Here is a 107,980-nt window from a genome sequence, read left to right as displayed (position 1 = left end):
ACTTCCCCTTATCCAACCGTCCATTTTGAATGGAGGGCTAAGATTGACCCAATCACAATGTCACGTCTCTACACTATTTTTTTTTTTTATAAATTATTTTGATACCAAATTTTGTAGGTCCAATCCTCTATTAAACTCGCACTAGTGAAAAATATAAAAAATATATTTTTAATAAAATAAAATGATCAAAATACCTCTGAAAATATAAGGGTATTTTGGTCATTATATTTTATCAAAAAAATATTTTTAATATTTTTTATAAGTGCGCCCCAATGAGAAGATGGCACGTGCCAAATTTTATATTCATACAATTTGTATAAAAAACTAAAAATAAAATACTTTGAGACGTCGGATCTAAGATCAAACGGTGAGCAGCTCTCTCGAACAAAATTGGACGATTGGATGGTAGGGGAAGCATAGATTTTCTATGGTGTAAAGAAAGTATAGAAACATTTCCCTTTTTTTTAAAGTGTTAGGTGAGAATGGAAGCCTAGACCTTAACACATTTTTAAATTTTGCGGGACGATATAGTTTCGGTGCCCAAAAATCTTTAAATGACTTGAAAATTTGTTTCGCCCAAATCATGAAAATTAAAATTAAAAAATAATGCAGATCAAGAAAATCTATAAAATACTTAAAAACCTTGTCATGTTACAAGATTTATTTAAATTTTATATGTTGAAATTCTTTTATTTTCATTTTTTTTTTTATCGATTCCAAGGTTTCCCAACTTTGAGAGGGATCATTTCTACAAGATTTTTTTGGAGGTGCACCGTATTCTTTAGCATGCAAAAGGCAGCAACCTCATACAAACTTTGTGGACAAAATATTTTGACAAACAGGGGCTTAATCATGCTTAGCAAGGGTTTTAGAGAGAGTGAAGCCATGACTTCGCACCTGCGAGCAAAATGTAGGGTTTTAACTTGTAACAGATGCGAACATTGGATTTTAACCAGTTAGAAATTTAGGGTTTTTTGGGTAGGTGTCTGAGAGTGTGGGCAGCGCAAAAAGGAGAAAGACGAGGTGAAACCAATAAAAATAATAGGGTTTTGAATATTCCAAAATATTCGGCTTTATTTTATTTATTTTTTGAGTTTTTATTGTATGTTGCAAAGCATGGCTCATGAAGGAGAGAGGAGCATGAAAAGAGATGCTTCTGGAAACCCTAAAACCCTTTTGCCAGACTTAAATGTGACTATTCTGGTAGAGAGTTGCAATGAAACTCAGGTAGTTCTTATTGAAATGCGAGCTAAAAGGTGTTCTAGTTTTTGTAAGTGAATAATCGATTGGTTATCTAAGTTTAATGATTCTCACTGCATTTTTTGTATTTCTTATTCTTTTCTGTGTTTTTTAGCTATTGAAGTATTTGGTGGTTTATCTGGATTTATGATGCATATTTATTTATGAGCAGTGTATTATGATTTTTTTCAAAATTTGGCTATGTGGGTATTCTTCATTGTTTTTTCTATCATATGGGCATTGTGGATAATCAAGACATGGGTTTTTATGAAGATGATTAATGGATTTTTTTGGTTTTTCCACCGATTTTATGTTATTAGCTTTGCAAGTATAGTTAGTCATTGATCCTCTTTAAATGACCATCGGAAATGATATTATAACTATCCTTGAGATGGAAGATTCGATGGATTTTTGTCAGTTTATTTGCTGGTTTTCCATTGGGAATGCTATTTTCATTTATCCAAATAACCGTGAGGCTGGGTTTTCAGCTTTTCGATATCATATATTTACCTTTGGTGGCAATGCATTTCCGTTAAATTTATTTCTTTATTTTGTCTGAGAATTAGTCATATGTGCAGTTTCTTATACCCTGATTTTGACTACTTAATGCAATATGTTTGGTTTATTCATTTTCATTACAAGTCTTTTTCATTCTCTGGACTTTGAATAGTCACAGAAGGATTCATCACTGTTTCTCCTGAATAGTGTTATGAAACTGGATTATTTCTTCAGAATAATTTTGATGACCTTCTCCATTGATTTTATTTGTCTTACAAGGGGAATTATCACTGTTTTAATGGCCTCTCAGTTAAATTACTTTTTGGGGTGTTTTTGGATGAGTTTTTAGTATATAGTGCCTAAACTTAAATTACCTTATTTCAGCTCGTTAATGGAGAGTCACTAGCTGCTCTTTTGAGAACATCTCCATCTAAACCCCAAGAAGAACATGCTGCTAAATTTACCAGGAAAGAAGATATGCGACCAGGGTGATCAAAAGAAGCTGATCTTTCTCCTGTAACTCAATATGACCCTTCTCAATCACCTCGCTCAATTGTAGAGAGTGGGGCACCATACATGGAAGGATATATAGAAACAGAGCCACTTAAGCTTATTGAGATCATTTTCTTTTTCTTTGTGTTGATTCCTTTTGTTATCTGTATTTCATCATTTGCTTTGAGAGATTGTGATGTTGAGAAGGTATAATACTATCCGATGGACTATAGTTTGTTGATCATATGGCCATCAATGAACAAATTCATGGATGGACAGGAGACAGAACATGATTGACCTACATAGTGGTGGTCCTTTGTTATCTATTGGTATCTCATCTTTGTAGCTCCAATATTTCTGAGGTTCGAGCAGGTGTGTGAATGTGTGTGTGTGTGTGTGTGTTATCTATTGGTATCTCATCTTGGTAGCTCCAATATTTCTGAGGTTTGAGCAGGTGTGTGTGTGTGAGAGAGAGAGAGAAAGAGAGAGAGAGAAAAGAGAGAGAGAGAGAGAGAGAGGGACGGAGGGAGAAGAACAGGATCTAAATTGCCTTGGTGGCCCCACTCACTCTCTCCACCACTTCCCATCATTTCATGAGATGGACATGCGCACAATGGACCATGGTTATCCATAGTCCATTGGATACATACCCTTATGTCAATTTCACATGATATTAGTAACTGTCTGTGTTTTTGCGAATTAAAGGACCTCATTGTAACTGACCTAACCCAGCTTAATGCTTAAAGGTTATTTCTCCTTGTTACTCACATTATTATTCCTTTTCTGTTTATTATTCTCCTGCTCTCATTTGCAGGCGTCAGATGCTTCCAGATTGATATCCACCCGACATGGCCATATGGAAGATGGAACTGTATAGACACACTCATTTGTTGCTTCAAAAAGTCTCATGACAATTACTGTCAACTACGGCAGATAATAATTGAAATGGAGTCATGCAAGAGACATGACGAGGATATGAAGAGGGCAGACAGTATGGATGCTACAAAGAGGGACGCATTAATTGAAGAGAATGCCAAGAGTGACGCGCTCATTGCCAAGTTGGAAGCAAAGGTCACAATGACTGATGCATTGCGGGTGTGAGAAAGTGGGTCAAAGAGAAGGAGGCTGCCTTAGAAGCATCTCAAAAGCATGCCACTACTTTCCTCAAGTTTTTGAAGAAGGCTGAGTGTGAGATAGATATGGTGAGATCAGAGGCATTGCGGGCACACAAGGAGGCTAAGGAAGCCGACTTTCAGGAAATGGCATCACGAGCAGAGGCCTCTTGGATTCGGGAGAAATTCGAAGACATGCACCGTAGTAGGAGAGAAATTCGAAGACATGCACCGTAGTAGGATAGAGGTGGAGCAAGCAGAGGCCTTGAGGGAGCAAGCAGAGGCATTGAGGGTGCAAGCCGAGGCTAAGGAGGCAAATCATGAGAAGAGGTTGCATTAGTCGAGGACTCAAGGGCCCAATCTGAGGTTATGGAGCTACGCATTAACTTAGAAAAGGCACAAGAAGTGGCATCCAGGGCACGGGCAGAGGTAGAGGAACTACGTTTTCATTTAGAGGAGGCACAAACTGAGTCCTTGAAGGCTCACGAGAAGGTTGAAGAATCTTACTGTCAAATCGAGGCATCCCAAGAGGAGGCATCAAGAGCACATGCCAAGGTTAAGGCAATGGACATGCTGATAGATGTGGCTCGGGAAGAGGCATTGAAGGTAAAATCCAAGGTTAAGAAGATGGGTCTTATGATTGAGGCAGCTCAAGAAGAGGCATCAAGGGCACAAGCCAAGGTTAAGAAGCTAGAAGAGGCGGCGCAAGTGGGGGCAACAGGGGCTCAATTCGAGGTTGAGGGGGCTCACCATCGTTTAAAGGCAACACAAATAGAGGCTTTGAGGGCAAAAGCTGAGGTCAACGAGCTGCGCTCACATTTAGAAGTGGCACGAGCTGATGCCCTGAGGGCTCGAGCCAAGGTCAAAGAGGCACAGAGTCAACTAGAGGAGATGGAGGCCCTTGATGGCGCAAAGCAAGATTGAGGAGGCAAAATGTGAGATAGAGGCAGTGCAAGCAGAGACCTTGAAGGCACAGGACAAGGTTAAGAAAGCGCAAGTGAGAGAGAAGAGGCACAAGCAGAAGTATGGAAGGCACGGGCTGAGGTCATGGAGGCTCATTGTCAGATGGAAGCTGCGCTAGAGGAGGCATTGAGGGCAAAAAATGAGGTTAATAGACTTGCAAGGGAGCTTGCGAGTCTTCTTTCACTCATTTTCTTACCATTTAGGCTATTTATGCACAGTCGAAATTGAGGTGAAAGTGGGATATTATAAAAAACAATCGGGGTTGGGGAACTGGGTATATCACTTGAGCCAAAATCTTTTTCATATTCTTTTGTTGGTTTATTCATGTGGGGTGAAAAATAAGAAAAGAGTAATAAAAGGATATGAAAATTTATGGGAAAATTTGCTTAAAACCCCCAAATATAGACTTCCTAGGCACTTTACCCCAGCCTAATTTTTCCTAACATATTTTTGCCAAAACCAAATTTTTTTAGTTAATACAATATAAAAAATTCATTTTTTTTGAGAAAATACCCTTCTCGGCCTTAACAAATCATTTTTGGAAAGGAAACGCCGGACCGCACTTGTACAATGCCAGACTAGTCACTTCCGTACCCCCACTTTAAAATGCCGGACTGCCCTTTCAAGATGCCAGATCGGGCCGTCTCTTCTTTTAAACGAGAGACCGCCTCTTTTAAACGTTGGACCGCTCGGTATTTTTGTCAAAAAAAAGTGTGTATTGGGGGTATTAGCTAAAAACGTTTGTTTTGGGGAAAAATATGTTAGAAAAAGTTGGGCTGGGGTAAAATGTCTAGAAAATCCATATTTGGTTTGGGGGGTTTTACGCAATTTTCCAAAATTTATTCATTGCATTCTACAATTTCCGAAGGAAGTATGCTATAACTTATTTGATCATGGTAGTATTTGATATTAAGGGCCATCACAGTTCCATACCGTTTTGTGCTGTGATGGAGGCAATTGGTACCCACAAGATAGGTCACTAGTTTAGTTGCTTGTCTCACCCTCCATCACTGTTGAACCAATTGATGGAATGGTGATGAACTTGTGCCCACCTAGTTAACATGATCTTAAAGGTTGTAGGATAGTTTCCCTTATTTGATAGATAATTTTACGCATGTATAATTCAAGGATTGAAACAGGTAAACCACTGAAAAGTCAAGCTTCTATTTTCAAGATGGCCAGTACTTGGCTTGAGGCAGGCTGCTCGAATAAAATCAGATGAACTTCTTAAAATTTGGCATTGAACTACCTTACCAACTTGAGAAATCCCCCCCTCTCTCTATATATTTTTGTGCAGGAGAATGCCAAGAGCCAGGCAACGTGGGTGAGTTGGATAGACCACCTCACCCTTATTGGCCAACTCAAGGACGAGATCTTAGCATTACATTGTACTCTTGATTGCTCAAGGGATAGAATGAATATCAATTCAAGAGGTCAGACTATTTCAATGTCTGGGATAGATCAAGGCATACTACACTCACGACCGAATACGACTAAGGAAAGGGTTTCATCTTCCGAGTGAAACCAAGGTTTTAGTCCCTTCATTGTCATTTTACCAAAGGTTTTAGTCCCTTCATTGCCATTTTACCAGAATCAGATCCTAAATTGCAGGAGGATCAAGGTGACTTCGAGGATGAACAAGTAGAATATATCGGTTTTGAGTCCTCTTTCTTTGGGAAGAGACAAGGAGACAAGGAGAAGATTAACCACATCTTTTTTTGGTTGGTTGGAGATTGAATTGCATTGCATGTAGACAGACACGTTGAACCAGGTAAGTCTAATATTCGATTCAACTTTCGACCATCCATTAGCAGGAGAAGATGGTGGATGTAGCCTTCGGTTATGACATGACACAGTCCAAAGTACCATCTTGCTTGAAGGTGGCATATTTCCCCATTTCGTTGACAGTTTTGCCGAATTTCGTATGTCAATCATATATTGTACATAGGGCTGGCAATGGGTCGGGCGGCCCGGCCCTAGAAAAGTATGGCCTGAGCCACAAACTATGGCCTGAGGGCCAGCCCGCCTCAGCCCTTTATTTTCTTTTGTTTTTTCTTTTTCTTTTGCTTTTTTGTTTTTTATTTTGCCCCTGACCAGCCAGGCGAGACCAAGGCTGGGCTCGGGCTGGCCCGATGGGGTCAAACCAGCCCAACACGTTTTTTTTTTTTTTTTCTTTTTTTCCTTGAGAGAACTTGACTTTGTATTAAGGAGAAAAGAACATGTACAAACCCATCAATGGGGGCAGTATACAAAGATTTCCAAGATAGTGAACTAGTAACAAAAATTCTATATATCTACTGAAATGACAAATGTATCAAGGAAGCCACGTGGCCCAATCGTGTCAATGCGCCCTTCCCTTAGCCAACGATGTTAACCCTCCTTAGCGAGGGCATCAGCTACAGATTTGGCCTCCCACCAAATATGTGTCCAAGAGATACTAATATGCTGTTCGAAATATGTGTCCAAGAGATACGAATATGCTGTTCGAAATTTCATAAAAAATATGAGCAAGCCTCAAGGGTAAAATGGTGGGTTTGGAATCTCTTTCGACAGCAACCGTGGGGTTTATGTGGTATTTAAAAACATTATGAGAGCTTGTATGAGTATAACTTAGTGAGAGTGGTCATCTTGTAGATCATATTACACAAATGTGATTTGTTTATACTCGGATTAGATTCGATGTGTTCGGCCAATTGGGTTTGGAAAAACTTAAGATACCTAGGGCGAAAAAAGTTTAGTGGGTTATCTCTAGATGAGATTGGAGTATGTCCAGATGAGTGTTGAGGGATTGTTTGGCCCTTGTCTAAGATAAATAGCTTTTAAAGATAGGACTAAAATCTTATCGTTATATCATCACACGGAATGTACATAGATAGTTGTTTTAGTATTTACATTGTTCGATAAAAATATATTTGCTTATCAAAAAGTAAACTCAATTTTTTTATTATTTGTGGTACTTGTGATCTTTTGTCATGATTTTTTGATGCAATTAGTGATAATTGTCTCTAATGATATGCACTATCTTTTTCTCGATAAAAACTCTGATTGACAAAAAAAAAATAGACAATTTGTCTGATAATATGGATGAGAAATTCTAAAAAAAAGATTTGCATACACACAAAATGAAAAAAAGAAATTTATGTATTTATAACTTTATTAAAAAGACCCTCCCTAATTTTTGTCTATTACTTGCATACCTTTTTATTTATCTTTTTTTTTTTTTGTTTTTTTCATGTTATTCTTAATCTACAATCACTTTTTGGGTGTTCAAGATATGAAGTTAGAAAGGGATTTTATGACTTTGGATTTTGGTGATCCGAAATCATGTTCTATTTTGTTCTATAAAAAAGTTATTTATGACTCCAAATATTGAATATCTTGATACTTTAGCAAAATAAACAATAGAAATTGAGCCACACTTGAGGTCTTTAAAATCCCAATTTATAAAGGCACTTGACTTAGGATTTAAAAAAATAAAATGCAGTGGTGCTATATTTGTGAAAAAAAGAAAGAAATAGTAAAGCCTTACTTATACCTTCAAAATCCAAAGCGGAAATTCAAAGAAGATCCAAAGTTATGGTAAATTAAGAATAAAACGAAAAATGATGAAAAAAAAAATACACGTAATAAACAAAAATTAAGAAGAGTTTTTTTAATGACAGTAATTAAGGGGATGTATAAATAAGGACCCGGTTTCTATACGGTGAAGCCTGTATATGTTGAAATGTGAGTTTTTTAATAAATCTATTTTTGTGATGGATTTTTTAACTTGATTATCATGATATGAAAAAATAAAAATTAGAAATAATAATTTTAAAAAAAAAACATTGAGACCGTTAGTTTCTATTGTTTTTATATGAAACACTTGCATCCATTTTAAATAAATGGATGCTTGCATAAGTAGTGATGCAGTGCAGCCCGTATGAGACAATTTTCGTGTAAATATACTTTTCCACGAAAAACTTGTACATATATCTTTTCAAAGTTCATATATTAAACGCTCACACAAATGGACATTCCATGTAACATATGTTTTTTGGCTTTCTTTTTCTCAGACGATCATTTGTGTAAATTTCCCCAAGGTAAATCATGGAGCTCCGTTTTAATGAAAATGGGGAAATGGGTTTAGAAACTAGGGCTTCAGTGAGAGAGATCAAGGGAATTTCGATATAAATCGTGTCAAGTTTTAACAGTGTCAAGTCTTAAAGATCGGGATCAGTTCAAAATTTAGGGTTTGAGACCAGTAGTAGATATGGGAAATGGAGATGAAAGGAAGAAGAAGAAGAAGAAAGAGAGTTATGGAAGCCCTAAAAATCCAGATTCCTTGAAGCACACCTTGATTAAAGAGAGCAGCTATAAAAATCAGGTCTTTTATTCTCTTGTGTTTTGTTGGGTGTTTTATATGCTATTGAAAGTTCCACTGTATTTTTTCCATGGATTATTTTTGCTAAAATGACCGATAATTTTGTCGACATGCTCTGCCTATTTATATAATAAGAAGCCTCATTTAAAAAAGATCCCGTTGTTTTTCTGATTTTTATTTTTTAATTTTGAAGCATTTTCTTTCGATTGTTCTATTTGTTTTCGTTTCTCTGTCTATGGTTTTGTAGGTTTTGTAATTTGTTGCAGTGGCTCTCTTCTTTTGTAACTTTGCTGATTTTGTTGATATAGAAGGTGTTTTATGTTTATTTATGTTTGTTCTATTTTGATTTTTAGCATTGTAAATTTCATGGCCGCTGAAAACTAAAATGAATATGGGTTTTAGTTTGGTGAATGATGAGCTTTGTATTTCGTTTACTGTTCTAATCAATGTGGCTTCTTTTATTATCTGCATTTCCATTCAACCATGAATTTGGTTTAATAATTATTGTAAACAATTATGAAATTCATCTTCATTATTTTTAGAAAAACCATAAATTTGGTTTTCGTATGGTAGATATCGTTGCATAGTTAGTTTCTCAGTAGTTTAACTGCACTACTGTTGGAAAATTCATTTTCATTCGTGTGAGTAGCCATGAAATTGGTTTTTTATGGAGTTTCTTTATATGGAACACCAAAGAAGAAACAGTAATAATCTACGGTGAGTTTCATGTTTTTCTTTGGGTGTTAAAGCATTTTCATGAAGTCCATTTGTTTCCTTCTTTTCTTTTTTCGGTATTTGGTCATGAAAACAGTTTTCATATAAGCATCCTGATTTCTGAATGGTTGTAGAGTTGTTTGTCACGGGAACCATCACATGGTTCAAATGGTTTGGTAAGAGATGCTTTGCAAGGACATCCAAATCAAAGTGCAATTTGCTCAGGTGAAACAGTGGCCATGAAGGGACAGGGGGAACCAAAGCCACCTCAAGTTGGTTATTTATGTCTTCCATTCTTGCGCTCTGTGTTATTTTCATAAGTGGATTTTTTCTTGTTTCATCTGCTTTATGTTGATTCTTTATGTTTATTAATATCTACTATTTACAATTTTTCTCTATGTTGATTTCCTTTGACATTAGTAACTGGTGTTTGTCCTTTTGGCAAATACATGTCTTTGTTTTAATTGACTTAAGCTAGACATGATGAAGCTAAAAGATTACTATCCCTTGTGCTAACTCATTACTCTGTGTGATTTGCAGCCTTCAGCATATGTAATTCATGGGGTTGGTTCCAATGAATCCATTGACTCTGATTTAAGCATGTCCTTTCATTGTTTGGATAATGATCTCTGCTCTTTAAGTGAGAGGGTGACCGCTCTGAAGTCCACTATTAGCAGCGAGAGGCATGAAGTCGATTTGGAAACAACACAGGAGACAAGGAAAACAAAGAGGAAAGTCGCCATTGCTGCATCATCAGAATGGGCTGCAACGAATGACAATGCTTTTGCTTCTATGGTAGAGGATGCTAAAATGTTTGATGTGGCCTTGGATGGTATGGCTATGAGGGTTACAATGAGGGCCTCGGAGAAGAATGCAGCCTTGGATGAAGCTCTAGACCAAATTGCCTCTTTGCGCCAAAGTTTAGAGGAGGCCAACCATCAAATAGAGGCGGAGCACACAAATGCATTAACGGCAGAAGCTGAGGTTAAGGAGCTACGCCTTCAACTAGAGGTGGCAACAGCCGAGGCCTTGAGGGCACAAGCCGAGCCTAATGGGGCTACTAGTAAGATAGATGAGCCAAAGGGCCAGCCCTCTAAGGAACACTGCGAGGTTAAAGAGGCAAACCTTAGGACACCAGAGGCTTTGAGAGCGCAAGCGGAGGTTAAGAAGGCATTACGCAAGATTGGGGCAGCACAAGCTGAGGCTTCAATGGCATTGAAGGAGGCCTCAAGGGCAAGAAAGGAGGCCAAGGAGGCATGTCATAAGAGAGAGGAGGCACGAATAGAGGCCTCAAGGGCTGAGGCAGCAGTTAAAGAGATGCGATATCAGCTATTGGGAGCACAAGCTGAGGCTTTGAGGGCACAAGCTGAGGTTAAGGCATTGCAGAGTCAGTCAGAGGCGACACAAGCAGAGGTGTTGAGGGCACAGGCAGAGGCTAAGGATGCATACTCTCAGAAACAGGCGGCACAAGCTGAGGTGTTAGCTATGAAAGCTACAGATAGTACGAACCAGAGACAGCTGGTGAGTTTCCTCTCTTTTCCTTTTATTATTCAAAACGTATAGTATGATCCGTATGGTCATCTTAAGACATGGTCATAGGAGCCATCACCGCCCAATGAATAGGTTGGAAGTTGAAAAGAAATTGGGTCCCACTAAACTTCTCATTATTCATTTGTATGATCTAATCTCCATCAATCACCGTTCAATCATTGATTGGATGATGACGACTCTTATGAATGTATCATTATCATGATCATATGGATCATATCATACTAATCTATTAACCTAATAATATTCCAACGACTACTGAAATCCCATAGTACTTAGAACTATGATTGTCCATTGAAATTGGATGGTGTGTGGTAAACTTTCACTTGTTCGAGTGGCTTTTTCATTTGCAAATCTTGCTTATCCAGGAATTTGCTAGGAACCGCATAATCCGACTTGAAGCAGAGAAGAACGCGTTACAATATGAACTCAAGCATCAAAAACTTAGTCCACAAACGCTAGGCCGGCCTTCTTTCAAGAACTCTACACAGTTGGCCAAAGGAGAACTCGGACATGAAGGGATCACATCTGTCTATGGTGACCTGAAGGCTCCATCACTTGTCCAAGCTCCCTTAAGTGGCCACCAAGGGACTGGATCTTCCACTAGTGGACTACATGGCTCGGCCTTGCAGCCCAAGGATCAAGGTAACTCTCGAGTTGGAGTTCTGGAGACAATAGCTAGGAAGAGACATTGAGAGCCCTAATTTCTTTCCTATTTTGCACCTTTGTCTCTCTAGGAAAAGACATAGACATCACTGAATTAATTTCCTATCGTATTGTGCAGAGTGGAAAATTGAAATCGCATTTTCTTTGTTGTTTTCTCTTTGTTCTTTTGTCTTTAATTTTGGTAAAGTGTTGTGGTTCTTTGCCTTCCACTGTCATTTGGAACTTCTAACCATTTTAATTCTAATACCAAGCTTGTTATAATTAAGTATTTGATACCTTCCAACATAATTATACATGGGCATTATTATTTTCCTGCTTGATAAGAAGGAATTGCAGCTATACAAAATAAAGATCAAGATAATGGCCCTGAGGAGAAATATGACATTGAATGACAGTTATGGGATACTTAAAAAAGTGTCTGCATGCTACTTGTAATGATTTGATCTATCATGTTGCATCTTGACAAGGTATTGTGAGTTGAAAGGCCCTACAGCTTGATCTCAAGAAATTTTGTAATGTTTTATATTTGCATTACAAAGCGTTGTCCCTTGGAATAATATTTGTAAGCCATCTGCCTCTAGAAGTTGCTTTATTTATATTGGGGGAAAGCTTTCTATGTTTCCCCTACAGCATATAACCACTATGCTCCCCTTCCTTCCCAGCCATCCAATTTAAATGGGCGGCTGAGATCATCCCACTTAAATGTTACATTTTGAGGGTTACGGGCTCAATTAGTAGTCCTTCAAAGTTCCCCATAATAGAGAGAAAGAGAAAGCCGCAAAACAGAAAAAAAGGTTGGGAGAACGACGCCCGCTTGAGAGAGAGAAGAGGAAGGAGAGAGAGAGAGAGAGAGAGACTGAGAGCAGAAGGAAGAGGGGAAGGAGGGATGGCTTGTTTGAGACAGAGAGAGAAGGAGAAGAAGGAAACGAGAGAGCGTGGGAGAAAAGGAAGGAAATAGGAGGGTGCGTGAACCCAAAAACATATCGATCTCTCTCGTCAAACTCGATCTGAGTATAGAAAGAAGGTACGATTTCATAGCTATCTCTTTATCGATCGATATCTCTGCCTGCTTTTCCTCTTCATTGTCAAATTGTGCATACATGTCGAGATATGGGGGAACCAATCGTATCTTCTTCTCTCTTGAAAGTCAAAAGTCTCAAACCCTCAACCTTCTCTTTCTCTCTGTAGGTTGAGTCAATGAAACAAACGGCTCTCTCTCACTCTCTCTTCTCCCCTGCAACCCTCTGCCCTTTTTTTCCTCATAAAACAAGTCTAGGAAACAAATTTCCTGACGCAGATAACCAGTTTATCATCCATTGGAATCATTCTTAACTTAGTATTTATATAATAATATTAGTTCCTTGATATATTGTATGATTATGGCTAACTCAGTTGGCAAATGAGTTGACTCTAATTACGAGCTTAGATTTACATAGTTAGCCCAAGATATTCTTATCATTGTTTCTGAGGGAAACAATAGAAATTTTATTGGATACTAAAGACATTGGAAATTCTACGATCTTAGTTGTCATTTGAGAGAGAGACAGATTCTTCTTTCTTTATTGTTGAGTGAGAAAGACAAAGATCAAAGATTTCCTTCTGTAATTATTGGTTTAGATGGTATATACAAATGCATTTACTTGATTGTTTGTTGTTTTATATATATATATATATATATAGGGAGTCACTATTGTACGCCCATATGCGAATGGCCCAGATTGAATTTAGGCTATTCTGTGGCCGATCTAACAATCACAACCTCATTTCGTGTTTAAATTTTTATTTTTTTTCTACAAATCCAAATTACTTGAAATTTTAGGCATGTGTTCTTCTTATCAAGGTGCACCTAATAAAAATATAAAACAAATAATTCGTGAAAAAATTGATCAAAATACCCTCAAAACTTTTCGGGGGCATTTTGGTCAATTTATTTTATTTTATTTTTTTTAAATATTTTTTGAAGAACACACGCCTAAAATTTCAAGTGATTTGGATTTGTAGAAATAAAATTAAAATTCAAACACTACCGGACATCCTTGATCGTCAGATCGGCTACAGAATGGCTCAAATTGAATCTGGGCCATTCGTGTTTACTGTAGTTGTACGCCTATAAGCGTACAGGATCTTTTCCCATATATATATATATATATATATATATATATATATATATAGAGAGAGAGAGAGAGAGAGAGAGAGAGAGAACTGTAAACTGAAAGTCACAATCATGTGTAGATACAACAAATGCTTTGAATATCCCAAGTTCTATGTGAAATTGTAACACCACTAATTCCATTGGTGGACATATTACAAATACATGTATGTCTTCTCCTTAATATACCATTACATACATTGCCATGCTCTTGCTATGCTAACATGAACTGAGTATGCTTTCACCTTTACTGCATTTGTACTCTTTCTACTTCCACACGAACCTAATAACATGGTTTTTGTTTTTGTGTGTGTGTGTGAGAGAGAGAGAGAGAGAGAGAGAATTGTATTTGACTCTTTCGACTAACTAAGAACCTGTATAACGTCCTTACTTTACTAATTATTGCTTGAAGAGATATTTTGGACATGACTTATGTTGTTGATATTCATGATAGATAAATATTCTTATTTTATTAATATTTGTTTGAAGAGTTGTTTTGGACATGAACACATTCAGGAACTTGATTTCTATTTGGGTTCTCCAAATATTATTTTTTAATTCTCCATTTCCTGATTTTTCTTGAATTTGGTTCTCTGCCCAGGTATCTATGATATGTAGAATTTTACGTTTTCTTTTCTCACATAGTTCTATATTTTTTATATGTTGAATTTTATATTTATTTTATCTCACTTAGTTCTATATTTTTTGTTTATATCAAATTAAGGATTCCATCATATAGGAATTTAGTTTAATCATGTTTTACTCGTGTTCATTATCACTATTTATCTATTAATGTTAGCTACACGACAGAGGTTCTCTCTCTTATTTTATTAGATTAATGGCATACATATGTATATTTCAATAAATTTACTAGTGACATACTAATATTATTTATGGATGATGTTTTTGTCGAATCTTAATATTGTACTTCAACGTTTCTGATTCTAGATTGATATTATATCTTGTCATCTTTATAAATGTGAAATCTAGCAATGCAAGGCATAAACCGTACAGGAGGACCATATGGCTCATCCACCTCGTCTGGGGATCAAGGAGAGGTACGACATGTTCTTATTTTCATCTAATTAATTTAGTTGCTGCTCTTTGTAATTTAGATTTTTATCATATTATTAAATTTATATTTTTTTAATGTTCTTACATTGTCTACAATGACTACTTATTATACTAATGAATTTCATGTCAGAAGAAAAAGATCATTCGTATCGATGAATCCACTAAAGCCCTATCATTATGGAAGCTTGATCGGCGACAAGTAGAGCTGATCAGAAAGACTGGCTTGGGCTCATTGATGGATATTGGGGTCTTCAATGTCGATTGCAAGCTGTTGATGGCCTTCATAAAGACATGGTGTACACAGACAAATACTGCTCACCTAAACATTGGGGAGATGGGTCCAACTTTATATGATGTATGGAGGATTTTACATATACCTGTGACAGGTGAGCCTGTAACAGGTATCAGGCCTGAAAATTATAGGGATTTCATTAAAGGGTATCTGGGTGATTGCCCCACAGAGAAAAAATTGATGAGGATTAAGCATACTTGGTTGAGGAAGAGGTTTGGGCAATTACCTAAAGGGTATAGCAAATTGCAATTGGTGCAATACACACGTGCCTATCTCCTTTATTTGGTTGGCACAACTATATTTGCCGACTCATCTAAAGGAACAACTCTTGCAATTTACCTCCAGTTGTTTCACGACTTCGATACAGCAGGGAAGTACGCATGGGGTGCCGCAGCCCTTGCTTTCTTATATCGGTCTTTATCTAAAGTTGTGGATGGGGAGACGGTGCATTTTAGTGGGTCAGCAACCTTGCTTCAGGTAATTTTTCACTATATAAAATGTAATTTTCACTATATAAAGAGTGTAATTTTCACTATATAAAGAGTTAAGCCATTTTCTAGGTTCTTACTTCTTTTTTTCTGCATGTCTTGGTGGCTTATAGCTTTTAGATTTTTTTGTCCATGTTTGGTGTAGTGTTGGATCTATGAGCACTTTATAGCTCTACACCCCAAGCCGATACAAATGAATTCGAGAATGGCTAGAGCTTGCGCGTGGGTTAAACAACCGCGCCAGAAAGACCCATACAAAGTGTTTGAAAACCTCACAGTTATACTGGTTAGTGGTGTCATTGTATTTTTGTTGTTTACTTACGAATCATATATTTATATAAGTTCTTATTGTGGCATACATTTTTTCTTAAGGTGAATTGGGAACCATATGAGGAGTCCCAAGAAGAGGACTACAAAACATTAAACGAAATCAATAAGGAAACCGCATTGTGCCGATCATTCCTAATAAGTTTCAATATAGCAGAGTATTACATGCCCGATCGCATGCTTCGGCAATTTGGGAAGGCACAAGGGATTCCTGCTGAACCTTTGAAGTGGGATAGGAGGGAAAAGGTTGGCGTGCACCCCACAAGTTGGAAGGATGAGTTGAGCGTGGAGATTAGGGATTGGCACGAAAGACAACACAATATTATTGAAGCTGTCATCGATATAAATGGGGGGTTGCCTACAAAAGAGTATATGGCATGGTACAATCGTTTTACACCCTAGTATATCAATAACCCCACCTGCTCCCAATCGCGATCGCGATCACCTAGACAATGCCCTAGAGGTGATGATCACGACAAAAGATGGGTAAATTATTTGGTTATGGATTTCATTACACGTTTAAGTTCTATTATGTATTCAATCAAATTTTCCCAATCTCGTTTGTCTTGTAATTATATAAGTATTGATGTAATTGCAACAACATACCTGTATAGAGATGCTAGAAGCTGCATTTCAAGATGAAGTTCTAGCAGGGGATTCCAAGCGTTATGTAGTTGTGACCTGTGAATTATTACTAAAGAACACAGCGGTAGAGACATGTGTAGAGGAAACAACGAGATCTGGGGATGGAGTAGAGGAGAGTGAAAGCGAAGAGGATGGTGATGAGCAAAATGGAGGAAAGGAGAGTGAAGTTGAGGAGAACGATGAGAGGAGAACAAAGATAAGAGAAGACCGGTATTAGGTCCACCGTCTTGCTATGCATGAGGAACCGAGATGGAATTTTCGGCCAAGAAGTGGGGGACATATAATGGCCCCCCGGACCGGTCAGGAGGGAGAGCCTGCTCGTGAACCCATTGTGAAGGGGAATGGTGTACTTAGTTGGCCAAGAAATTTATGCGGTGGAGGAACTGAAGAAGAACATCTTGTATAGTTATGGGTCTCTTATAGATTTGGAACTTGATGTCTCTGTAGTTGGATATGTACTTTGTAGCAATTTGACTATGTCAAACTTCTAGAATGAAAAAAGATCTGTATTTTGATTTATTTTATGTAGTTTGATGGAAAATTTGGTGTTCTTGCTCAAATTGCATAAATGTTATGAAATTGAGGGAGATGACCGTGTGTTGCATTTAGAGTAATGTGAAAGGGAAATGATCAATGGATAGCCAACTATGTTTGAATATATGAAGTGACCGTGCGTCCCAAAGTATTCTCATGACCCTATATATATTTGACTAAATTGTATATTCATTCCCAAGAATAATAATGTAATCCCACGATGGCATTTTACTTCCGAAATTAATCAATGATTTCATAGGTACCAACGACAAAACTAACAAGGATGTCTGGATAAATTTTGGTGTCTTAGGAAAGGAACGGCTGGGATAGGTTAGCATGTGATTTTAGTTCTATAAAGTCAAAGTTGGCTTGGAGTTTCAATATCTAACATACAATGTTGAGGGATCTCTTTCATGCATTTGACAGATTTAATAGATCTGCCAATCAAAGAAACATGTGACGACCAGAGGCGGGGATCTTCACTTAAGCATGAAGGTTTTCGTGCCGGATTGGCCACAAAATGTGCCGGACCAAGCCTCGGAATAACATAAGGTTTTTGTGCCGGACCGGCCACAAAATGTGTTGGACTGGGGGCCCCAGGGTAACAAAAGATTTTTGGGTCGAACCGGCCGCAAAAAGTGCCGGACCGGGCCTCATAATATGAAATTATTTTTATTCCGGACCAGCCACAATATGTGTCGGACTGTGCTTCTAGGCACCATAAGGTTTTGTGTCGGATCGGGCCTCAGGATCACCAGGTTTTTGTGCTGGACCGGCTGCAAAATGTGATGGACCGGGCATCAGGTTAACAGAAGATTTTTGTGCCGAACCAGCTGCAATATGTGTTTGATTGTGCTTCTAGGCACCATAAGTTTTTGTGGTGGACCGGGTATCGAATGTGCTTGGAAGTTTTTGTGGTGGACCGGGTATCAAATGTGCCTGACCAGGCCTCTGGGCATCAGAAGGGATCATATATGTCTATGGTGACTTGAAGGCTCTGTTGCTTGTCCAAGGTCCCTTAAGTGGCCACCAAGGGACTGGGCCTTCCAGTAGTGGAGTACATAGCTCGCCCTTGCAGCCCAAGGGTCAAGGTAACTCTCGAGTTGGAGTGCAGGAGACAATAGCTAGGAAGAGACATTGAGAGCCCAAATTTCTTTCATATTTTGCGCCTCTCTATCTCTCTTGGAAGAGAGAGAGATAACTGAATTAATTTCCTTCTGTATTGTGCAGAATGGAAAAATTGAAATCCCATTTTCTTTGTTGTTCTTCTCTGTTCTGTTAGTTTTTAATTTTGGTGAAGTGTTGTGGTTCTTTCCCTTCAGTCATTTGGACCTTCTAACCGTTCAATTCTGATACCAAGCATGTTAACAAGCAAGGAAGCATTTGATACCTTCCATCATAATTATACATGGGATCTTATATGTTTCCTGCTAGATTAGAAGGCATTGCCTCTATACAAAATGAAGATCAAGATGATAGCCTTGTGGAGAAGTAAGGCATTGAATCACGGTTATGGGATACGTAAAAGGCGTCTGCATGCTAATTGTGATGATTAGATCTATCATGTTGCATCTTGACAGTGTATAGTGAGCTTAAGATGCCCTACAGCTTGATCTCAAGAAATTTTGTAATTTGCAAGACAAAGGCTCTCCTATCCATGTGTGTAGGGCTTCAAAAGATCACCATTAAATTTGGCACGGATCTATAGAAAAGTCAAATCCCACACCCATGTGATAACTTTTTTAGAGATACGTGCCAACTTTAATGGTGATCTCATGAGTGGGGAAGGGTCTATATATATATATGAAAAATCTGGGATTAGCCCACTAGCTTATATAAACATATGAGCCCAACGGTCCAGATTGAATCTGGGAATCTGAAGATCACAGATATCTGGTAGTGTTTGAATTTTATTTATTTTTCTACAAATCCAAAGCGCTTGAAATTTTAGTTTGTGTTTATCAAGAATAGGTGAATCTTCAAAAATATTAAAAAAATATTTTACATGAAATAAATTGATCAAATACCCCCAAAACTTTTTCGGGGGTATTTTGATCATTTTAGTTTTCGCGAATAATTTATTTTATATTTTTATTAGGTGAGCCTTGATGAGAATAACACACACCTAAAATTTCAAGTTATTTAGATTTGTAGAAAATAAAATAAAATTCAAACACTGTCAGACATTCATGATTATCAGATCTGCCCAGATTCAATATGGGCCGTTGGGCTCATATGTTTATATGAGCTAGTGGGTTAATCCTAGCTTTTTCCTATATATATATATATATATATATATATAGTGGCTTCTATAAGGTTGCAACCTGAAACAATCCAATTAAGGTGCGCCTCCAAATGTTATCATAACATATAATTTTGTTTTAAAATACTCTTAGGATTATGTTAAAATCTATTTTCATATCTAATTTTAAACTCCAAAAATGATTAAAATCAAGTAGATTTATAAACGTACGAAAATCTTGAAAATGGATGGTCTCGATAATGTGTTGCAAGATGGACTATTTCTAGTACTCAAACACCTTTTTTTTTCATATTCATACATCTCAATGTCGAGATGATCAATAAAGGGTTTTTCAACATTAAAATAACCTTCCTTATAGATTATTGAGGTGCATCAGTAATTCTACATTTTAAGGTTGCAACCTTAAATAAAATTTTTCCATATATATATATATATATATATATATATATATATATATATATATATATATATATATATATATATATATATATATAGGCAGTGATTTCATACAACGGTTGTATAGTAATATAATGCAACAACCTTCAAAAACCATGTCAGAGCCATTTGTTTGATCCAAATTTTAAAATATACACTCTTTTTATTCTAATGAACAATCATAAAAAAGAAAAATTTGAAAACAGAACTTAAAAAATATTTTTTTAGTTTGATTAACATAAACCGTCCATTTTGATAATATGCTTAGATCTAGACCTTGAATGATTCTTTCATTTTCAATTTTTTTAGATGGATTTATTATCATTAGATGAACAATGTTAAAGAAGAAAAAAAATGATTTTGAGTTTGTAACGGCTAAGATCTTGAAATTCACTAAATGAATGGTATAGATTCATTGTTGGAGATGACTCATTTTGACCATATCTACGGTCCAAATTGAATTTTTTTGGGGGGGGAGGATTCATTACTGTGTGCAAGATTTTCATACAAATATCACAAACATGGTTTTCTAAAAGTGTGGTTGCATCATACTATGATACAACCGTTGCATGAAATAAATGCCCTAGATATATATATATATATATATATATATATATATATATATATATATATAAGGAATCACTACTGTACCGCCCATACACGAATGGTTCAGATTGAATCTGGGCCATTCTGTGGTCGATCTGATGCTCACGGATGTCTTATAGTATTTGAATTTTATTATTATTTTTTTACAAATGTAAATCACTTGAAATTTTACGCATATGTTCTTCTCATCAAAGCGTATCTAATAAAAATATTAAAAAATAATAATTAGCAAAAAACAATTGACCAAAATACCCCCCAAATAATTTTGGGGGTATTTTAGTCAATTTATTTCATGTAAAAAATTTTTAAAATATTTTTCGTAGATTCGTCTAATTTTAAAGAACATACGCCTAAAATTTCAAGTTATTTGGATTTGTAGAAAACAAACAAAAATTCAAACACTATCGGATATTCGTGATCGTCAGATTGGTCCAGATTCAATCTGGGCTGTGGGCATTTACTGTAGCACGCACCTGGACGCCCAGCATCTTTTCCATATATATATATATATATATATATATATATATATATATATATATATATATATATATATATATATATTATTTATTAGAAAATTATAAAAAATATACCTTAACTTTTGGTTTATTGGAAGAAAAAAAACTTTATACTTTCCTAAGCTTCATATCTCTCTTGCTTATTTTTCACTTTATGTGTTAGTTGAACCAAAATAGCTTTCATAGTAATCGTATGACCGTGAATGCATTACGGTAGACTTAGTGTTGTGATTGTCTTGATCTTTTTGATGTATCACAACACTCAAAATACCATGATGACCGTATAAAGTATCATGACACTTAAAAAGCCGTATCTTTTTAGTTCGATAGATTTCTTCGTAAACATGCGATAGCTTTGATTTCATTCTATTGACTATTTGCTTTGTTATTTGTTCCCTTTTATAGTTGTGTACGTTTGAATTACTCGTTAAATTGCCGCTTGTTTAGTGGCGCACCCCGGAATCTGACGAGGGTTCAAAAAATGGCAAATGCCCTTCTCTTCCATGGTATATGCTCAATGAAAATTTAATCGTATTTCCGTTAAAAAAAAATGAAAATTTAATTGTATTCTCCAATTTTTTCCTCATATGGATAGCCACAATAATTTGCTTATTGAATGATATAACCTACATATACCCCTTATTAAATTATGCGACTTAAAAATGGTGGCTTAATGGCTAATAAATGAAATTAAAAAGATCATCATGGTACTGATATTTCTCATAGTCATCATAATATTTTAAGTGTCATGATGCCTCAAAATATTAAGACCATTATGGTACTGAGTTTACTGTGATGTCTTCACAGTTATATGACTACTGATAAGGCTATTTTAGTCCAACTAACACAACACAAAAAGTGAAAAAAAAAAAAGTATATATGAGGTTTAAAAAAGTACGATTTTTTTTAATAAGCCAAAAGTTAAGGTACATTTTTTATAATTTCTCTTTTTCTTAATTTGACATCATCTAATGTTTTTTTAGTTCCTCTCTAAATCCTCACGTATACAACCCTATTTTAATTTTTAGTTGCTGCATTATAAATAAATTTGTTTCAATTAAAATTTTTTATTTTACCTTTGACTAATTATTTAAAATACCCCAGTTACAAGGGTATCAAGTGTAAAAAATGTTTACATCAAACATATCTTCCATGGGAGCAAACCCAAAATAAAATTAAACAAGGACTGCCTTGTTGTCCTCTTGATGCCCTTTGAGCAGCATAGAGCCTCTATGTTACCGTTGACGATGCGGATGTGCCTCGATTGGAAGGCACGCATATTGGCTTATTGAGGGGGCCTTCGATCAAGAGTTGTCCCCGAGGGGAGGGGTATAGGGGTGGGACTGTATCGGTTCCGGGTTAGATCTAAGTCAACTAGACCCAGTCAATTCGTATTTTGGATTTATGAGAAGTTTCGACAAAGTTTTATATTGGTTGCTCATCTAACATAACTCATATCCTTTACTGGAGCTTAGGACAGGTCAAAGGAAAGCTTAAGGTCTTCTTAGACCAGAGTTTGGATCTATAAATAAAATATATAGATAAATTTAGGGTGTGGTTTCTATAAGGTTGCAACCTTAAACAAAGGTTAAAATGGTTAAAATCAAGTAGATCTATAAATTTTAAATTTCAAAAATGGTTAAAATCAAGTAGATCTATAAATAAATGAAAATCTTGAAAATTAACGGATTAGATAATGTGTTGCAAGATGTGCTATTTCCAATATTAAATTTTTATTTTTATTTTTATATTCATAGATCTCGATGTCAAGATGATTGATTAGAGGGATTTTTCAACATTAAAACTATATTTTCGATATATTTTTGAGGTGCATCTATGATTCTATATTTTAAGGTTGCAACCTTTTATAAACTTTTCCCATAAATTTATTTTATATTTTTTTTGTTACATAATTAGTATTTAATTGATATTATTTATATGCAGTATATACTAATATGATTAGCAGGAGCTGGCCACAACCTGACCCAACCCAAGCCAATAAGATCCATGTTGGACCCAGACATGAAGCCGAAGCCGCCCGTTGGGTCAAGGTCAAGTGGACCCAGACCCAACCTAGACCCAATCGAGTCAAGCACTACTTATTTTTTATAACTCTCTTTTCTCTTGATCTCTCTCAATTATGCCTCAAACTCTCAACAACGAAAACAATAGTCGAAGGAATGAGAGGAAAACCTAAGTATCCCTTTAAGCCTCTAGATATAAGATGTTATGTAATAGTACATCATATTAAAAATTGTATAAAAATAGAATGCAATAATGTAAGATTATATAATGGCAAAAGTTTACGTAGAGCCGAGGCCCTAAATAATCAAATTAGAGCTTACCTTAAAATTTTTCACTAGAAGATGTTGTTTTGATGGTCAAATATCCTCAAATTGATCACCTCGACATCAAGATGTATGGGCATGAGAAAAAAAATAGATTTCAAGTTTTGGAAATAGTGCATCTAGTAACTCATTTTTAGACCGTCAATTTTCAAGATTTTGAAGTTTTCATAGATTTGCTCGATCTACACTATTTTTTAAGCTTTAAATTTTATAATTAGAGATGAAAATATATTTTAATATTATCACAAAGATTTCCCGTATTGAAACCTCATTTTTTGACGCTATTTGAAGGTGTGCTTTACTTTGATTGTTTAGAGCTTTGGCTCTATACAAACCACATTATATAATAGAAAATATTTACTATAAGGCTACTTATTTTTTAAAAATAGATCACAATCATCATTGACCTTTTGATTTGAAATCGGATGGTTGAGATTGTATCATTGTTTGGGCACAAAGTTCAAAATGAAATCTTTTGAATATTATAAATACTTTCATCAATTGGATTTTCATATCCAATAGTTAAAAGTGATTGTGACCTCTTTATACCAAAAATAAACAATCTCATAGTGTACTATCCCTATATATTATTATTATAATAAGAAAAATTGTTTCATGAGGCTCGACCGCATGACTACATATGCGGTTCAAAAAAATGTAATGCATCCATCTTAAAGATGGATTCAAGTAGATGCTCTATCTAAAAAGAAAACTAACGGTCCAAATGTTTTCTTACTAGAATTATTATTCCTGGTTTTTAAAATTTATTTATTTTTCCATATTCATAATCTCCATGTAAGAGATTACATGTCTTTAAATATAAAAATAGATTTTGAGATAATCCTAAGAACATTTTACATCAAAATTATAGACCATGATAAAATTAGAAGGTGCACCTTACCTCTACATCTACGGATGCATCATGTATGCCAACTGCACCCCTGAATGAATGAGAACCCTAAATTTAACAAGTTATAACAATGTTCAATATTTGAAGCTAACAAGGAACCTTATAATCCAAACAAGATGTCGGATCTTTAAAGGCACTGTATTTAGGCAAGCTTGCTCGACTAAAGCAAGTGCCCTTGTTTGGAACAACATAATGTTTTAGAGCATCCAGAATCTTTATTTGAGTAATCTAATCTCAAACAATCGTCTCAATCAAAAGTAATCAATATGCAAAATGCCACTTGTGAGATGAAGTCGTGAGGCATTCAACATAGATAATAAGAGACAGACCTAACCCACAAGATATACACACATAAACACATACTTAAAAGCTTATTTTATAATGGGTCGTCGATTGATTCTCATTCAGATCTCAATGGGAATCAATTGGTATAGAAAATAAGAGACAGACCTAACCCACAAGATATACACACATAAACACATACTCAAGAGCTTATTTTCTAATGGATCGTCGAAGAGACATACCTAACCCACAAGATATACACATATAAACATATACTTAAGAGCTTATTTTCTAATAGATCATCGATTGATTCCCATTCAGATCTTAATGGGAATCAATTGGCATAGAAAATAAGAGACAAACCTAACCCACAAGATATACACACATAAACATATACTTAAGAGCTTATTTTCTAATAGATCATCGATTGATTCCCATTCAGAATAAGAGACAGTCCTAACCCACAAGATATACACACATAAACAGAGCTTATTTTCTAATGGATCGTCGAAGAGACATACCTAACCCACAAGATATACACATATAAACATATACTTAAGAGCTTATTTTCTAATAGATCATCGATTGATTCCCATTCAGATCTTAATGGGAATCAATTGGCATAGAAAATAAGAGACAAACCTAACCCACAAGATATACACACATAAACATATACTTAAGAGCTTATTTTCTAATAGATCATCGATTGATTCCCATTCAGAATAAGAGACAGTCCTAACTCACAAGATATACACACATAAACAGAGCTTATTTTCTAATGGATCGTTAATTGATTCCTATTCAGATCTCAATGGGAATCAATTGGCATAGAAAATAAGAAACAAACCTAACCCACAAGATATACACACATAAACACATACTTAAGACCTTATTTTCTAATGGATCGTCGAAGAGACAGACCTAACCCACAAGATATACATACATAAACACATACTTAAGAGCTTATTTTCTAATAGATCGTCGATTGATTCCCATTCAGATCTCAATAGGAATCAATTGGCATAGAAAATAAGAGACAGACCTAACCCACAAGATACACACTTATAAACACATACTAAGAGCTTATTTTCTAATGGATCGTCGATTGATTCCCATTCAGAATAAGAGACAGATCTAACCCACAAGATATACACACATAAACACATACTTGAGAGCTTATTTTCTAATGGATCGTCGATTGATTCCCATTTAGATCTCAATGGGAATCAATTGGCGTAGAAAATAAGAGGCAGACCTAACCCACAAGATATACACATATAAACACATACTTAAGAGCTTATTTTCTAATGGATCGTCGATTGATTCTCATTCAGAATAAGAGACAGACCTAACCCACAAGATATACACACGTAAACACATACTTAAGAACTTATTTTCTAATGGATCGTCGATTGATTCCCATTCAGATCTCAATGGGAATCAATTAGCATAGAAAATAAGAGACAGACCTAACCCACAAGATATACACACATAAACACATACTGAAGAGCTTATTTTCTAATGGATCGTTGAAGAGACAGACCTAACGCACAAGATATACACATATAAACACGTACTTAAGAGCTTATTTTCTAATGGATCGTCGATTGATTCCCATTCAGATCTCAATGGGAATCAATTGGCATTGAAACAATTTTAGGATTGTATAACTCTGGGATCATTCCCCCTAAGCTTATCTAATATTGTCGTAGGTCTCTTCTAAAATCCCAACCCATGAATATCTATTTTAAGTTTTATTTTGTTTCATTTATTTTAAATATTATTCATAATCACTAAATTTTTATTGATCTAGATCTGATCCAAATCATTAATTAACAATCCAACAACGATCTATAGTTGAATTATCTGCTCCACTGATCCGAGTTTTAAAATACTGATCAAAATGCATTTAGATAAAGGAAAAAATTTATATAATGTTGCAACCTTAAAATGTAGAATTACATATGCACCTCAAAAATCCATCGGAAAATGTTGTTTTAATGTTGAAAAACCCTCTAATTCGAGATGTATGAATATGAAAAAAAAAAAAGATTTTTAGTCCTATAAATAGTGCATCTTGCAACACATTGTCTTGACCATCCATTTTCAAGGTTTTTATATATTTATAGATCTACTTGATTTTAACCATTTTAAAGTTTAAAATTTTATATTTAAATATGAAAATAGATTTTAAAATAATCGTAATAATTGTTTATACCAAAATTACATGTTATGATAAAATTTAGAAGGGTGTCTTAGTTAATTTGTTTAAGGTTGCAACCTTATGGAAACCACGCTCTTAGATAAAAGATTCGTTAACTGCTACCACATTTATTGGAGAGAGGACTAAGATCTGGTCCGTCTAACAAACTGAAGGCAATTATTATCACATCAGTCAAACTACCTGAAGGCCTCGAGTTCGAATCCGAGTGAAGCAGTGTTTCAAAACTTGGCGATTTCAAACAGTGAATCGATTCGAGAACCGGCAACCTCGTGCCGGTTCCTGCAAAACATGGGGAATCGCCCATGTCTAGACAAAACTGGGCGATTCGGAATAGTGAATCACTTGAGTTACTGTAGCAGGCACGGGTGACACAGCAAAAGCATTTGAATCATCAAATTTTGGAGTTTTTTGATATATTTGTTTTGCTTTTGCAAGTTTGATTCGAATATTACAGCTTTTGTAGGTTTTATTGTTCGATATATTGGAGTTTTCGGCTTCAATTTAGATCACAAATCATCGGATTTGTAAAGAACAAGGTTTTGTTTTTAGGTTTTCACCTTTTCTTTGATTTCAAACATAATAGGGCATTATTTTACATAAAATCAGAGGCATATTAATCTTGAGAGTGTTATTGAGAACAACTTATTTAGAATTTGAGATTATTTTGGACGATTAAAAGTCAATGGGTTTGAAGCCACGTTAACAGGTAACAACTTTGATTTTCCGCCATTCAATCGATTGTATTCAAGTTTTTGCAAATAATTTGTTGACATTATAGGGTTTTGATTCCTTATAGTGTTATTTATCGATTTGAAGTGGATTTTCGAGTTCAAATAACTGATGTCAGGTTGGGTCTGCATTTTTTTTTTTTTTCCGCCATTCTTTGAATTACAGATGAAATAGATCACTATTTTATATGAAATAAGAGGGAAATTAGTCGTGATTGTGTTATTTATCATAAAATGTGTTCAATTAGATCTAATTTGTTCGATTTGAGGTAGATTTTCGAGTTCAAATGACTGATGCCAGGTTGAGTCTGCGTTTTTTTTTTGTCCACCATTCTTTGAATTACAAATAAAATAGATCACTATTTTGTATGAAATAAGAGGGAAATTAGTCATGATTATGTTATTCATAGAAAATTGTACACATTTTGTGTTGATTTTGGTGGATTTATAGTGGATTTTCAATTTTGAGTCACGATTTTGTGAAGAACAATTAGGGTTTTTTTTTTTTCAGCCAAACTACAAATATCATACGAATTAAAGTACTATTATGATTTATTTTAGAGGGTTTTTTAAAGTAATACTGTAATTCAATTAATTTTTGGTGTAATTTGTCGGATTAAGCAATTTTTATTGCTCAATTTCAGATGAAGAGGAGTTGTGGCTGTGTTTTTTTTTTTTTTTTTTTTTTTTTTTTTTTTTTTTCTTTTACTTTGATGATCCATTTTTTTGAAAAATCGTGATTTTCTGAAAAATTGTGAAAATCATGCCTAGGTTTTAAGTATCATGAGTAATTAAACTGTATTTTAAATTTTTATTGTTAAATTTGTAGTGCAAAAAAGTGCATGTTGATAGATTATTGATGCAAAAAAATACATGTGGTTAAATTTTTAATGCAAAACTGTATTTTTTAATTTTAATGCATAAAAAGTATGTATATGATTGATAAATATTTTATCATTATATTATCTTGAATGACTATCATTGTAAATATTATTTGTGGCATGTATGTATATTCTTGGTATTAACTGAATGAATATCATTATAAAAAAATCGTGGCATTTATAATCAATTTTATTATTAAATTTTTAATGCAAAAAAATATATGTTGATACATAAATTGTATATATATTCTTAATAATTGAGTTGTAGGCATGTTTGGAGCTTGTATTTTTTATTATATTATCTTGCATTTTTGTAATTGAGATGTACGACAATTTATGCTCATTTAATTGAGTTGGGATTGTGCCTACTATATCATTATAAATATTATTTTTTGGCATTGTGAATGAATATATCATTATAAATATTTTTTATGCCAATTGTACATGTAGTGGCATTATGAAAGACTATATTATTGTAATTTTTTTCTTGATTCTAAGTGTGACTTATACAGACTCTTTTTATCTATAACGTTGATTCTATTTTTCTTGATTCTATTTTTTTTCCCAGTAGGAACTAATTCATGCTTGTCAAAATGAATATTTGTGACGAGTCCGTATGTATTGGCATTGTGAATTACTATACCAATGTAAATATATTTTTTATTGATACTATATCATTGTAAATTTTTTTTCTATATGTAGTGGCTGATATAGACTATTTTTATCTATAATATTGCATAAATAAATTATTTTTGCTAGTAGAAGTATTTTGCATTAACAATAAAGATAACTTCATGAACTACCCCTACATATTATCACTACACATGGTGATTATTTTTCATATTGAATTGTCAGGTTAATTGTTAACCATTTACATATTAAAGCAGTAGAACCATGGCAAGATCTAGGGAAGACCCTGCAGGGCAACATGGGGTCAGACTTAATCCCAACAAAAAGTACAAAATTATTTGTAATTACTGCCAAAAAGTGATAAGTATTGGAGTACATAGGTTCAAGCAACACTTGGCAAAGGTTAGAGGAAATGTTTATGCGTGCAATAGTGTCCTTAGTAATATAAGAAAGCAGATGACAACCTTTCTCAAGGCTACCAAAGGTCTTGAATCGGCTTAATTAAGTCCAAGACTGAATCGGCTCATAACCAATCAAGTCCATGACTGAATCATAGTCTCGAATGTCTATAAAAGAATTTGGCTAGATAATAATGTGTTATTTCTACTATGGAAGAAGGGACCTTGAAAATTCAATGTTCAACCTAAAAGGAATTTGCATTAAGAAAATAAACTCGGGAAATTATCGCTAATATACCTATATTTTATTATAATTGAAAAAAAAACCCTCAATTTTTTAAAACGTCACCTACACCCTTTCTCACAATTTTTGATTTTTTTTTGACAAAAATAACCTTCACGGTAGTCTTTTTACCATAAAGAATATTACGGTAACTTAAATACCGTAATAAGTTGAAGGAGTATTACAGTAATTAAAATACCGTAATACTTTAATAGGTATCATTTTATACAATATTTAAAATACCGTAATAACTTCAATTAGTATTATAGTACTTTAAGTACCGTAAAACTATGGCTATGACCGTGAAGCCAATTATGGTATTTTAAGTATTGTAAAAATTAAAACCAATTTTACGTCATTTTAAGTACTGTAAAAACTAACCCATGTTATACGGCCCTAATAATGCCATAAAACTCTTTCTCCTTATTATATTTATCTCTTTCATCTCTATTTTTTTTATGTTTATCTTTTATTTCTCTCTCTCATTCTTTTTAATATTTATCTATTCTTTCTCTCTCTAAATCTTTTCTCTCCCTAACTGGGATATTTGGCCGTGTCCAAATTGGCTCGTACAGTAAGATTATAGAGAGAGAAAGAGATAAAAAAGAATGAGAGAGAAAAAAATAGATAAATGTGAAAAAGAATTAGATAAAGAATAAATAAACATAAAAAGAATTAGAGATGAAATGGATAAATATAAACAGAGAGAAAAAATAGATCAACGCAAAAGAAATTAGAGATGAAATAGATAAATATGAAAAGGGTTTGCCGTATAACATGGGTTAGTATTCATGGTACTTAAAACGCCATATAAGGGTCAGTGTAAGTTTACGGTACTTGAAGTACCATATAAAATGCCCTCAATATTACGATACTTAAAATACAGTATAAAATTCTCGAAGTATTACAGTACTTAAAGTATCGTATAACATGCACTAGCTATTACGGTAATACGACTACCGTGAAGGTCATTTTGGTAAAAAAAAACAAAATCAAAAATAAGGAAAAAAGGTGTAGATGAGATAAACGAAAGTTTAAAAAAAAGGGGTTTTTCCATTTAAACTTAAATTAAGGTATATCTGCGATAATTTTTCTTTTTTAAGGTAGTAGTGAGGTGGTGCTTTAGGAGTTATTTTTTTGGAAGTTAGTTGTAGGGTGGTCAATAGTAAGGGAAACCACAATATGGTCAGTCAATAGTAATGAAAACCACAACATGGTGATTAGGGTGAGTCGATAGTAATCGAAACCATGATGATTAGGGTGTGAGGGTGCTACCATACCGACCCAGCTCTTTCACCTTATGTTATTTTAGTTATTTATTATTTTGAAAATAGAGCTGAGGGTCTAAACAATGAATTTTAAGCCTACCTAAAGAATTTCACTAGAAGAGGTTATTTTGATTCCCTAATAGCTTCAAGTTGATCATCTAGACATTAAGATGCATGGACATGAGAAAAAAAATAGATTTCAAGTTTTGGAGAGTGTGTATGTTGTAACGCATTTTTGGACCGTCAATTTTCAAGATTTTTAAGTTTTCATAGATTTATTGATCTACACTATTTTTAAAGCTTTAAACTTTATAAATAAATATGAAAATATATATTAAGGCTATCACAAAGATTTCTAATATTGAAACTACATTTCTCGACACTATTTAAACGTATGCTTTAATTTGATTGTTTAAAGCTTAGGCTCTATACAAACCACACCCTTATTTTTATTGGATAGTTCAAGGATTGGAACTTAAGATATAGTGTTGATTGACTTCAGCCACTAACCACTTAAGCCCAAGCCCTAGTCCTACCTATAAACAAAACAAGGTTAGAATGGCTTCACTTCAGTGGTTTAAAAAACATATCGGTGACCCCGATCGGGCATCTTAAATACCCATCTGGATCGGTGAATCAGCAATCTGGATTGGGAATCAGCCGAATCGGCCGGATTAAGCCTTAAAATATCTGAAAAAATTATTAAAATTCATTATAAATGTTGTTTTTTAATAATCCAATAAGAAATGGGGGTACTCCATTAAGAATTTTCTTTTTTGTTCATGAATATGTGAATATTGATATGTTCTTTCCCTGCATGAACTACTGTTTACCATTTAATTTACATCGTATAAAAGGATAAGCATATAATTATCATGGATTAAGTATATCATCATACATGGACTACAATAAAACATAAAATTTGTAACATACGACCTAAAAATAAAATGACAGACGACGTCGTTCTTCATCTTGGTCACGCTGGTGCCATTGATTGAATTCGTGTGACAATTCATTGACTCGATCTAAAAACGAATCATCCAAATTAGTAGGCACCTGACTATACCCAAACCCTGAGTGTCGATGTTTTATTGTACTCCTAATCCAAAATCCCCGAAGATTGTTCATCCTTCATGCTCACCTATACTGTCGTCTTCATCCCTATCATCTTGTTGTTGGGACTCGATATGTGAATAATTTGGCTGGGATTGGGTGGACTCAAAATCATCATCTCTCTCATTTTCTTTTAGACCCCCTTCCACTCTCCCTCATTAAGTGCAATATCACCGACATCTCCGACGAATTGTGAATATATTGGTGGGTTGCTTCCTCTTTCATACTGCCCATCGCCTTCTTCAAAATCTTTCTCACTGATAACCTCAAGGAACGCTCTCTTGTTCAACACTGGGTCATCTTCCTCTACTACCCATTGTTTTGTTGTGTCTATGACAAATATTGTGTTCAAGTCTATCAACCCGTAATCTTCAAGCTTCCTTCTTATTTGTCGCTCTCGGAGTTTAAGTTGTAATGAACGTAGACTAGTTTATGAAGCTTCTCTGAAACGAGTCGATTCCTTCTAGTAGTGTGCAACCATTGAAACATACTCTAGTTTCGCTCACACCCAGTAACAGAACATGTTTGGGAGAGCACGTTGATTGCTATCCTCTTTAGGTGAGGTGTATCACTACCATATATCTCCCACCATTCAGATGCATTAAAATACAAAAAGCATTATAATGACAAGAACAAATCATAAGATTAAATATATAAATAAACAAATATTAGTTAAGGGTTAACCTGGATTCATCTTAGTTCAAGAATTCCTGGTCAATCTAGTTCTGAAGGATCTTATAGCGTCTTTATACATAGCAAGCTAAAACAAATTATTTCATTTTATTGCATTATTCCTCACAAATATAACAACTCAATGAAGTTCTTACCCAAATATTAAATATTACCTCTTGTATTGCTGCGACCTGGTTTCGATGGCTTTTCTCCAGCCTGGCAATAATGTATCTGACTCATCCATAATCTTATGGGGATGTTCAGGTGTCAAATAGAAAAATTTTAGGTTGAAGTAGTAACTTCGAAAATACATAGATAGAGAAAGGTCATTTAAAATTTCATAAAAAGATAATTTACAATTAAACATTCTAATGATATAAATATATATGTACCTGCATAATGAATTGAACGACCAAATTTGGTGTTCCACCTTTTATAATCTTGATCACTTTACTAGCAAAACTACACTTCTCCCAAATAATTGATTTAGCCCTATCGATACCTTCGTAAAGGATGTCAATGGTAGCTTTCTTGTCAGTATCCATTATTCTTAACACCATGACCAAAAGGGCAGTGGCCTCTACGACACTGGAATATTGAAACCAGAACCTCCTATTTGAGACTATGTCGTCCACTTTTAGCCCGGTACTGGACTTCGAGATGCGGTCATTTAACCACTCTTCACTGGTAAACAATCTCTTTAATGAATCTTCTGATTCCCCAATAGAGCCCACAGCCAAGTAGTATGTCGCAAAGCAGGTTATGGCAGGCCTAATTGTCTCTCTTTTTTTTAGATTGTTCTTTGAACAAAAAAAAGATTTTAGAGTGGTTATATATAAATCTTGACACCAACCTCGCTTCTTGTAGAGTATCCTTCACAATTTTGATGGCACCAATCTCCTCTAACATAAGATCAATGTTGTGTGCAACACACGAGGTCCATACTAAATGCTTCATCATATCCATCAACTTGCTGCCCGTAGAAACACATGCACATAGATTGTCCATAATAAACTGGACTACATGCTTACGTCCCACCTCCTCCACTATCTGATCATATAGTCATACGAACAAGTTTTCATCCTTCTTTATCCCTGATATGTCTTTGCTAGACCAAAAAGCTGTACCTTTTGGGGAATAGGCCAAGAAGTTAAGAAACTCTTTTTTACTAACTTAATTCAACTAACCATCACTCATGAGAGTAATGCCTGTTTTTGGTCAACTCTGTTTATATTCTTCAATCCACTTTCTAACTTCCTCTACCTCTTCATCCAAGATCAAACCACTGAGACCATATGCAGTCATGGGCTTTACCCCGAGCCCGGCTCTCTGGTTTGCATTGACTATAGGTGGGAAATATGAGCTATTGGCTATATCAAAGGGGATCCCTCTATCGTAGAACTATTTACGAACATATATGTCCAACATATTCCTCATACCTTTCACCATGTATTTGAGGGTCATCTGTTGTGACTTAGGCTTTGAGAGAAATTGGTCTATACGACCATGACCTGCAATACTGTCACTCCTAGATAAGCCAGGAACAATTTCTTCAAAGTCTGGTTCCTCTTGATACATATTGCCACCAACCCCTCCATACATATTCGAGCTGGGCCCCGCCATATATGTTCGAGCTGGGTCTGCCATGCATGCTTGAGCTGGGCCCACCATATATGCTCGAGCTGGGTCTGCCATGCATGCTCGAGCTGGGCCCGCCATGCATGCCTAAGCTAAGCCCACCATGCATGCCCATGTCATAACCACCAGGCATTTTAAACCCGCTTTACATCTGGTACGTTTCTTGTAAACTCATTTTTATGGCCATCTCCAAGTCATTATTATATTGTTCTTCTAGATCATTCCCGCTCGATGGCGTATATAAACCAACTATCTTCTCATCCATCATCTGCTTTGTCAATTTTTTACCTTTGGTAGCCTTGAGAAATACTGTCATCTGCTTTCTTACATTACTAAGGACACTATAGCACACACAAACATCTCTCTTAACCCCTGCCAAGCGTTGCTTGAACCTATGCACCCTACTACTTATCACTTTTTGGCAGTAATTACAAATAATTTTGTCTTTTTTGTTGGGAACAAGTCTGACCCCATGTTGCCATGCAGGGTCTTCCTTAGATCTTGTCATGGTTCAACTATTTTAATATGTAAATGGTTAAAAATTAACCTGACAATTCAACATGAAAAATAATCACAATGTGTAGTGATAATATGTAGGGATAGTTCATGAAGTTATCTTTATTGTTAATGCAAAATACTTCTATTGGCAAAAATATTTTAGTTCCTACTGGCAAAAATAATTTATTTATAAAACATTATAGATAAAAATAGTTTATATCAGCCACTACATATAGAACAAAAACTTTATTTTGATATAGTATCAATAAAAAATATATTGGGAAAATATCCTCTTATCCCCTATTTTTAACTTCTATATCTCATCAAACCCAAGAATCTAAAATATTACTTGTAAGCCAAACGACTCTATCTTTTCTATCTTACAACCCCCTAGACTCATTTGACCAAGAAAATTTGACAAATAAACATGAAAATGACACTATAACCAAACTTCTCCTCTCCGCTAACTCATTACCCGCTCTGTTAACTCATTACTTCGAACAACCATCTCTCTCACATCACCACTTATATCTCTCTAGCGAAACTAGACACAGCTCTCTCTCTCTCTCTCTCTCTCTCTCTCTCTCTCTCTCTCTCTCTCTCTCTCTCTCTCTCTCTCTCTCTCTCTCTCTCTCTCTTTCTTGTGAAAACCAAAGGAAGTCACTCTTAGAACCTCAGATGAAGTTCTTACGCTCTGGAACTCAGAAGCACTACACCAGGTATGCTCTCTCTCTCTATATATATCAATTTTTTTTATGCCCTTTTTGCATTTTCCTTCTCTCTCTATCTAAAATTTTTTCAGGGCTTTTTTTTCAATTTCTTCTTCTATCTCTATCTCAAGATTTTTAGGGTTTTTCATCCGGTTATTTTTGCCCCCATCTTTTCTTTTTCTTTTTTTTTTTTGAATCTTTATCAGTTTCTCTCTATCTCTTCTTATCTCTATTTTTTGGGCATTCTCTCAGTTTCTTTGTATCTTTCTCTATTTTGAGATTTTTAGGGCTTTTTATTAGTTTATTTTATCCCTATCTCATTTTTTTTGTTTTGTTTTGTTTTTGGGATCTTTCTTAGTTTCTCTCTATCTCTTCCTTTCTCAATTTTTTTGGGGAATTTTTTCAATTTCTCACCATCTCTATCATGAGATTTTCATCAAATACTTGGTTTCTCCCTCTCTCTTTCTCTTTGTATTTCTCAATATTCCTCTCAATGTCTCTATTTTTTCTTCTTCACATGGTTTCTCTCTCTCAACTTCTAATCTTTTGGGATCCGCCCCTCTCGAAGTTTTTTTTACAGAGGTTTTTCTTGTTTAATGTTAACAATAATTTTTGATGCAATGAATAGGTTTTACTGCTATATTTTGTGAGAGGTTGTTCTACAAAGGTTTTTTACATAGGTTTTACTGTTATATTTTGTGTAGTTGTAACAATGAATAGAGTGAGTCGAAAATGCATAGATGCAATTATTGGAAGCAATTACATTTTAAAAAAAAAAATTATTGAAAGCAATTATCAGGACATCTATTTTTTGGCTGATGTTTTTTTACAGAGGTTTTACTATTATATTTTGTGTAGCTGTAACAATGAATCGAGTGAGTAAAAAATGCATAGATGCAATTATTGGAAGCAATTACATTTCAAAAAAAAATTTGTTGAAAGCAATTATCAGGACATCTATTTTGTGGCTGATCAGGATCCCTATATTCATAAAAATTTCTGGTTTTGTGGACATCGTCTCCGATACTTCTGTCAATTTCAACAATTATTTCTTTATTTAATAATGATTGTATGTGTTTCTGGTTATTTGGCCTCTATAAATTCAACAATTATTTCTTTATTTAATAACGATTGCATGTGTTTTTGGTTATTTGGCCTTGATTTTGTTTATTCTTGTTTAGAAAGACTGCAACTTTTGCTTATTAAGTGTCTAAAATTGATAGAATTACCCTTTTACTGATTAAGTGTCTGAAACTGGTGATTACCCTGCATGAGAGCTTTGTCCTTTGGATTCAATAGTAGTGTTCTGTAGATTGAAGTAATAGTGTTGAACCTCGTTATCTTTTATGCAATAGTGAACATGGATGAAAAAATGTTTTTGTGTATATATGGAGGTGAACTTAGCAATAACTTTGATGGTAGTATGGAGTATGTTGGGGGTGATTCATGTACTTTTTCAATTCATCGACAAACAAAGTTGGATGAGATAAAGGAAGATGTAGCAAATCAATTCTTCATAGAATCATCTAGAGTGTCACTTAAGTACATCTTCCCGAGCAACAAGAGATGCCTTGTTACCTTATTTAATGATCGTGATGCAGAAATGATGTTATTTGTACATGAAGGTTGCAATGAGTTATAAATCTATGTTTTCGATGGATGTGAACACATGAGTGGTGTTTCTGTGGTGAATGGTAACACAACGTACGTTGACCTATAAATTTTATCCAATCAACCTTTGTTTTATATAGAAGTTATCAAAATCCTTATTCATATTATGCATGTTGCCCATACATAAAGCATCATCATTATGCGTAATGCATCATCATCTCTTTCATGTGTAATGTTATGAATCAAACACATGCTTGCTGTTGATTTGGAGATTTACAAATAAATGTATGTGTAATGTTATTAATTAAATAAATGTATGTGTAATACAGCATCATCTCTTTCATGTGTGGAGATTTGCTACTGCTTTGAATTGTCTCTCTCTAGAGGAACACGGGCCATGTGGTTTTTGTAAGGAATGCACAACTTTTGCATCAAGAAGGTGTGAAGATGTTAAAGAAATAGATGCAGCCAAATTTAACAATATAAATAGGCTCAAAGGTCTTCTTAAGCATGCTTCTAGTTCTCCTGTTTTGACACAGTTCAAGGTTTACATTGTTGATGAGTGCCACTTTCTTAAAGGTGAACCTTGGGCTGTTCTTTTGACTTATAAATTGTAGGTAATTACTGTGACTAGTCTAAGAAATATACTTACTATTCCTTTCTAGTTATCTTGTGCTTTTGGCTATCATGAATTCTCCTTTAAGAAAATGCTTTATACTTTGGATATGCTTATGAAACCCTTCTTCATCATTCAAAACATAACATACACGGTCCTGCATCACATAGAGCATAACATATATGGGGTTCTTTTATGTTATTCGGTGAAAATTTTAGTACCCCGAATATGGGTTTTGCAACTTTACTTGTTACTGATTGTCATTAGGTGATATCCAATGTATGTGTTGATTTTCAGTCGCAAACAAATGCATGCTGCTGATTTTCACTTGTGTTCATTATATGTAATGCACCTTCATCTCTTTCATATGTAAGGTTATGGAGCAAGCAAATGCTTGCTATTGATTTGGACATTTAGAAACAAATATTGATTTTTAGTTTCAAACAGATGTATGTTGCTGATTTTTTAATTAAGTTCATCTCTTTCATATGTAGAGCTTGTCAAGCACAAAATTGATGAGTCAAGCACAAAATCGAGGAGTTGGAGCCCGTTGCGAAGGGACGAGGCCTAGCTGTGTTTTTTAACTTCAGACACGCTTGAGCTGGCGATGATAGTCAACTAAAGGAGCATTTTGTGAAATGGAAGTGAGGGTCAATCTGTAAAACGTTTTGGCCCCTGGTGGGTATTTATACATGGCATCCATTTATAGGGTTGGTTATGTTTTGTAGAGCATTTTTTGGGCCTTCTTTTGTGAGATCACAAGTTTTGATCAAGTTTTAGTCACTGAGTTGCAAATGATTGCTTGTATTGGAACTCGGCTCAAAATCCTTGTAATGACAGTAACATTCAACGGCTTGGAATGTACATTATTGTAGATATATCTCATGCATATGTAGCTATTATTACAGTTGTGATTGAAGTAAGCATATGTAGCTATTAGCCTATTACTACATTTGTGACTGAAGTAAGAGAGCGATGGAAAAAGTTCGACTATGTGTTTTTCTTGGTGCAACATTCAAAAAAGTTACAATTTTTATAAATTGTAAGTATTTTGAGTGAGAGAGAGAGAGAGAAAGAGTTTTTTGGTGCACCATTAAAAAAAGGTATAGTTCTTGTCAAGTATTAAGAGAGAGAGAGAGAGAGAGAGATATTACAGTGGATGGTTAGAAAATGAACATGGCACTTGATTTTATTGAGTATATCTAATTTTAACTTTAATAGTATATCAAATAATTTTTTCAAAATTTGGTTCAGTTTTGTAGCTCTACAGAATTTGGTAGTTAGGAACCTTTTAAATCCCCACACCTAATAAGAAGTTTTGGGATAGCATGACTTGAATTTCTAAAACTACATTGAAATCACCATATTAATCCTTCATTACCAGTTGGTCTATACATCAAAGCACCAATCTACCCACCCTCAAATTCAACTCGTCAATAATTCGATTGTACCATCTGGATCATAATTATTGAGATCCCCATTCACAACCATGATGAAAATTAAAACTTTATCCCCTTAGGACATTCCTTTTCTACCTGCAGGACTTTTCTTTTTGACCTACAACACCAATGAAAAATTAACAAAATCACTAACATAAAAGAAATTGAGTAGGCACATTGAGCAGGCACAACAACGTCAAAAAGGAAAAAAGGAGACAAAAGTAATTGTGAATATTTCATGAAAGCAATACAATAACACCAAAAAAAGAACAAACATGAAAGATGTAACTTAGCATTCTTTGGGCATAATTGAGTTTTTTGGCTACTGATCATGAAATTAAATAATAGAAAAGAGCATTAGATTTTCATTATCTCTTTACAATACAGAGTATCACTGAACCTTGTTCTTCATGGAATGGTAATTTAATGCCCCACGACATTGTCTGCCACTTGCAAAAGTATGTGTCTGCGCAACATAGCTCTACCACTCCATTCGAACTATAGGTATTGTTCGATCAGCTTGATGTGCATGACTTTGTTAACCTGATTCTATAATTCTCAGATGACTTATACATAGTACTATTTGATCATTCAATTAACAAATTGTTTGATTTCTTCCCTACTCATTTCTTCTAAATTTAAATCATTTGAACCATATCATTGGTTCCTCCACTCTTGTTACAAATGTAGCATGCACCAGAATTTCTCCTTGTCGCTATGTTTGGTATGCAACATGATATGTTGTCCATCAAACCACTTCATTAAAAAAAAGGTTTTCTTGTTTTTTAACAGTTATTCAAATTCTTAGCCAAACATAACCTTCTAGCTACACAATTCATCTTCAAAACTTTACAATGACCCAGCTGATAAACCAACCCATAAGGTCAATAAATCAAAAGACTCTATTGGCTCTGTAAAGCTTCCTCAGCCTATATCAAAATACTACAATAAAAGCCAACTTATCTCCTCAGCCTGTATCAAAATACTACAATAAAAGCCAATTTAACAAACTACCAGGACAATCGTTCCAAAATAAAAAACAGAAACAACCATAAACAATCAATAACGAAATGGAAAAGTATCACATCCACGTCATATGGACAAGTGGAAGGGTAAACAAGCACCCTTTCAATGTCTGAGAGATACAGCGAGAAAGAGAGAGGGAGAAACCAAGTATCTGATGAAAAACCCTAAAAATCTCGAGATAGAGATTGTAAGAAACTGAGAAAATGCCCCAAAAAATCGAGATGGGAAGAGATAGAGAGAAACTCAGAAAGATCCCAAAAACAAAACAAAAAAAAGAGATAGAGATAAAAATAAACTAATAAAAAACCCTAAAAATCTCAAAATAGAGATAGAGAAAAAAAAAAAACTGAGAGAATGCCCAAAAAATAGAGATAGGATGAGATATAGAGAAACTGATAAAGATCCCAAAAACAAACAAACAAAAAAAATAGAGATAGAAATAAGCGAATGAAAAACCCTAAAAATCTCGAGATAGAGATAGAAGAAGAATCTAAGAAAAAAGCCCTGAAAAAATTCGAGATAGAGAGAGAGAGGGAAAATACAAAAAGACCCTAAAAAAATCGATATAGAGAGAGAGAGAGAGAGAGAGAGCATACCTGGTATAATGCTTCTGAGTTCCAGATCACAAGAGCTGCCTCTGAGGTTCTAAGAGTGAGCTTCCTCTGGTTTTCGCAAGAGAGAGAAAGAGCTGCGTCTGGTTTCGCTAAAGAGAGATAAGTGGTAATGTAAGAGAGAGGGTTGTTCGAAATAATGAGTTAATGGAGAGGGTAATGAGTTAACGGAGAGGAGAAGTTTGGTTATAGTGTCATTTCGTGTTTATTTGGCCCAAATTTTTAAGGTCAAAAGGGTCTAGGGGGTTGTAAGATAGAAAAGATATAGTCTTTTGGCTTACAAGTAATATTTTGGATTCTTGGGTCTGATGAGATATAGAAGTTAATAATAGGGGATAAGAGGATATTTTCCCAAATATATTTACAATGGTATAGTAATTCACAATGCCATTACATATGGACTCGTCACAAATCTTCATTTTGACAAGCATGAATTAGTTCCCACTGGGAAAAAAAATAGAATCGACATTATAGATAAAAAGAGTCTGTATAAGTCACACTTAGAATCAAAAAAAAAAATTACAATAATATTGTCATCCATAATGCCACTACAAGTACATTTGGCACAAAAAATATTTATAATGATATAGTCATTCACAATGCCACGAATAATATTTACAATGATATAGTGGGCACAATCCCAACTCAAATAAAATGATCACAAATAGTCATACATCTCAATTACAAAAATACAAGATAATATAATAAAAAATACAAGCTCCAAATATGCATACAACTCAATTTTCAAGAATATATATACAATTTATGTATCAACATACATTTTTTTGCATTAAAAATTTAATAATAAAATTGAAAAGTGCAAAATAATATAATTATCATACATGCCACGATTTTTTTACAATGATATTCATACAGTTCATACCAAGAATATACATACATGCCACAAATAATATTTACAATGATATAGTCATTCAAGATGATATAATGATAAAATATTTATCAATCATATTCATAAATTTTATGCATTAAAATTAAAAAATACGGTTTTGCATTAAAAATTTAACCACATGTATTTTGTTGCATCAATAATCTATCACGTACAATCTTTTGCAATACAAATTTAACAATAAAATTTAAAACACAGTTTAATTCCTCATGATAATCAAAACATGGTCACAATTTTCACAATTTTTCATAAAATCACGATTTTTCAAAAAACTCGATCATCAAAAAAAAAATCAAAAAACGCAGCCACTTAACTCCACTTCATCGGAAATCAAGCAATAAAAATTGCTTAATCCGACAAATTACACCCAAAATTAATTGAATTACAGTATTACCTTAAAAAACCGTCTAAAATAATTCATAATAGTAATTTAATTTGTATCATATTTGTAGTTTGGTGAAAAGAAAAAACCCTAGCTGTTCTTCACAAAATCGTGACTCAAATTCAAAAATCCACTACAAATCTCCCAAAATCAACACAAAATATGTACAATTTCTAATAAATAACACAATCACGACTAATTTCCCTCTTATTTCATAAAAAATAGTGAATCTATTTCATCTATAATTCAAATAATGAAAAAAAAAAAAAAAAAAACGCAGAAAAAACGCAGACCCAACCGGACATCAGTCATTTAAACTCGAAAATCCACCTCAAATTGAACAAATTAGATCTAATTGAACACATTTTATGATAAATAACGCAATCACAACTTATTTCCCTCTTATTTCATACAAAATAGTGATCTATTTCATCTGTAATTCAAAGAATGGCGGGGAAAAAAAAAAAACGCAGATCCAACCTGACATCAATCATTTGAACTCGAAGATCCACCTCAAATCGAACAAATTAGATCTAATTAAATACATTTTATGATAAATAACACTATAAGGAATCAAAACCCTATAATATTAACAAATTATTTGAAAAAACTTGAATATAATCGATTGAATGGCTGAAAATCGAAGTTCTTACTTGTTTTTCTGCAACCATGGCTTCAAACCCAAATCTTACTGTTAATCGTCCAAAATAATCGCAAATTCTGAATAAGTTCTTCTCAATAACACTCTCAAGATTAATAATCCTATAATTTTTATCAAAAATAATGCCATATTTTGTTTGAAATCAAAGAAAAGGGAGAAACATTAAAAAAAACCCTTGTTCTTCACAAATCCGATGCTTTGTGATCTAAATTGAAGTTGAAAGCTCCAATATATCGAACAATAAAACCTGCAAAAGCTGTAATATTACAATCAAACTTGCAAAAGCAAAAAAATGATCAAAAAACTCCAAAATTTGATGATTCAAATATTTTTACTGTGTCACTCGTGCTTGCTACAGTAACTCGGGCAATTCACTGTTCGGAATCGGCCGGTTTTGTCTAGACACAGGCGATTCCCCTTGTATTGCAGGAACCAGCACGGGGTTGCCGGTTCCCGAGTCGAACCAAACAAGTCCGGCTCGACTCGCCAAGTTTTGAAACATTGACCAACACTATATCTTAAGTTCCAATCCTTTAACTATCCAAACAAAAAAAAAGGTTTGGTTTGTCTAGAGCCTAGGCTCTAAACAATCAAATTAGAGCATACTTTTAAATAGTGTCGAGAAATGTGGTTTCAATATTAGAAATCTTTGTGATAACCTTAATATATATTTCATATTTATTTATAAAGTTTATAGATTTAAAAATAGTGTAGACCAATATATCTATGAAAAATTTAAAATCTTGAAAAATGACGGTCCAAAAATGCATTACAAAATACACACTCTCCAAAACTTGAAATCTATTTTTTTTCTCATGTCCATACATCTTAATGTCTAGATGATCAATTTGAAGATATTTGGGCATCAAAATAACCTCTTCTAATGAAATTTTTTAGGTGGGCTCAAATTTGATTGTTTAGAACCTCAGCTCTATATTAACTCTTTCCAAAAAATAAATAACTAAAATAATATAAGGTGAAAGAGTTGGATCCGTATGGTAGCAGCCTCACACCCTAATCACCGTGGTTCCATTACTATCGACTCACCCTAGTCACCATATTGTGTTTTCCATTACTATTGATTGACCATACTATGGTATCTCTTACTCTTGACCACCCTACAACCAACTTCAAAAAACTAACTCCTAAAGCACCACCCTACTACTACCTTAAAAAAAGGGAAATTATCGTAGATATACCTTAATTTAAGTTTAATTGGAAAAATACCCCAAACTTTTGTTTATCTCATCTACACCCTTTTTCCTTATTTTTTAATTTTTTTTTTTTTACCAAAATGACCTTCACGAGTAGTCGTATTACCGTAATAGTTGGTGCATGTTATACGGTACTTTAAGTACCGTAATACTTAAATAATTTTATACGGTATTTTAGGTACCGTAATATTGAGGGCATTTTATACGGTACTTTACGCACGGTAAACTTACATTTACCTTTATACGGTGTTTTAAGTACCGTAAACACTAACCCATGTTATATGGCAAACCCTTTTTATATTTATCTATCTCATCTCTAATTTCTTTTGTGTTGATCTATTCTTTCTCTCTGTTTATATTTATCTATTTCATCTCTAAGTCCTTTTATGTTTATCTATTCTTTCTCTCTCTCTAATTCTTTTTCATATTTATCTCTTTTTTCTCTCTCTCATTCTTTTTTATCTCTTCTTTTTCTCTCTACAAGCCAATTTGGATACGGCCAAATAACCCAGTTAGGGAGAGAAAAGATTTAGAGAAATAAAGAAGAGATAAATATTAAAAAGAATGAGAGAGATAAATAAGAGATAAACTTAAAAAAATAGAAATGAAAAAGATAAATATAATAAAGAGAAAGGGTTCTACGGCATTTTAAGTGTCGTATAACATGGGTTAGTTTTTACGGTACTTAAAATGCCGTAAAATTGGTTTTAGTTTTTACGTTTCTTAAAGTACCGTAATTGACTTCACGGTCATAGCCATAGTTTTACAGTACTTAAAGTACCATAATGCTAATTGAAATTACTACGGTATTTTAAATACCGTATAAAATGATACCTATTACAGTATTATGGTATTTTAATTATCGTAATACTGCTTCAACTTATTACGGTATTTAAATTACCGTAATGTTCTTTACGGTAAAAAGACTACCGTGAAAGTTATTTTTGTCCAAAAAACAACGAAAATTGTGAGAAAGGGTGTAGGTGAGGTTTTAAAAAATTGAGGGTTTTTTTTCCGATTATAGTAAAATATAAGTATATTAGCGATAATTTCCCTAGTTTATTTCTTCCTAATGCAAATTCCTTTTAGGTTGAACATTGAATTTTCAAGGTCCCTTCTTCCATAGTAGAAATCACACATCAGTATCTAGCCAAATTCTTTTATAGACATTCGAGACTATGATTCAGTCTTGGACTTGATTAGTTATGAGCCGATTCAAAGAATATAATAAATAAAAATAAAAATAAAAATGATAGGTTTGATGTTGAAGACTGATTGAAAGCGCCAAACTAAATAAATGATATTACTTTTTCTTTCATTTCTAGATTACTTTTTTAAATATTTGTATAGATAAAACGAAGTGTTTGAAACTCAGTGAGCCCGACTCGGACTCGCCCAAGTTATTCGCCTTTAACAAGGTGCTCGAGTTAAGAATCAAACAAACCAAGACGCGCTAGGTCTTGCTGCTTCTTACCATTTTATTATTTACTTTGGAAGTCCGCTACCTATCGGACACACATGTGAGTCTATCAAACCTCACTCAAGCTTGGAAACCTCATAGAGAATGATGGATGTCACAATATCGGAACGATCCGCTTCTCAATTAGTGTAACAATGTCATGCTAGCTCAAGATTTACAACCAAATAGAAAGAAGAAGAACAACCAAAACGAGGTAGAAGAGAAATATTCATTAAAAAAAAACATAGGATATACAAAAGTATTACAATCCTGACACCCAACATTAACCTTAATATATGTGACCCAAAGATACACAAAGGTATTACAATCTTGACACCTAAGATTAACCTTAAAACAAATGGCTCACTTTTCCCATACAAACGTCTCTTTTAATAGAGGTTCTTATAACCATTTTTTCTGCAATAGCCACCCACTTACAACAATAACTACTAACTTACAACAATAAATGCTAACTACTTAATATTTCGATAACTTCTTATTACATACAATTACAAGTACAACCTCACTACATCACTCAAAATAAAATAAAATAAAGACTAACATAATTTTTAGACAATATATTTTAACAATCTTAACACCCTCTCTTAGAGTGATTTTCTAAAAAGATATCTTTTTTTTCTTTTTTTTTGTGATGTTCTTTCAAGATTACTCTCTTCAATATAAACAAATATTCGAAAAGGTATGTCCATTATCACACAACTCTGAAATAGGTAATAATTCTTTCCTTTCCAGCATATGCAACCTAACCAAATAACTGCATTGGATGATTAAAAATGCAATGACACTCTCTCAAACATAGGGAAATTGTTTCATGCGCTGGACTTAAAAGATGGATGCAAATAGGTGGTTTATCTAAAAACAATTGTAACTAACTGTCCAAATGTTTTATAATATAATTATTATTTCTAGTTTTAATTTTTTTTTCATATTCATGATCTCCATGTTAAAGATTATACTCTATAAAAATTAGGATAAAATTATATGTAAAAATATATGTTTATTGCGAAGCCCACATTTCTACATATGGGGGCTTGGCCGCATAAAAACCAGGTCCCAAACTTAATGGCATCGTATGACCAAATACTGCAATGCCAATCGCTAGCATAGGAGCTGAGAGTTTACCCTGTTTGGATCCGAAACTTGAATTTCGAGCCCTATTTGGATCTGGACATGGATCCAATAGTTGGATCTAAATAGTAATTCGGATATGATCCAAGTACAGTTGGATCTAATCCGGATCCGACCCATTTATTTAAAAATTATATATTATTTTATATATATGCATATATATTATGTAGTATTTTTTGTTATATATTATTTTGTGTTATTTTGTAGATAGATGAAAATGGATTATCATCTCGTCTTAAGAGTTTTTGATACCAAATATGATAAAATATACAGTTACGCCTTAATTTGATTGTTTAAGATTGCAACTTTATGCAAGAAGGTGGCTAATAGTTTTGAAAGAGTGACCAAAAGCATCACGTTATCTCTTTGGTATTGGATCTCAATTACCGAAAAAAGAAGGGGTATTTCTAAAACTGATGTTATGATTAACCTTTCGAAACTATTTCAGTTAGTAGTGCCTAGAAATAGACCAAGTGTTAGATGGAACCCACCAGATCAGGGTATCCTAAAATTGAATTTTGATGGTAGCTCGTTGGGGAACACAGGCCCTGCAAGTTTTAGTAGTGTGATTCGTGATTGGCAAGGGAATGTTTTACTTGCATCTGCTGGGCCGTGTGGTTCTATTACAACAAACCACGCTGAGTTATTGGGAATGTTGCATGGTTTGAAAATCATGTTGGCAAGGTACGCTGGATATGGTTTTATTATTAAAGGAGATTCGTTGAATGTCATCAAATGGTGCAAGAAAGAGCAACGTTTCCCGTGGCAACTTAAATTGATAGGCCTGAAAATTTTCGATTTGTTGGCTTTAATGACGGTCTCCCTAGCCACTTGTATAGGGAGACAAATTCAGTAGCTGATTCTTTGGCTAAGAAAGGCACTGTTTTAGATGTATTGTTAGTTGCCGTTGATGTAGTTTTACTGATGTAATTTGCTTATTATGAATAAATCTTGAACTTTGTCAAAAAAAAAAAAAAAGATTAGAACTTGATGCAAACCACGCCCGTAAAAAATTTGGTACTTTTAGTGGGGTTTGGCAGTTTGTCCAAATCAAATTGTAAGTTTGCCTATTGAGGGCCAAAATATTTTTAAAATAAAAATAAAAGCATGAATTTATCAACAAGGGCAGTAGCCTCAAAAAAAACACTTTTTTTATTTTTGAACGTTGGCCAACATACAATAAAAGGGAAATTTATCAACAAGGGCAGTAGCCCCAACAATTTTTAATTAAAAAAATTTTGAACGTTAAGGACAATGGACTAGACATTTTATTTTTATTTTTATTTTTATTTTTATTTTATTTTATTTTTTTTATCGTTGAAGATAGTAACTTCGACATTACCCAGCTCCAAATGTGGAATCCTCCGATGTCCGCTCCCTAATATGTCAACCTGGGGTTGGGGTGTGCCATTTCTCCGCCCAAAGTTCAGTAATGACAGGAGTGACACAAACCAGCCCCCCATATCGATAGATAGCAGGGTTAGAAAGAAAGAAGTCTGTGACATCCATATGAACCCTACAATCCCCCAACTTGGATCACATTATTAAGGGTTCTTGTCATCTTTTTCTTTCTTTTTATTTTGGTAACGCAGGTGGATCATTGGGACTTATATAAGTGATTTTAAAAAGGGTGTGATTTGTATGGAGCCTAGGCTCTAAGGAATGAAATTAGAGCCTACCATTAAATAGTATCGAGAAATATCGTTTATGTTGGAAATGTGGCCTATCAGGCCTTTTTTCCTCAGAACTTATTATTTTTTAATATAGTATAAAAGTTATATTAAAGTATATGTGAAATGTTATGTGGTTAACACGAGGCAATACCATATACTTTGATCCATTTTTTAGCTTTAATAAGATGTTGCATTGGAGGAAAAACTCAGTATTACCGGAGGGAAAACCCAGTGGAGTGTTTGGAATTGGATTCCTTATAAGAATTTGTTTTTATATTACAGATATACAAAGTTTAGTTAATTTATAAATATCTTTTATCAAATTGTGGAAATGCTTTGATGACATCCTATTATATGAGTCATTAGCATAGTATTAACAGTTTGGTGACAACTTGTTAAACTTAATTAACTGCACTTAAGGGAATTAAGGCATGAAGTACACTTGGATCTCAACTCCAATAGACTATGAATGTGAGAGTTACAAAATAAATGTGTTTTCTATATAATGAGGTTAACCCCTTAAGAAAAGATAAAGAAAATTATAGAAAAATAGATATGGAAGGTAAATGATATTCATCAAAGATAACTCTCAAGGTTTCATGTCACCGCATGGCTTGATCTATAGAATTTGGTATGGAACCTCAAGTTCGTAGTGTGATTTAAGGACAGATCCGAGTAAGTTTTTTTTTTCAATTTTATTTACTTATTTATTAGTATTTTTATTGGGACTAACAATTTCAATACTGTAAATCTTTGTGATAGCCTTAATATATATTTTCTTTATTTATAAATTTTAAAGCTTCAAAAATTATATAGTTGACATATCTATGAAAACTTGAAAATTGATAGCCTAAATATGCGTTACAAAATATACTATTTCCAAAACCTGAAATTCATTTTTTTCTCATGTCCATACATCTTGATGTCGAGATGATCAATTTGAGGATATTTGGATATCATAACAACCTTTTCTAATGAAATTTTTGATGTAGGCTCTAATTTGATTGTTTAGAGCCTCGGCTCTTTATAAACTTCTCCTTTTAAAAAATGTCAAGTCAACACGGAATTGTACAGTCTTACTTAGGAATCAGTCACCAGTTCCGCTTCGATGTATACATAGGAAAATGGTTGAGCCTAGAAAGGAATCGACGATTCTGCATAGTAAAATGGTGATGCTCAACAGTAAAACGGCAATCCGGACCGCCCATTGGCCAATCAGGACCGGATTTTGGCTAGTTCAATGTTTTTTTTCGCACAGTAAAATGGCGATCCGAACCACCAATTCCCCGATCCGAACTGGGTTTTGGGGTCGAAATCCAAGTCACCGATCAATCCATTTTTCATATCCCTATCATACTTCTTTTCTTTTCCCCCTCAATGATCGGGTTTAGTACTGGAAGGCAATTTTCGGGACATCAGAAAATGCTTGGAACAGTGGGTACACTCCTAGAATATGTGTGAGTTCACGCATGTGGAATGCAAAATAAAAAATAAAAAGGCTTCTGTAGAATTATTTTAAGCCACAGTTTTTTCGACAAACAATAACGTACCAGGCCTTATAAGATGGAATATCAGCCTTAATTTATTTCAATCATAAATAACAAGCATGACCTACACCAAATGTGAACCGAGGCTATTGTATCCAAGTACTTTTAATGAAGATTCACGCGGTTCAAGTATTTTAGAAGACCTGATTTTTGAGGAACAGCAACCACAAGCTTATATGGATGAGCGAGCAGGACAATTAAGATGTTCCTAAATTTAATTCATGTTTGTTCTTGGTTATTTTTGAAGGAGAAAAGGTTACATGCGGTGTCATCTACGTATAAAGCACATTATTATCATCGTCAAAGTCTTTTTTTTTTGTCATTCTGCACTATTAAGGATCATACCTTCAGTTTGGCCATAAGTCCCTATATTTTTTCCCTCTACTTCGAACTATGCCTTTTTGGGTCTACCCGTTGCCCTTTCTGAGCTTTCCACTTGAACTAACGTACACCTCCTAACATGTTCTATGCTGGGTTTGCGCCATACATGACCAGCCTATCTAAGTCTCTCTCTCTCATCTTAAACTCACACCTCCTAACAGGTTCTATGCTGGGTCTACACCACATATGGTCATCCCATCTAAGTCTACTCTCTCTCATCTTATCGTCTAATAGTACCGTACCTAAATTTTCTTGAATGTATTTATTTCGAATTATTTCCCTTCTTGTCTTGTCACTCATCCATCTCAACATCCTCCTCATCTTCACTACATTCATTCTATAGGTACATTGTTTTTTTACTGCCCAACATTACACAGTATAGAACAAAGCTGATCTCACAACTGTCTTATCAAAATTGTCCTTTAGCTTCATTTGTATGTGGCAATCATATAAAATTATGGTTGTACATCTCCACTTCGCCCACCTAACTCTAATTCTACGTGTGATATATTCATCAACCTCTCTATTTTCCTGGATTATCGACCCACAATATTGAAAATGTGGTCTTTTGTTATTTTCTTACCGTTTACCTCATTGTCTTTACTCATATTATTACTAATATATTTCATATACTCTATCTTAGTCTGGCTAATTTTAAAGCCTTTAGATACGTCCAAAGTTCGGGTCTCATCGATCAAAACTGTCATCTGTGAACAACATGCACTACTACATCTCATCTTGTAGGTGCCTTATTAAGTCATCAATACCTAAGACGAAAAGGTATGGGCTCAATGCTAACCCCTGATATAGATCTATTATCACTAAAAAGCTCCCTTGTCTCTCTACTAGATAGTGCTTCATCATACACATCTCTCACCAAGTCGATATAAGGTCAGGAGACTCATTTATTTTCCAACACCACCAAATCAAAGTTCAATATACTCTATCATAATATTTATCTATATCAATAAAGACCATAAGAAGATATTTCCTCTTCGCCTTAAACTTCTCAATCACTTACCTAAGTACAAAAATAGTTTTGATTATTGACTTACCTGACATAAAACCAAATCGATTTTGTGAAACACTTGTTTCATGCGTTAATCATTACTCAATCACTCTCTGCAGCTTCATAATAATGCTCGTAAATTTAATCTCTTAACAGTTCTTACAATTTTGTATGCCTTACTTATTCTTTTAAATTTGTATCACAATATTTTTCCCCCGTTCTCTCAATACCTTGTTAGACAATTTGACCAATCATTCAATATCAACCTCCCTTATGCACTTCCAAACATTTATTGAAATACCATGTGATCCTAAAATCTTTTCTACCTGTATCTTTTTCAAGCTTCTTTCACTTTCGATATCTTAATCCTACGAATGTACCTATGACCTCTACCCTCATTTATGTTAACTGTTCCTTCTACCGCTATATTTTCTATTTTCTCTCATTTTTGTTGAGCCAATAGATACAATTCGACCGTTACATTTTCTCTCATTTTTGTTGAGCCAATAGATACAATTCAAACATAAATTTGTTTCTAAATATCTGATCATGATCGTATGGCTCCGAGCACTTTAGTTTTATGCAACAACATTTGGGCCATGTACACCTCTCGTAGGGGTGACTATGATAAAAATAAGAAAACAATTGCTTTCTTAGTCACAAATATTTAAAACAATCCGTTCACATTCGGCAGCTAAATAAAAATCAGATATTGGCTCAAGCTACAGTTTCCAAACATATTTCAAAACCAGTAAGTCCCATAATTTTTTCAAATAACCTCAATACAGGGAAGCGCAGTATTTATTTTTGTGAACCACTGAATTTAATATCAGTTTTGTATCCTCGTAAGTTTCATGCAGATACCTTAAGAAATACTTTTCCTCACATTCATCAAACAAAGGAAAAGACCAAAGGCAAATACTTGTGTTATTGCAAAAAAGAATTCTAACATGCCTAGCTGCCATGCTTTATTTCCTCATTTGGGATCATAGGGCCTTTCTCTCTTTACTGGGAATCTTATTTTTATGTTTATAAACAAAGAATGAATATGAGCTTGAAAAATCAAAGATCCTTCCTCTCATTTCAACTAGAGGCAGCAACCTTCGGTTCCTCGTCACTGAGAAAAGAGGAGACAACCACTGCTTGCTGAACAATAAAACCAGCCTTTTGACATGCGACTTTGAGATCCTCCGCTTGTGATGGTCCTTTGGGACACAATGCGATTACAGCCCCACCACTACCAGTAAACTTGGCAGCAGCACCAACACTACGAGCCACCTCAACCATAGAGATATTGAGGGAACCAAGGGCCTCATCTCCAAACATTAGTCTGCACCAAGCAAGAAACTCTGTTAGTTCATCTCTGTTAATCTTCTTCCTTTTTATTCTCGTTCTCCTGCAAACAAGGAGAAATAGCATATGTGTGGAGGTCCTGAAGTTTAAGAACATTATCATTATATACAGAATGACAGAATTACCAAAAGGGTGAGGTCCGGCATAAAACGTCAACCTTAAATAATAAAAGCAAGGCGCACCTCTAAATCTCGCTAAAAGATACAGTTCCAGTGCCAAAAACCCCTATGATGGTCTAAAAAACTATTTTCACTCCTGATTATGAAATTTATTGCTCCAAGAATGGTGTAGCTCAAGCATATCTTTAAATATCAAAACATTATGACAATGGATGGTCTAGATAATGTATTGCAAGATACACCACTTCCAGGACTTCAAATCTTTTTCTATTTTTTTTTCATAACCATAGATCTTGTGGTCAAGATAATTACTTGTAGGGTTTTTCAACGGCAAAACCTCCTTCTCTGGTGGATTTTTTAGGTGCACCTTACCTCTACAATATAAGGTTGACGCCTTATATAAACATGCTTCTTAACAGAAAAGAACCAAGGTAAATATGGCAATGGTTAAAGGATAGGCATAATATGACAAATATGTGACGAATTGACAAACAGTATAGTCATTAGTTTATCACTGTCCCATCAATCGGTTGGACTGTGATGATATGCGAGTAATTCTACTCCTGAACTATTAATTCATGCTCTATTGCTGTCCAAGCATTAGCTCTTCTGGTGGGAATCCGCCACTACAATTCCTCTTGGGGCCTAACTATAATAGTGGAGGGGATTTGAAGAATGTCATAGCTTGGTCCTATAATCCATCCCAAGGCCCGTGGAAGGGGAATGGGTTTCTTTATAAGATTTCCCACCTTTGCAGGGCTACGCATGTGGTTTGCAAGCTTACCTGGGGAGAGGCAGATGTGGCAGATGCTCTAGCTAAGGAAGGTGCCTCTCAGCAGACCTCACATGAGACATATGCCACCTTTTTGAGCTCTAGATAGCAGCTTTGTTTTCTCATATACCAATGCTTGTACAGCTTGTATAGCATTTTTTGGAACCCGTAAGGGATTTTTGATATAAGAACACCCGGACCGTGAGAAGTTCATTTTTATGTATTCTCTATACCATTATCAATACCGTTAACATTTTCAAAAAAAAATATTTGGTAAGGAGCCACTCTGCAGCCATCACCATTCGAACCTATGATGTGATCTTCCCCTACGACCAAAATATTCCCCCAGTCATAAGGGTCAGGCCATCAGACTACGATTTTCCAGGACTAAAATGCAACTACACAACTGTAATTCATAAATAGAAGCTTAACCTTCGAAGATCAAAGTTGCGATTCATAAGTTCTGCAAGCTTATCATTATCCTTTTTCAGTAATGCCTCACGACCCTGCAATGCAATATTTGCAACTTCCTCCATGGATGAGATAATTAACGGGTCACCATCAAGCCACCTCTTCTGAACAGTACTATGCACCTGCATTAATGGGATGGGAGAGGAAGATCGCAAACGTTGGCATGGCAACCAAGTCCAGAATCCTTTATATGAAGGATTATCGAAATACCAACCTTTCCTGAATCACTTGGATTTTCAGCATATATGAGATAGAAAGGTGGAAGGATACTACGGTCCATAGGTGTGTACAACCCATGGCCCAACTTATCCATATGTTCCTTGCTGAAGTCCTGCGAGGTCAGATCACTTAGTGAAATGATTATGTAAACGGCCTCTGCCACCAAAATGACATCCATGACATTTTAGTGTATGACTTTTTTAGCAACTTTAAATTCAGGTATACCATGTAGACAAGCCCACCATAAACTTGTGTGACTCGATCTTGGAGGCCCGCAACAATCCCTAGTTCCTTCTCAGCATTAAGAATCAGATTTGGCCTGATTTCAACTTTAATCAAATGTCTCACTTTGTAGAAGTCCAGCAAGCAATTAAGAGTAGCACATACAATTGCACTTGAGCCTGAAAGCCCGGCCTAAAAGTTCAAAATAATACAAGGTCATGATCAAATATGATATGTAAACAATTTCAATGTTTTAACTTTTAGGAATTTAAAGCACCAAAGCATCCTTTTAATAAATAAATAAATCAGAAGAAATCTAGACAACAAACAACAAAAAGCATATGTCAAAAATTTCAAATTACTAAGCTGGTTTTACGAATTTCCTTTTTTCTTGAGAGAGGTTTGCTAGTGCTGCAAGACTGGGAAAAGATCTTTATTGTTTTCTAATATTACTAGGAAATGATCCATAATATATTTTAAACAAATGGACAACACGAGTACATTACAGGTGGCTTTTCTCCCACAACATGCTACTCCTGTAGTGGAAACAGTACATAAACGGAATCTCTTTGACTTTCTCACTGCAGACATCCTGTTACTAACTCTTCACTTTCTTTACATTTCATTCCAATAATCTGAGTAGAAGAACCAAGTACAATCCCAAGAACCAGAAACTTCTAATCAAGGAATCCCTTAGGACTAGGGTTATCCTACTAGATGGCCTACAACTCTTAACACCATTGATCCATAACTGCAGAACATGCTTAGATATGAAAAAAGCTAATTTACTACTCACCCTAATTAGCGATTTGTCTTACCACGCATTGTATTTTTCTGTAATCCAATAGTTTTCACCATTTTCTCAATCCCCCCAATCTTGGTAAAGCTACACCAAATTCTAAATGGAAATACACAATGGAAGACAAATTGATGACCTTGAAGAATGGAACCTGGAAACAGGCACAGGCCTAAGAGGAAAAATATCAACTGGTTTGACTGCAAATGCATCTACAAGTTGAAGTTCAGACCTGACAGTACCATTGAAAGGTATAAAGCTACACTTATGGATAAGGGTTCACCCAAACATAGAGTGAACTACAGGGATTCACAGACCAATATTATTCACCCAGACAGGGTGAACAAAATTATGTTGATAATATTAGTCTTGCTGGGGAGGAGATGATGTCAACGGCATAAAAGCCCAAAAGGGGCACATAAAAAGATTGTTTCGAGTGGGCTAGCACTTAAAGAGTGGTTCAGGACCACATGAGCAAAGGATGGAGATAAACGAGTCTAATTGATTCAAGCAACTTAGATTTCTACCCAAACAATGCCAATTGTCACTCAAGCACACTTCACGTCTTGAACCTATAAAAAACTATTTGCGGTTATAGCCCCACAATGTTACACACCCTAAAAGGTTCCAGAGGCAAGTCAACTAAACAAAATCATGATCAGCAAATATTGAGACCATAATAAATACTAAAATATGAAGTCAAAAAACAATGTTATAGTGGAGTGGTAAAACTTCAATGAAGAAAGTCATGCCACAGTTCTAAGGCACCTTCAAAATATACACAAGATAGCTGCTATACAAAATGATTGACACCAACTCAACCAAGGAATGCATGACATAGGCAACTATGTTCGGTAGCAAAAGAAAAAGTGTTTACAAGTTTCCAAATATTTTAAACAGTAACAGGCATCTATGAGTATGGAACATGGACAATCAAAGACTCCTGTGTCAAATATTTCAGTCTGAGTTTATGGAACATAACAATACTAGCAAATATCTTATACATAAATGATATACCTTAAAAATATAATGGAGGTATATGAATCGTCCCTTTACAACCAGCCATGCAAATCTTATTATTGAGGAGCTACCAGCAAACATATTTCCATGTCTTGAAAGTAAAGATTGCAGTTAAAGACAGTAGCTAGAAAATCTCATGCCGTTAAAGACAGCAGCCTTAGCGAAGCTTATAACACTTTTAGAGAAAAGAATATCAAATGAAAGTCAGAGAATTTACAACGAATAAATGAAGTAGCAAATGCAAGCAGTAGAAAATTTTGATGACGATGGCTATTATTTCCTTAAAATCAGCTATAATTGAGATCTTCACTGAAATTACAGATTATGTGTACCTTGAATTGTACTTAGAGTAAGCAGGTAATACTAATATCACAGTTCCTTAAAGGGAGAAGAGTTACGAATAATATTGTAAGATTTTTTTGAAAAAAAAATAATAGTCTAATTAACGTTCTAATTGGTGCGCCACTTAGTTATACACTATTATAGCTACACAATTACCTGCCGAGGAATATTTGTGTCATAAGATAATGTAAAATTTCCACCATGTAAAGCAATTCCCTTATCAACACAGTGGTTGAAGAAAATTTTGCAGATTGCCATAAGAAGTCTAACTCCTCCATAAAAACCTCCATTTTGCACCCGACCTACCTGAAAGATAAATAAAATGATTAAGCACGTTTAACACGCAATAGCATAGTCATGAAATTTTCTTCTTGCGGTAGGCTTGGAAGGAATATACATGTTTAACATCATTCTCATAGAAATCAATTATTTTGGAAACTAAAAAAATGCTTGTTACATTATGTGTTAAGAAAGTCTATAATTTTGTGCTAGACATGACATTGCAATAATCTAAAAGCTTTTCTCAAGAATCCCAATGCCAAAGCAGTTGAGAATGCTTGAGAATGCTAGTAAATGGATAATAAAATGCCAAAAAAAAAAAAAACACATGTCACTCGAAATATTGGCTTATTTATACTTTCACACTGTTGTAAAAAAGGAAATCAATGCACTCGGTCTTAACACCATGCATGCTTCCAAATCATACTTGACCAGACAACCCACAAACTGAAATCATACTTGACCAGACAACCCACAAACTGACAAACTAAGATTCATAGGTCCACCTCCACATAGCACACCAATTCAGCGAATGAGGCATTACCATCACATTTTAGATAAGCGAATGAGGCATTACCATCACATTTTAGATACTACATCACATAAGCACATCATATTTATTCACATCATATTTATTCACAACTGGATCTAAGAATTCATAATCATTAAATGAAAAAAATAAACAAATTCTATGTTGGCAAAGAAGTCAACTTTAAGGGTCTTTTTCCCTCCTTACAATCCAAATAAGAAAACTTGTATGATGTATATGTACTATTCCAGTAAAAGAGGTTGCTTGATTTCTGTTGGTTTCTAATGTTGCCTTGTTTAGACTGTACATCTTGACCCTACAGTTTGTACATTAAGTTTGGATCCTCTCCAGAGGACTCTAGTGCAACTTTTATCTAGTTCAGTGCCTTGCCAGGTTCATAGGAAGATATCAGTCTCTAGTCAAGCACTTCAACTAGGTCTTCTGATGCTATTAACTAGTACAGGGGAGGGTTTGGGGTAAAAACGGTGGTTAACAGCAATTTCCCATTGAAAAGGAGAATTACTCAAACCTATGCTTAGTCAAAGGACTCCCTTCATGCATACACAAAATTCAAGTACCAGTTTATTACTTTCAATGGATACTATTTTGTTTGTCGTTTTCTGTAATTTAAGGACACTATTCCATTTGGTCTTGAAGTGTGATCACAGGCCGCTTTTTGTTCATTATTCACTAGAAAGTGATCTCTTGGGCATGTCGATAGTAGAACAAGGTATGAATGTGGTTTCCTGACAGTATGTCATTCAATCCTTTGGGCCATACTTTCTAAGTGCAAGATTGATTATGTCCTTGATAAATGGTAAATTTCGGCACCAAAAGACAATGCATATATTTGAATTGATGATATTATCATTTCTCTTTATTCTTTTTCAACGAGGCTATGCTGGAGATGCATCTTGGATGCTTCACACTTATATTTAATTTGATATCGCAGCCATGGATTTCAAGGCCTTGGACTTCAAAATGTCTAACTCTTTTGTAGTTTGTTTCTTGTGAAAAGGAGCATATCCAAGATTTCTTTTGCAATTTCAGAAAGAATAATAAGTTCCCCAGTTTATTATAACTTAGACTGCACCTGAAAGACCTTATGCGAGTAAAGCATATTATAGATAGGGGAATGATGAGAGTTTCCAAAAATATCATGTGAGAAGTCAATATTATAAAATTCCATAGCAAGACGCAGGAAATTCCCTTTTAATATCAAAGAGGACCAAAAACAAATATAACTATATAAGAATCCAAATTTGAGACAACATTACAAACAAACAACTATGGAAAATTTGTATACCAAAATAAAATAAATAAATAAGATAGTGCAATTTGTTCTAATTCAGCAACAACCCTATGCCCCAAAACACTGACAGGTACAAGACTAGCCAAGACAACCGAATTCAAATTCAGGCAATATATTTAATAATCTGCTAAGCCCAAAGTACACTCGGTAATCCAACAAAAACAACATAATTCAAACAATTTTTTTATTTTAAAACTATAGAAGATAAGAGACAATCTAAAGAAATAGATATAAATTGACCTAATATAGAATCATCCCAAAATCTGAAATTGCATATGCTAAGGGAAGACAGCAACAACACTGGTTAAAATAATACAATGCAGTTCAGCAACATGCATCATGCCCACTATAAACTACAACATACATATCGATTAGAAAAGGAAAAAAAACCACAATATAGATATATAGACAGAGAGAGAGAGAGAGAGAGGGAGATATATATACATCTATCTGTCTGTATGTATGTACGTGTGTGTGTTTGTGCCTGTATATACTATGTAAAGTTGAGGCCCTAAACAATTAAAAACAAAGCAATATATGATGCCACATAGACCATTCTATCCAAATTAGTAAGTTGTGGAGGCATCACTACAGTAACAGGAGGAGGTGTTTCGCTGCCATTAAAGATGGGATTCTTTGGCTGGACCCGACCTGCCAGGTCTAAGTTTTGGACCCATACCCAGACCCAGGTTGGGTCATAGGGTGGTCGTTTGATCGGAAGACTTCTCGCACTTTTACTGCAGCATATTGGTTGAGAGCCTTGTGGGCTTGCCTAAGGACTGTCCTCATGTGCTCGTTTGAGGCTTGTCATCGATCATGTTGATTTCTTTATTGGACAAGACCTCTCTTTTGCTCTCCTCTTGTGGGGGTTTGGATCCTGTTGCATTTCACAGCCAGTCGAGCACCTCAATACGCATTCCCGCCCATCGTTGCTCATGGACTGCCGCTCTCTGAAGCTCCTTCACATGGGCCTTCTGTCGTTGGTTCACAAGGGCGATGAAATTAAGGCACACATCAAAAATTCACTAGAAGAGGTTGTTTTGATGCCCAAAAATCCTCAAATCGATCATCTCGACTGATTTTTCTAGACCGTCAATTTTAAAAAATTTTCTAGACCATCTCAAGCGTTGGAAATAGTACATCTTGGAATGCTTTTTCTAGACCGTCAATTTTCAAAATTTTCAAGTGTTCATGGATCTGCTCGATCTACACTATTTTTGAAGCTTTAACTTTTATAATTAGATATAAAAATAAATTTTCAGGCCATTATAAAGATTTCCAGTACTAAAACCTCATCTTTCGACATTATTTGTAGGTGCGCCTTACTTTGATTGTTTAGGGCCTAGGCCCTATACAATCCACATCCACACACACACACACACACACACACATATATATATATATATATATATATATATATATATATATATATATATATATATATATATATATATATATGTATACATACGCATATATACATATATATCTATGCATACACATATATATACATATATATATATATATATATATATAAATACATCTATATAGTGTGTGTCTGTGTGCGTGCGTGTATATATAGGATTTTTCCAATCTGAAATTTTTAGCTACACCTAAGAATCATTATATGATTATTTATAAAAATATAATTTGATTTAGAGTGACCATCCAAATTAAAAGTCTTAGTTCAATTTTTGGATATTATTTTTTTAGGCACATACAGAGTGCATTTATTTAAAATTTGAGGTTGGTCGCTAGGTAGAAGAAGTTACAACCCAAATTTATTTAAAAACACACCTATATTGGGTTTAGCCCGAGGGAGTGAATTTACGAAGTTCTCCCAGGGAAGCATATAATCTTCTCACAGACATGCATACACACGCATGCACATGAGCGAGCGAGCGCGCTCACACACCTATATGAATCATGACCAATAAATTCACAAAAAAATTCTCCATCGCCTCTTGAAACCAAAATCACAACCATAGAAGAGCAAAGTGAACTATATTTGAATATACACACACTATGACCAACAAGTTGTGGATCCTAAAACTATGATTCATATGCCAAAGAAACCCTGTTACACTGGTAACCTGAAGTCCCAAAATTATGATCACTAAATGAAGCAAATTTTTTATATAACCAACATTAAAAGGACCTCATTTGGAAAGGACAGAAAGGATAGGAATTAAGACTGCAGTCTCAAGGGTAGACTGTAGTCACAAACGTTTATATAATTTCTTATATAACCATACACCAACGGTGCACAATTACTTTCCCCTTACAACTAGCATTAGTAGCCCAAAATACAATTTACCAGTTACCCAAAAAAAAAAAAAAATTTACCCAAAAAATGATTCTTAGATATATGAAAATGGCAAGCTCGTTCATTAACCATCAAAACCCAAAAATTATTTAAGAAGTTTTTGGGGATCCTTAGGCTCATGTGTACGCCTTAATTTTCAATTTTAGAACCCAAAACACATCTCAAGTCACTGAAAACCCATTTTTGCCTCAGATCAATGAATTTGGAGCTCCAAATACAGTATAGATCTGACGATCTTTGAAGAATTGAAATGAACAATGTACCATCTTAACGCTCACAGTTATTTTTCATATTCATAATAGTGGTAGTCAAAATGATAAACAAGCAAAGTTTTGGATCTAAAATCCATCTCTAAGTTCAACTTTACAACAGGCATATCCACTTAAACCCTACCATAATTTTAAATCACAATTCTGCATCAAACCAAACCTCAAAAAACGCATGCAACGACACACTGATCTAAACAACAAGAGAAGAACACAAAACCACCCGTGCACCAGCAATGTAAAGTAGTAAACAGCATTACCAATCCACAAAACACAGTCACCAATACCAGAAAATCCTTGAAATAGATGATCCCTACGCCCTAAAACCTCACCAATCTATCAATCGATTCAAACTCCACGAGATCATGAATAGGATGAGGCTGGATCACGAGCTTTTCAGAAGGCTCCAGTAAAACCCCAGCCCAGAAGTTCCCCAGACTGAAAGAGATGGTTCTTCCATAATAGACATCGCTAGGGTTTCCAAACAAGCCCACACGCGCGTAGGCTCGATGCTCAATGGGACCAGAAGACGCCATGTCCAATTTCACCTTCTTTGTACGCCCAGTTACTTTACCTATGGCCTGAGGACCTCTGCACTCTCTATTGAGAGAGGCTCGTTTAGTTAACAATTCGGCGATTAATTGCCGAATTTTTCATAAACATGTTTTTAAAAAAAACGTTTTAAGCACCGTTTTTTTTGAAAAGTTCGCCAAAACAACACGTTTTTTTTCATAAAACCAGTGATTTCAAAAACGCCTAGTCGAACCGGACTCGCCCTGTTCGACTCGAAAATCGTGAAAAGGGACCGGATCGCTCAAAAAATCGGAAATCGTCCGGTTCTAGAGAGAACCGGACGATTCCGTACAGTGAATCGGCGATTCATTGTACGGAATCGGCGAGTCCGAACAGTGAATCGGCGATTCCGTAGGTTTTTTTTTTTTTTTTTTTTTTGTAATCCATGATAGATTTTTTTGTAATACTTGATCGATTTTTTTGTAATCCATGATCGAATTTTTTTTGTTTTTGTAATCCATGATCGAATTTTTTGGTTTTTTGTAACCCATAATAGAATTTTTTGTAATCCATGATCGAAATATTTGTTTTCTTTTCTTGTAATCCATGATCGATTTTTTTGTTTTTTTTTTTTTTTGTAACCCATGATAAAATTTTTTGTAATCCATGATCGAATGTTTTGTAATACATGATCGAAATGTTTGTTTTTTTTTTGTAATCCATGATCGAAATGTTTGTTTTTTTTTTTGTAATCCATGATTGAATTTTTTGTTTTTTGCTTTTTTTGTAACCCATGATAGAGTTTTGTGTAATTCATGATTGAATTTTTTGTAATCCATGATCGAACTATTTTTTTCTTTTTTTGTAATCCACGATTGAATTTTTTGTTTTTTTTTGTTTGTTTTTTTTGTTTGTTTTTTTTTGTAATCCATGATCGAATTTTATGTAATCCATGATCGAATTTTATGTAATCCATGATCGAATTTTATGTAATCCATGATTGAATTTTTTGAAAATTTGTGATTTTTTTTGTTTAATCCACGGTCGAATTTTTTTTTGTAATCCATGATAGAATTTTTTGAAAATTTGTGATTTTTTTTTTAATCCATGATCGATTTTTTTGAAAATTTGTTTTTTTTTTTTTTTAATCCATATTATTCAAAGAGAAAACGAGAGAGATGATGATTCTGATGCCACCCTATCCCAGCCATATTATTCACATATCGAGTCCCAAAAACAACAGTGTAAGGATGAGCACGAAATACTGTAAATTAAATGCTGAATGGTGGTTCATGCAGGGAAAGAACATATCAATATTCGCATATTCATTCAAAAACATGAAAATTCTTAATGGAGTACCCTCATTTTTTATTGAATTTCTAAAAAACAATATTTATAATGAATTTTAATAATTTTTTCAAATTTTTTTTAAGCTTTATCCTGACCGATTCACCCGATTCCCGATCCGGATCGCCGATTCGCCGATCCGGATCGATTTTTTGGAAGCCCGATCCGGATCACCTATCCGTTTTTTAAACCATTGCATAAAACCATTAAAAACGCGTTTTTTATGAGGAACGAAAAAAACGGGATCAAAAATACGGCTTTTTTTTTTTTTAGTAAACAATTGTTTTTAGAAAGAAAAACAACTATTTTCCTAATCTGCGTAATTTCTAAAAGAAAAAATTATTTCCAAAAATAAAAATCCGAAAATGGAAACTTGTATCCCCAATAGATTTATGTATGGTTAGGATTTAGGGTTTATTATTTTAGGGTTTATGCTATATTTTTCTTCTTCTTCACAGCCACATTTTCAGATTGAAGGTATGATCTTTTTTTTCTTTTTTCTTTTTAACTTCAACATGATGCATATTTCAGTGGTTATTTTGCAAAGAAAATACCGTGTGCAGCATGATTTCAATGCCCTACAAAAATTGTGTGCAGCATGATTTTGCAAAGAAAATAATGAGTAAATAAAATCATTTGCCTTACAAATACCTTATCAGACTAAATGCTTCATTTGCCCTTTCGATTTAGGGTTTACCTTCTGGGTTTCTTCTTCCACTTCGTAGAGTTCGCCGTTCGATTTAGGGTTTACCTTCTTTGAAAAACAGGGCAGATAGAGAGAGAGTGATGCAACCTTATATTGCAAAAAGTTTTCAAGATTTAGGGTTTTACCTTCTTTCAAAAACAGGGTTTACCTTCTTGAAAAACAAGGGAGAGAGAGAGTTCGCTGCTCTCAGGTTTACCTTCTGTTCTCGGTTTACCACTTTACCTTCCCTTTTATGGTTTACTTTTTGGAAAAAGCTTTTGTAAGGATGCAACCTTATATTGTAAAGCTACGGATGCACCTCAAAAATCATTAGAAAATGGCAGTTTTAATGCTGAAAAACCTTTGATTGATGATCTCGACATTGAGATATATAACTATCAAAGATAAAAATATTTTAAGTCCTAAAAATAGTGTATTTGACAACCTATTATCTATACCGTCTATTTTGAAGATTTTCATATGTTTATAGATCTACTTGATTTTAATGTGAAAAAAATACATGGAAAAGTTTATATAGAGCCGAGGCTCTAAACAATCAAATTTGAACTTACCTCAAAACTTTCTCTAGAAAATGTTATTTTGATGCCCAAATATCCTCAAATTGATCATCTCGACATCAAGATGCATGGGCATGAGAAAAAAATGGATTTCAAGTTTGGGAAACAGTATATTTTGTAACACATTTTTTGACCGTCAACTTTCAAGATTTTCAAGTTTTCATAAATATGCCGATCTACACTATTTTTTAAGCTTTAAATCTTATAAATAAAGATGAAAATATATTTTAAGGCTATCACAAAGATTTTCAGTATTAAAACTACACTTCTCCACACTATTTGAAAGTAGGCTCTAATTTGATTGTTTAGAGGATAGGCTCTATACAAACTGCACCCAGAAATATATGCTCTATTTTTTGGTATGCATTTAAGTAGATATGATCTTTTTAAAAGTATTTAATGTGAAAATTTATATGTATTTTTTGGTATGTAATAAGTAGGTGTGATGTTTGTTAAAACATTTAATGAAGAAATTCATATGGTGTATTTATCATGAACTTATTATTTTATTTTTTATAAAGAGCATGAACGCCTAATGTGTGTATACTTATATATTCTTTTTTTTTATTAAAAAAACAAAAAAGAAGATACAATGGTTAGGTCAAAAGATATATTTTGGAATTATTGTGAAGAAAGAAGACATAAATTGTATTGCAATTTTTGCGGTGAAAGATTTTATGTCGGGATAACAAGATTCAAATATCACTTGTCAAGAGAACAAGGGAATGATATAAACGCTTGTCCTCAAGTACCAGATGATATACAGGTTATGACTGGATGAGAGTCATGAATCTAAATTAATTGACTTAATTATATTAGTCTAGTAAAGTTTTTATGAATGGATTAGTTCTTGATGGCTTTGACATAATTTTTATTTTTCATAATTTCAAAATTTCTAACATTTTAACTTATCAGATTTTTTTACTCCGATTTTTTTAGCCTAGTTTGATATATTGGTGATATCCTTACAAGAAGTATTTTTCCCGATCCATATTTTTTATCCGATTTTTTCATCCAACTTTTTAAAATAAAAATGATTTTTCCTGATTTTAAGGTAAGCCGATTTATTGAAAGCCCCCGACTTGCTAACTATGATCATAATATGACATGCCTAGGGCTAGGGCCACTGTGCGTGGTATGCGGGCCCATTGGTTAAAATAAGGCTCTTTTTTAGAAAGAATCGGTTTCCCTGGAGAGATGGATGGTGAGGATATCTCCTAAATGTCCTTTAGAACTATGACAAATGATATTATGCTCCCACTGGGGTATACTGTATCACTCCCTCGGGTAAAACCCTACTTAGAATTAATATTGGATAAAAATTATATAAGGCCTGGGCTTTATGAAAACAAAATAAAGCCTTACCTTTAATTCTCATCCAAAAAGGACTTTCAGCAACTGAAATCTCCATGACGACTCTAAAATCAACTTCCAACAACGACAACAAAATTTGAAACTTAAAAAATGGTACTAATCTTGTGGATCTATGAACACTTATTTTTAGGGTGAGATGGACAGTCTAGATAAATTGTTACAATATAAACTATTTTTAGAGCTTGAAATTATAATTTTTTTTTACAACTATAATATTCAAATCGAGATGATCGATATAACGGTTTTTCAAAGCTTGAATTGTAATTTTCAATAAGTTATGAAATGAGTGTTTACTTATTTTGGCAGGGTTGCAGCCCTATCAAACTATTTTCCATTGATATTAAGATAGTAAATTTTGGGGCCGTAAACTCTTCAATCAATAGAATAACTTTAATATAAAAAAAATCCTAATTACAATCTCTATTCACTTAAATAATAACATCTTGCTATTGATCTAAGACAAAAATCAAAATTCTCAAAATTCTGAATTGAAATAAATCTTCCAAAATATGTATTTTGCTAGAGGTGGTTGAAGTAAACCACGCTACATAATAAATATTCTGAATAAGTTATAAAGCACGCCTACATGTGTGTACAAATATAGCTTACGTAGGTTTTAACACATAGGTTTGAAAACAAAAATGGCGTGGGGTCTTGACGATAGTACCTTCGAGCATCAACAAGTCTTTCCCTCCATTCTCACCTAAGGTTACCCCATGGTCCATTCTCACCAAAGGTTACGCATGAAACTCCAATGCATTATGCCTTCTCAGTTAAGCATGCTCTCATGGGACCACATTATATACTTACTCCATCAAGTTAAGAGATGTTGGAATATGATAAGGTGGTCGGGACCTTTTTTTTCATGGTTATATATTTTTTCTCATATAACATGGCTCCAAAATATTTTATAAATTAATAAATTAAACATTTTGTCATAGGACTGTGTTATGTACTTTTTCAATTGGACTTGTATCCTCAACGAGAGCATGACTCTAAATAAAGCAGAGTGGCGAATTAGGATTTGTGTAATTGATCCTAATTAGTTGGAAAGAGGCTCAAATAATGATTTCATCTCTACAATCCATATGTAAGAAGAAAAAAAACAATCCAAGTGTGAATTAATATATTTAGACTTCAAACTTAAACAAATCAAATATGTTTTCCGGCTTTAATTAACATGTTTTGTTTTGGATTCTATTATTTTGAAAGATCTGATATGTCAAGTTTACCCTTCCTTGATCATGGGACAATTAAGTATTATTTCCACTTCAAAACTCCTCTTTCTATTTTATTTTAGAAATGGTGTTAAACAAGTTTTGGAATCTTACGATAGAGAGGTAGAATGAATGTAAATGCAAGTATCAAAGATACATTATTTTTGCAATAAACTTCGTACTAAATATAAAGTTGCAAAGGTCTTATGTTTTGTTCCCAATAGCAACTTTATTTCTTGAAGGAAAATTACTACATTCAATTGTGCAATTTCACCAAGTGAGAATATATATATAAAAATTAATAATATATGGATCTTAATTATATATAGGCCCCACTTTTTGTTTTTTTTGGAATGTATTATAGAAATCATAGCATAGTGACTAGGGTGTGGAGGTGCTATCACCACGACCCCAGCCCCCACTTAATTGGATCTCCACAAGATCATAAATAGGATGAGGCTGGATCACAAGCTTTTCATAAGGCTCCAGTAAAACCCCAGCCCGGAAGTTCCCCAGAATGCAAGAGATGGTTCTTCCAGATTAGACATCGCTAGGGTTTCCTATCAAGCCCACGCGAGCGTAGGCTCGATGCTCAATGGGACCTGAAGCGGCCATGTCCAATTTCACCTTCTTTGTAGGCCCAACTACTTTATCTATGGCCTGAGGACCTCTGCACTCTCCATTGACAGAGGCTTGATCTTCCATTTTTGTGAGAAAAATTCAGTGATTATATGGCATGCCTAGGGTTGGGGCCTTTGTGTGTGGCATGCGGATCCCACTGGGTGAGGATCTCTCCTAAATGTCCTTTAGAACTATGATGAATGCTATCATGCTCCCGCCAGGGTTTATTGTTAATCACTCCCTCGGGTAAAACCCTAATTATAATTAATATTGGATAAGTTTTGTATAAGCCCCTATCAAACTATTTTCCATTGATATTAAGATAGTAAATTTTGGGGACGTAAACTCCTCAATCAATAGAATAACTTTAATATAAAAAAAGTCCTAATTACAACCTCTATTCACTTAAAATAATGACGTCTTGCTATTGAACTGAGACAAAACTCAAAGTTCTCGAAATTCTGAATTGAAATAAATCTTCTAAAATATGTATTTTGCTAGAGGTGGTAGAAGTAAATCACGCTACATAATATATCTTCTGAATAAGTTATAAAGCACGCCTACATGTGTGTACAAGTATAACTTATGTAGGTTTTAATACATAGGTTTGAAAATGAGAATGGACTAGGGTCTTGACAGTAGTACCATCGAGCTTCAACAAGTCTTTCCCACCATTCTCACCAAAGGTTACCCTATTGTCCATTCTCACCAAAGGTTACATATGAAACTCCAACACATTATGCCTTCTCAGTTAAGCATGCTCTCATGGGACCACGTTATATATTTACTCCATCAAGTTAAGAGATGTTGGAATATGATAACGTGGTCGGGACCTTTTTTCCATGATTATATACTTTTTCCCATATAACGTGGTTCCAAAATCTTTTACAAGTTAATAAGTTAAACATTCTTTCATAGGATTGTGTTATACTTTTTCAATAGGATTTATAACTTCCATGAGAACAGAATAGAGATGATTTCAACGAGAGCATAAAAACTTCAATAGGACTTTTTCAATAGGATTGTGTTATATACTTTTTCAATAGACCAGAATAGCGAATTAGAATTCATGTAACTGGTCCTAATTGGTGGAAAAGAGGCTCAAGCGATGATTTGATCTCGATAATCCATATGTAAGAAAAAAATAAAAAAAAAATCCAAGTACGGATTAAAGACTTCAAACTTCAACAAATCAAATATGTTATTTGGCGTTAAGTAACATGTTTCATTTTGGATGCTATTATTTTGAACGACCTGATGTGTCAAGTTTACGATTTCCCTGATGATGAGATAATTAACTATTATCTGTCCTTCAAAACTCCTCTTTCTACCTTATTTTGAAAATAGTGTTAAATAAGTTTTGGAATCTTACTATAGAGAGGTGGAAGGAATGTAAATGCAAGTATAAAAAAGATACATTATTTTTGCAATAAACTTTGTTATGTAGTGATCTCAATAGCAACTTTATTTCTTTAAAAAAAATTACTACATTCAATTGCGCAATTTCACCAAGTGAGAATATCTATATAAATTAATAATATATTGGTCTTAATTATATGGGAAAGTTTATATAGAGCCGAGGCTCTAAACTACCTCAAAAATTTCACTAGAAGAGGTTGTTTTGATGCCCAAATATCCTCAAATTAATCATCTCGACATCAAGAAGCATAGACATGAGAAAAAAAATTGATTATAAGTTTAGGAAATAGTGTGTTTTGTAGCGCAGTTTTGGGCCGTCAAATTTCAAGAATTTCAAGTTTTCATAGATCTCTCGATCTACACTAATTTTGAAGCTCCAAACTTTATAAATAAAGATGAAAATATATTTTAAGGCCATCAAAAAGCATGGACATCAAGAAGCATGGACATGAGATAAAAATCAATTACAAGTTTAGGAAATAGTGTGTTTTGTAGCATAGTTTTGGGCCATCAAATTTCAAGATTTTCAAGTTTTCATACATCTCTCGATCTACACTAATTTTGAAGCTCTAAACTTTATAAATAAAGATGAAAATATATTTTAAGGCCATCAAAAAAATTTTCAGTATTGAAACCACATTTCTCGACACTATTTGAAGGTAGGCTCTAATTTGATTGTTTAGAGACTATTTGAAGGTAGGCTTGTTTAGAGCCTAGGCTTTATACAAACCATACCCTAATTATTTACAAACCCCACTTTTAGTTATTTTTTTGGAAAGTATTAGTAAAGTGGCGTCAATGGGAATAGAAATCATAGCTTGGTGACTAGGGTGTGGAGGTGCTATCACCACGACCCCAGCCCCTACTTTGTTTGATTGAATTTGAAGATGTTCCAAACTCAAAACTTAAATCGAAGTAACTTTTCCTAGTTATCCGAGACCCAGTTTGGTCTAATACCCCTGGGAGATTACCAAAGTACTACCAAGACATGCAATAGACCGTGAAAATTATCATTTTTACCTTCACTTTGTCCAAAACTTAACTGGTCAGACTAATTTCCTACTAATTTATAGTAGATGTGACATGCCTTCAAATGAGCTAAAAATGTTATATAACCCACGTGGTCATCATAATATTATTGATATGTTAATTATCATGTCTAAAGAAGGATTTGACTGTACATCGTTATAGCCAAATCTAGGAAAATTTGGGAAGAAATCATTATGCTTCAATCGTAATAACTAAAATATCGATAGAGAATAATGGGATTCATCAAATTGCAGCATATGAGAAGATAGATATACAAAAACAAATATGTTCCTCACACACCATTGGCAATCTAGTTTGAAATCGCACAAAAACCACGAAAGAAACTAGGAGAAAAGATAAGACTATTAATAATGTAAGAAAATAAACTAGAAATTATCTAGAAGAAGGAAATATAACTTACCTGGACTAGGCTAGTTGGCCCAGGATACTCGAAGAATACAGTTGGGACCCATATTAGACTCTGTTGCTCATTTGCTTTTTCTTTCTTGAAGAATTTCTGTCCAGGGTATGTTCTTCTTAGGACTTTGATGCTTTGCATGTTCATCATAAGGCTTTTGATTTTGAAATTCAGTATTGATGTTGGTCTTTAGCTTGAAGAGAAATAGGGTTGAGTTTTCTTAAGTTTTATAGGTTTCCTAGATCTAGTGTTTCCCTACTGTTTAGGGCTTCTGTAACAATCCTAAAATTTCAAAAAAAAAAAAAAAAAAAAAAAAAAAGAGAAAAGATGCTTTTAAATAGGTGATGGTCTGTTTGAGTATGATGGTCCTTGGGGACCATCACTATTTTCAAAAGTTTTTACTTTGGTTTAAACTTTTGCTTTTGCCTGTTGCTTTTGCCTCCTGCTGCTTGCTCCTTGCCACGTCCTTTAGTGGACGTGGTTTTCGTATGTTAAAAGCAGACGCTTAACGCGACACCTCAGGTATGAGGTAGAGCGTAATAAAATATTATAATAATACGTTATAAGAATTTAAATAGGGGAGGTGAGCACTCCCACCCTAGAAAATTTTGAGATCTCTCTCTCTCTCTCTGGTCGAAACACAGTGAACTCCTTTCTCGAACCGAATTTTTATCGGAAGCTCCCTCTCAAATATTTGTGGGTAAGTGACATCGTCTTCCTGAAAAATAGTCTGTTTTTAATAGATAGTGATATTTCCGTCCAAGATCTTTATTTTATAAGTTTTGTGTGTAAGTGACTCCATTGTCTCGAAAAATAATCCATTCTTTTTAAAAATGAAATGAAATAATTATTTCTGCTTATTATCATGAATTTTAGGCGCGATAAATTTTATGCGCACGTGACCTCATTATCTTGAAAAATAATATTTTTAATAAAAATTATGATATTTTATCTATGTTAGAAATTTTGAATGCTGTAAATTAGAAAAATAAATTTATTTATTTTTCTTGTTTATTGTTAGAAATAAATGTGATATTTCTGCTTTTAGTAAAATTGTGATATTTCTTTCTACTGTTTTGAATATTTAGACATTGTAAAATTCATGTGCAAATGATTGCCTTATTATTTAAAAAAATTGACATTTTTGCAATTGATTATAGTATTGTTGTGAAATGTTTATTTGTGGATTGATATCCCATAAATTGTGATAATTCCGTATTCTTGAATTTTTATAAGAGTTTTTTTTTTATACATATTAAATTGGCAATTATGCTAGAATGTCTTTACGAATTGCTACCTTTCTAAATTTGAGCCCAAAATATTTGATTGGTTGAAATGTTATTGAAAGTGACTGTTATTAATGGTTTTAGTGAAATTCATATTAGTGATTTCAGTGATATGTTGAGTACATGATATTTGCCGCTTTCGAATGTTTAAAGAGATTTTGAGATAATTTAAGTATGCAAGTGGACTCATCCGGTTCGCCGGTGAGGTATAAGTGGACCTATCTGGGACGTCGGTAGGGATTAAGTGGACTCATCCGGTACGCCGGTGAGGTATAAGTGGACTTGCAGGGATTAAGTGGACCTATCTGGGACGCCGATAGGGATTAAGTGGACCCATCAGGACGCTGATGGGGTATATAGGTGACCTAGTAGGGTATTTTGTGAAATCCTTTGAATTATGCACTACCGTTAAAGTGTTATATGCATTTTAATTATTCGGATTATACTTAATTATGCATTTATTGAAAGTGAAACTGTTGATGCATTTCTGTTAATAGATCTCATTTTAGAAAATATTGATATCTTTCAATCATGATTATTTTTAGGATTATGATGATCATTTACTGAGTAGCCAAACTCATCAAACTATGGTAAACATTTTTCAGGATAACTGCGGATTCATTTTGAGTGCTAGTCAAGATCAACCTTGGAAGATACTGTTGTTGTGCTAGCTTTCTTTATTTACTTTGTAAGACCTCGCCACTGTAAATTTGTCATATCAATAGATGTATATATGTTTTGTCTGTCATATCTCAGGAATAACAGTATTGTAAATTCTTGGGGTGTGACAACTTCTAATTTAAAGTGGATTTTTTCTCTAATTTTTAAGGAATTTCTCTAGGTTTTTTTAGTTTTTTGTTATGAAAATTCCCTAGCCTTCAATAACTTTAAAAAACTAACGCAAACCATCTTAAACTATCAGAAAAGCTTCGGTAGACACTATCAAATATTTCCCAGCTTTTTCCCCCTTATCAAGAACTTTAGATCTAGGTAAAATACATTAAATTTATTAATTTCAATAAGCATAGGCATCTAAAAGGAGATGATGATGCAAATCAGAATAGCAGTCTGATCCAAGCCCGAAACTCCGAGTTCTAGGTCCTTGGAGGTAAGTTCCATTTCATTATTCAATTTTAATTAAATTTTCCATCTAATTTATTTATTTTTATGTATTTTCTGTTATCTATTGGTTTATAAAGTTTTTAATGTAAAATACACAGATCTGGAAGCTGACGTTGCTAATTGACCCAAAAAATGATCAAATCTGAATAGATTTGCATCATTATTGGACCTATAATTTAGGTGACCCCACTTTCTCTATCTTTCACAAATTTAACTTAAGGTTTATTAAGATTTGAGCATATCTCATCTAGAGATTGGCGGATTGGAGCATAAACACAACCTTACATTTAGATTACATTGGACGTTTAGAAGTCCAGTTTGGTGTAGTCTGATTCAAACATGAGATAAGTACATGATCTATCATTTTTAGGTATTTATGTGTTGTTCTTTATAAACTTAGGCAAAACTAACAAATTCTGATATGATTCGGGTTTTTTTGGTATGTTTCGTGGTTTGATAGGGATTATGAGTTCACAGGGCTAGTATGGTTACGTGTTTTGAGGAATTCCCTTAGACTACAAAATAATCAACCTTCATGGTGTGATCTACACCCTCCATCACCGTCCAACCTATTAATGGGATGGTGATGATCTCATGTAAATGAGCATGGATTATATTGTATGCTTCCCTTTGTAATCACGTACTCGAATCTGGACCGTCGAAAGGACTTCCCGCGCCATTAAGCTTGATAGTCCATACTACAAACTCATCTCCTCTGCTAATTAAGAGGACATGCTTCAGTAGTTCGGACATTCCTTCCCCCCATTGCAGGGGAGCTCCAAGCCTCCCCTGAAAACCCTAAATGTCGCATTGGAACTCCCATTAAAAACCCTAATTTCTTGCACCTCAAGCTCGAGTTTTCTCTGTAATGGTCAGGTGAAGGTTTGCAAGATTTTCGTGGAGTCAAATGCCTGAGTTTTGATCATAAAGGGACGAATGGACATGGATCGCTGAGTGGAATGCAGAAATGTTGTCCTCGACAAGGTTTGGCGCTGCGTTCTTGCCAAGACGGGCCACTGTTCTTTTGAGTGTTCAGTTTAGTTTTGGGAACTCTGCTAAGGTTTGTGAGCTCGTGTTGTTTCATACTCTTTATCTGTGGAGAAAATATGGAGCTTCATCTTAGTCTGGATCCATATTTTTATTTTTATTTTTATTTTTCTAGAGGCTTGTGGTACTAGGCAATTTATAACTATACGAACACATTTCAGGCTTATCGTTGAGTCTAAGAGGATTTATATCCATTCATTCTATATCTCCACTTGCCTGAATATATTTTCTTAATTCTTCAACTTGAAGTTAAGTCATGTTTACATGTTTAAGCTCTATTGAGATCATTATGCTTGTTAAATTGGAATAGGTTTTGCCTTGCTCAACAAATGAATGTGATGAATTCTTGCCATGGTTGGAGAGGAAGGCAGGCATTGAAGTTTCCTCGGTGCTTTCTATAGGAAGTTCAACTCATGGAAGGTTTCAGCTTGTGATTGAATTCTATGTTTGTGTAGTGAAATTCAGATAATTTGATGGACCAGAATCTTGGGTTGTCGTTAAAGTTACAGTTTTTTAGTTGTCATCTGTGAGTGAGCTTTATGTGTGCAAGTTTTCTCTGCACTTTGTTTGTCTAATTGTTCTTTCATGCATGTATGAGTTCAAGATTGTATTAAATTTGTGAGCTTTAAATTGGTAGATACTAGATAGAGAGGTAACTGTTTCGTGGATGGTCTTAGAGGAGCTTGTAATTTCGCAATTTGCTTAGGTCATTGATATGCTCTTTGTAGGGTTTTCGATACTTAATTTGTGATGTTCGTTGAAACATCTGCATGGCTGGGTAATATTCAATTGCCGGGCGATGCTATTTCTTGATCTTTTTATGTTTTTCTTATGAAGGAATGACAATGCATTGCACTTTGGTCGTTTAAAACAATGATTTGAAACTCAGCGGAGTCCGAGTTACTCGGACTTGGCGTAGCTTGGACTTGGCTCCTTGCTGAGCCTACTACTTGTCCAACTCGAGTTATTTAAAAAATTTAAAATCGTAAAAATATATAAAAAATGAATGTATAAGAGCTGTGTTATTTGATTTTTTTACAATGAGTTGTGAGTTTTTCTTGTCATATGTCTGATTATTGTATTTTCCTATATTTTTGGATTTTTCTAACATATCTCCAATGGTCCAACCATAGATCAAGTCTTTCCAAATCCATGTTAATATATATATATATATATATATATAGATAGGGAGATTTTAGACTTTTTATATTGACTTTAGTTTTGTTTTAGTTTTACAATTTTTATATTGTTTTTAAACAATTTTTTGAATATTTTAAAAAAAGTTTAGGGCCTTTTGGCCATGTACACTACTCGGTTGAGTCCATTTGGACTCGGCTGAGTTACTTGCTTTGGGCTAGGGCCAAGTCTGAGGCCCAAGGCAAGTCAAAAAACATTAGTTTAAAATAGCCTTATCGAAGCAAGGAGATGACACGTGGTGTTTCTAGAAAACATGGACATACAACAGAATCTCCTAGACGCATAGTTAACTCTCAACTAACTAGCTTCGCAGCTTACCCATGCTTCTCTATAAAGCAATGATTTCAAGTGTTTGGAGAACATTTGTCTGTTACCATGGTTGTCTAGATTCCAAAATTTGTTCTCTATATAGCCTGTCTATTCAGCCTCCCATTTCAGTTGAGCTATGTCTCTAAATGAGTTGTTTGATAATTCTGCACGAGTGTCTCTCTTTCCCTCTCTCTCTCTCTCTCACACACACACACACACACATGCACACATACACACACCCTGTCTAAATAAATATTCAACTAGTCTGCATTCATTATGCATAATGTTGGAAGTGCATATGATCTAGCGTGAAAAACAATGGCCAATCAACCATTTGATTTCTATTATCATTGCAATAATCCCAAGTTCAGCTTGTTATGTTAATCCATGTGTATTTTGATGTATAGATGGATGTGCTGTGCTGCTTTGATGCATGTTCATGAGGGTATCTCAAGGTCATGGAGCAAGACTGTGACTTGACTGTCATTGCTGACTTGACTGTCATTGCATGTACTCTAGAGAAGACGTCAATACAAGAAAAGAGAATCAACAACTATCATATATGATTTGATGATAGGTTGGCATTGGAAGCTGGGTATTCTAGTTGACTTGTGCACCCACAAATATGAGATGGTTAATTTATAAATGTATGATAAATGTGACTTGGTTTTCCGCATTAACAAGCACTGGCTGCTAGTTTTGCTAGTTAACAGTTTATGACCCGTGTGCTATTGACACATGTAGTCTATGATGGTTAGAGAACACAAGACTAATAATAACAATCGAATTATTTCTGGCATTATTGTTTTTAAGATACCTAATTCCCCACAAGATGTTAGTAATGAGTTGGATCTAAGAAATTATCTCAATTCATTACCTATTAAAAGAGAAAAGTCATCTCCACGGATAGTAGAAAGTTTAATTTTGATGTCAATGGGTATTAACTCTGTTGTGATAATTAATGAGAGGTCTTGTGGCTTGTTTGTAGCTTTGAACTAATTCCGAGCCCCTTTGTGCTGACTGATTACATATCCTCTATGACATTTCATTGTTTCAAGTCCCAAAAATATCTTACATATTTCAAATTTTTCTTCTGAAATGATAACTGGAGAAAAGTTTTCAATGCGATATAATTCATGTCTATCGTCATTGTAGAAGTAATTCATCAACATGACCAAGTAACACTGCACTGCTTCTATGTGTGTGGTAAACAAACATGGAATGATTGCCATTACCTTGCTGATATCAGGCTCATGGAGCCTATTTAAACCATCTAAAACTTTTCATATTCTAAATAATGAAGTGGGATTGCCTGAACTATATCTAGAAGATGATTCCATATACATGTGAAGAAAAGCATTCTTCACTTCGATCTGATATGACTCTTAATTCCAAGCTTTTGGGGGGTGATGCTCATTTGGCTTATACTCCCTCCTATGACAGAGGTTACTCGTCTCTAGAGTGCTTTGACTTAGGTTGCTTTGCCAGTGTGTTATAGATTTACAAAGGCGGAGGTTGCTTTGGAAACATGCTAATGTTTCCAAAGGGGGTTGACTTTGTTTGTCAATGATACAAGGAGTTGACAAGTCATTTCACAACTGGAGCATATGTTTCTTGTTATGAATGACATATTCTTGCTTCTAGCCTTCTGTAATGACACTTGCAATATTCATTTCCAAAGAAGTACCAAATAAAAGTTCAGCTGTACATATATCCACTTGCTTCCAAGAGTCCTATTCCCAAGGGATAGTTGAACTAGGTCCCTAGTATTCCTTTTAGTGCTGTAAATATCCTGGTGCACTACATCTTGCCAATATTTTCTAGGTGTAACTTTTGAATAAGCATCCTCGATAGGGAAAGACATGGGAGCATGAGTTTTAGCCAGGAATTAGTCAGAATATGTAACATTCTTTCAGGAGAAGCTGTTTTGCTAGAGGATCTTCTTAGCCCATGCTTGTTCAAATCGAACACACGTAAACCTAAACGAGACATTTCTTTGTAGGGATGCCTTTTCTAGATGAAATTCTCTGTTAGTTTCCAAGTTTTGTCATGAATAGGCCTTTGACGGTTGTATTGGATTAGGACAAAAGATGGTGGTAAATGCAACTGAAGAAGAGATGATGTAAAGAATAAGACAATATTTAGTATATCCTTTTAAGGTCTGTCGACATGGCGGTTGTCTTGCAGACTCGGGTGTCAATAACATTTTTCCATTGACTGGCTAATTTAGAATATGCGGTGAAAGGATTATTCCTTCTATTATGCATGATTATGAGTTGGATTATGTATATATATACACGTTAGATGTAACGTGAGTGTATGCATGTCTGCGTGCTTGGGTCTGTTTTGATGTATGTCTGTCTGAATTCAAGGGTGCATGTGACGACATCCATGTGTTTATCTTTAACATTTTTGAAACTTGTTTTGTAGCATTTCATGTATCAAATTCTTTATGCAGGTCACTATTTGCTTCAAGGTGTATACATTCTGGAGATTGCATCTTGAAGATTCCTTACAGCGTTGTATGTTCAGCTCTATAATTGTACCTCTTATGGTTGTCAATTTGTTGTAATCAAAATATTGCTCTAAATCCTTTGTTTTCATGATTGTGGTTCATATTGGCACTGGAATATAGCTCCTAAATTCTTTGTTCTCATGATTCTGGATTGCAGCAATTAAGATCAGATAACATCCTGCCAGAAATTCAGCGTTTCTTGGGAGATGCTGCAAGCAGCCATGCTCGACTTGCTTTGCTTATTTTGTTTGAAGAAAATCTGGGCCAGGTATCGTCCAAATTGATTGCTTACTTCACGAGTAATCAAGTGGATAAGATCATTGGCAATTTGTTTGTAGAAAGTTGTACCATTTGGACCTTTTGATTATTGGAGTTTGAAACGGTATAAAAATGTTTGGGGAAATCAATATAGTAGAACAAATTTTCATCATTTTTCATTTGTGCAGGCATCTGAATGGGAGCCATATATAAGTTGTCTCCCTCAAATGGGTATGCTTCATAGCACGGTAGGCATGTTGATTTGATCAAGTGAAAGATGGTTTCGTATACTATGATTACAATGATAGTTTGGAAATATTAGCACTAAAATGGCTTCCTATTATGGTGGTTAAAATAGGTCAGCAAAACTTGGTTCCTATGGAGGTGAGTTATGGATGCAAGGTAGACAAGTGGGGCTTTATGGTCTTGGAAATTGAAAATTATACAGAGTGCATGAGTTGGAAAAATATGCAAAACATATGATATGTTTAATCAGTAAAATGATTCGTATTTTTTATATCCTATCATTAAATATACAATAATCAAGCATGTAGAGCCATATAATACTACGTTATTTTCCCCATTCTTTAATACTAATCACAAGCATACTTAATTCAATGTTGAGATGGCCAACAGGGGATTACCCCAAAACTCCAGGGCCTCAGAAATGAGAATATCCTTTGCTGGCCACAATTTCCTGCGAGAAGAGTGAAACGAGGTTTATATGGTGTCTCATGTCCTGTTTCGCCTGTTTCTCAGTTGATTCTAAAATGAAGAGGTGATGCAGACAGAAGCAAGCTCCTTGTGCAAGTCTTTAAAGTGTTCCAGTTTCTTCTTGTTGTGCAGACTGCCCACGCAACTCTAAAGGAAGAATTAATGTCTTCCTAAGCATGTTTATATATGTATATTATCTTTGCACTATTTTTTAGCATGCCAAATTTGCTAGATCAAATGATAGTAGATTGAGAACTCTAACTATGGGGGATTTTGTTATTTTCTTTTCTCATTTTTGTACTTTTCATTTCTACCCAAGGAAAATGGAATTTTGTCCCCTTTGCCTCATTCTTGACTATTTAAATACTAGATCCTTTTCCTTATGTTCACTAGATTGCTTTCTGTTTCACTGCAATTATTATGTAAATTTTAGTTTTGCACTGCAACTGGATTGTTAAAATGAAATGTTGTTCTAAACCTGTCCACTAGCCCTCTAAAATTAGAACGGTTTGTAATACTTGTTAGAATGCAGCACCCATCTGAACCATCTATTTATCCTTTTACATTAGTTACAGTCTACTAGGATCTCACAAGAACCTTTCAGGTATTCTGGAGTAAAGATGAACTTGATATGGTTCAGTGTAGTCCAGTATATCAAGAGACTATCCATCACAAGGCTTGCATAGAGAAGGATTTCATAGCTGTGCAACAGGTTGATATTATCTTCTGGGTAGTATTGCAGCCTCTATTTCCTTTTCAATTAGCTTGTCTTTATCTTGTTCTCTCATTAATGCGTTTAATGTTTCATCTCCAATATTATGTAAGAGAATCTTCCTTAAAATAGCAAGGATTTCATATGCTGCTTTGCATATATATTTCTTTTCGTTTCTTGTCTGTAGAAGGGGTGGAAAGGTTATCACTGTCTTAACCATCGTGTTAGTCATTCTAGAATCTGGATTTAGTTGTTCTTAATTTGGCTTGCATATCTATTAAATTAGCTAGTGGGCTTTCTATATCTTAATTATCTTCTTGTTGGGTTCTAAAAGCTCTAATTGAGTAACTAGTGACAGACATCCATGTCTCACTGGAATAAGTTCCGAAAGTTTATCTAAACCCTTGCTTCTCAAATCTTCAATATCTTGTGAATTTTTGTTTTAAAGTGGGTACACTTGTCATTTGTGGCCTTTTGGGCTCCAATTAACAGCCTTATCTCATTTATGCTCTCAAATTGGTAAGATATGCTTATAGAGTGTTTTGAAGGCTCCTATATCTATGTGTGTATATATATATATATATATTCACTTTGAGACTCTATGTGTATGTGTTTGTTTGTGTGAGTGTGTGTGCTTGTGTCAGTCTGTGTGTGGGTGGGTGGCTGTGTGTGGGCGTGTATGTGCAGAAAAACATATGGTCTCCTCCTAAAGTGTTCACCATATATCATTTGCAAACAAGATTGTGAAAAATTTGAAAAAAAAAGTAGGAAATCTTTTTTTTTAATAGAAAATGCGGTGATTTCCGACAGCAGTCCTGGGGGACCTGAGCGCCTTGCCCTGGCCTAGGCGGTAAAAGTAGGCGGCCTGCCCCTAGGTGGCCACCTAGGCGACTGGGCACCAGGAGGGTGCCCAATGCCTAGCCCTGGGCAGCTGCTCAGGGTCTGCGCCTCGCTTAGGGACGAAAATGCCCGCTGTTGAGGGGCATTTTTGGGTTATTTGATAAAATTAAGATTGTAAAAAGTGGGGTTTTGGTTCATTTCAAACCTAAACTCCATTAGAGTCAAAAAACTCGATTTTTGTGATTTCTATAGGGTCAAAGGGTTTCTCAAAGTTATGAGAAATCAATCTAACCATCACCGATTGATATTAGATTTAGTTTGGAGATTTAATAGGTCTATTAGATGGTTTTTTGTGTATGGACTATGGAGTTTGGATTATGGCATGGATTATGAAGTGCATGGAGTTTGGATTATGGTATAGACAATGGATATGGTCTAATCCTCTAATCGCTGGTTTGAAGTTTAAACTTAACAGTTTGAGTTTGGAATTTGAAATGCATGGTATTATGGACTAAAATATGTCTCAATATGTATTTCTTAATTTTTTACACAAAATATGACCTTAAAGCGACTTTTTATTCTACTGGGCCGCCTAGTTTCTAAGCGTCCAGGGCGGCCTGGACCCCCCTGACCACCTAGGTGCCACCCGGCATTTTTAGGAACACTGCTAGTGATGATTTTGAGCTAGGGAAAACATTGTAACAATCTAGTGGACCAAATCCTTTTACTTATACATGTGTGCATGCATGTGTGTGTGTTTGTGTCTGACCTAATATCTTTCACCCACTTTGATTTTAGTTCTGTGCTATCGTCAGTTCCAAAGAAATTGACTTAGTTTATGAATGCACCTGTTTAATTCGTGCCATTTCCTCCAATTAGAGTGAATATCTTAGCCGTCCTTTGCTGCACTTCTCATCTTTCTTTAATCTACTGCTTGTTTGTCCAAGTTTCCTTCTTGACTTACAAAAAAGCTCCAACATAAAGTAAGGTTCACTACATCGAATTATATTAAAAATAGTAATGAGCACCAAACAATAAAAAGGGACATGAAAAAGTGTAATTCACAGAGAACAGTCCATCATAAAGTAAGATAAGGAACTCAATGTACTAACAATGTTATTAGAAACAAAATAATAGAGAAAGCATACTTGATAAATTCATTTATCTTGTTTTTGGATTTTATGTTTGTGTTATCATCTTTCTCTTTGTCCATTTTCTTCATAAATTTGCTACTTTCCTCTTCCATTTGCCTTTTCTTCACTTTCATGTTTTTATTCTTTTTCTTTTTCATAGGAAGGAGCTTGTCCCAATAGTCTTTTTCTTTTTCATTAGGAAGGAGCTTGTCCCAAGATTGAATACTGCCAATCAATTCAAACGAGGAGCTTGCTGCCTCCCCTCTTATTTCCCCTTTTTCCTTGTGATAAAAGAGGAAGGAGATTTGTTAAAATAATTAAAATTGTCATTGAATGGGACGACAGTCCTTTATTACAAAAATTAAAACTGATGCAAATAATGGAAGGATAATTTTTCAATGGGACAGGGCTGTATGTTATATAATTGCCCTCCTACATTTATTGTGTGGTAAGCGAGGGATGACAAACCTAGTAAGATGGTCTGACACCCCCATCAAATCAGGCTATGTGCTATTCATAAAAAGGGGGTCACTTGTCACAGGCAAACAGAGATGAATATGGAAATAGAGTTACTCGAAAAGGGAAACTCTAAATCAGAGAACTGGTTGCTACAAAACGAGCTGCCTCAAAAGAGTCAACCAACTTCCACTCTTCTTTAGCTATACATTCAGCTCCCTCTTAGCTTATCCAAGGAAATGGTTGGAAGCCGTTTTGTCAACCTTTTATTGATCCTGCTGCTTTAGAGAACACCTTATTTGGGTCGGACTCGAATGGCAAACCAGCGATGATCATGATATGTCATGAGCTCGCCTGATTCCAGCCACTATATGCTACTTTCCGAATAGGCTTGACCAATTCAAAGTAGACTCCATGTTTTGAAAATTGTTCACCAAAATCATTATTAGGTTTTGTTGTAGCATATTCTTCTTTATTCAACATATGCATGTCTAGATGCATGCTAAGGTTAATTGACATTCTCTGATTTTGTGTTGATTTTTCCAATGCTTGTTGTATATAAACTCTTTGGATATCATTATCTTTTGAATTTCTTACCTTAGCATTTGATTTTGAATATAAGCAATTATTTGCAGCCTATGCTTCTCTATCACACAAAAGGTATTAGTCCACGTTTTATTACTAAATATGAGTTGGGGTAGGCAAGTGTGGTACTTTATTCCCATAATTCTTGTTTCCCTGGAATAATTTGTCCAAATTTCCTTTCTCATCTATAATTTAAATTTTTTAATCAATTCATTTAAATGTTACAATTAATGGGTGTGGTGTTTGCAAATGCTAAGTCATCTGTTTCTGCTTCCCTAAAATTAAAATCCTGGAGTTTTCTAATTCATGTTTTTAGGATTGATATCCACCTAAAAGTAACAACATGATAACTCAATTTGTAGGAGTGCCGATATTAGACTAAGAATCATTTTATATGAACAAAATATATGATTATCTCGAGTACCTAAATGTCAAAACCTTATCTAGATCTTTACTTGTATTTTTTTTTATTTTAAAAAAAGTAAATTGGGGTATATCAGTGCCAACTATTGAAGAAAGAATGGGAGATCACTTTACATTTAAAAATTTCTTAATAAGAAATAATAGTTGATTTAGGTACAGATGGTTGTTGGTAATTTTGTTTATATAAAAATAATTGACTTGATCATATGATAATCGATTTGTTGTAACTCTCTCCCCCCTCCTATCTTATGTTAGAATTTTTATTCCTATAGGAGAGTCAATGAGATTCAGTTTTTACTGACATTTTAACTATTATTGATGTTTTCCGTTCCTCTTCTTTGATACTTTTCCTCTCACCTCTTTTCATTGTCTGTAACACATAATGCACAACTATTTAAAGTTATGTCTTTCTTAATTCTATGTGCATAATCTGGAACTCTGTGTTTCCATGCTCTAATTCATGGAAATGGTGCATACATATTGCTCCTACTCCAAATCTCATGTTCATTCATGTGATGTAGGCCTGTTATTTTTGTTAAGGAATATAAATTTATCATGATTTCAGGCTCTTGGACACCTCCCTCATTACTGCAGAGATGTGACCTTCGAGAAATTTATGCATGCATATGCTTTAGGTAGGAAGCTTTATGTTAAATTTTACTAGCTCTGTAATTCTTTTCCTTTGCATCTAAATCACATGATTGATTATCAGTATGTTTTTTTTGGAGAAAAGTATAGATTATCAGTATGTTAGTGCATCATCTATTCACTAGTGTATCTTATTGTAAATTCAAGTGCTAATCAGGCTAGAGGTTCAGATGATTGGTAGCAAAACACAGGATTCTGTATTTCTGTTCTTCTTTTGTGAGCTTGATCTTGTTTTCTTTGAGATACAAAATTGTGATACAGTATGAAAATTAAGTTCAAAGAGCTAATAGTGCTCTATGTCCATTCAACTCATCTGTGATTGATTTGTTGGGGTCACCACTAGCCTCCATCTCCCACGGTCCAGCTTTTTGTGGTGACAATTTGAGTGTAATTACAGAAGCTTCTTATTATACATTTTATGACCAGCTCATCACTTTGACGTCAACAATTATTTCATTTGATAGTTGTCCGTTGAAAACAATATTTCTTAGAGCATATAATTCTATTGACAGATTATGTAACTCTTTGATTTGACGCATGCATTATTTTTATTCCTTAGCATTTTCTATGTAATGCTTTTGGGTTTGAGGAATAGCTGGGTTATCTAATGCATGAAAACCTAACAGGCCTATTAATATAGATCTGCCTATGAATCCGGTCCTAGTTACATATTTGGGCATCATGCATGGTTTTTTCTTCTGTAAGCAATCATGGGTCTGGAAACTATTCTCTTCTTCACATTAATTTATTGTTGAACTTATTTTCTCGTGCATTATTTCTTTCTGATAATCATGCAGTGGAATCACGCGCTTGGGGAACATCATCTAAAGAGCTTTCTCTGGTATTGACAGACTCTGAAGTGTTTAGATCATTATTGGGGTTGTTTGTGCTTTAAAATGTAAGTTTTGAGCTTTGCAAGTGATGTACCAATGTAGCTTCTTCATTAATTTTGTAACTTATGTAGATACCATTTGCGGACTTTCTAAATCATGATGGACGGTCTGAGGGAACCTTACTCAGCAATGAGGATAAAGAAATATCAGAGGTTTGTTATCATTAACGTTTCCAAGTCCTCTGCTTAGTTAAGCTCATTGGTAGGTTTGTTGGTTCATAAACCAATATATCTAATTGTTAAGACTTTAAGACATATCCTTGGTAAGTCCTTGAAGAGTTATTCTGTATTACATGGCTTATTCGTCATTCCAGCTTAATCATTTTTCTCATTGGATGTGCACTTGTCAAAGTTGATCTTATCTGACTGTGGTCTTAGAAGCTGTTGTTACGTCTCTTTCTAATGTTTATACTTGATCATTATTGTTGATCGGAAATTTTTTTTGGGTCTTCAGCTAATATTTTCAAAACAACATAACCTTTTTATTGTTATTTTCAAAATATTGTAATTCTCAACAATGGATAGAAAATTTCTATTGTTGTTGCTTTGTATTATTAACAAGTTTGCTTCTTATAATGGACATATACAACCATCATTCATAAATTTCTTTGTTGGTTTGCAGTCTGAGCAGCATTTGCCCTCATCTGAAAATACACTGTATTGGGTGGTACTACTACATTGTATTGGACAAAGGAATATGATTAACGAGATTACTCATTGTCAATATAACCAGGATGACTCAAGCTTGGGAATTCTATTTATATGAGCGCTTCCATCTTCCTTAAAATTAAATCTATATTGACTAAATATTGATAATTATATTGGAGAATAGTGATGTATCTTATGAGTAATGACTTGGTGTTTTCCTCGTCGTTTAGAAAATGGCAGAAATAATGGCTTTTGTTGCACCAATACCCCCAACCATGACATTTTATACAAAAGTAACATTTGGGTGTACAAAATAGGGTCCATAGAGTAAATATCGGCTGCTATGTCTATTTCTGTTTTTGCCTCTTCTTTCTTGGCAAAACACTCTATTTTTCTTTATAATAGGCATTACCAATGTAAAATGGAGGCTGACCAGCCTGTTCCATTCTGTTATGGACATTTTTTTAAAACTTGGGTTCGTTTTCAAATATGTACTCTTCTTTTCCTTTAATGATCAAACAAATTAATTTTTTGAAAATAAATAAAGTGAGAAAACGGAAGATATTCCATTAGCATTTTGCAATTTTCACTGGAAAAAGTAATGCACCTTTCTTGTTTATTTTAAAAGAGTAATCTTTAATATCCTTTAGTATTCTTACTATGGATTCTGTTAAGTAGTAATGATGATTGTTACAAGGAAATCTGCAGATGAATTGTACCAGTTTGTCTTATTAATGTGGAATGATGGTGAATTGTGCTGATCAATTTTCGTCTGGCACATAACTGCAGGAGTTCAAACTGTAGGAAAAACCATCATGCTCTTATTCCTTTTCAATGAGTACTATCATCTTTTTTTTTTTGGTGTTGGCGGTGAAAACAATCAAGTCTAATTATTACCGCAAAAAGTTGAAATAAAAGAGAATCTGCTTCTTCTGGCAAATTTCGATGTTGGGAAATTTTGATATAATGAATAAATAACTGGACTGGTTCATGCTATTAGTAATCTAAGAGTCTATTCTAACAAGTGCACCACATCGAAGAAAATTCTATAACAAAGCCTTAGTTGCATGTCACAGGGGATTATGAGAACTACTCCCTCAAAAAAAACGGGAAAAAAAAGGGATTTTGTGAGATTTCCCTTAAAGGAGTAGTCAAAGCCTTCATTTCATTTGAAGAATGAATTTTGGCTAGAGTGATTTTTTTCAACGTTGTTGTGTATGACTGTGTTGAATAGATGCCATTCATCATTGGTATGAAGAATCAAATGCATCACATCATGGTCTTTTTAGTTCCTATGAGTAGCTTACTAGCCTACAGAATTTAGTTTTATCTACACACATTGGGATTATATTAATGGACTTATTGCTGAGTGTAAATTGATGAATGATTACAATCTGTTTGTATGCAAGTTTTTTCTATATGGTTATTCATGGACTTTTACCTTCATTGTCTATGTCCCTTTGGCTGTTCTTGCAAGAATGTATACGCCATTAGAAGTAGGATTCTTCTCCAGTTGTTATGTTCCCGCTCCCTTTTGATTTGCAAAGTGTTCGAAGTTTACTTTTCTATCTCCTTTGGGCACTTTCATTCCTGCTTCTACCAAGAAGGAAGTTTCTAAGGGACAGGCCATTCTAGTTATGATGACCAAGGCTCTCGGCTGCACTCTCCTATTGCATGGAGTAGCACCTGCTTCAATTCCTCCATCTTATCTTTCTGATCTAATCTGGAAAATTTAAGTCTACAGAAACTTTTAGATGACAGAATGATGTGCATTCCTGTAAGGACTGGTTTAGTGTATCCCAGAATTGAGAAAGAAAGTTCTCTATCTAGTAATCGTCATATGTACGAAGCTTATCTTTTTAGTTGAAGTTACCATGGCAAGTAGAAAGTCTAGTAGTTTATCTTTCATGTCTTTGTAATCATTATTGCTATTCTCTGTAGGTTATTGCCGATCGGGGCTATTCTGCTGGTGAAGAGGTAGGGAACCCCTAGTTGCTTTCTTTCATCAATAGTTTTAATTAATGTTGATTTCGTTGGATCGCTTTGCTTGAGAAATCTTTTTTGAAGATATCTGCAGTTGATTCTGAAGTAAGGTGGGGGTTCATTTTCCAAAACGAAAGCCTGTACTTTATGAAGATAAATTGAAAGATATTAGGCTAAGTGGAGGTCAATAGAAGGATTATGCTATTTAGGTACAATTTTTGTATTTTCTTTTCGTGAAAGAGAGACTAGTAGGGAGACTAGTATGGTGCCTACAATTACATATTGGGAAGTTGGAACCAGAGAAACAGACAGTCATAACAAGAAAAAGCATATCTTCTTTTCTGGCTAATTTTTACGTCATCAATGACTTATGGGTTTCTTTGGTTCTTTAATATGTCTGTATGCAATAGGGGCAGTCTGTAAATGCTAAACATCCTGTGATTTCATGTAAATAAATCCTATTATATTTTCTATATGGTAGTGAAAGAACAGCCTGCTTATAATAGTGTGCCTCCTAAAACTTTTCCTTGCATTTCTTCACTTTCATATTATTCCAGTATTAACTTTGATCACCATGCATGACTTCATATAAAATCATGTACCTTCATAAAATCCCATACTGATTCTGCTAAACTTCACAGGAATTCAACTCTAGCAATATTTGTAAAAGAATCACAGCAACTACATATAACTATCATTAGAAAAATGATGTTATGCTTGGCTTCTCGTGGGCATTTGATATAGAATCAACTAATAGTTATTCTGCCATTGTGTTGGCATTAAGACTGTAAATGAAGATGGTGCTCTCAGACGTAAATCAAGGCTGAATATTGCTTATAGTGGTTGCAGCCTTGTGGTAACCCTTTATGAAATTGTGGTAAATAATATCTTAGATAGATAGGGATCGATCCCAAACCTCCTTTTTAATTTTACCTAGATAAGGTTTTGTTCCTATAATCAGAATAAAGATAAATGGATCTTTTCATGACCCTTTATCCATGCAAAGCAATAGATTATAGTGAACCAGATTTGACATATAAATAGAGAGTAACTCATATGTTAACTCTTCAAAGTTTCGTGGACTTTGCAATGTGATATTTCAAGGTGCTGGTACACTTGAAATAATGATAATACAATGGTGCAGCACATGTTAGATTCTTGACAGTTGACCCACCAAAATTATGTTGGTTACCCAGTATGCAAGTCTGTCTACAATATATTTGTTTCCTTGGCAGGTTTAGATGGATATGAAAACAAGCAGTCAGTGTAGGAGGCTGCTGACGAAAGGTTTTTATTTCAGGTTTTAATAAGTTATGGAAAATTTTCAAATGCCTCGCTCTTACTCGACTATGGTTTTACACTTCCATATAACACTCATGACCAGGTGAGATTCAGATGTTTCAGCTGTTAGACATTTGCATATTATTGTCGCTTTGGCAAGAGGAATTCAAACAGATTAGAAGTTATCTAATGCCTGAGTTACTCATTACTTCCACTAAAACAAATTGTTTTCGTCATCTACTGCAAAGTAGCAAGAGAACACTGCAAATCATAAACTCATTTTGTTGTAACCTAGTTTGACATTAAGTAACCTAGGCTACTTGAGTGAGCTATTTCTGACTGTGCTTAGACTATTGAAATGCATTTCATTTGCATCTGTGTGTGTGTGGGTGTGTCAGCACGCACGCTCGTGTGTGTAAAATTTTATTTTTTACATGCTGAATGAAATTCATTGTTCATTATCACACTTATGTTAGCTGTCAAAGTGCATATATACTGATGGGAAAAAAAATCTCCTATTCTGTATATCGGGCTGTGGGATTCTTGTCATTGTTTCGAAATCTCTAGTGGTAAAGAGATAGACTCAAGTCTGGGAGAATTGATCATCACCATTGAGAATAGCATAGTTACACAAAGAAACACAAGGTCAAAAGACCAGTACATCTTTAAGGATGAAAATGATGAAAACATTCCTGATTACATGTATATATATATATGTATATATATATATTCAGGCAATATTCTCCTTCAAAATGGAAAACAGACAACTGGTTTATTCAGTGCTCATATCTGTTTGTGGCCAGTGACTTATTGGAAAATATGATCTTTATATTCTCATTGCCATGAAAAAAGAAAGATGAATCGTTTACAAAAATCATATAAAGACATTGCATACCTAAACCATGCAAATCTACGTAAGAGACATACAATCCAAAATTGCAAATACTAGACTTTGATACCAAAGTAAACTTGACTTGCACACTGAACTGAACACTCAGTGCCTCCCTTAACTTGGAGCATCAACCGATAAAAGTGAAAACTTTCCCACTAAAGCATTCAATTTGTGTTTGGTAATTGACTTTGTAATAAAAATATGCAACCTTATATTCTATAGGAACTTGTGAGAGAGAAATGACATCATTAACCTGCCTTTCTTGAATGGAATGGAATATCAAAGTGTTTTATCTTGTCATTAAAAATTGGATCTTTTCAATCTTGAGAGCACCAGTAAAGTCTTTAAGGAGGGTTGGATGAAGTAACCTGAGCTCCAGGATCAGAGAGAAGCATTTTGCATGAAGTTATTGCCAAGACTCAGCTTTGTCTGTAAATTTTGACACTAATTACCTGTTGAGATATCAAGAAATAAGAGTTTCCCAAGACCATCAAATAACTTGTACTCAATCTGCTCATGTCGAGACAAGGACCACCAACCTCGTTTTAGATAACAAAAGCTGGTAAATATAGATCTGATAAAGAGGACAAATGGGAACCTTAACGAGGAGTAGAACGAACCTCATTTGCAAGAATCTTGTTCTTAAGCTGGTGGTTCCTCTCTGAAACCTCGATGCTTATGGAAGGAACTGCTCCTAAACCTGGTTTTCTAGCAGTTCCTTCCATAATCCTGAAAAATATATTGGTGTTCCCCCGGTCTTTCATTCTCGCATCTTCTTCTGCATTTGATCTGTGCATCTCCAGATAGATTGAACATGTCTGATGATCTGATGAACTGCAGCCTCATGTAATGTTTTTCGTGTTTGTACTATTAATTACCACTCAACACGAGATATATTCGGTGTGGTTATAGTCGAATAAAGCATGTCACCATCCTCAACCATGTTTTAGCATTAGAGGTCAGCATTAAATGCTGTATGAAGAAAATCCTTTGAAGAATAAAGAAATTTGGTCTGAATGAGATGTTGTGAATCTGTCAATGTGATGTCAAAAAACAGTTGTAAATTATGAATTTGACACATGAAATTATCATGAATAGGTCAAGAAGTGCCACAATACCTGTATTGTATGGGTTAGAAGAACCGGAATTCCATTCCAGTGGATAATACAAGAAGTTTCAGATATATCTGCAGTTGCTCAAATTGCAAACAATGAAACATGATTGCCCAATTTCAAGTTTAGAAATAGTGCATCTTGTAATGCACTTCTTGGATTGTTAATTTTCAAGTGTTCATAGATCTACTCGATCTACACTATTTTTTAAGCTTTAAATTTTATAGTTAGAGATGAAAATAAATTTTCAGGCCGTTACAAATATTTCTAGTACCAAAACAATATTTTTTACATTATTTGAAGGTGCACCTTACTTTGATTGTTTAGGGCCTCAGCCTTATACAAACCACACCCTATATATGTATATTTGTGTGTGTGAGTGTGACAAAGATGCCTTTGGGTCACAAATAGCTACAGCATAATACCTTCCAAGTATGAAAATACCCCTGGCTGGTTGACTGCATTTATATCCATACTGAAGCTTTCTGCGTGTTCCCATATTTGAGGAATGCATGTTCTTTTATGCCTGATGCTCCAAAATTACAGTTGCCTGTGAATCTTATGAAGCATTAATAACCTACTTGAGGTGTCCTTTTTAGTTTCAGATTTTCTAGAGAATCCAAATAACGAAAAATTGCGACCAGGTTCAGATTTGGTTTGGGATGTCCCAGTTTGAGCCGTTTTACGAAATGAAATTGGAGCTTTTGGATAAACACCAAATAGCAGCTATGGATGATGCAAATGGAATTGAGACAGTTGGGAATCATTTTACAATTCGGTGAGTATTGATTGAGAATTTTTCTTGCTTATGTGATTTGTATTTGACCAATTGTACATCTAAAGTGGATATTATATGTGGTTTAGACCAATTCACTCATCCTATAGAAGCATTTAGGACTGGAAGCGGTTTCTTGCTTTTGTTACTTTACCAGCAGCTAGACGATGCTATTCCCTTTTTATTGTATAATATATTGTGGATTTATTGACTTATGTATCCATCATTTATTCCTGAACTTTGCCCTTCTATTAGTCATTAAGCCTGTGTGGACTCAAATTCAATGAGCATAAAATCCGAATGTTATGTTTATATTTTTCCCTCCTCATGGTCCTTTACATGTGATAAAAACAGAATTCTATTGAGGATTGTGATGTAGGAGTTGATGTTCAAGTAGATCTATGCATGAAGCAAGCACTAACAAGAAAATAGTTAACAGAGTCTAACATATGAAGGGTGTTTAGGCACTCCAGTTATTTCACAAACATCCAGGCAGCAGATCCTGTATATAACTGGTGCTTATGAACAGTGAGGTTTGCGTGGAAATTTAGGGAAGCTCTTGTATACCTTCATCAAATTTACAAAGTTAGTGACTGGTCTGGTTTGGTCAGTCTCGGCCTTTGATTTAGGATCTGTGCAATAAATGAACTCGACAGGGCCTTAGTCTAGGTTGCTTTCCCTTTCTGTAAACATGAGAATATGAATGAAGTGTTGATAACTTCCTGTGAAAACTTGAAAGGGTTTGTATAAAGCTGTATATTGAAGTCAATGACAAGTTTATCTCTATTACAAAGTACATAATACGATATGTTCTTAACCCAAAAAGAAAAGGCACATAGACTCTTACATTATGGTGTAGAATATAAACCTATATCTAACACCACTGGGCCCTTATTATGCTGTATTGGGCAAGGCTAGGCCAAACCTGGCCTCACCTATCAAGTTTATGGGTGTAAGCATATGCATGCGTGGGTGTCTGTGAGAGTAACATCAATGCGTGGGTGTCTGTGAGAGTAACATCAATATGAGTGTCATGACACATCACTTTTCAAGGACCCTTCCCATTTCTCTTTTCGTTTGTACTGAAGTCTTGTAGTTTTTTAACCAATTGCAGTCCCTTTTTTTTTCTACCAAGTATCAATAACTCATCCTTCCCTTTCTCTTTGTTAGTTATTTATTTTTAAATAAATCTAAATATTTTCAAATAAGATGGATCTCACAATCTTTAGGATAAGAAATTAAATTAGATGTATCAAAACCTTGATTCTCGAAAATAACCTTAATTCATAATATAAACTTTGTATAAGTAGATGTATCAAAACCTTGTTTAGAGAAAATAAACCTTAAATCATAATACAAACCTTGTATGGCCTATTCCATTGTAATGTAATATAAACCCATATTCTACACTGCCTGGCTTGTATTGTGGTGATATTGGGCCAGACCGGACCTGGCCTAACCTCTTAAGGTTAGGGGAGTGTGCGTGCCCACCCAAACCTGGATGATTGATCCATGACCAGGATGAAGCTCAGGCAAAACCAAGTGGTGGTCTAAAGTCTGAACTGACAGGTAAATGGATTTCGAAACTGACTGATGTTGAAGAATCAGTGCATTAGTGATGAAATGCCACTCAAACTCAGAGCTAGCTGGTTCTTCTTGAAATGTGTTGAGGTGCAGCAGTTGACTGGGCATCCAGGGGTAAGCACTTGTTCAGTCCATGCGATGAGATTTCATTTTTCTGTGGTACTCATTTCTTGCAGCTTATTATTCAATTATGTACCTTCTTTTCTTTTCACCGCCGAGTACCCATCTAGTCATCCTTCTCTTTCTCTTATATTGTTTCAAATAAATCTCATTGTTTAAAATATAATGGATGTGAACATCTCAATCTTTATGTTAAGAAATTAAAAAAGAAAAAAAAAGTTGAAATGTATGAAACTTTGAAATAAATGTATCACATTGTTGTCTGTAGAAAAAAAGTTTGAAACTTGGATTATGAACTGGGCCATTATTGGATAGTAACTAAGCTCATATGAAGCTCAAAATGACTCAGGGTCTAGGCCACATTGGAATTGGTTTTAAGATTTTTGGTCTGTAGCTAACAGCTTGGCTTGGACCCCAGTGATATTGGACCGTGATAAGCTCAGATGATGCTTGGTTGAGGCTTTTATCTTATAGATTAGACCTAGCCACTTTTGGACTTTGGTATTGAGAAGTCAGGTGCAAGCGTTGTTGGAGTAGTGTTTGAGCTAACATTAGGAAGCATCATGTGCTAAAAAAACAAAATATGCCTAGTATTCTAACATTTTTTGTAATAAGAATAAAAAGGAATGACACCCTTTTTTATGGGTAGAGATACCACAAACATGTATTTAATAGACGTTGGTGAGAGCGAATCTCTTCCAGAATTGTAGGACCACTTAAATGTGTGTTGTTGGACGGTTGTTGGTTATGCTTCCATGCAAGAAAGATATCGCAAGATCTGTAGGAAGTAGAATGACAATTATAGACAACATAAGAGAGTGCTTCGGTTCAAAAATGCTATTTGGTCAGGTGTGAGGGTAGGAAAACAGAAGAAGAATATCATTTGCTCTAATATAGGCTTGGAAGTTATTGGAAACATATCCCTCGTGAGTCTGATCTAAAAATTTTGTTTTATGCTTTTCTCAAATGGTTTCATCATTGTTTGATACTTTTTGAAGATCTAAGCACATCGTATTCGTGTTTGAGAAAATAGACCCATAGATTCTTTGAAATTTTATTAATGAATGTGATATAGTAGTAGTAGACTGTTTGACAAAATAGAAACAAGGCCCTTGACACCAAAGTTAAGTAAAGAGAAATGCTTGATGGTTTCTTATTGTGGTAGAAGGAGACCGGTGTGTTTTGCCAACTTGCACCTCTTACAATTATCATTTTTATAAACAAATTTTTCGATAACACTGCATGTAAAAGTACATGGTTTAGAAAGAGGGTGTCATCTGGGAGTGAAGTTTTCTTGCCCACAATGTCAACTGCAACAAAGGTTGTCGGATTAGTTACATTCGTGAGAATGGAGTTTGGGAACGTTCTATCAGCCTTAGGGTGTTGTCAACATCCATCGAGCAGCATTTTGAGGATTCCAAAGGGCCCAGTTTTTGCGACAAACAGTGGTGTGTTCTTTCCGCTTGCATGAGCTTAGGACTAGTAGGAATAGCCAAACCACATCGCTGACATCCTGTGGGATAGCTTTGTCGACACACAAGTTTTTTCACCAAGGAGATTAGAGGGCATCATCAAGAGATAGAGTAGGAATCTAATGAAGAATAGATGCTCATGCAGCCTCACAAATAGAAGAAATAACTGAGACTGGCATTGTGCTTTAGCGAAAACCTCATTTGTCTCAGCAGGGAACACAATCTCTATTGATTGTGCATATCCATCTCACTTCGTATGCCTGCAAACTATTCAAGTTGTCTTAAATCGATAGCCGACACTTTCATCTTATAGGGTGGGCCTAGCAGACTTCAACCAAGCCACTTTTGGGCTCAGTTTTAATAATAACGATTAAAAAAACAAGTGGTGGTCTAATGAACTTAGGTGTGGGCAGAGGTATCACAAACATGCATTCAATGAACTTAGGTGTGAGCTAATTTCTTTCAGAATTGTACGAATGCTTAAGTGTGAGTTGTCGGGTGGTTATTGGCTATGCTTCCATGCAAGCTAGATATTGCAACATCTGTAGAAGTAGAATGACAATTATAGACAACTTAAGAGAGTACTTCGGTCCGAAATGCTCTGGAGAGTGGAAGTTCACAAGAGAATGAGTGATTTCAGGGGTATTTCAATGTTTTCTTTCACCAAGCCCATTTGGTCAGGTATGAGGGTAGGAAAACAGATGAAGTATATCGTTTGCGATCCAAGGCTTCACACCAGGATCCTCGGGAAATCCTTGAATTTCTTTCAATCCATATTACCCAGATGGTTGCTGCCGTGGAGGCTTTCCAAAGAAGCCTGCCTGCCTCTGGCCAATGAGAATCCAAGGAGAGACTCAGGAGTGCCAGAAGAGAAGTAGGTGTAACCTAGGAGAGGCCAAAGAGGTGAAGGAGTCGGTTCCACAGATTGAAAGCAAGGCTGCAATGAATAAAGAGGTGAGGGTTGCTCTCTTCTTCACAAAGGAACATGGCACAGCAGTTAGGAATGGAAATACCCCTCTCTTGTTTTTACTGTTGTATTGTGAAGTATCTTTAATCAAAACTATATTTGTAAGACCCAGACGTACATTGAGGAGCCCATGCCAGCAATATGGCATATTATCGTATTTTTTAACTGCCAAGAGGATGGATCTCCTTGGGATTTTAGCTTTATTGTTGTTTTGCATGAGATCTTGCTTGAGAAATGTTGTTTTTCCCTTCCTGAAAGATATTATCTAAAGCAGTGAAGTAAAATCTGCGAGAGGATGGGGAAGGGGCATCCCACTGTCTCTGCGTGCTTTCGCTCGTGTTATGACTGCTACTTCATGCCAGGGTAAACCCTTTTCTTTGATCTTCTATTTCACTAGGTTTTATTTTTTCATAAATATGTGAAATATGACTTCTATGGTGCGTGCTTGCTATGTAATGAATCTTGTCCATAGAGTTGGAAGATTTGGTGAGAGAAGCTGCTCAAAATGATGGACGGCTTGCTCGGCGCCCGTTGATGAATAAGATCAAGGAGATTGAAGCCCATCAAATGTTACTTGAAAGAATCGAGACTCTGATGCAGGGATATTCTCCCTGCATTTTGGTAGTCTTTTTACTTTTATTGTGTTTACGTATTCTAGTAGTGGGAGACTATGTTGATGGCTCCTAAATTTTAATTATGTTTTTAGTAATTGAATTATCCTTTTTCTCGGTATTTAGAAGGTTCCAAAGTTCAAACTAATTTTGAGTTCAAACTAATTTTGAGATTCAGGTTTTAAAAAAGAAGAGAGAAAAACAAGGAAAGCCATTTTCATTGGTCTAAGTTTGGGTTGTGTTGACCCAACGTTTCTAATTATCAAATGTGTAGTGATTAAAGAATTGTTAAATTGAGGAAACATATATTAGATATTTGCTGATGTTCTAAGTGGAATAATTAAGCTCAATTATTTCTGATTTGTCAGAAGACAAAATGATAATAATGATCATCATCATTAGAGTCTTATGTCAACTATTTGGGGTTGGCTACATGAATTCTATTATACTATTCTGCTTTATCAAGGGTCATACCTTTAGTAAGAACATAAATCTCCATATCTTTTCTCACTACTTTCATCCATATCTTTTTGGGTCTTCCTCTTACCCTTTTAGAGTTCCATTTGAATCAAATCACACCTCCGAACCGGTGCTGTATTGGGTCTACACTACCTATGATCAACCCTCTTAAGTCTACTTTCCTTCCCTCATCTTATCACCTATTGGAATCACCTTTAAATTCTCTCGAATATATTCATTCCAAATTCTTTCTTTTCTTGTCTTACTACTCATCCATCTCAACATTCTCATCTCTACAACACTCATCCTATGGGTATATCAAAATTCAAAATTATAAGACAAAATAATAGATGTCAAAGTTCTCTGAGCATGTTAGAACTCCTCCAGTTTAGCTCTCCAACTTCTCAATCGCTTATTTGTGCTTATAAAAGTGTTGATCCCTCCATAAAGCAAGTTGTCATCTCCTGAAGCTTGAATGACAGAGAGAGAGGGGAGGAGGGGGAAGCAAAGGTGGTGGTATTTTGGCAATCAAAATTTTCTTTGGTATGGTCTGTGTGGTTGGGGCAGTCATTTGGAAGAAATATCCATTTATGTGTTGAATGGTTCTGTTTTGATTTGTGTGCTTTGCAGTCCATGCAGTTGAAGAATACGTGTACTGAGAACAGCCAACTTGAAATGCGGAGAAAGATGGCAATTGATCTTCTTTCAGGAGAGCTGCGAGTTCTTCGATCAGCATCCATGTGGTTGAAGAATTATTGCACCAGCTTATCTGGGGGTTAGCCACTATCGAAGCTTCATTGAGTTTTGCTCTTCACCTAAAAAGGGTTTCTTTCTTTCCCTGCAAAAATGTCTATCTAGTCTCCTCAATGTGATTACAATAGTATATTCAAAAAAGAAAAAATTAACGCGCATTTTGTCATCTATGTGGTTTTACTTATGCTCCTCCTGTCCTCCATGTTCTCAAAGAGGGGATGAACATTGCTGTTGCAAGGCAATTTTGTGCTCTCTCTCTCTCTCGCTCTCTCTCTCTTCATACACAACTTGGAACGGGTGCTCTTGACATCATGTTGTAGCTCCGCCTACCCCGACCATGGTGCCAATAGCCCAGTTTTTTCTGCTCTCCTTCTCATGCATGTGCATGTTTGTTTTTAGAAAACCGAATTTGTGATAATGAGAAAGTAAGTAGAGTAGCATGAAAATAGATGGATCAAATGACCTGCATACAAATGCTATTCATTTGTAATAAATCCATGCATTCGTCATCATCATCATTAACCCTTTTTTCCAACTAATTGGGGTTGACTGTATGAATCTTAATCTATCATTCTGCTTTATTAAAAGGCCATACTCTCAAGAAAGTCATAAGTTTGGTATCTTTTTTCACTATTTGCAACCATGTCTTTTTTAATCTACTCCTTATCATTTTTTAGCCTTCTATTTGAACTAACTCACACCTCCGAACAATTATTGTATTGGGTTTGTACTACATATGGTCAGCTTACCTATATCTACATTATCACATCTTATTGCTTATTGATGCCAACCTTAAATTTTCTCAAATGTATTCATTTTGAATTCTTTCAGTCCTTGTCTTGTCCTCATACATCTAAACATCTTTGTCTCAGCTACACTCATTTTATGGGTATGTTTTTTGACCGTCCAATATTTCACTCCATGAAGTAAAGTTGGTTTCACGATTGCCTATAGAATTTGTCCCTCAATTTCATTAGTATGTGATGAAGACATAAAACTTTGATTGCACATCTGTATTTTTCTTACTCAATTCTAATTTTATGTACGATATTCTCCTCATTCTCTTTATTTTTTCTGGATTGTCCACCCAAGATGTTGATAGTACGTTCTTTTTGGTATTTTTGGCTGTCAATCTCAACTAGTTCTTCGTCTTTACTTCTATTATTACAAAACTTGCATTCTATGTACTTTGTCTTTGTCCTGTTAATTTTAAAACATTTAGATTCTAGAGCATATCTCCAAAGTTCTAACTTTGTGTTGACCCCGTTTGGGTCTCATCGATCAAAATTGCATCCGCGAACAACATGCATCATGGTACGTCATCGTATAAGTCTCTAGTTAAATCGTCCACAACTAAGATGAAGAGGTATGGGTTCAATACTGACTCTTGATGTAGACATGTTGTTATTGAAAGCTCACTTGCCTCTCCACTAGTTGTTTGTACACTAGTTTGTGCTCTCTCGTACATATATTAACTAGTCGATGTAGTTTTTGGAGACTCCATTCTTGTTCAACACTCATCAAATCAAATTTTAAAGTAAATCATAAGCTTTTTAGATCAATAAAGACCATGTGGAGATGAATAAATCTATGCATTTCAATTTTATAATCAAAATTTTGTTTGACATATAAAGTAAAGGACTAGAAGGAGCATTCAAAGGTGGAAAAAGAATGCCAATTAGAGCAAAAGATTAACTAAATATGTAAAAAGATTGTATACTAGGAGACCATTTATCTTTGTTATAAGGAGGTCATAAAATATTTTTAGTTGTGTCACGAAGTTTGACAAATTTTTTTTTGAACTTCGAATCGAATCAATAACACACTCACAATCACTTGATTTGTAATCCAATAAACAAGAGTGGTTGTGACCTCCTTGTAGTAAAAGTAAATGGTCTTTTGTATACTTTATTATATGTAAATTTGTTCATTTGGATTTGGAGAAAAGATTAAAAACAAATAGCAAGTTGGCTGTTTTAAGCATCTTCCTCGTGTTATTTTTTGAGGTTGTTCATGTTTTTGGTGCACTGGCTCTAAAAAAGTTTGTCTTGCATGAGGTACAAACTAATAAAGAACCAATCTTCAATATTTTAAGGGTTTTGTTAGGCTACACTACTTGTGGTGTAGACCCTTGAAGTGTTTAACATTTTTAGACATTTAGATACCCTAATCCTATAGTATAATAACTTTTTGTTTAGGGGTATTTTATATAATTCATCAAGCGTAAACTATAAATTTTTAATAGAAATAAAAACATTTATTAACAAGGGAAAATATCTCCATAGACCCCATTTTCAACATTCATTTCTCCATTGACCTAAAGTTGTAAAACTTATCTTACTACATAGAAGTTCACTCTTTTATATCTCCTAACCCCCTAAACATATTTTATTCATTCTTTATTAATTTTTTTGACCTAAACAAATTTAAAAAAGATATTGCTTTTTAAACCCCTCTCTCTCTTGACAAGATTCCTTTTCTCTCTCCCCCGATCAACCTCCCAAACCCCTCTCTCTCTCTCTCTCTCTCTCTCCCCCAACTCTTTAGAGTTGGGGAACCTAAAGTAGGGAGCTCACCTGAAAAGTTGTTCCTTGAAAAGTCAAGGAACTCTAACTTTGGGCAATCGGAAAAAATTGTGGACACCACCAAGGTCTTGATCAATGGCATCCAAATCACCCACAGGACATTGTGCATGAACATAGAAGAAACAATGATCGAGATAGAGGAAGCAGTGATTGAGATATTTCGATCTTGGGGTGATGAACTCTTGATCTCCATTACAGATGGCAATGCTGAAACTACTACCATACAAAACTTCGTACAACCCTGAAACTAAGTCTTTAGGTCTCAATGGGGAAGATTTCAATCTTGGGGTAGTGGACGCTCGATCTCCATGACCAGATACCAAGACTGAACCCTTGGTGTTAACACCTTTACCTGACAAATCTCTTGAGTCGAATTTAGAAAGATGCAACTTTCCCAAACCTTGAAACTTGCATACCTAAGTTTCAAGGTTTGGGAAAGTATCAATAGAGAAGCTTGCATGGATGTTTCATTAGGCTTTGAAGGAGTGGAGTTGCAGATCAACAAATCAACCGTCTCCTGGTGATCCATACATTTGAAGGAGAGGAGCTGCAAAGCGTCTTTAGATGAACCAGAAGAAGGTGAAGCCACAGATGCCTCTGGTACTGCCATGGCAGATAAGATGGCGACGATGAAGTAGAGCTCCATCATGAAGCTTGACGGCATGAGGTGGCCCATTTTCTCTACAATCTCCCGTCTTCCACTATTGTTGAGTTGGAAAAGAGATGGGTTGCAGAAAGACACTGGAAGAACAATTTCGAGAGAGAAACAAGTGAGGAGAGAGAGTTAAAAAAGGTAGGTCTTTTTTAAATTTGTTTAGGTTAAAAGTTGGAATAAAAATAAATAAAGATATTTTGGAAGTTAGAAGATGGGTTTTGAAATTTTGGGTTTAAGAAGAAATAGAAAGTTGAAAATGGTGTTTGTGGAGATATCTTCCCTATTAACAATACTGGATAATGACATCACCATATAATATGTGACATTACCCACAAAATGCATTAATTGTTTTTAACTACTAATAAAATGCTACTATTTTCTCTTAAAATATCCATTCAACCTTTTAAATTACCAAAAATGCCCCTATTTGAAAAATTTTGTATTACAATAAAAGGGTATATTAGTGTCAAAAACTATTGCGCATATTAAAAGTCTACACCACCAAGTGGTGTAGCCTAACAAAATCCATATTTTAATGGTCATATTGAAATGTTCAATAACTCAAAATCCACTTTTGTCAATTATCAATCCAGTGACTTCAATATGTCTCATAAAATTTTAGATAGAAAAATCTCAAAATCCTCTTTTGTCAATTATCAATCCCGTGACTTCAATATGTCTCATAAAATTTTAGATAGAAAAATCTTTCGTTGGGTAAGTGTTTTGTCCAAGGATGCAGAAATATTTTCCACGCCATTTTAGAGTCTAAAGAGGCGCTCAATAGGATTTTTTCTAAAATTTTGAGGTAATCACCAAATAATTAATTTTTGGATAAAATATATATTAAGAGTTGAATAAAATATATTAAAAGTTTAAAATAGAGAAAATATTTCCGTACCTTTATTTTTGAGTTCTATATCTTAATAGACCAAAAGTTTAAAATGGGTAATAGAAATTATAAGTTACGTGTCTTCTAATCCTCTAAACTTATTTTATCACTTTTAAATTATTATTATTTTTCAAATAAATATAAAAAACACAGTTTTTCTAAACACCATCTTTTTGTCTCTCTTCACCGTCGTTTTTTCCCTGAATCTCTCCCCTCCACGACTTTCCCCAATTCTACTTACAATTTGAAGGGTGTTCATGAACCAAGAAGATATGGGCGGAGTTAATTTACTGTCACGATTTGAGTGGCGAGAACTTTGGTTTGGATCATGTTGGCGAAGTTGGGACAAGGGTTTCTAAGGGGAATGTAGCAGCAGCGTAATCACTTGTGATAGATTTAGTGATGTTTGTGAAGAAAATTCTGAGATGATTCCATTGATAAGATTTCATGTGTCTCAGCTTGAAGGAGAAGTTATGGGTAGTAAAGTTCCATATAAAGGGTGAAATCGTTCCCCCAAGATTGAAGTTCACAAGGGTTAACTTGTATATGAGATCATTGTTACAGGTGACCCCTTCAAGGGAAGAGGTGACGTCATTTCAGGGAGAGGCTAAAGCCTTCTAGGTTCAACGAGCGAGCCTTCCTTTTGGGTCTTGAAAGTTTTGTTTCAGGCTAGGCAGGCAGGCTTGGTCGTCTGGGTCTGAAATGGTGAGACCCAACAAGAGGAGGACAAAGAAGATGGTGAAAGTCTCCATTAATGGTGGTTTTCTGGTGCATTGTTGGGGTCCCGACAATTTTCTAGATTTTCCCGTTGCGTTTGGGGTTTTCTCCAACGAGGTTTTGGAGAGGTGGTGAGTGACAGACTGGGTATGATACATTTCGTGTGCCTCAACTTGAAGGAGCCAAACAATTTCCATTTCTATTCTCTGTTAAAGATCTGGAGAGAGAAAGTGGGGAAAACATAGAGAGAGAGGGTTAAGGAGAATACCATGGAAGAGAAAGAAAGAGAAATTTGAGGAAATATATGACGTAAAAAGAGAAATTTGAGGAAATATATAACGTAAAAAGTGAAAGGGTTTTAAAATGAGCATATTTTTTTTATATTGTTAGTGTTAAAAATTTAGTTAAAAGTGGGTAAATTTAATCCACAGGTTAGGAGATATATTTTAATTCTTTGAACTTATTGAGATATGAAAATAAAAAATACAAATATATTTTTAAAAAAAAATATTTAAAGCAAACTATCCAATAATTGGATATTTTTGTTCAATTTTGTAATGTCATGCACTTACAAAATCCGATGGTTCTTTTAGGTTGATGGTTAGGATAAGGAGGTTTCCACTTGTACAAATCAATGCATGCATTTGAACCCGTGTTCGAAACCACTATTCGGGGCGAGTGCTAATCCCAATAAGGGCCTAGCAGCAAAAAAATGTTAAAAAATTAGTATGTTTGAAAAGTGGTCAAGTCGAAAGGATTCTTTGTGTGCTTCGTGCACGTGTGAGCACGCATAAGCTTACCATGAGGCGCCAACCTTACACGCCCGTATTTTGTGCAGATAACCGTGACCAAGGTTTTCAAAAATGCCGAGTTGAATCGGACTCGCTTGGTTTGATTTGGGAATCGTCCGAAGACGCGCCGGTTCTGCACATAAAACGAGAATCGCCCGTATCTAGAGAGAACCGGATGATTCCCAATAATAGACTCACGATTCCGTCCGAGTCAGACTGAGTCACCCGTAAGAACATGGGCTGCACAGTGTTCTTCACGGGATTTCGATTTTTTTTTGTCATTTTGTGATCGATTTTCAACGTTGTCAGCCTTATGAACGAATCTTACAGGCTTTAATTCAAATTTCGAATCATTTTCACTCAATAAAATGAATTAAAACCATCGTTTTTTATCAACAAATTTGGATCGCAGAGTGAGTTTTAGGGTTTCCGCCATTTCAGTGATTTCAATCGAAATAGATCTTCATTTTTTGTAAAATTTCAAGCTGAGTGATTGTAAGAGTGTTGATCAGAATTTTGTGTTCATAATTTGTGATTATCTTGGAGGAATGCATATCAATTTTGAGTTTGAAGGCACAATGCACAAAGAACAAGTAAAAAGTCTGTTTTTTTTTTTTTTCGCCATGCGATCAAATCCAATCAATATTTTAGATATCATGTATTAAATTTATAGGGTTTTGATTCTTTGTAGTGTTGTTTATCATTAGATATATTCAATTTGATTATATTTTTTCAATTTCAGTTGGATTTTATAGAAAATAAGAGTGATGTCTGTTAAAACAAAAGTGGACTGTTTTTCTTTTTATTTTTTCCGCCATTTTCACAATTTCAGTAAATTTTTGCAAAGAACGTGTTAAATTTATAGGGTTTTGATTCGTTATAGTGTTGTTTATCATCTCATGTATTCAATTTTATCTGATTTATTCAATTTGTGATTGATTTTGAGATTGAATAACTGATGTCTGTGAAGAACTGCGTTTTTTTTTCTTTTTTCCTCAATTCAATTGATTTTATTTAATATTTTGATAATAATGTGTTAATATTATAGGGCATTGATTCCTTATAGTGTTGTTTATCGAAACATGTATTAAATTTGATGTAATTTATTCGATTTAAGTTGGGTTTTTGAGTTGGAATGACTGATGTTAGGTTGGTCTGTGAAGAACTGGGTTTTTTTTTTTTTCATGATCAAATTTTTTAAGAAATCGTGATTTTTGGGAAATTTGTTTTTGATTATCATGAGGAATTAAACAATATTTTTAATTTTTATTGTTGAATTTCTAGTTCAAAAAATTGCATGTTGATAGATTATTTATGCAAAAAAATACATGTTATTATATTTTTAATGCAAAACTGTATTTTTTAATTTGTTGTTAATGCAAAAAAATACATTAACAAATACATGTTGTTAAATTGTATTATAGTTTAATACAGTTTTGCATTGAAAAAGTATTTTTAATTTTTTAAATTTTTAATACAAAAAATACATGTTGTTAAACTGTATTATCATAAGGAATTAAAGTGAATATCATTGTAAAAAAATCGTGGCATGTTGTTATATTTTTAATGCAAAACTGTATTTTTTAATCTGTTGTTGATGCAAAAAAATACATTAACAAATACATGTTGTTAAACTGTATTATATTTTTAATGCAGTCTTGCATTAAAAAAGTTTTTTAAATTTTTAAAATTTTTAGTGCAGAAAATACATGTTGTTAAACTGTATTATCATGAGGAATTAAAGTGAATATCATTATAAAATATCATGTATGATTATATATTAGCTTGCAATTATCAATTTTATTATTAAATTTTTAATACCAAAAATGTATGTTCTTGATAATTGAGTTGTAGGCAAGTTTGGAGCTTGCTTTTTTTATTATATTATCTTGCATATTTGTAATTGAGATGTATGAATATTTGGCATGTGTGACTTATACAGACTTTTTTTTATCTATAATGTTGCATAAGTATTTTTTTTTCTCAGTAGGAACTAATTCATATTTGTCGAAATGAAGATTTGTGACAAGTCCATATGTATTGGCATTGTGAATTACTATACCATTGTAAATATATTTTTTATTGATACTATATCAATGTAAATTTATTGTTCTTTATGTAGTGGCTGATATAGGCTATTTTTATCTATAATATTGCATAAATAAATTATTTTTCCCAGTAGGAATTAAAATATTTTTGTCAATAGAAGTATTTTGCATTAACTGACAAATATAACTTCATGAACTACCCCTACATATTATCACTAAACATGGTTTTTTAACCTTTTACATTTTAAAGTTGAACCATGGCAAGATCTGCAAAAGGCCCTGCATGGCAACATGGGGTCAAACTTGATCCCAACAAAAAAGACAAAATTATTTGTAATTACTGCCAAAGAGTGATAAAGTAGTGGGGTACATAGGTTCAAGTAACATTTAACAGGGGTTAAGGGAGATGTTTCTGCGTGCAATAGTATCCCTACTAATGTAAGAAAGCAGATGACGGCATTTCTCAAGGCTACCAAAGGAAAAAAAATTGTAAAGCAAAGGATGGATGAGGAGATAGCTAGTTTATATACGCTATCAAGCGGGAATGATCTAGAAGAGCAATATAATAATGACTTGGAGATGGCCACAAGAATGAGTTTACATGAAACATACCAGAGGGAACGCGGGTTTAGAATGCCTGGTGGTTATGACATGGGCATGCATGGTGGACCTAGCTCATACATGCATGGCGGGCCCAGCTCGAGCATGTATGGCGGGCCCAGCTCAAATATGTATGGAGGGGTTCGTGGCAATATGTATCAAGAAGAATCAGACGTTGAAGCAATTATTTCTAAGTTACCTAAGAGTGCCAGTATTGCAGGTCATGGTCGTATAGACCCATTTATCTCAAAGCCTAAGTCACAACAAATGACCCTAAAAGATATGGTTAAAGGTACAACAAACATGTTGGGGAGATATGTTGGTAAATGGTTCTATGATAAAGGGATTCCCTTTGATGCAGCCAATAGCTCATATTTTCCACCTATGGTCAGTGCAATCCAGAGAGCCGGGGCCGGGGGTAAAACCCCGGACGGCATATGAGCTCAGTAGGCCAATATTAGATGAAGAGGTGGAGGAAGTTACTAAGTGGATTGAAGAATAAAAACAGAGTTGGCCAAGGACAGGCATTACTCTCATGAGTGATGGTTGGTTGAATAAAGTTAGCAAAAATGAGTTTTTAAACTTCTTGGCCTATTCCTCAAAAGGTACAGCTTTTTAATCTAGCAAAGACGTATCAGGGACGAAGAATGATGCAAACTTTTACCTACGACTATATGATTAGATAGTGTAGGAGGTGGGAGATAAGCATGTAGTCCAGTTTATTACGGACAATGTGCATGCATGTATTTCTGCGGGCAGCAAGTTGATGGATAAGAGGAAGCATCTAGTATGGACCCCGTGTGCTGCATACAGCATCGATCTTATGTTAGAGGAGATCAGTGAGATCAAAATTATAAAGGAGACTCTAGAGGAAGCAATGTTAGTGTCGAGATTTATATACGACCACTCTAAAATTTTATTTCTGTTTAGATAACACTCTAAGAAAAAATAGATAATCAAGCCTGTCATAACCCGCTTTGCGACTGATTGCGTAGCTATGAACTCCATTTGGGAATCTGAAGGTGCATTAAAGAAATTATTTACCTGTGAAGAGTGGTTAAATGATCGCCTCTCAAAGTCCAGTACCGGTATAAAAGTGGACGACATAGTATCAAATAGGAAGTTCTAGTGTCGATGTTCTAGTGTCGTAGAGGCCACTGCCCATTTGGTCACGGTGTTAAGAATGGTGGATGCTGACAAGAAAGCTACCATGGGCATCCTTTATGAAGGTATCGAGAGGGTTAAATCAGCTATTGGGGCGAAGTGTAGTTTTGCTAGCAAACTGATCGAGATTATAGAAAGGAGGTGGAATACCAAATTTGGACGTCCAATTCATTATGCTGGTAAATATATATTTATATCATTAGAATGTTTCATATTAAATCATTTTTTATGAAATTGTAAATGATATTTTTCTATCTATATATATTCTAGGTTATTATTTCAACCCAAAATTTTTCTATTTGACACCTGAACATCCCTACAAGATTACGGAAGGGGTCAGATACATTATTGCAAAGTTTGAGAGAAGCCATCGAAACCAAGTAGCAGCAATACAAGAGATATTATTTAATGTTTGGGTAAGAACTTTATTGAGTTGTTATATTTGTGAGGAATAATGCACTAAAACGAAATATATTTGTTTTAACTTGCTATGTATAGGGATGTTATAGGATCCTTTGAAACTAGACTTGCCAGGAATTCTCGAACTGAGATGGATCCAGGTTATCCCCTAGCTAATCTTTTGTTCATTTATATATTTAATCTTATGAATTGTTCTTGCCTTTACAATGCTTTTTGCATTTTAATCCAGCTGAATGGTGGGAGATATATGGTACTGATGCACCTCACCTAAAGATGATAGCATTCAAGGTGCTCTGCCAGACATGTTCTGCTACTGGCTGTGAGCGCAATTGGAGTACGTTCCAATAGTTGCACACTATCAGGAAGAATCGACTCGCTTCGGAGAAGCTTCATAAACTAGTCTACGTTCATTACAACTTAAACCTATGAGAGCGACAAATAAGAAGGAAGCTTGAAGACTATGGGCCGATAAACTTAGACACAATATTTGTCACAGACACATCAGTCCAATGGGTAGTAGAAGAGGAGGAGCCAATGTTGCACAAGAGAGCATTCCTTGAGGCTATCGATGAGGAAGATCTTGAATAAGGTGATGAGCAGCATGAAAGAGGAAGCAGCCAGCCAACGTATCCACAATTCGTTGGAGATGTCGATGACATTGCACCTAATGAGGGAGAGTAGGAAGGGGGTCTAAGGGAAAATGAGAGCTATCCCAGCCATATTATTCACATATCGAGTCTCAACAACAACATGGTAGGGATGAGCATGACAGTGTAGGTGAGCATGAAGGATGAACAAGCTTCGAGGATTTTGGATTGGGAACACAATAGAACACTAACACTCAGGGATTTGGGTATAATCAGACACCTACTAATATCGATGATTCGTTTTTAGATCGAATC

General features: G+C 34.6%; 4 protein-coding genes across 99 annotated transcripts; 3 read left to right on the top strand and 1 right to left on the bottom strand.

The window, feature by feature from the left end:
• The first annotated feature begins 835 nt into the window (after nt 1–835).
• On the top strand, nt 836–6,595 carry LOC110008272 (uncharacterized). Of its 8 annotated transcripts, XR_016041926.1 has the most exons (5): nt 837–1,270; nt 2,122–2,601; nt 3,044–4,448; nt 5,602–5,833; nt 5,916–6,595. XR_016041926.1 is itself a non-coding variant. In XM_088848675.1 (2 exons), the coding sequence occupies exon 2, from the start codon at nt 3,711–3,713 to the stop codon at nt 4,263–4,265; it is 555 nt and encodes a 184-aa protein (XP_088704801.1). In that variant the 5' UTR covers nt 836–1,227; nt 2,122–3,710; the 3' UTR covers nt 4,266–6,595. The 8 variants fall into 8 exon arrangements, 1 of the variants encoding a protein (XP_088704801.1); XR_016041923.1 differs by having other exon boundaries at nt 836–1,227; nt 2,122–4,448; XR_016041925.1 differs by having other exon boundaries at nt 2,122–4,448.
• A 1,729-nt stretch (nt 6,596–8,324) lies between these two features.
• LOC18446203 (uncharacterized) lies at nt 8,325–17,130 on the top strand. 30 transcript variants are annotated; one of them, XR_016041916.1, is made up of 9 exons: nt 8,325–8,670; nt 9,516–9,653; nt 9,922–10,902; nt 11,298–11,574; nt 14,735–14,802; nt 14,952–15,587; nt 15,744–15,884; nt 16,083–16,388; nt 16,540–17,130. XR_016041916.1 is itself a non-coding variant. In XM_088848665.1 (8 exons), the coding sequence occupies exons 1-8, from the start codon at nt 8,557–8,559 to the stop codon at nt 16,325–16,327; spliced, it is 2,688 nt and encodes an 895-aa protein (XP_088704791.1). In that variant the 5' UTR covers nt 8,325–8,556; the 3' UTR covers nt 16,328–17,130. The 30 variants fall into 30 exon arrangements, 14 of the variants coding, with proteins under 14 accessions (XP_088704791.1, XP_088704796.1, XP_088704790.1 ...); XR_016041915.1 differs by having other exon boundaries at nt 16,083–16,411; XR_016041908.1 differs by having other exon boundaries at nt 15,971–16,388.
• A 34,967-nt stretch (nt 17,131–52,097) lies between these two features.
• LOC18446205 (glucuronokinase 1) lies at nt 52,098–63,968 on the bottom strand. 11 transcript variants are annotated; one of them, XM_011629509.3, is made up of 7 exons: nt 63,726–63,968; nt 61,547–61,814; nt 56,662–56,811; nt 54,351–54,539; nt 54,121–54,237; nt 53,868–54,028; nt 52,098–52,521 (listed from the first exon to the last, which is right to left on the bottom strand). In XM_011629509.3, the coding sequence occupies exons 2-7, from the start codon at nt 61,748–61,750 to the stop codon at nt 52,275–52,277; spliced, it is 1,068 nt and encodes a 355-aa protein (XP_011627811.1). In that variant the 5' UTR covers nt 61,751–61,814; nt 63,726–63,968; the 3' UTR covers nt 52,098–52,274. The 11 variants fall into 11 exon arrangements, with proteins under 11 accessions (XP_011627811.1, XP_088704781.1, XP_088704783.1 ...); XM_088848655.1 differs by having other exon boundaries at nt 56,662–56,807; XM_088848657.1 differs by lacking the exon at nt 61,547–61,814 and adding an exon at nt 59,277–59,599.
• Nucleotides 63,969–73,531: 9,563 nt separating this feature from the next.
• On the top strand, nt 73,532–97,377 carry LOC18446207 (ribulose-1,5 bisphosphate carboxylase/oxygenase large subunit N-methyltransferase, chloroplastic). 50 transcript variants are annotated; one of them, XR_016041905.1, is made up of 16 exons: nt 73,532–73,883; nt 74,181–74,290; nt 77,835–77,898; nt 78,049–78,159; nt 78,338–78,397; nt 79,468–79,575; nt 83,578–83,647; nt 84,458–84,501; nt 84,625–84,705; nt 87,142–87,177; nt 88,419–88,567; nt 91,068–91,246; nt 95,101–95,373; nt 95,661–95,749; nt 95,859–96,007; nt 97,087–97,377. XR_016041905.1 is itself a non-coding variant. In XM_088848636.1 (16 exons), coding segments are annotated over exons 3-16 (1,182 nt in total). In that variant the 5' UTR covers nt 73,544–73,883; nt 74,181–74,290; nt 75,784–76,021; the 3' UTR covers nt 97,237–97,377. The 50 variants fall into 50 exon arrangements, 28 of the variants coding, with proteins under 28 accessions (XP_088704758.1, XP_020530497.1, XP_088704755.1 ...); XR_016041886.1 differs by having other exon boundaries at nt 79,468–79,593; nt 88,484–88,567; nt 91,113–91,246; XR_016041888.1 differs by having other exon boundaries at nt 79,468–79,593; nt 88,484–88,567.
• Nucleotides 97,378–107,980: the final 10,603 nt, after the last annotated feature.

This window comes from Amborella trichopoda, chromosome 10, assembly GCF_054954075.1.
Source record: "Amborella trichopoda isolate Santa Cruz 75 chromosome 10, AtrichopodaSantaCruz75HAP2 v2.0, whole genome shotgun sequence".
NCBI classification, from domain to species: domain Eukaryota; kingdom Viridiplantae; phylum Streptophyta; class Magnoliopsida; order Amborellales; family Amborellaceae; genus Amborella; species Amborella trichopoda.
This window is presented reverse-complemented; position numbering and strand designations above follow the sequence as displayed.

Bases quoted from the DNA above. Each gene is read 5' to 3' on its own strand.
- LOC110008272 (XM_088848675.1), top strand. From the start codon at position 3,711: ATGGAGCTACGCATTAACTTAGAAAAGGCACAAGAAGTGGCATCCAGG.
- LOC18446203 (XM_020674785.2), top strand. From the start codon at position 8,557: ATGGGAAATGGAGATGAAAGGAAGAAGAAGAAGAAGAAAGAGAGTTAT. The intron at 11,575-14,734 runs GTAACTCTCGAG...TGTGAAATCTAG, and splicing joins CTTGCAGCCCAAGGATCAAG to CAATGCAAGGCATAAACCGT. The intron at 15,885-15,970 runs GTTAGTGGTGTC...TTTTTTCTTAAG, and splicing joins AAAACCTCACAGTTATACTG to GTGAATTGGGAACCATATGA.
- LOC18446205 (XM_011629509.3), bottom strand. From the start codon at position 61,750: ATGGCGTCTTCTGGTCCCATTGAGCATCGAGCCTACGCGCGTGTGGGC. The intron at 54,238-54,350 runs GTATACCTGAAT...CTGACCTCGCAG, and splicing joins ATGGTGGGCTTGTCTACATG to GACTTCAGCAAGGAACATAT. The intron at 54,029-54,120 runs GTTGGTATTTCG...CCATTAATGCAG, and splicing joins ATCCAAGTGATTCAGGAAAG to GTGCATAGTACTGTTCAGAA.
- LOC18446207 (XM_020674835.2), top strand. From the start codon at position 73,791: ATGTTGTCCTCGACAAGGTTTGGCGCTGCGTTCTTGCCAAGACGGGCC. The intron at 73,884-74,180 runs GTTTGTGAGCTC...AAATTGGAATAG, and splicing joins GTTTTGGGAACTCTGCTAAG to GTTTTGCCTTGCTCAACAAA. The intron at 87,178-88,483 runs GTAGGGAACCCC...TTTTTATTTCAG, and splicing joins GCTATTCTGCTGGTGAAGAG to GTTTTAATAAGTTATGGAAA.